The 129,002-nt window shown below is 32.8% G+C and overlaps 6 protein-coding genes, 1 long non-coding RNA gene and 1 pseudogene across 7 annotated transcripts; 5 read left to right on the top strand and 3 right to left on the bottom strand.

Moving 5' to 3' along the window:
- Positions 1-9,429: 9,429 nt before the first annotated feature.
- LOC134257008 (uncharacterized) lies at positions 9,430-22,147 on the bottom strand. Its single transcript, XM_062739667.1, has 7 exons — positions 22,072-22,147; positions 20,247-20,343; positions 13,882-14,378; positions 11,260-11,481; positions 10,835-10,949; positions 10,155-10,307; positions 9,430-9,687 (listed from the first exon to the last, which is right to left on the bottom strand). The coding sequence occupies exons 2-7, from the start codon at positions 20,328-20,330 to the stop codon at positions 9,487-9,489; spliced, it is 1,272 nt and encodes a 423-aa protein (XP_062595651.1). The 5' UTR covers positions 20,331-20,343; positions 22,072-22,147; the 3' UTR covers positions 9,430-9,486.
- A 733-nt stretch (positions 22,148-22,880) lies between these two features.
- LOC134257009 (uncharacterized) lies at positions 22,881-32,707 on the bottom strand. Its single transcript, XM_062739668.1, has 9 exons — positions 32,609-32,707; positions 30,141-30,371; positions 29,465-29,773; positions 28,562-28,843; positions 27,153-27,449; positions 25,063-25,350; positions 24,643-24,927; positions 23,548-23,664; positions 22,881-23,409 (listed from the first exon to the last, which is right to left on the bottom strand). Exons 2-9 carry the CDS (start codon positions 30,280-30,282, stop codon positions 23,153-23,155), a joined length of 1,977 nt encoding a protein of 658 aa, XP_062595652.1. The 5' UTR covers positions 30,283-30,371; positions 32,609-32,707; the 3' UTR covers positions 22,881-23,152.
- Positions 32,708-38,417: 5,710 nt separating this feature from the next.
- LOC134257014 (antistasin-like) lies at positions 38,418-39,474 on the bottom strand. Its single transcript, XM_062739670.1, has 3 exons — positions 39,363-39,474; positions 38,762-38,872; positions 38,418-38,600 (listed from the first exon to the last, which is right to left on the bottom strand). Exons 1-3 carry the CDS (start codon positions 39,409-39,411, stop codon positions 38,449-38,451), a joined length of 312 nt encoding a protein of 103 aa, XP_062595654.1. The 5' UTR covers positions 39,412-39,474; the 3' UTR covers positions 38,418-38,448.
- An 816-nt stretch (positions 39,475-40,290) lies between these two features.
- LOC134257016 (uncharacterized) lies at positions 40,291-58,291 on the top strand. The gene is made up of 17 exons (XM_062739672.1): positions 40,291-40,396; positions 45,207-45,299; positions 45,812-45,894; positions 46,015-46,086; positions 46,412-46,556; positions 46,999-47,081; positions 47,376-47,444; positions 48,143-48,314; positions 48,754-48,906; positions 50,932-50,979; positions 54,923-54,940; positions 55,063-55,185; positions 55,411-55,422; positions 55,655-55,669; positions 56,120-56,146; positions 56,610-56,799; positions 58,213-58,291. Exons 1-17 carry the CDS (start codon positions 40,363-40,365, stop codon positions 58,244-58,246), a joined length of 1,371 nt encoding a protein of 456 aa, XP_062595656.1. The 5' UTR covers positions 40,291-40,362; the 3' UTR covers positions 58,247-58,291.
- Positions 58,292-70,950: 12,659 nt separating this feature from the next.
- LOC134257015 (uncharacterized) lies at positions 70,951-96,035 on the top strand. Its single transcript, XM_062739671.1, has 6 exons — positions 70,951-71,110; positions 73,371-73,453; positions 73,822-73,890; positions 77,269-77,440; positions 83,647-83,799; positions 95,980-96,035. The coding sequence occupies exons 1-6, from the start codon at positions 70,951-70,953 to the stop codon at positions 96,033-96,035; spliced, it is 693 nt and encodes a 230-aa protein (XP_062595655.1).
- Positions 95,424-102,572, top strand: LOC134257011 (uncharacterized). Its single transcript, XM_062739669.1, has 2 exons — positions 95,424-102,050; positions 102,457-102,572. Exon 1 carries the CDS (start codon positions 96,104-96,106, stop codon positions 101,726-101,728), a length of 5,625 nt encoding a protein of 1,874 aa, XP_062595653.1. The 5' UTR covers positions 95,424-96,103; the 3' UTR covers positions 101,729-102,050; positions 102,457-102,572.
- A 6,272-nt stretch (positions 102,573-108,844) lies between these two features.
- Positions 108,845-112,682, top strand: LOC134257010 (uncharacterized; annotated as a pseudogene).
- Positions 112,683-124,289: 11,607 nt separating this feature from the next.
- Positions 124,290-127,455, top strand: LOC134257012 (uncharacterized). Its single transcript, XR_009989839.1, has 5 exons — positions 124,290-124,353; positions 125,524-125,619; positions 126,403-126,525; positions 126,783-126,818; positions 127,273-127,455. It is a non-coding gene; the product is annotated as an uncharacterized LOC134257012 (long non-coding RNA).
- The last annotated feature ends 1,547 nt before the right edge of the window (positions 127,456-129,002 follow it).

Here is a 129,002-nt window from a genome sequence, read left to right as displayed (position 1 = left end):
AACACGGTTGGACTAAACATAATGTGTAACGATGAAGCTAAACAGTAGCCTATTGTTTTTGCCACAAGTGACATTGTCTCATTAGCTTATTGCACAGGATTTGGTAAACGTTATCTTTATTTGGGCGTTAGAAATTATCGTTTATTTCATTTTCGCACTATTTGTCACTAAGTTGTACTTGTTGCTATTTTTATCAACGTATACTCGTCTGGTCAGTTATTTATACTGGGTGTTGGCTTGTGTTCATCAAAACGCCGTGAGTTATACTTTACCCATGCCTAGTGATCTTCGGTGTGTGCCTTTTATGTAACCCATGCTCTGTGAACTTGAGTGTGTTCTGTTTCCCCTGCTGTGTGATCTTGGGATTCATGGATGTTTTGTAGCGGCGTTGAGAGCAAGAACTGCGGGCCGACAGTATGATTTTTATGTATAAAATGCGACAGCTCAGTATGTTTTTACACTTTACAATATTTTTGTTGTTAGTTTTAAAGAGCTATTTTCAATGTTAAACTGTTAGCAATATAAATATATCCATAGCTATAATAGCCAAAATGTATACACCCATTCTCAATATAAGGGCACAAATGCCTCTCTGATTTTTTAAAAAATGAAGTTCAAGATAACAATTTTTCTATCAATTACCTTTGAAAGAAAGTATCTGAAGATTTTGTTTCCAGATTTTTTTTATCAAATTATAATACATGGAATAATGACAAGACGATAAAGCAGAGGGTGATTTTATTCAGAAATGTAGCTTGAAATGTACGTTACTCTTTCTTCAATGTCCAAAAAAATATGTAAAAAAAAAATGTAGTCATTCACAGCACAATTGGAATATCTCATCGTAACACCAGCACATCCTACCAACTCTGTCAGCAACATATTTTCTCGGCATACGAACGTGCGTTTGATTTTTCCTTTCAAAAAACAAAGGTTACTTTTTGATCCAGATGTATAAAAACATTTCTTTAAATATATGCTTTAAATTCCTCTCTCTGTTTTGTTTAGTGCGATCAGTTTGGAATCCTGTCATTTTCTATAGATACTGGAACCTAACATGTACATGTAGTAAAATTCTATTTTGCAGTTACTGTCTTTTTTAACATATATCCATGCCGATTTAGAAAACTACGTAAATGTAACGTACATTTCAAGATAAATTTCTGTTTAATAAAAAGCTTAAAATTCATCTAAAAATTCATCGTTTTGTTTCAGTTTATTCCAAAAAGATTCTCTATGTAATCACATTGTGTTATATGTCACAATCACCACTATAAAGACACGATTGCCTCAGAATATGAGTAGGTAACGTACATTTCAAGCTTGTAATAATATGTAAATAAGTAATAAGAAAATATTGAAAAAAAGCAATTATTGACATGAAAATCATTTCAATAAAGCGTTTTAAGGCAGTGATATAAGAAATCATAATGTAACAAACGAGGTTATTTGTCATCAACTACATGAATGTCACGTCACTTCGGTAACGTTCATTTCACATATTATTGGGGAGTCCCCTCCACCTCAGTTCATTACCATTCTTTTGTGCTGTTGCGCTGAAATTGACACCGGTGGTAGCCTAGTTGCTTCTACCTGTGTGCAGGGGTACAGACAAAAAAATATAAGAGTCAGACGTATTTTGCTATGATCTAACAAATGTTCGTGTTTGGCCATTGAAACTTAACATAAATCTATTCCGAATATATCCATCGACAGTTTGTTAACAATTTCATTTAGTATGTTGCAACATCGTTTTTCAAATCACAAACATACGTGCTTTTCAGCAAATCTGGAAAAATATAACCCAAAATGCAATGATTCAAACAAAACTGAGTATTGTGTGCCTTTCAGTATTTGAAATGACCGTCTTGTGTTCTGGGTTTATTTGTTTTGTTTTCTTTCTTCCTTTTTGTTTTTTTTTTTTGTTTTTTGTTTTTTACCAATTATAAGCCTATGCATACATTGTTTTAGATTATCAACAACAATTAAATTAATATTGACGAAAAGTCGCATATTAAAAGTAAACAAATTGCAAAAAGGTTGCCAAAGATGAATTTAAAACACTTAGAAATAAATTTTCTAGCATGTGGTTACAGTCTTAAACATTTACGAGGATTGGGGGTGCATTTAGATGGACTTATGTGGCCAGTTGTCAAATGGATTGTAACGATAATTTTGTTTCGCTCGTTTAAACGCAATTCATTGACTAAATTAAAAAAAAAAGTCAGTTAGAAATATGTGAAATGAACGTTACCATACGTAACGTACATTTCAAATATAAAAATCAATTCTCTTCCACAAGCGTACGTTAGACACGCAATATATTGATACTATTTGAACTTGCATATCATAAGAAATGCATCATACAGGTTTCGTATTCAGAAATATATACCAGGTATCAAAATTATATTACATATAATTGACCTTGATATATTTTTTTTTCCTAAGCAGAAACATTTCTTTTCATTAATTTTTGGATTTAGCCGACCTCCAACCTTTGAAACTTTCCTTTGTGTACACACTCGAGTGTGTGAAAGTATGAGAATACATGAAAATTCTGCGAGATTCACTTAATTCGAATTTCATGGTAACGTACATTTCAGTAACGTACATTTCAAATGATCACTTTTCATGTAAAAAATAATTTTTAATTGTGTTAAGCAAAACGTCTTTGCCAGTTTACAGAATACAAGGGGTTGCTTATTCAGAGTCGTCTCATATTTTCTACTTAATATATATTCTTAATGGAAGAATATAGGTAACGTACATTTCTTTCTTATCTCTACGATTGAAAATGTCTTTCATTCCGTAATCATATTTATAAAAGTTGCTCAAATTGTTCATTTTCATGTTACATTATCTAAGTAGGAGTAATTAATCCTTTGAAATTTCAAATATAGCCCATCAATAAATAAAGGAGAACAAAACTATCAGGTGTATAATCTTTGTGTTTGCCTGTAATGTGGTTGAAATAGAATTAAGCGACAGGGACATTGCACAATAAAAATTATTTATTATCACAAAGAAAATGTATATATTGTTATGAAAAGAAATATAGATGATACAAGGTTTAACTTATCAGAAAATTTTTACTTGAGAATCAAAACTATATATTACACAGAGGGGATTCAGAATAATATTTGCCTCGGCGACAGTAACGTACATTTCAAATAGGCTACTATATTTGAATTTGGAACTCCTTAAATACCCTTTCAGATCGATAATTATATGAATTCTTATTTATTGTTATATGACTATTTATAATGTTGATTTAAAAATTACATCAGTGGTATTTCTTTTAAATGAAAATGAGGCGACATTATTTGAGCCCTTATATTGAGAATGGGTAATATATTTACGCTCTAATACATTTACTCGTTAAACGGCAAAAATACATGCTTTCTTTTGTAGTTTGTTTGTAAAATCTAGTATTTTGAACAGATATGTGTTTTGAATATTTCATTAGAAAACCCTATGAAAATTGTAGGTGACCAAATTTGTATACTAAAGGGCCTTTCACAATTGGCGCACGAGCAGATGCGACAAAATATTCGTGCGACCGAATAATTTTAATTGGAATCGTAAACTGGAGCCGAAATAATCGCATATGAAAAAGTATTCGTACGAAATTCGCACGATCTAAAGCTACTGCTGTGCATTAAATCTTGCGATATATCTTGCGTCTATATAACACTGTTGTACAATGAAAGCGAGTGTTGTAAGATAATGCAAAAGGATCGCACGAGTGATCAGATGATCGAACGATTGAACGTGCACCAATGCGACTGGACGTAAGGCGATCGTGCAGTCATGTGTTTCATGGTACAAACGATCGTGCGAGTGAGAAGGGGAATATATATTTTCTACCCGTTTCCGACCCTCGTCAGTTGAATGCAAGAGATGTGTTTCAAGAAGATGACAAAAGCTACAGGTTAAGCCAAGGTAAACCGTAAAAAAAACGCCTCAGGACCTCCCGCAGCAGCCGAGCCCTGTTCATAATCCGCCTGAGCTTGTATTGGTGAAGCAGTATCCATGGTCAATTGAGGTCTGAAACAGAGATGCTTCTACAGGGTTTACATATAGTAGATGCAAAGCATGGGACATTGAAGCTGATAAATCGTGCATAGTAAAACGTTGCAAGATTACATGAGACACGTTGAGCAACAGTCTCATGGTCGCACAGCACACGCATATGCAGCTGCAATTCATTTTACGACCTTTAAAGATCGTCCATCACTCTTGCGAGTACACAAAACGTTGCAAGACGGTCGTACTAATATTCGTGCGTTGATCATGAATTGCGGTAAATGTGGATCGAATTTGGTCGCGTCTGAATAGTGTGCATGTCGACTATTTTGAGGAGACTTGATGCGACCACTAAAGCGCAAGAAACGAATGCTAAACATCGTGCAACGTATGCGAGAGCTCGTGCGAAGCTAAAATTTTCCGATCGCAAAGTGTTGTAAAGTGCTCGTGTGCCAATTGTGAAAGGGCCTTAAGCTTTTGGTTATTTATTTAAGGATTGGCCTATGTGGTGAGGCTAATTTTAGGATATGGTGGACCGGAAGGGACAATATGGTGGACATACATTGCGACGTGGTGTGAAGTGTGAATCTGTGAAGTTATGACCATGATTGAAATTTTGGCCGCTTTCATGTTTATTGTACATAAAAATTATGAAGATAAATTTACTGTTAATTTTTGTGAATCTTGTTATTTCTTGATAAACAGGAAGTCTTCCAAAATATTATTTGTTTATGGTTGTTAATAAACTGTACGAATTTAAAGAACCCATAACAACTTAAGGTCATTTGTGACATTTTTCTTGATCTTACATTAGCAATTGTCCAAACGAACTTAAATTATGAGTATCATAAAAATAAATTTTACCCTAATCCCGCACCCAAAGCAATTCCTGTATTGTGCATCATAAATGCACGTATCTTAAATCCAACAGGGTCATCATTAATCGTAATAATATGCGAATATTGTCAGGTAGTTCAAAATCAAGTTTCTTCAAATCATGCCCCTTACATTGCAAGTCTATGGTATGACTGGGATACAGTGCAGGCCAAGAGTTTTACGATATAACTTGAAAGTATAAGTATTGCTGAAGAAGATTTTCTGTATAATATCATGACTTATATGCTAGTATTGCAATAACATTTCATCTAAAAGTTTTGTAATGATTGCCACACCCTTTTCTAGAGCTGTAATAACTGTGTATCTAATTCTGCAGTTTTAAAGTTATTTCAATGGTGTCTGTTAGTTTTAGAGTCTAACAAAGACCTAATTTTGATCAGACTTTAATTATTAACAATACATGGCTTACGTTTATGCTCCAAAGATTCGGGGTATACATTTTTTGTCCTGTCCTTCCATCTTTCCTTTTTTTCGCATAAAAACTAAGCTTGCCCATTTATCCGTACTCGGTGGAGATATGGTTTTCATAATTCCCAGGGGTATTATTTATGACAAGGCCTTTCCTTTGGTAACATCATATTTGAATTCTTCACCATAAAGTTTGACCCACTTTTACAAAAAACAAACACACAAATGGGCACAAGTTTTGAAACGTTGGAGTCCTGGCTTTCATACTTTACATGAGTATTTATTGTGTCAAGACCTTTCAATAAGTATTGTACTTTCAGTGTACAAATTTTTGATCCTTTGACCTTGACCTTAGAGTTTATTCAACTTTGTAAATAACTTTAACCTTGACCATAACCTTTTGACCTTGACGTTTGTATTGCGTTTGAGAATTTTCAACCTTCATCATAAGCCGCTATATGGTGACATCAGTGTTTCACAAGCACATCTTGTTATACCCCCAGCTTGAAAAGCGAGAAAGTATATAGTGATCTGGATGTCCGTCTGTTCGTCTATTATGCTTTGGTATAATAATCTCTTATCGGCAACTCATCTAAAACCACTGAATGAAATTTGATGAATCTTTCGGAGAATCATTATTTCATAGTGCCATTGTGGACCTTCTATTTTACTTTTTGATCCGACACATATTTTGGATTTCCCATAGCAAAACATGGACTTTGCAATTATATTCCTATGGGAGGTGTATTATTTAGTGAGCTCATTGCTCACAGTACCTTTAGTTTAATATATACTAGTAGTATATTGATTAGTCCACTAAATATGATAAAAAAAAAACTACTAGAAAAGTTTCATTTTTTCTGGTAATAGTTAAAACAAACTTGACTTAAAAGTTTTCAAATTTCCCCCACTTGTTTGAGTACCTCTTCTAATATAAATTGGATACCTATATATCTTTTGTAAGCATATATAATTTTAGAAAAATGGTAATCCGCAGAAATATATCGATGAAATTTAGGTTTTTGAGTGAATCTCCCTTATTGATGACATATTAATGACATAAAGATGATTAAAATTCAGATCTTTCACGGAAGCAAATTTTCTGGAGGCCAACAGTTCATGTATTAAGATATCTTCCCAAGTCAAGAGATCCTATTACAACTAGTAGATGAACATTCTGCTAAATAAAAACTTTGTCTTGGGAAGGTGTGATAAATACAAAAGAAATACGCACGCTAACTCTCATTCCCGCCTACAGTTTGGAACCATTTAATTTAATATAAATGGCAATTTGGTCATAAAATATTTGTTTAATACAAAGAACAGTTCAATGGTAATTGATGAATTGTCTTAATACCAGTGCTAAACAGTATATTATCCATAATTCAAGCTCTTAAAAAAAGGGGGGTAGACGATATTTTCCATTAAAATCGGAGTTTTCAAGCATCACAATATTTTGAAATAGTCTTGGATATGATTAAATGTTCATTATATCTTTTCTTATGTTTTAGGCAAATAAGTAAAACATAAATATATCAATAAAATATAATGTTTCAGTTGTAAATCGCTTTGAAATTGGTGGAAAATTAGAGCATTTTTATCGTTTCAATAAACATATGTCCCCCTCCCCCCGTGTCACACAAAAAGCTTTGGTATGAATTTGTGAAATAACATTCCATATTACCTGTAAAAAGGAATTTTTGTGACACGGGGGGGGGGAAGACGTTTTAAAAATATTTTCCGTTGATTTCTATAGTGAAAAACAGAAGATTTAACCAAATTTTAAAGTTATCTCTCTTTGTTTTCCCGAATAAGTAATGTTTTATGAAAATCCATATATTTATCTATAAAAAATATCAAAAATTCTTCGATCGCGAATATGTTAACTTTTAAAAATTGACTTGAAGTTAGGCGGGAGAACAATACTATGGCTCGCACTTCTTTTCCTTAATTTTGTTCTGCTGTTCATGGAGATCAAAATGAAAAAAGAATTCGTTATCTTTGACTCTTCTTCTTGTATTAAACATTTCTAATGTAAGTTTCAGAAATTAGAATCAAACTGTAGGAGTAATGGGCGTTTTTAGAAATACAACAGTAATATTACAGAAATATATCATTATTAACATGAAAAAAATCTAATTTAGTAAATACCATGTAAACAAAAAATAAAGCACTTGTATAATTCATTACATGTAATTATTTTATAATATTTATTAAACTAGAAAACTGATCAGTCAGCAAGGGCCCCGCCATGGGGTAGAATTATAAGGGTGCAGCTTATGGAATGATTAAAAAATATATGACAAATAAGAAACAGCAACTGCATTCTTAAATTTCAAGATAATTCCTGAATATCCAAAAACCTGCTAATAATATCTTTGTATTTACACAAGGCAGTAAAGAACAACTCAACACTGAATGTAATTATCTGAACAATAATGAAGCTTGTGTTATATAAAATGCCAGCCTTCAATGAATGCAAATACATATCATGAAGGCTTGGCCTTAACTTAAAAACAAGCAGCAGTTGCAGACAAAGGTTTTCATTAATCTTAAAGTGACAGATAAAGATAAGCCTTCTAAATTTTCAGCAGCAGACTAGATAATTAATCCCAAGGGATTAACTGTACTTCTCTCTCATCATTTTCTTCTTAATTTGTTAGAACTTTTTCAGTAGTGATAGAATGAGGTTTTTATCTTACTACCTTAAAAATCAACAATATTCTTGAATTTACATGAAGCAAGAAAAAAAAAAATAAATAAAAATAAAAAATATATATCTTCTTTAAACTATTTCTTGTTTTAAGAATTCAATTAAATCAGAACTCATTGTGTAGGGTATTTAAACAAAAATAAACTAAAAACATTTATACTTCAATCCACTTAAATGGGCTTAACTTCAAAACAAACTTCATTTGCAGACAGAGGTGGTAATTTATCTCAACGTGACAGATAAAGATAATGCTTTGGATTTTCTTCAGGAGGAAAGCTAATTAATCCCAAGGGATTCATTCATTGCAGTATTCAGTTTACAATGGGAGCATTTTCAGAAGTTATCTCTTTTTGCCAATTCATTCTTATATAAAGTTAAGGAATCTACCCACCACCCCAGCTCCAAACCAGAGGACATAGTCGATAGAGAAACAAACTTTATCAAAATATGTCTTTTTGCCTACTGAACTACCATACCAAATTTCAACTTAATTGGACAACCATAAAAAAAGTTATTAGGAAAAAACAGAAAATTTGTGGACGGAAGAATGACAGACGGACAGCTAGACAGACAGACAGACAGACAGACAGAGTGATTACTATAGGGCACCAGCAAATCCTTGCGGGGCCCTAATAAATATAATCAAGGTTAAGGTTAATACCTCTTTAATTTTCAGCGGATGTTTATATGATAACATGATTATTACAAAGCTCTCTTTTACTCTATGATGAAATAATGCACAGCTGCCATAAGCGGGTTTAACATATACATGTACAGTATATATATTACATGTAACAAAACTGATGCTAAGTAGCTTTTTTAGAATAATGAAATAATGTTTGAAATGGGAATGGACTAGCTAAGTTTTTGGAACTTGTGTCCATTCCTTATGACATGTTCTAAATAAAATATATGCAAAACAATGTTTGAAATAAAGAATATTTCACAAATACAGTGTATACATGTATCAACAAAATTGAAGTGGTTTTTTTTTTTTTTTTTTTTTTTTTTTTTTTTGATAATCAAATAATGTTTGAAATACAAAAAAATGTTTCACATATACAGTATAAATAAAAAAAACTGATGGTTATTTAGGATTATGAAATAATGTATGAAATAAAGAATATTTCACATATACATTTTAAATCAACAAAACTGGTGTTTTAAGGATAATGAAATAATGTTTGAAATAAAGAGTTGTTTCACATGTACAGTGTATATCAACAAAATTTATGTTTTTTAGGATTATGAAATAATGAAAAGCTGCCTTAAGCATGTTTAACATATACGTACAGTATAAATTAACAAACAGATGTTTTGAAGAAGATGAAATAATGAAGGCTGTCTTATGTTACACATATATCTCAACAAAACTGACGGGGATTTTATGGATGATGAAGTAATGAAAGGCTGTCTTATGTTTAACAAAGATACAGTATAAATCAACAAAACTGGTGTTTTTTAGGATCCTGAAGACACCCTAACCAGAAGAGAAGCTCTGCCATTTTTACCCTGTCCTCGGCTTTCAGAATGTCTAGAGGCTCTGTGTACATTATCTTCCCTGGATCTTCTGTGGAACCTCTCTGCCCTTTACATAGGCTGATGGCATGTTTCTTTGATACTTTCAGTAATACAAAAATTAACTGCAAAAAAAAACAAACAAAAAAAAATCATGACACTCATGTTATACAATGCTAACCTGTGTAACACTCTTTTTTTCTATTTAGCCTTAGAAAGAATGCAAATGTTTGACATTTAATTAATTAAAATATTTTTTCCCTCTGTACTTTAGATGATTTCAACTTAAATCAATCATCTAACCAAGATAACCTTGGAAGGGGGGGCTAGATAGTTTTTTTGTTTTTGTTTTTGCTCTTTATCCATGTTTCTTAGGGATGCTCCATATCATGCATATTGAAATATGAAGAAGTTGAAAATGAAAATTCTATTCCATCCAAAACACAAACTTTGATCATAAAAATCCCCCAAGAGCCAATGGCAAAGATAACCTAAATATACAACACTAAAATGCACAAAGTATGACATGATTTATCATAATAACAAACTTAACACCTATATTTCAATATTTCTTTGTACTGTGTGCTCTTACCTTTGTGTCCATGCAGAGGACTCCTAGACAATTTGGATAAAATACAGAGCGTCTTATCTGACCAATGAGTTCTATTCCAAACTGTCCCATGATTTTGGTCCCAACTAGGTCTTTTATGTCTGTTGTGTCTTGATTAACTGGTGCTTCATGTACCTAAATTAAAGAATAATAAGTGTTAGTACATATACGGAACAATGAACTATGCACTTTAAAGAATTTGACAGTGTCTCATTAACCAATACAAGTATCATATATATTTATCTATTGACCTCACTAGCAAGTTTCATGAAAACTCCTTTTCAAACTGTTACATTGATTTAATAACAAAAAATCTTAAGTTGCTGAGACTCATGACTTGTGCAGAGCACACTTTTACACAGCACAAATGTGCACTATAACACAGCATATGTTTTCTCCATAGTTTTGTGTGCGACAATTGCACAGCACAATCATGTACATGTACAACAAAACACAGCACACATTTCCTCCATACAATTGTGTGGGACTATAAAACAGTAAGTTTGGTTTCAGTAACATATTAAATGCCAGATATGTACCAATATCAACCTCATAACTATAACTTTATAGACCTGTATGCTTCAGATATTTAAGTCTTTTCTGTCAGTTAGATTTCAATCACTTAACATCTTCTATCTGCAGTATAATGTTAACAAATTTACCTCTGTTATAAACAAGAGTTCCTCATCCCTGGACTGAGAATACCAAGGGTAGACAATATCAGGCTTCTTCCTCAAAGTACGATCTTTTAGAGTAAAGGACACCAGAGGGAGTTCACTGAAAAAATATAATGTACTTTTAAAACACAACTTAGACATCACTAAATATAAATTTTCAATTAAAACTTAGTAATAATTTATATTCATACCCTAAAAGAATTCAGAATGATACCTTGAATTTATATGCATTTAAATGTGCAATGAATAAAGGTGATGGCAAACCCAATGGTCTTTAGTAAGTCTAAACAAACAAGCCTAAATTGAAATTTCCAATTCTTGTCTACTTTTCCAAATATTTTGGGGGCGGTTGTTGGGAATGGGGGATGGGGGGGGGGGGGGTCATGTATAACAACAGTTAACAGACTCACCCTTCACTTAAAAAGAAGATCTTTCCAAACACTTTACAGAAGTTCTGGAAGTAATTTTTGCCTGGCCCTCCGTCATTTTGTTTTGATGTAGATATAGGCTCCCTTAGCACCAGTTTAAGTAGTAACTCAGTCTCCCGGGCGAAGTGTCGCGAGGCAGAAATACACAACACAGCGACCTCCAGGGCAGATTTCCCCACAGCTGATTCTAGCGCCCTGCAAAATCTGAACAGTAAAAAATAAATGATTACAATTAATTTCTTCCTTCTTTCCTTTAAATTGTTTTGTTTTCCCTTCCATTCTATATTTCATTAGAATTCATGGAATTAAATGGTGGATCCATATGTAGAAATTTTAACAATTGACTTCTCCTTTTCACTAATGCTGGAGAATTTCAACTAGCTACTCATAATTTAGGATTAGTCAGGGAAATGGAAACATATTTATTTATCTAGGCCTTACTTATTTAAATTTTGGATGATGTGTATATTGTATACTCTTGAATAAATTAAATAAACTTTAGAATTAAAAACATAGGTAATCAGAGATTACAGAGCTCACCTCAACGAATGTTGTCTTTAAGTAAGGCAAAGTCACACAATTAACCAACAAAAAGTGTACATTCCAGAAATGAAAATATTTAAGCAATTGAATACATTGAAATAGACCTATATAAAAAATTTAAACTAGTTGTTCATGAAAATGTAATTAAAATTAAGCATCTGAAGCAAATTTGAGAGTTTTCATCTCCTGATGCAACATTTGTGCAAGTTTGGTTTGGTTTATACAATGTTATATAAGCCTTCAAGTTTTTTGGTAATTGACCTGCACCCATAACTTTTACCTGGTCTATTATCTGAAAAAATGTATGTCGAATTCAGCATCCAAAGTAAGTCCATTAGTGTGCATCCTAAGATGTATCGTCCATGCAAGTTTGCTCATTATAGGGCTCATAGTTAATTGGAAATGATACATTCAGCACAAACTAACATTTTCACTCATCCACAAAATGTAGGTCAGATTCAGCATCCGAAACAAGCCTGATAGTATGCATCCTTAGATGTATCATCCATGCAAGTTTGGTCAACATAGGGCTTATAGTTACTTGGAAATGAAACCTGCACCAAAAACTTTAACCTTATCACTCAACCAGAAAATGTAGGTCAGATTCAGCATCTGAAGCAAGCCCGGTAGTATGCATCCTTAGATGTATCATCCGTGCAAGTTTGGTCATAAAAGAAGTCATAGTTACTTGGAAATGAATTATGCATTAAAAACTTTAACCTGTTCACTCAACCGGAAAATGTACATTGTAGATCAGATTCAGCATTCGAAGCAAGCCTGATAGTATGCATCCTTAGATGTATCATCGATGCAAGTTTGGTCAACATAGGGCTTATAGTTACTTGGAAATGAAACCTGCACCAAAAACTTTAACCTTATCACTCAACCGGAAAATGTAGGTCAGATTCAGCATCCGAAGCAAGCCCAGTAGTATGCATCCTTAGACATATCATCCATGCAAGTTTGGTCAACATAGGGCTTATAGTAACTTGGAAATAAAACCTGCCCAAAAAAATTTAACCTGTTCACTCAACCGGAAAATGTAGGTCAAATTCAGCATCTGAAGCAAGCCCGGTAGTATGCATCCTTAAATGTATCATCCATACAAGTTTGGTCAACATAGGGCTTATAGTTACTTAGAAATGAAACCTGCACAAAAAAATTTAACCTGTTCACTCAACCGGAAAATGTAGGTCAGATTCAGCATCCGAAGCAAGCCCGGTAGTATGCATCCTTAGACGGATCATCCATGCAAGTTTGGTCAACATAGGGCTTATAGTTACTTGGAAATGAAACCTGCACAAAAAAATTTAACCTGTTCACTCAACCGGAAAATGTAGGTCAGATTCAGCATCCGAAGCAAGCCTGATTATATGCATCCTTAGATGTATCATCCATGCAAGTTTGGTCAACATAGGGCTTATAGTAACTTGGAAATAAAACCTGCCCAAAAAAATTTAACCTGTTCACTCAACCGGAAAATGTAGGTCAAATTCAGCATCTGAAGCAAGCCCGGTAGTATGCATCCTTAAATGTATCATCCATACAAGTTTGGTCAACATAGGGCTTATAGTTACTTGGAAATGAAACCTGCACCAAAAACTTTAACCTGTTCACTCATCCGGAAAATGTAGGTCAAATTCAGCATCCAAAGCAAGCCCAGTAGTATGCATCCTTAGATGTATCAACCATGCAAGTTTGGTCAACATAGGGCTTATAGTTACTTGGAAATGAAACCTGCACCAAAAACTGCACCAAAAATGTTAACCTGCTCCAAAAACATGAACATGGCCATTCCTTTGCTGAAATTGCAGCATCTGAAACTTTGACTGGTACAATGAAACACATTAGAAGCATCTTCCATGCATGTCTAATCAATATAGGACATAGAAATACTTAAAAAGAAAACTGCTCCAAAAAACTTAACCTGGGACGCCAACGCCGACACCGACACCGACGCCGACGCCGAGGGTATTACATAAGCTCCCCCAACTTCGTTGAGGTGAGCTAAAAATCATTAATTAGAAACACTTCTTTGAAAACAAGTATCCAATAACTTACAGGTTCTCTGAATCAAATTCCTCTGCTTTTTCCTGCATCCTTTGGACGTCCTCCTTTATCTTCCTAGACACCTCCTGTCTCACCTCTATCACGTCTTTAGCTGAAGCACATCTTATGTCCCGGACTTCTCCCAAATCATAAGAAAATGTCAGATCCTCTTCCATTTGACTCCTCAAAATATCAATCATTCTGCTGGGATTGGGACAGAAACCTTCCCTATTCCTGAAAGCATCCTTCACTTCTTTGGTAAAGTTCTCCAATGTCTCTGGTGTCTTCTCAAAGAAGATGTTTAAGTTTTCAAGGTCCTGACTGTCCCATTGATTTTCTGGGTTAGAGTTCCCTGATTCATCACTTGAAATTGAGCTCCCTGAGCAGCTAAACTCTGTGTCTGACTCAGCTTCACTCAGTGAGGTATAATCGTAGTAAGGTGAAGGTGGCTTTTTCTTTTTTGTTTTTAATTCTGCTTTACTAGAGCCTAGGGTTTCACTGTCTAAGACCTTTCCAAAACAAGAGGCCCACGGGCCTTATAGGTCACCTGAGTATCATGTAACAACTTTCCAGGAATTGTATTTGGTTCGTGTTTTAAGCCAAAAGCCATGAAATTCACGAATTTTGAAAGAGGCACCATTGCTTATCAAAGGGCAGATTTCAAAGCATTAATTTATTTTTTAGTCAAAGTACCCCCTTGGTACCCCTGACCCAGCAGCCCTGAAATTATCTATTTTGAAAGAGGACCCTTTCTTCATTATAAGGCCAGCATTTTTTTATGTTTAGGTTTAGTTATGAACATGAGAATAAAAAAGTCCCAAAGGAAAAGGAAATAAAAAGTTTTTTTGATAAATCAATTATTAACATTTGTACATTCTTTTTTATGCTATCCTAATAGGCTCCTTACCACTGGACACATAATGCTTACAAATAGGAAAGTAGAACATTTAATTGCTTATTTCATCATCTGCCAGTTTGGGCCAGTTATATAAATTTTGTGATGTTGATCAAAATATATTTTAAAAAATCAATTCTTTAAAAGTCTTTCAATACATCAATATGTGTTAGGTGAATGTGTAGACATTGTTCTAAAATTTACTTGATGCCTAAAATTATAATTCCTATCATAAAACAGACAGGAGGTATTGGGGAGTAGGGTCAACATTTTTTCAATTAAGTGTAAAATAATTTTTCTGGCTGATACAAATGATACTACATGCCTGTATATATTTGTATATTCTTGCCTTTTAATAGATGGATTTTTTTTTATTTTTTCACTTCAGGTTATTGTTTATTTCTTCCTCAAATGGACTTCACTTCTCCCATAGTTTTATTCATTACATCTGATGCATAAGCAACCATTTTCTGAAGAATGATGCTTAGACTGTAAGCTATAACAGAGACCTAAACAATGTCCCTGGCAATATGCAATAGCTACCACGGGCAGTTTAAAACCTGGGGGAGGAAAATAATTTACAGTTACTTTTGAAACGAATACATAATTATCTCACCAGCATGTCGTTGTGCAACAAAGTCGTCAGCATTTTATTTGTCCTTAGAACGGGTGAAACGTTTTGAATGGCACTCTTATCGATGAATTTTACACTAAACCATGCTAAATTCTTGGATGTAGCTTTTTTACCCGCCGTTTCATCTAAAAACCGGAAGTGCGAGTTCGTAAATTTGAAATCTCGATCCCGACTCAAATTTGACATAGGAAAGAAAAATTTTTTTATTTTTTTCTAAAAGTTCAAAACCTTGAGCGGAGGGTTTGTAAAACTGAAAATAAAATAAATCCTGGCCTTAGATATGTAATTAGATCATTAGCATATTAACCAAGAGCAAAGGATAAGATGTTCAAAGAATTCATACATTTCATAATCATTAGAGCCCCACCCTAAAACAAGAACCCCTGACCCTGGGGCCATAAAATTCACAAGTTTGGTAGAGGCACTCTTGCTTATCATAACTATGTACTTAGTTAGTTTATTTAATACCCAGGAGCAGAGAACAAGATTTTCAAAGAATTAATGTATTTTCACTATATAGCCAATAGAGCCCCGCCCTAACACCAGAACCCCTGACCCTGGGGCCATAAAATTCACAATTTTGGTAGAGGCACTCTTGCTCATCATAACTATGTACTTAGTTGGTTTATTTAATACCCAGGAGCAGAGAAGAAGATTTTCAAAGAAATAATGCATTTTTACTACCTACTTATTTAGCCCCGCCCTAGCACTAGAACCCCTGACCCTGTGGCCATGAATTTCACAATTTTGGTAGAGGACTCATTGCTGATTACAATCATGCAAACAGTTTGACTGCTTGATGTCCAGGAGTAAAGAAGAAGATTTTTAAAGATTGCACTAATTTTAGTGGTTTTGGCCCCACCCCTCAGGCCCCAGGGGGGCAGGGATCATGAAATTCACAATTTTTGTTCCCCTTCACCCATAGATGCTTTGTACCAAATTTGGTTGAAATTGGTTCAGTGGTTGTAGAGAAGAAGCTGAAAATGTTCAAATGTTAACGCACGACGAACGACGAACGACGCACGACGCACGACGAACGACGACGGACGAAAACAGATAGCAATAGGTCACCTGAGTTTACTCAGGTGACCTAACAAGAAAAAAATAAAAATATCAGAAACTTTAAGCATTTTTGTAAGAGGCCTGTGAGTAAAAAGGCTCACCCTAGTGACTTAATCCATACATGTACTTGAAAAGATTTCATTTCCCAGTATAAAAATGGGCATTGCTTTAAAATTTCATTACTAGAGCTTGATGATTCAAAGTCTTTTGAGAAACAATAATAAAGTGCCACGCCACAGCATGATACGCCCGTCAAAAAATTACAATTATAATGTATCTTAAACAGTTAAAAGTGCAGGAAAATCATGTCAACCTTGATTTTAAGATTTCAATGATTTTTACACACCTTAAAAAATTTGTTTATCCATCTCATGTGGTGTAGGCATTAATTATAACAAATATTGCATCATTCATAGATTTCTATACCTTGCCAAATGCCTATCATGTTAAACAATATCAAATTAATCTTCACAACTTAATCTATACCTAATTAATTTTGGAAATAAAAGGCTGGCCATCAAATATAAACTGACCAACAGTTCTTCTGTCTAATTCCCGAAGGAGACAATTAAGAGCATGCTCTGAAGTAATGAAAGAGACATGCAGCTTGTGAAAGAGACATGTCAACCTTGATTTTAAGATTTCAATGATTTTTACACACCTTAAAAAATTTGTTTATCCATCTCATGTGGTGTACCATTAATTATAACAAATATTGCATCATTCATAGATTTCTATACCTTGCCAAATGCCTATCATGTTAAACAATATCAAATTAATCTTCACAACTTAATCTATACCTAATTAATTTTGGAAATAAAAGGCTGGCCATCAAATATAAACTGACCAACAGTTCTTCTGTCTAATTCCCGAAGGAGACAATTAAGAGCATGCTCTGAAGTAATGAAAGAGACATGCAGCTAGCCTTCCTACATTGAACACATTAATTAATCTTTAACTGGATGCTTGTCTACTCATTACCCATGGCAAAGTGGAAGGCAGTTATTAAGCAGTTTCTTAGCCTTAACAGTTTGAATATTTAAGCAGTCCTAGAGCAGTTACTTAACCTTCCCCAGATTGCTAATGGATGAACAAACCTTTTGCAATCTATAAGCAGTTTTCTTAGCCTTACCAGTTTCTTAGCAGTTCATAGGCAGTTTCTTAGCAGTTCATAGGCAGTTACTTTAGCAGTTCATAGGCAGTTACTTTAGCAGTTCACAGGCAGTTGCTTAAGCAGTTTTTGCTAACTGCTTGTGGACTTCCAGTATACTGCTTATCTAGTTCCCTTTTACCACATAAATATTAATGAGTCACGAAGATGTTTTCTGGTATCAAATTTAAAACAATTAACAATAATAGATCAATTGTTACATTTTAATTTATTGTATTTTGTACAATTGTATAACTACACAATCAAGCAATCAGAAATTGCTATGATGAATGTTTAAAAAATTTTAAACACTGTTTAATGCATCTGTAATTTTACATGTATCTTATTTACATAAACAACCATGCAGTTATACTCACTGACTTTTTAGAAAAAACTTATATATCCCAGGGCATATATATATAATACTCAACAATATACATCACTGAAGGTAAATTAAAATGTCAAAATTAAGTAACAGCAATAAATGTCCACTTCATCCTACATTAAGTCCTGGTTATACAGCAGTCCTATTGCACTGAAGGCCGGTATATTGTTGGGTTTTTCTATCCTTATATAAACCACAAAAGTATTTCAATTGGCACTCTTTTGGTATCAATCATAATTGCTCAGGTTTATAGATTATCCATTGATCTCAGTTGTTTTTTCTTGAAAGAGACACAAAAATTTGTGTATGCAAACTAGATCGAGTCTTGTCCCACTCCTCTTCTAAAAGTCGACTGTAAATGGAAAGGAATTAATTATGAAACAAATTGTAATTAATATATGCCATTCAAACAAAATTAGAACAGAACATGTATTCAATTTATTTCTTTATTAAAGGCCACATATATATTGTATAACTTACCAATTGTTAAATGACTACATCATTTTTTCAATAAATCTAAAGCTTATGGCCAGCAGGCTCCCTCTTCATTGGTTTGTATACCTTTGTCCAACAATACAAATTGGCACCCAGAATTCAATTTTGGCGGTCAGTTGTGGGTTCCTGTTGTTTATATTTGTTGGAACATTGAGCCCAACATTAAATTTCTCTTGAACCCAATCAAATTATACAAGGAAACTGCTTATATACTGCTTACAAAACTGTTTAGGAAAGCTGTCTTGTCCTCAAGCATATGCAGCTAAGTTATAACTGCTAGGGAAACTGATTACTGCATAAAAACTGCTAAGGAAAACTGTTTACTCCCAAGTCCCTAGCAGTTACTGGGGAGCAGTAAAAACCAAACTGCATGAAACTGTTAGAAAACTGCTACAAATTTGAAAAACTGCTAAAGAACTGTCTAATAACTGCCTATATAGGCAGTTCACTTTTCCATGGGTACTCCCAAAAGATTATTGGATCTGCACTATCTACCATAAAACATTTTTAAAACGTATAAAACATCAATGATTTTTTTTTTTTTAGATTTAATGTCAGACAGTTAATTGTTAATATGCAATTCACATGGACATGCAGATTCAACCCCTACCCCCATAAAATTAATTTTTAAGTTCACAATATTATGTAATAGTTTAATATGCAATATCAAATTAGTTTTAATTACTTCTCATCAAATTCATTTTAAAACTTTGGCTATCCAAGAAGAGCTATTTTTAATCCAAAAGGCTTACCCATTTGGCCCAATACTCAAGGGATACAGATAGCACTGATGCTCTTACAGCTACTCCTCACACTAAACTCATTAATTTCTCTCTCTAATTTGACATGCAATTTTCTGTTATCAAAATTCTTCTTGACCAGTGCTTGATAATTAGACTCATGGGAGTGGTGGAATTTCTCTAACATACATTACATTTGTTATAGATTGCTGTCAAGTATATATGCTAAAAAAATAAGTATTTTCTTAATTTAACATTTTTCTAATAAGGTTAGTGCAATAGTTTTACATTTTTTTGAATGTGTAAATGAATAGAAAAAAAGACATTTCTTTTTAAAAATTCCACTTAAATTAAAGGTCACAGTGACCTTGAAATAGGTCGCGACACACCTTCTACCTAAGATGCATAAACTGGCCAAGTTTGATGATTCTAAGTCTAATAGTTTTCTAGTTATGAACCGGACAGGATTTTTCCATATTTGGCTATAACTTTTTAATTATAGGTCAGAGCGACCTACTTTTTGTCCGCGACACACCTTCTACCCAAGATGTATCAGCTGACAAAGTTTGATAACTCTAGGCCTTATAGTATTCAAGTTATGAGCCGGACACGAGAAAAGCTAACAGACGGACAGACAGACAGACAGACAGACAGACAGACAGACGGACAGACACGAAGCCTATAACATAATACGTCCCGTCTTAAGACGGGCGTATAAAAAGTAGATACTCCCAATACATTTATTATGTAGGGGGAGCTGCAACCCCAATCCTTATCCCATTCTCCCTCAGTCTGCATTCTTAGGGGCCTGTTTTTATATGTTAGGTCAGGCGTTTTGTAATACAATAACATATAGACATGTAGAACATGAATTGAGCATGTTAAGCATGCACACAATGCAATTTATTCAAATACAAAAATGCATTTTAGAGCAATGTTTTATCTTTCATCTTTAAAATTTACAGAATTTTGTTTTATTAAGTTGATGTTTTAAATTAAAAGATGACGATTCTCACCAACTTCAGATTTTCATCATCTGGATCACTCGCCTTCCTTTTCCGAGTTCTCTCGGTTAAGGTTTTAGGTCCCATCAAGGCCATTTTTCTTTATCTTCTACAAGTAACAATAGATCCATTAACATTTTTCTATTGCCAATAGATATACAGGCAATAATTTATGACTTAAACTTTTGTTTCTCTAAATGTTCTTGATCTCTAAGTGTCTTTGTCAATTTCTTCAATGGGATAAAATTGTTATTTACCAGTAGACACACACATATGGGCAATACAGAAATGTATGGGATCCTTGCCTAAATAATGCATTTTTTCAAGGAAAATTTCATATTTCCCCTCTATTATTCAGTTTAATCTACATATCTATATCATGAGACGTGACAAACTAGAAATTCCAAATGTTTCCTGAGGTTTGAAGGGATGGATCCCAGTTAAAACTGGAAAGGTATCGGATCCACATCAGCACTTAGTATCTCAAAAGTTTGCACCATGTAAGATTCTCTTATTTTACGACTGATTAGCTAGGCACTGTCCACTTTGTGACTCAAACCTACAACCCTCAGAATATGAGATATAAAGTCCAACGCTCTACCGACTGAGCAAGGGTTAATTTTTAACCCACTAGGAGCATGGCCTCACTATTTACAACACATATAGCCACTTTCTTCAACTCTGTTACAATTTCATAAAGATAACTCTTTGCATTTGGAAGACATACGAAAATGTTACAGTAAAACTTGGTTATAGCAAAGTCCTTGGGACCTGTGTAATTAATTCGCTATATCCATAATTCATTATATCCGTAAAATGAAATAGTATAGCTATATATATAGCAAATTTGCAATAGGCACATTTTCCTTGAAGTTTTACCTAAGAGTGCAATGATAAAGCGTTTGTCGGTATACCACGGTTTATTTTTCCATGGTTCAGTTCGTTCATTATACGTGAAACTGATACCATGGTTTGGTTCAATCGGTCCGTAATTATCCGATTCTTCCCTTTTTGTTCATCATTTACAATTAAAAAATGGCTTCCGCACGAAACATGAGGTTAGCGTAATGAGCATTTGAAAAAACTTTTGAGTTTTAAGCATATGATCATGATGATGACAAATGTCTGACTTTTTAACCCAATATGTCATGTATCGTGATACATATCGTACCGTGAACTGAATACTGTGAAACGTATCATATTGTGGGGTAGGCGCATCGTTGCACCCCTAGTTTTACCGAATATGTTAGGGAAGCATAACATAACAAATAACATACTTTGGATAACAGGGTTTTTTTTTTAATGAATTGAATTTTAAATAAAAATACTTACTGAAAATAAAGTCAGATCAATATATCAAATTTTAAGATGCTTGAAAATTCGTTATAAAAGATGTAAATTGCATTATTTTTAACCTCTACGGGATTCAAAATTACTTCGCTATATCCGTAAATTCGTTATATCAAAGTTCGTTATAACCGTAAAAATTTTACAAAGAATTGTGAAGAATATGGCCGCGGGAACCACGAAAAACTTCGCTATATCCGTGAATTCGTTATATCCGTGTTCGCACTAAACGAGTTTTACTGTATCAACTTCTTATAATTTTCTGCAGTCAGTATTAAACATCGATGGTCAATTACTAGCTTTGTTGCTTAACTTGATTATTTACCTAAACATTTTAAAATTCGATTCAAATGAGACATACACATTTAGTCATTTATGCAGACACGTCTCTATCAGATATTGTGTACGTTCAATACGTTATTTTCCAAAGTCCAAACAAACAAATACGAATCATATAAAAATATCATTTTAAAAAGATAAACTTCCTTACTTTGACATAATCAAATAAAGGAATTTGTCTTTAAACCAAAGTGTTTAGTGTTATCAGATTCTACTTCTTCAAACTTTTGTCAGCCCGTCGATTGTTTTGAGGAGTAAGTAATTTTGGAATTTCAAACCCGATTTTTATTTTTTTGCAAGTGCCATGTAGGTGTCATCTTCGCGACGATGTGTAGGTGTATACATACGGGCTGCGATATTATGCAATAATCCCAAATTCCTATCAGTCTATGTAAAATGATTCAAATATCAATTATAAAACTGTATATCTTCAGTTTTCATGATATTGAAGATAAAATTAAAGGACACAAAAAAATGAATACTTTTAATACATGTACAAACAATTTTCAACTCTGAAAAAACATGCAGCTGCAATAAATTAATACGCAATATACTTTTTGTTGCACCATGAAGATCGAGGCAGAATATGGTACATTTAACATTCACAATCATGACAGTAAACATTGTATACATTGTATCTACATCCACTGAACATGCTGATTGAAATAAATAATTATATATACCCCCCACCCACCCACCCCACCCCGTTGATGTTCACTCTAGAACCATCATGATTTTTAAAATCCCACGTTGAAATCTAGATATAGAGTTATTATTTAGCCACCCAGGAGAGTTCTTCATTGTTAATTTATTGGACAAGAAAAAGTGTAAATTTTAAATTATAAATTTTACTTTTATAACACAAAAGCATAATAATGCTGTATTCAAATTTTATTTCATAATGCTATGTACATTACAAATAAATTTACATAAAATTAATGAAATAACACAAAAGCATAATAATGCTGTATTCAAATTTTATTTCATAATGCTATGTACATTACAAATAAATTTACATAAAATTAATGAAATATACATGAACATCAGCGGGTCTGTTAATCTAATAACCGTAAAAATGTTTTTTGCTATATATTAAAAAAAGACGGTTCTTTCTGAATACATAAAACTCATTAATTTGTGAATAAGTATTTTTTTCCTCTCAACGCTGTTTACTGAAGATTTTCTCAGGGATTTCCTTGTTGGTTTGGGATTTAGTTGTCGGTTTGAGATTTTCAAAGAGATTTCTTTGTTGACTGCAGATTTTCATAGATATTTCCTTGATCCTTGTTGTCGTTACTCCGGCCCATCATAAACTGTCCAGACTTGGTCATTCGGATTTCCCCAGATTCTCCAAAAGGCAGAGTTTCGTATTCACCACTACTCCCCCCTCCTTCACGTCGTTCTAATGTATCATCATACGTCGCTGGATTCTCTGTGTTCACTGTCTGTTCACCGACTTGTGGCTGAGTAGTTTGTCTTCCGTATGGGGCTATTTAAGAATTTCAAAACGTTGACTCATTTAATAATGATGAATTATTTGTATTGATCAAAGCTATCAGTTTGAAATAAATTAAATGATACTAGTATTTGTTGTAATTATAATTCATCTATGCTAAATTATACTTACATTTCCGTATAATTATAACCACGGCCAACAATATCGATAAAGAAGCGAGAGTACCAATAAAGGAAATCCAGATCTCCCGTTGTATCAAAACAGTCTCGGGAAAGCCTGGTTTTACTTCTGTAATGTTTTTAAAAAAATCAAAATTTATTCCGTCCTCATTGAAAACAATGAAACATATCGAGATAACGAACCGTATTTAAGATCAAAATTCCATAAAACAATACAAAACAGGAGCAGAGCACACACTGACCTCCAAAACATCAGAGGTGGGGTCATTTTAGATTTTATTTTTATTTCAATAATTCAAGAACACCAAAAAAATGAACATTCATATTGTATTTTTATCTGTAAAAAAATTCTCTTATTTAAAATTATATGTCAAAGTCCATCTTGAAGAAAAATATTTTATATTTCACTTACAGTGTGTATTAACGGAAGCCCGTTGAGGCCAGTGTCCTCTACAAAAATTTGAATTTTTCAATTAAAATTTGTATAAATTTTAATTGAAAAATTCAAATTTTTGTAGAGGACACCAGTCCAGGGAAAGAAATATTTTTTATTGCGTTTAAATGCAATAATTATTGCGTTTAATCGCAAAACTTTGCGTTTAATCGCAATAATCATTGCGTTTAAACGCAAAACACTTTGCGTTTAATCGCAAAAGATTGCGATTAAACGCAATCTTTTGCGATTAAACGCAATAATATTGCGATTAAATGCAATAATTATTGCGTTTAAACGCAACAATACTTTTGCGTTTAATCGCAATAATTTTTGCGAGTAAATATTTCTTCTTCTGAACTGGTCTCAACGGGCTTCCGTACTTGTTCATCCTTGCACATATATTTGTTCAAGAGTTCATATATAATAATTTTTAAAAAGTCCGCCACCATTTTATTTTGCCTCTTTCACTATGGTCACTAGTCGGCGAATTTAAGACATATCAATGAATTCAAAGAAGTCAGTACTTGGAATTCTTAATCAGAACTCTGAATACTAGTATGCGAATTTAAAAGGGGCAAAACAGTTTTGAAATGGCGAAAATAACACGTGACGAAAATAAAACAGTGTACAGTAGATGAATAAAAGGAAAACCTATTATCCTGATGCTTGCTAAGTCGACGTCATCGACAAAAAGAGTGTAGTTTCCAAGAAAGCTGTCATTATAGATGGGGATTGTACTGTATATCCAGTGATGAAAGAAATCACTTCCTCTAGATATCGTGGTGTAGAAGGCCTCAGTGGGAACCGCTCCGAGCCATTTGACGGAGATCGGCTTAGGATTGGAGATAATTGGAACATCCACGGTGATGACTGTAGGTAGATCTTCTACTTGGTACGTTGATTTGAACTCGAAACGTTTGTCCAAACGAGGTTTACCTGGAAAAGATAAATGTACGTACAAGTAATGCATGAATGAATTCCTCCGACTTTCTCACTCTGTCTCTCTCCCCCCCCCCCTTTTTTTTCTCTCTGAAATACTAGTATTATATGTATGATCAAGGCAATACTTACATATAATATTCATAGTGAATATTGTAGATTTGCTTGCAATTTCTTTCGACGTTCCTTCACATATGTAGGTATCTGTATCGGCACACTGGGTTTCTTTGATAGATGTGTAGTTTAACCACTGATCCACACTGGTCCCGAGAAGGTGGTTCCCTCGGTCCCTGCTGATGGTCACTGCTGGGACGGGATTTCCTTCCACGAGACACGATATTTGTAGGGTCTCATTTTCCGGTATGTCTGTTACATTAGCAGCATCTACTCCATTTATATATACCTTCGGTGTAGACAAATCTGAAACATTTAGAGAACAAAACAGATATTTATAAAAATAAATAATTTTATGGTTCTCAAATTGAAATTGAATTGAATTTGGCAAGCTTTACATCGGACATATTCCAAAAGACAATGAAAAAGACAATCAAAAGACCAAAATATTTAATTTCTTTTTAATAAAGAGCAAGAGCCATCTTATGCATAAAATGGCCCTGTACTTATATAAATTAATTAACTGTCACCCTCTTTCCCATTTCATAAATCAAAATAAAGTAGACACTTGGTGCTTTCATTTTCTATAATAAAATTTCGTTTTGAGAATCCAGATATTGGAAAACAGGTTCGAGAAATTGCAATGTTCTTGAAATTTGCAGAAAACATGCGTAATTGACTGCCTTCAGCAAAGAATTACATGTATAATATGAGCACAGCTCACGATCCACAAAATAAAACAAGTTTTTTGATCTTCAGAAACAGAGCTTTCGTTATGTATTTGCATATTTTGGATCAGAGGTTGTGCTTTATATGAAATATTGAAAAAATGCTTTAACTTTAGGTCAATTTCAATGGAATTTACAGGATATGAGGAAAATGACGCATTTTATGACGTCATAATGCATTGACTAGATGGAAAATTATGTCACTATTAATAGATACGTGGTCACCAACACTCCAAGTGATTATCGGCCGCAGCAGCGGCCGATCTATTTGTGGTTGTGTTAGAAAGAGCACATGGGGAAATGAGACGTTATTTTTTTATTACTTCAGTAAAATATTTCTGAAATGATAACAAGTAAAAATCATGAATGAAATATTTCAAAAACTTGCTTTAAACTTAGTATTAATTGTTTTTATTATATTTCAATTTCATTATCATTTCTCATCAGATAATTGATCATTTGTGGTTATAGAAAAAGAGTATGCAATAGATACTCCCCAGCCTGGGAGTGTATAAAATATGAAAGGAAATCGTCATGATTTTCCGGATAATGACATGGTAAAAGTGCATGGTGAATAAAATTGAAAAGTTTTTCAAACAAGTAAAAATTGTTTTGAATATATGCTCTACAACTGCAAGTGACACAAAGATGTTTTCTACATTTGCACTGCGGTTTCTTGCAGCATAGCCTACACTGCTGAAGCAAAGGACATTATCACGTGACCAGGGTATCAGCACGTGATTCATCCTGAGAGGCCTACATGTATCTTCATTTTGATGACAATTACTTCTTATCATTCATCATCGACTTTTTTAACATCGATGAAACTATTTATGAGCAAATATGGTAAAATGTCTATTTATTTTCTTTTATTTTAATTTTTTATTTTGCTTTGCAGACAGTCTGAAATAAAAATGGTCCAACTATTTCTTGACGTGCTTTCCTTGAATGGACGCTTTTAAAATTGTAAATGATTTTTTTAATGCTTTTTGTTTGCGGCCGATATGATGCTTTGCATCAATTTTACTTGTAAATACTGTATTTGCAACCTAAATTGAGCGGTTTTGATTTTTCAGAAATTCTCAGGGCCAAATAAAGCACAAAGTGGCTCTACCTCATTAAAGTAGTGAATTGGATTTGTTATCAGAATTTTCTTATTTTATCAAAAGCATATTTTGAATACATAGAAACACAGATATCCGTGTTAAATATCAGATACTAGTATATAGACAAGGTCCACAGTCATTACATATGTATCGATCATGCAATATTGCAGACATGTTTCTAGCTAATGTTATCGCAATGGTAGACGTTTCACCAGCTTTATTAACCTAAATAAGAAATCTACTTCTTCATCAAATCACCAAAAAAACCACGTACATTGAATGTCTAACTTTATTGTGATTGTTTCCACTTTGTCATCTAAACCTTCTGCAACACACTGGAACAATCCATGTTTGCTTCTGCGCACTTGTAGTTCCGGTAATAGCTTAGACGTTTGTCCTTTGGTTGTGATACTAACATACTTCCCTGATGATTCCATGTATTTCCATTGAACATTGCATGGTGGATTACAGTCCACTGCGCAGACATACGGACCAAAGATGTCATTTTCATGTAAAGTTATGTTGTCGCTGATCGGTGGTGATATATTCATGTCTTCTAGATCTGGACCGTCTGAATGTAATACGTGTACACGTATTTTCATCACATTACAATGGTTTGAATATTATTAGACAACAACAGTATAGAGTGAGAATTTCAACAAATCAGTTACTGGATTGAATGTTTCATCAATTCAAAAGAAAACATTGTCATATGGAATTCATGTAAGGAAGCCCATCAAGGCAATTTCAGAGAAAAAAATCTCTTTTATTGACTTTAAAGGGACATGAACACAGTTTCAGCCACCAAATTCCAATTTATTTTCCTTTTTTATGTTTACAAATACTTAACTAAGGTATCTTTAATGGTAATCAAAAATTTTAATTTCAGTTGTCGAGATGCAAGATAGATTAAGGGGTCCAAACCTTCGCTATGTAAACAGGATTCGTGCCATGTTTGTTTACATAGGTTAAATATATTTTCGTTCAAAACATATTAAATAAATAAGTCAATTTTCAATATGATTAGACAGTTTCTAGTGATTTCCTGAATCTTGTTTTGTTATAAATATTCTATTTGCTATATGTAAACAAAAAAGGGCACACATTTTGTTTACATATGAAGAATGTTAAGTTCTGTATCTCCTTTTTAAATCAACAAGGGATGTTCAAGTTTTTGCCGATCTTTTTAATCACCTTAATTTGGAATTGAAAACATTAAAATTGATTTTTTTAAAAAAATCAATTGAAACTGTGTCCATGTTTTTTAATGTTCCACGCAAAACTATTGCGTATAAATGAAAATACTGCCTTTTAACGCAAAAATTACTGCATTTTGTGGCAAAATTATATCGTTTATATGCAAAAGATTGTGTTTCATGCGATTAAACACGAAGTATTTTACGTTTAAACACAATGTATATTGCGAGTAAACACGAACATTACTGCGATTAAACGCAATGTTTTGCATTAAAACGCAATAACTATTGCGGTTGAACGCAAAATAAAATTTAACTCTCTATATAGACCTTAAAGGGCTTCTGTGGACATGAAAACTTGTACACGTAATTCATCTAATACATTTTGAAATTTGGTTGATTTTTGTTGCAAAATTTTATTTTATCGAATATATATAGGCTTACAAAGCCAAGCTCACTGTAATTTTTCTCAGAAAAAAAACCTTACAGAGTGGGTTGATTTGCAGCCGCTCACTCTTCACAGACATGAGTGTTTCCTTTGCTTGACATGACACATAGCTGTGTTTATCGCCCTTCTCTATGGGAAATCTGTAAATATTTCCCGTAGTTTCTCCCACCAGTGTGTTGTTGATGTACCACATGTATGACAAGGGAGGCAACTCTTTGTAATATGGTGGAACTGAAGTGGATTTACTGTAGCAGCTCACCGATGCGTTTTGTCCTGTTTTGAGGGTCAGATTTCCCTTTATCACGGGTTTAGTTGGATTTCCTAGGAATAAAAATAGGAATACGAAAAAAGTAATTTTCACATTTTTTGATATACATGTACACGTGAGAAAGTCAAGTCATCCATTTTACCTATAATTGCAAAATTTTGATATACATGTGACCGAAATAGAGAATATCCATGATACACTTTTAATTTTGCTTATGGTAATACTTTTTCTTTTATTATAACACTTTTTTTTCACAAATGTTCGAATTTACTTTAATTTCAAATACGTGAAATAAAATTTAAAAAATGCAAAACGAACTACTTTAATTTTGATCTAAAATTTAAGCTTTGTTAACTGTAAGGAAACAAAACGGTCATTTTTAAAAGAAAAGATTGTTTGCCCTCACCCTACAAACTGGCTAAGTACATACATGTATGACCCGATTTGAAATTTGTTAAGCTCCAGGAAATGGTCCTTCTTTTTTTCTTTCAATTCCTATATGAAATTTTTATCATCTCAAGAACAAGTATTTTAATTTTATCTGAATATATTTTGAAAATTCAAATGATTTTTATAATATTTCCCTACATTGTACATACCGACCCACTTTCTTTAAACTTTGAGCCAGGAAAGGGCAAACAAATATTTATTTTAAAGACAGCCTAACTGACAACCTTTGACCACAAGAACCACGCCCCCTCCACACCAGGACTCATTGTTTACAGTACATCCGGAATAGAATCCAGCGTCTCTTGTCGTAATGTTCCTTATCTGGAAATTTATGTCTCCGAGGTCAAAAGATGTTTTGGGATAGACGTATTTCGATGGATCATATATTGATATATTATCTTCATTTGCAGTAAGAATTGGCCTTTGTAAATCGTCGTATGTGTGGGTTATTTCATACATTTCGCTCAGAGGAAAGGCATCATTAGTCCAAGATATATTCTTCGTGTCTCCTTCATTAGATTCCGTTACATGAACTGTGGAATCAAGAAATCAATCGATAAAATATAGACCGCCAGTTGTTCATATTATGAATCGATTTTCTTTTCTACTTTAAATTAAATAATTTTTATATATGGGAAAATGGAAGTTCTTTACACTCTACAATACAAAAAAGCATCTCTTATTTTTCAAATATATATTTTTCTTTGTCTAACTTGCGTTTAGTTAAATAGTTTATTATCTTATGTAGAAAAGGTGCTAAAAAATAAAAGATTTTGTTTATCAAAGTATGCATACAAATCATCTGACAAGTTTTATAATATTCCTTTGTCAGAAAAAAGAAGAAAAAGTCAAAAGCACACAATGTAAAATTGTAGCAATATTAGTTGTTTCCAGACATACCTTGGATATTGTAAAAGACTCGTGTACCATTTTCCTTATAATCGACGACTCGGATTTTAGTAGAGTTGTACTGCAAAATATCTTCTATAATGTATTGTTTTCCTGTAAATATCATCCATTCACTTTGTCGAGGTCTTACCATCAGATAAGTCAGAGGCTTTGAGGAGTCGGTAGGAATCAGCACCAGATCTCCGTTTTTATATTTTGCCGATAAATATAAATTATTTTCTACTGAAACGAAACATATGGAGATAAAGAAGAGTATTCATGATCAGAATTCCATAAAACAATACAAATTAGGAACAGATCAAACAAGGACCTACAAAACATCAGAGGTGGGATCAGGTGCGATAGAGGAATGAGCATCCCCTGCCGACCGGTCACTCTTACCATGTTCTGCTTGTCATGATCAATACATATATAGGACAATACAATTGCAATAAATGTACAGGAATACAATTCAATATATATTTTTAATCATAATATGTTCTGGAGTTATGAATTTAAGCATGAGACACTGCATACTGTATCAATATTTTCATGTTCAAATGTTTTTAAATAATTATCTTACATACGTCACTTGCAGAGTTTTGAAATTTAATCAAAACTATTTTATAGGATATTGCGTAAAATTACATCCTCATACGTTCAACAAAATAGAAACGTGAAGTTCACATTAAATATTAAGTAATCATCTAACCTATTTAAATCCCATGTACTTTTCAGAGCATTTATTATCATGCCCATTTATGAGGTTCGAACACTTCCCAGCGAGACATTATCGAAAAGGCTATAAAAGTTACAAGCAAAGATGTTTAGTATTTAAAATCAAGTCCATAATGAAGAAAAATCTAATTTAGATTGAATTTATAATTTACATTTAAAATTTGAAAGTATGAAAGTATTATAAACATAATGTTTAATGTGGCATAAACCTATCTAAGTGTAATTAGAAAATACAATAAAGCATCTTTTCAAATCAAAAAATCAAATTGTTTTCTGTGCTTGTAAAATATGTATCCATCAGGTAATGATTATATTTTCAATTATTGCACTGAAAAATGTGATGGATATATCTGAACAAAATATTAGATAAATGTTTCTAGAACAATTCTGCTTCTGAAAGGACTTTGTTTCAATAACCAATATTTGCCCCCAAATAAAACTTTGACGAAGTAAAACTTAATTATGTTCTAAAACTAGTACATGCTGACTTCAAACCACTGATGATGTTTTGAAAATGACGTAAATGTATAATTTCCATGATTTCTACAGAAACATGCAAAAATATAACGTCAATATTTTGAGTAAAAATCTTTTGTTGTCGATTATCAATTTCAATATTGCGATATAATGATGTAAAATTTGATATATCAATTAAATATGCAAATATGTGTGTGTAAACCTCACAAAATGCTATAGCTAAAACTGTTGGAATATTGTCCATTTTGTCCTATTTTTAAAAAATAATGCAAAATCCGACTAGTTTGCACGCATAAAAACAAAAATTGTCAATAATCTACTTTGAAACTATAATATGTTTTGTTTATTTATATTTTTCATACAATTTATACAATACAACACATTTTACATGTAAGAATGTTTTAAATTTGATTTTTGTGGGGGCAAAGATATGCAATATACCGAAAATAGTTCTTTCTGAAACAGTTAAAAGACTTGTACGTATTAAAAAAATGATCAATTATTTCAATTTTCAAAGTGTAAAGGAATTAGTATAAATGTTTTAGGCAAACTTATATGAATGAATGAAAATATTGGTACATATATTAGAAATTAGAAATCAACATCTGTAATTAAGTTAGATTTGTTTGAACTTGACTATGGTATAAAAAAAGTCCCCATTAAAGACCTTTACATTCTGACAAGACAATCCATTGAATTTCATGGGAAAAATGTCTTCAGAAAGTTTGCTCTCTTATCCGAGGGATATTACACCTTAATATCATGTCTATTCATGAGTTTCAAACACTTCACTTTCCCTTGTTAAGTAAAAAAAGAGAAAGCTATGAAAACTACAAGCAAAGATGTTTGGTATCTAAAAACTAGTCCATAATGTAGAAAATTCTAATTTAAATCTAAAATTTAAATATGCACTCAAAAAGTATTTAAACAATTAAATTCCGTAAGGAGGGCATCCAATCACAAAACCCCTGAATATTCTGGGGGTATATATGCCTAGGAAGAGAACACCCATATTGAGTGGTCACACAGTGTGAGTTCTATATACTGATCAGGTTGATGTAACATTTTGCAATTAAGTTAAGAAACACTGTTATTGGTGTATTTCAACACTAAGCTGAAGGTTTTCTATATAGAATATGTTTTGTTCTATACCATGCCAATTCATTCCAATACGAGATAGCTTGTGAACGACATTATTCAGACCAATAATCCCTGTTAAAGATACTAAAAGTATTTTAAAGACAGTAATAAATATGTATACTTACAACTGAGAGCAGCTATAACTAAACATTACATGCAGAAAAACAAAAAATATAACTTTGAAATATTCCATAAATTCTTTAGTTGTCGAATATCAATAAAATGTTTTTTAAGAAATAAAAATTTATAACTCTGACCAAAGAAATTATGTGTAAACCATCACAAAATGTTTAGAAAGATGCACTCAGAACTATATGCGAGTTATATATTTCTTGACATCAAAATCACCATTGAAGGCAATTTTTTAAAATATTTTTACATAAGAATTTTGAAAGAACATCAAAAGGAAGTTTCAAAGTGTCATAAGATTTTTTTAAATAATTTGGATTTGGAATGGCATTTACAAGTAACCAATTAATCATACAAATTTATTTCTTAAGTGTTATGAAAACTTAATTTATTAATGTTATAAAGAACTCCTTCATTTACATCGTATGGTATTCGGTGAATTTAAGTAATAATACTTAAATTATATCTGCTTTACTTTCAATTCAGGCCAAGTGCTTGTTCATTTTTAGAACGTGTAAGAATAAATCAACACATTGCTATAAATTAATACCTTCCTTGTAATAGCGACATCCTTTTTAAGTACTTTGTTTTAATAATTAAGGAGAAAGATTATCAGAAAACTCATAAACATAATTAACTTCTTCCTTATGTTTGTAAGTATTCAGGAAGACACAATATAGCCTAGGCATTTTTTTCTTTTAATGATTCAGGAATGATTTTTTTAGTAATAATATACACTTATCCACTGGTTGTGCGTGGGATAGCTCTTTTATCAAACCCGCGAAAGAAACTATGTCTCTCAAGGGTTGCTGAAATGATATCCCATTCACAACCAGTGGATAAATGTTTTATTATACTAATGAATATCATAATTGCTGAGGGTTGGATTTTTTAGGAGTAAGAAAATACTGCAAGAATAAGCTGAAATCTTGATGACGCCACAATGCAACTGAAATCATTATGACATCATCAGTCTATAGATTTATCGGTGAAAGTCAAAATTGGCGGCAAAAATTGCATGAAATTTATCCGACGGTTGGATAGCAAAAACTATACCCCGGGGCATAGCTTTCTATGCGTGGAAATTTTCAAACCATGAAAAAAAGTTATTTTACCTTCTTAACTTTATATAGGAAACATTTCAATAGAAGTATAATAAAAGTTATTATTAAACTTCAGAAATTATATTATACATCAGTATAATAAAACGCTTATCCACTGGTTTTGAGTGGGATAGCTCTTTTATCAAATTCTCTAATTGAACATAAACATTTTAAGAGAAGTAAAATAAAAGTTATTATACTTCTGTTAAAATGTTTCGTATATAAAGTTCAGAAGGTAAAATAGCTATCTTTTATAGTTCACGCATAGCAAAGCTAAACCCCGGGGTTTAGTTTTTGCTATCCACCCTCGGGAAATTTTCATGCAATTTTTGCCGCCAATTTTGATTTGCAGCGATAAATCTATTGACTGATGATGTCATAAGATTTTTAATTATTTTTGCGTGAAATGCTTTTAAAATATATAATTCGTGTTATTATACTCCAAAAAAATTCAAACGTCAGAAATTATATTATACATCAGTTAAGCCCTCGGTGAACAGTTCCCTGTCGCAGATTTGATAAAAGAGCTATCCCACTCACAACCAGTGGATAAGTGTATAATATATGTTGCCAAACGAATGAAGAGAACGTACAACAGTCTGTATTAAGAAAATGATTTTTTTTAATTTGATTAATGAGAAAACTAAGGTAAAATATTTAAAACCACTTGTTTAGTGGAGCTTATTTTAAAATCTGAAAAGAAAAAAAAATAACAGAGAATCTTTTAAGGGGAGGAGTAACTGGAGACAAATACGTGATATTATAAATATTACCTTTTTCAGGAAAAACATTCGAGGGCTTCTTCATTCCATCAAAGAATAAAATAATATTTAATTTGCAATTTTTGGGCGAAAGTCATGAATTTAAAATTTGAGAAAATGTATGGATTGGAATACAGTTGATTGCAATCACTTTGTTCCTATTTTCTTTGTAGAAGATTGATCCAAAGTGACAACTGCAATAAAACTTTGAAAAATCAAATAATATTAAAAAATAAACGTGACCTACATGCACGTATACCATCTTTGGAAAACAAATGTATATGAATTATTTTTTTAAAAATATCAAAATAAACTGTATGTTGGGGTTTGTCGATCACTGTATGTTATGAATTATACCGACGCTGTTATTATGTTACTTTTCTGTACTCATTTTCAATCTATCTGCGCCCAGTCGGCAGATCGTTCGCCTTGCAATCAGAAGGTTGTGTGTTTGAATCATGGCCACTACAGACCGAAGATATAAAAAAGGTTGTAAGCGATCCTTCGTCAAGCGGTTAGCCCTTTTAAGTTAAAGTTTCGGGTCCTTCGGATGAGACCTTAAAACCGAGGTCTCGTGTCACGGTAGGTGTTCACACGATATAGATCCCCCATTTGCCGTAAGTGCCGAGTAAAGGCTTGAAGCTCTTCACCGGTATGTGGTTACGTCTCTATATATGAGGGAAAACATTTCAAACCGGGCGTAAAACAACATGCATTCAATCAATCAATCATTGATTCCACAAAATATAGAAGAATGTAATTGGTAAATTTATATTTAATTAATTAGTTAATATTAGTAATAGAACAATATGGACTAAAACAAATTCTATATACTAGTATTGCCTTTTGGAAAATGCTAAAAATATCTCATAAAATGCACATTACAGTGTAATAAAGTTAATGTTATGAAACTTTCGTTATCAAAATTATTTCAATCTCTTTAAATAGAATTTAAGAAAGGTAGTGCACCGAATCTTATAATACGTATACATGTACTTAATCACGTTAACGCAATGTTATATGCTTTATATTAAGTTGTTATCAATTACACAAACTTTACAAACTCACGAGTTCTTACGCACTTGAAAAGTAACTGTTGATATGTTTTATGATTAGTTACCATTTAAATATTCTAGAAATGACTTAAATCAATGTCATTACAAGAAACATTGTAAATGGAAAGATCATATTCATTCGCTCTAATACTGTAGATTCCTTGTTTTACGCGAGTACTTAATATAGCGAATTGGCCCAGTGACGCCAAATTGCGGGAACAATAATTCACGAATTGGTGATTTAGCTAGAGATTTTACATACATTAAAGCACAATAAAAATAAAAGCGAGTGATTTTATTTTGCCAGCGATGCTTCTCGCGTAATTACACGATAATTTCTCCTCGCGTGTATTTAGGAACCTATAGAATACGACCCATTATTATCAGACCTATTTTTGTACTCATATGGAGCAGAATCTGTGTGAAAACATCTATTAAGACACATTATAAAGAATAACTTCATTTCATAGGTAGATTTGAAATATCCATGTGAACTTGAAAGAAGAGACTCCAAAGAGTCTAACAATTCTGTTTCATATTAGGATATTTTACAAGATAAAGACGTTAATGGTTACCTAACAGCTTACCTTAGAGACAAAGATGATTACTTCAAATTTTCTATTGTCAGTTTTTTTTTACTTCTGTTGCAATATACCCTTTTCTCCTGTATATAGGGTTTGTACTTCCATGCTGATTTGATTCTCAAGAGCATGATCTACGTTCATTCAGTGTTTTAAACGAGGGAAATTTTTAACCAAGAGTTTGATGAAACAAAGATATCAACAGTTTTATTGAAGTCATCATTTTGCATTTTCCATGGTCGACACAATGTTTTTGTCAGTAAATACAATATATTACCAGGTCAATCGTTAACAGACATTTTTCATACTAATTGTTAGGCGATTTTTTTTAACTCTTGTACCTTTATTCCCCCTTTTTATCTTTATTAATAAAATAATAAGAATAAAAGGTAATATGTCCATCACGTCAAAAAATTGCTTTCCCAGATTCACATCCATTTTTCTGATTGAATGTAAATTGAACACACACTGTGAAATGTAAACATTAACATAAACAGAGTTTGGGTCCTGTTTACCAAAAAATAAAGCTTCTTGGGTGCATCAAATAAGTCAAAATCTGCACACATTATTGAGCACAGACTGGCAAAACTGGAAAATTGATTTTTCTATCTCAAATCTCTTCTTTAATTTTTTTGGTATATAACTTTAATATTTTTATCAATGCCTCTATTTTATTCTAGAATTTGGAAGTGAGGAAGTAAAATTAAATGCATTCTTTCTGAATCATTGCAATTTAATGCAAAAAGAACGTATGAATCGTTTTTACAGATGATCTCTGAAATGGTAATTGTGATGCCATAATTAAGCTTGTGCATTTCATCGAATTTTCTTGATAAGGTGCAATAGACATCTATTTTCATTGAAAATTTCTTTAAGAAAACATAAAAGACATGTAAAGCCCAAGAAGATTTTGAATCATTTAATTTTCAAAGCATTTCGTACAATTTATCAAAATATTGAATAGGTCAATGCTGTGGACACTATTATATTTAAGAAAACAACCGCATGATTGAGTTATTCTACTCGTTTTTCTGCATAAAACTAAGGAATCTACCAAATTATTGACGTCATATTTCCAGCATGGTCTTCATTCATGCCATATTCGAAAATGGCTTATCATATCCCATTTTCTAACTCACATTAAATCCAATTTCTTGTACATTTTAAGGACGGTAAATTTCTTAGGGACAATAAAGTGAAAACTGCACCTTTTTCTGTAAATCAAAAGCCATTAAAATTCTCAGTTTAAATTCAATTAACGATAGTTTAATCGTGTACATTTATCCCTACCCAGATAGTTCTGTAGACAACGATCTTGTTATGTTCTGAAATTACAAAATATCATAATCATTCTATATCGGATGGGATGTAGAAACGAAATCGCATTTGTTTGTTTTTGAGTTAGCATTAAGTTAATACTGTGTTAAACATAGCCTCAAATTTACATGTATTTATGCTCATTGCGAAGGGGATGCTCAACCCTGCGGTTACCTTGCTACAATTTACTGTATTTGTTTCTCGTGTAAAAGGGGAAACTAACGACCGAGCAGGAACCAGCATCAAACATAGCCTCAAATTTACATGTATTTATGCTCATTGCGAAGGGGATGCTCAACCCTGCGGTTACCTTGCTACAATTTACTGTATTTGTTTCTTGTGTAAAAGGGGAAACTAACGACCGAGCAGGAACCAGTCCCATATACATTTACATGTATCCAACGAAGAATATTAATCGCAGACACTACAACATCTCCGAATGCTATATATCATCGATTCTTGAATCAGTTTCGTCTGTCAAGAGGTTAAACCCGCCCTGAGTCAGCTAACTAAAGTCGTATGTTACTATAATGTACTTATATTAAAATATCCATATGCTGTACATTGTACAAAAATATCAGGTTCCTTATTCTCCTTCAGCTTTAAAGCCACTGAAAATTACAGTAATTTCCATATAGATTGGACTTTCGTTTCCTGTTGAATTAGCTTTCAATGCAATCTACTGGCATGGCGAATGGTCTCCTTTATCTAAAAATATGACATAAAACACATCTAATCATACTCTTTTTCAGTTTTATTTTAAACATTGTGTTTTATATACATGTTTATGTCTCAATGCAGAGGTGGGTCCTTTTGTTTTACCTGCAAGAGCAAAATCGTTAGAAGAAATTGTATGTCCGACTAATAATAATTACTGTGCGAAGAAATAACATTTAGTTTGAAAAGCTGTTATAGATACATAAAAAATGAAAAAAAAAATGTTAGGTGATTTATTTGAAATTACATCACAATGAGACCACGCAGATAATTTACCGTATTCATTACATACGTAGAAGAGTTTATCCGACCCAACTATCGTCTGTTTTACAAGCACAGACAGGGCAACCGTCCACCATTTTGTGACCTTGAGGGCAATAGATGTCACACATGACTCCCGAGCAGAGGTTCTGTGTTACTTTAGTTATAGGTTCCTTTGTTGTGGTAGTGTGTTCTAAATAATAAAACAGTTTTTTTTTTTGTCAAAGGCTCAAGAACATTTCAATGAAAATGGAATACTTTTCTAACATTGAAAAAAGGTTATCTCTATAAAAAAAAAAAGCGGAAATCAGAGAATCTTATCACAAGGAGTTTGATATTGAAATTGCTACTGACCACCTCGGCATCGACAGGTAGGACAGCCATTCTCGTCTTGTACATTTCCAAATGGACACCAGATCATACACACGGGTCCACAGAGGACAGCGTCCAAGTTAGCGGACTCCACTGTAGAAAAAAAAACAGTTGCTTTTTATAGCCTAAATTTTTACGATTGATGCACAGTTCAACTGCTTCTACTATAGAATTAGAAATAATTGTATTAACTATGTACATATATTAAGAACAGTACAAGTGATGTCTAGTTAGCATGGCTCGACTATAGAAACAGGAACACGTGTATTATAAAGCTAGAAAAGTACGAGTGATGTCTAATTACATGTAACCTGACTCGACTGTAGAATAAACAACGCATGTATAACAAGAGCAGTAAGAGTGATGTCTAACTAATCTGACTCAACTGTAGAATAAACAACCCGCTGTAAGCAAGCAAAATACTACTTGTAAATTTAACTTCTGGTTACCTAGAATTAACAGAACAGAATTAAATTCGTCCTCTGTCATAAGTTAAATTCTTTAAACAATGCAAATACGAAACAATAATACATATATAAATTTAAAAGAATATTAAAAAAAAAATTGTAAAATGTGAAGATACCGCTGAATACACAGAGTATTCCGAGAAGTGCGACAAAAAGAGTTCTCATTGTTTTAGTTGAAATTTATGATGTATACAATGTTCTGTCTGTTATCGGGAAGATTTCATATCCCTTAAGTATCAAACAGAGATAAGGCACTGGAATTTTGAGGGAGTGAAGATATGGGGTATTTAAGTACAAACCATATCGTAATGCCGAAATCAAGGAAGCTTTCCAAAATCATATAATGAATAGCTCATGTCATACCCGGTTTAAGCTACACGCAAAACTTAATACAATAAGAGAGGATAATTCACTTGTCATTGGTTAATGGTATTTTATATTTTCTGACCTTTCATTTAAAGGATCAATCGGGTAATGCCAAACGGGTACTATACATGGATACACAGTGTGTATCTCATATCTTTGTTATCCTAACACTTCCCCACTCTGTAACGTCATTACGCATGAATACATCATTACCAGTATTTACCCTGATAAATATAGAATTTTTTTTTATTATATTATAACAACAAATATTTACCATGTAAAAAGTTTAATTCACCTTCATGTACAAAAATGTCTTAATCCGCCGACCGTGGAACACAGAACAAAAGTCATGCCTTTCTTTGACCTCTACAGATCCTTAGATAAGAAGATCAAAGATTAGGGTTCATTTCTGCATGGCTATATACTTATTACTATGTGCAGATTACCAGGTCTTCATCATTAAGCATGATAATCTTAGTACATTAAATCCTAAAATATACAAAAAAACAAACGAAAATATTTCGCATTTTATCTTCGGTTAAAAAAAAAAAACTATTCCCCGTGGAATGTTTTAATTGTAACTCATCCAGTTATTTGAATTTTTCCTTCTATTCTTTTTATTGCTTGCTGCATTAATTTATTATTGGAATACCATATTACATGTTTCCTTGATCTAGGCCAAAGAGACGATTAAAAGATGTAAAAGGTCACGTGGCTTTGAATGCCAGGCATGACGACTCCCTTATCAAAATGGCGGGCTTGGGGCTTTCTGTTAGAATGAACGGTAAGAAAATAAACATATGTCCATGTTTACTCACATAAATGAACCGTTCAGGTTATTTTAGGTAGTTCGAAAATATTGGACTTTTATCCCTTTATAAAGGGTGCAAATAGAAGGTGTTTAATAGTAGCAGCGCTTTGAAAATATAATAATAAAGTTTGTAATGGTTTGCTAGAGGTAATTAAATCGTAGATATGTATGTGAATTTTTGTGTATTTAGATTATATATGCTAGTAAAATATAAGAATAATATTTAACAAAAAATATTTATGATGTCATTTCGGAGTAGTTCCGCTCTGAATCTTACAATATCCTACTTTTAATGATAATATCGTCGACCTTATTGTACTCGAGCACAACACAGACAATTTGAGATTTAATGGTTAAAATATCTATGTTACAATGCAAACACTTATTTTGTCTAATTATGAGAGTGAAGTAGATGACAATACATAGCAGACACATGCTGAAAAAATACTCACTTAAAAACTACAAAGACAAGAAAATATTTTCTGTAGTGAATTACGTATACCTTTTATGAAATAACATGCATAAAAATGAGAAATGATCAATGTTAGCAAGTTTTATCAAAGGTAAACAATCTTGACTGACTTTTTTTATACTAATAGTTAAGGTATTCAATCCCGATAGGAACAAATCCAATGAAATTGAATGCAGAACAGATACCTGTATGTAGGCATTGAATACTCAGTTTATTTAGACATACTTCCCATATATTATTATTAGTAGTATGTATAGTTGGTATGTCCTAATTTATGACATTTTATTTTGATAAGAGTTATCTCCCCTTTTTTTAATTAATGAAAAAAATCAATTAAAAAATTTTGCCCATAGACTTTAATGCAATCTTTGTTAATTAGCTACTGCTTAATTAATGAAATTTTTAAAACTTTCTCGCGGGCATGCAATCCTTTCCCACTTTAAAATGCTTTACTATAATATCAGAGTATTATCATAATAAAAATTGCAGTAAATATAAAAATGGAACACATTTTATGAGTTTGCAGTTTTAGTCTGACAAAAGATAACGAACGCGAGATCTACAGATAAAAGTAATTAAAGAGGCTGATCAATAGGAATTAAACTTCTAAATCGGACTGTCCCACGAAATAGATCATGGGAATGTAGCTGCTACTTACTTGTTTATGAAGAGATGTATTTGGTTAGGGTAAAAAAGGAACCAATAGTATTGAAGTGACCAGAGGTCAGATATTTGAAAAAATTAGCTACAACAAATAATATTTAAAGATTATGCAAAAGGTTGGAAATTATTTTAAAAGTGCATTAGAAATTTTAAAAGTACTCAAGATCAGAATAATAGTAATTAAAATTCAAATAAGAATTTCAAGTAATTATTGCAAATTTTGAAGGAGTTACAAATATGGAGATGTAAATCGACAAAGGTACACCTATTATAAAATGCCTGGCCGGGATAGACAGGACTTCAGTGGAAAGCTGAATCTTGACTGTCTTGGTTGCACTTTATACAGGTTGGGTAACATCTCCACTCCCCAACCATGGCCGCCGCTCTGGTCCACAAATTTAAAAGGAATTATAGAATAAAAGAGATAGCGCAATTGAGCTATCCTGGTTCCTCCACAAGACAAGCGAGTTTACGCGAGTTCCTGTCAATGATATAATCTGCTTATAGGGAAAAACAAAGAAGAAAAATTTTCCTTTTATTTTTTTTTTTATAATAAATGGTGGAGAAATGGGGTCAGATTCAGAAGGAAGGAAATAGCCTTTAACCGTTCTCTAAGTCAACCCCCCCGACGAGGATTAGTGCACAATCCCGCTGGATTTTCGAACAGAGGACATGAAAACAGGCGAGACACAGACCAGAGCCGTCAGACGACCGAGGCCAAAACACTTGACACTCCCTGGGCAGAACAAACCTAGGACTAACACGATTTAACAAACATGTGCCGACCGCGAGACCATTGAAACAAACGAAACGAACTAAAACTCGTGTGCTAATAGGACATTCGATACGTCTACTACCATCCTGTCCTTTGGTGGCCGAAAAAAGAAACAATTTTATATACGTATTTTAAAATAACGACTATAATTCTGTGCCGGAACCCCTCCTTCCGAATCCAAGTGCCGATGTGAAAACGAATTATCCAATTGTTGGACAATTTACTTTTCAGTCCTACGAGTAGAGTAAGACTTTGAAAAAAAAAATTAAGTACAGGTAGGATAGCATTTTTTTTTTTCAAAATGTCTACCTTTGTTTTGCAAGAATATTTTTTACGACGACGGTATTTAGAATGTTGTCACATTGTTGATAATTTTTTTTTACATGGGCAATGTTTTATGAATTACCTGAAAATAAGATTGATGACGCTTATAAGCAAATATAAAGCGACTTGCAAAATAAGAGATGAAGTGTTCTTCAAGTTATATTTATGTGACGAATTCAAGAGAAAAAAAACCCTATAGATGGGAAGGGTCAGAAAAGTAAAGGAAACCCCGTTGACCATTTGTATAGGTAAAGCACGTTACAAAAATAGATCCTAAATGGGAAGGGCCTTGAACGATAGTAAAGGAAAACCCTGTTTCCATTCATTTAGGTTGAAAATAAAGTCACAAACTCTTGCGAGAGGATCTAATTAAAACCTAAAATGGTAATTTTAAGGGCCTTGAAAGATAGTAAAGGGAAACCCTTATACCATTCAATTAGGTTAAAGGTTAAGTCGAGACTTTATAATAGTCAACCAAGCATGAGGTTTTGGGAGAAAAATTTGAAGGAAAATGGTCGTAATGGAAGGGATAAAGTTATTTCCATTCTTCCGAAATAATTACGAGAATCATTCCTCCTTTCATATAGACTTAACTTTTAAAGATTTTGTTTTCAAAGCAGATAGAGTATTCGTCGGATGTAGGACTATGCATTAGATTGAGATTATGTATAGTAAATAAAGTGTATACCTTGCGGTACTGTGAAAAACATATTTTGTCAATTGTGAAAAAGGGGTACATTCATCGACAATTATATTTTTGGAGTGTTTTTGAAAAGTGTCTCGATCCATACAGCGAAAGTGTTTATATTCTATGAATTGTCAAAACATTTGTTTTTGTGTAACAAAATTTTTTTTCGTTTGTTATCAATCTTTTTTGAAAAAAAAAAGGTGCCACCACTGCCCAGAGAGAAAGAAAAAACCAAGACAATTGTACATAGTGTTTTTCGTATCTTTTGTGTCTTTATATATTGATTTTTTTAGAAAGTGTATTTTGTAACTTTATACCTTTGTGTGTGCATTTAGATAACATTATATATAGTTATATTTGTCTATGTATTTCCTTTGTTAAAGCCATCTGAAAAAAACGTTAATCGTGTTACTTTTTAGTCGGCGCGATTATTTCAAATAAATATCACTTTGAACATTCGGTTTTATGTGAAATTCGCAGCAAGACAGATTATTTCGTATCATAATCTCTTTAAACAAATCTTGGGGACAAGATTTTCGACAGTAGGGGGATTTATCATAATAAAAATTGCAGTAAATATAAAAATGGAACACATTTTATGAGTTTGCAGTTTTAGTCTGACAAAAGATAACGAACGCGAGATCTACAGATAAAAGTAATTAAAGAGGCTGATCAATAGGAATTAAACTTCTAAATCGGACTGTCCCACGAAATAGATCATGGGAATGTAGCTGCTACTTACTTGTTTATGAAGAGATGTATTTGGTTAGGGTAAAAAAGGAACCAATAGTATTGAAGTGACCAGAGGTCAGATATTTGAATAAATTAGCTACAACAAATAATATTTAAAGATTATGCAAAAGGTTGGAAATTATTTTAAAAGTGCATTAGAAATTTTAAAAGTACTCAAGATCAGAATAATAGTAATTAAAATTCAAATAAGAATTTCAAGTAATTATTGCAAATTTTGAAGGAGTTACAAATATGGAGATGTAAATCGACAAAGGTACACCTATTATAAAATGCCTGGCCGGGATAGACAGGACTTCAGTGGAAAGCTGAATCTTGACTGTCTTGGTTGCATTTTATACAGGTGAGATTATTTTGTAGACTTGCGTACGTTTTGATCAAAATTATTAAATTTTCACATGGCTTATTTTATTAACAAGTTAAACTTTTTATATTATAAGTAGTTATATTTCTAATAAGGTTTAGTATATTTTGTAAAATTATTTATTGTAATCATTAGGATTACAAATAGATTGTTTAATTTAATAAAAGAGTGGAAAGCTGAATCTTGACTGTCTTGGTTTCATTGTATACAGGTTGGGTAACATCTCCACTCCCCAACCATGGCCGCCGCTCTGGTCCACCAATTTATAAGAAATTATATAATAAGAGAGAATAGCAGGAATTGAGCCATCCCGGTACCTCCACAAGACAAGCGAGTTTACGCGAGTTCCAGTCAATGATATCATCTGCTTATAGGGAAAAACAAACAAAGAACAATTTTCCTTTTATTTTTTTTTATAATAGTATTATGTACTTGATGGACATTTAAGGGTAAGGTTTTGGTCCCATTTGGGAGGGAAATCCTTACACCATTATTTACACAATGAACTGTCGAAGCATATTCCTTTTATTTGCTGATCCTGACAAATAGCACACGTTGGGTGTGACCGGTCACTGATCCATGGCATCCAATCCAACCTGTGGTGTTTTGGAGGTCCATTTTTGCTCTTCCTACAAATTCACATTGTTAAATAAACTTTCTGGCTTAATTTCCATTATTTATCTTCAAATATTGTATTAAATAAGCTTTTTGCAATCCACATGTGTTGCATAGAACTTTTGTTGACAGGTGTATATATGTTGAATGAGATCTCTGTGATGATGGTATTGTTATTGATGATTGGCAATGTGCAAGGATTTCTCGCAGACCCTGACGCACAAGGTGAGTGTTCATTAAATTTTGCTTTTACATTTTCTGTTCACGTTTATCTCTTGTGAATTATGAAGCTGAATATCTCAGAACATATTTTACTGAGATAAAATACCTTGATAAATTCACTGATGATATGAGATTGTAAGAGTTTAATCAAGACATGTTGATATTGTTAAAAAAATGTAATAATCTTTCCTCCCATTAAGAGTGTTTTAGTTTATTTATTTTGTTGTTTATTGCATCTTAGATTAAAAGAAAGTTTAAGAAGTTGATAGTGAATGAGTTTAGTAAAAAAAACATAGGGTGTTAAAAAGGGGCGTATTTTAAAAATAATTGATGATTATTTTACACATACAGAGAGAGAGAGAGAGGGGGGGGGGGTAAAGAGAGATAGTTTGGTTTAGAATTTATTCTGTTTCTGCTTGCTTGCATGCGAAAAAGGTGAAAGAGGGCAAGGAGAGGCATTCGTATCTTAACATCTTTACACTATGTCTTTGTATTAAATTTTCCGTATACTGTAGCTGTTGGCCCGCTCTGTTATTCCTGTTTACATGTCGCACATCAGAGGGACTGTACACGAATCGTCCAATGCGGCCCTCATGAGGTGAGCTGATATACAAAGAAAATAAATCCACCTTCTAAAAAAAGTCATTTTCTACACACACTTTCTTTAATGTTTGTCTAATAATTCACTCATTTAATTCTAATATTTTTTTCATTTTAGAAATGTTTTGGCAGAAGGTTTATTACACCAGATGGTCTGACATATTTCTCATCTGGTTGTGAATCAATAGCCGTGAGTACTATCAGTACTTTGTAAATAATGTAACTTATCAAGCAATAAATAATATTGTAAATAAAAACAGCATGTTGAGGGGGTATTGCATCTGCAATAAACAAGACTTCAGATAAATACTTTTACCAAATTGACACGACAAATAGTTATTTTTATGACAAATATTTAGAATGACATTTTTTCTTCAAAATGACTCAGTGCACTGGAAATCCTCTACATAAAATCGACATAACGATTTCGCTATGTTTACATTCCTTAAGAAGATTTTCATTACATTCGATTTCTATATATATAATGGAAATAATTACAATTCTTTAAATAAAAGGGTTGTGCGGCACGTCGCTCGATCCAGCAAGACGATTTGAACACTCTGTCTAAGGGTGTCAGGGCGGCTAACGGTGACTTACAGGCGTGTGATCAGTGTTGTGATGGCAGCTACTGCAATCTTCAGCTGTGTGATGTTCCCATAAGTATGAATCTTAAGTTTTTCCGAATGAATATTATGATAAATGAAAAGTGCGACAACTACAAATTGAAAATTTTAATGTGTTTTTTTTTTATGACATTTACTGAGGAGACATGAATATCAAAATAATTCGGCCTTTAAAAACTGCCTAGTTATAATTTTAGAATAATCTTATAGAAAAACGGTTTTATTCTTCAAAATCGATGCTAAGGATAACAACATCGGCGTTGTCGATTGCATAATATATTTTGCTATGTTTATTAAAGTTGTGCAGAGCTATGATCGATTTTGTCGAAGTGCTTTTACGTTATTTATTTATTTTCTTTTACATTTTCTAAATTTAATAACGCAAACTTTTTAGATATTTTTCTTTACATTTCCTATACTGAAAATATTCGAGTCTTCAGTTCATTGAAAATTACATATTGTTTATATTCTGCTTGTAGAATTAAAACAGCGTTGTCTTTTTTGTGATGACGTCATTAACCCCGAAGACTGCAATCTTTCCTTACAATGTGACGAAGATCAAGTAAATTATTTCTTTTTGTTTTCTGATTTTATCTTATTTTTTGGAAGTAACTGCATTTTGGACTGGTTTAAGGATGTATATTGGATTTACAAATCCATCATTTAATAATCTAGGTCGAGCAAATCACAAAATAATATCTGTATGTCAATGCAATTTTCTCATTGAAATAATGACATTCTTTGTATTGTGATAACATTTGAATTAAAGTTGATTGCAAAGTTGGGTATATGAAATCAACAAAATGCAAACCCATTTCTTATGATGAAAATAATACTTTTTATTGCTTTTATAAAGATTTGCTATACAGAGAACATTTATGTTAACGATGAAAAAAGATTCCGAATGGGATGTGCAACAAAAAGAGTAAGTAAATACATGAATATACATATGATACTCAAATTTATCACAATTTTATGGATCCCCCTTTTGATGCTCTCTAATTCGTAAAAAAGTAAAATAAATATTTTCATTTGTTTACTATATATGTGATACACCGTGCTGATAGTAACACATTCATGTTTTAGAGTTTGTATTTCAAGCAAAGCTTTATTACCGTTTACACAGTGGCTAGACCTTTCGACTGGAGTCGAAGAATAACAAATGGAGGATTGTTTTTATTCATGAATTAATAACCACGTGACTGTCACTTATTTACATTCATTATTGTAATATTTCAAAATATTTTTAAACTTAGATACAACAAAGATGCAAATACGCCCATATGCAAATAAGCAAAATGAACACTATTACTCCGTATGGCGATTTTACGATTTCGTTGCATTTTCATTTTTGGGTTCTGGACGTGGACACTGTAATGTAAGGGATGTTACAGGACTAGTCAGGTTTCACCATATTATAAGCCTCCTTTACTGATTAATGTCATGTTTTTACAGGGAGTGTTATTGTAACTCTTTTTCACTTTACATGTTCTTACACAGATGTGTTGTTGTACGTCTGATTCACTACACATGTCCTTACACATGTTACAGGCATGTGTCTTAACTCTGTTTCGTCAACATGTATTAATACAGGGATATGTAATTGAAAACATTTTATTACAGGGATGTGTTGTCGCCACTCCCTCAGGGGCTCCGGTGGGAGTTCTTGGAAAGCGAGACAACGAGTTATCGTTCTTACACCGCTATAGAAAGGCCTTACCTACAGACCGTACATATTGCGCCAAATGCTGTACAGGGGAGAACTGTAACCGTGATCTCTGTACAGCCAGAACAGGTTAGATGTGTTTTATTATACAATGAGATATACCAGTATGGTGTACAAATGATTGAATCATTTAAACTCTTGGAGATGTATGATCGTAGGAAAGTAAAATTTTACTTGCTCATGGAAACATAATTTCCCGAGCTACCCTTTTAAACGATAAATTCAATGAACCAATATTCCTAAAAAATGGTCCTCCCTGGGGATTATATGAATTCATGAGTTATGGAGCCCAAGGAATCCATAAATATTTGTCCACTACGAACAAAGATGCTTCCACAGTATCAGATTTAGGATTTCAGCATCAATTTCCCGATACCTGACACTTATTTATCATGTGATCCCCTCAAATTCTTTCTTTTTATGTTATCATTTTATTCTTTCTAAGTCTGTTGTTCACAATGTGATATTTTGGGATTTTTCCGTTTAATTCTGCATATCATTTGTCTAGTTATTGACCAGTATCAATTGGTGGCTCCTCCTCCATTGGTCCTTTGTCAAGATTATGATGAGGCGTCTTGTAGGAGTGGTTTGGTGGATGCTAATTTCTGCCAGGATTTAGTAAACAAGAGGTTGTTTTGCCCAAGGACCTGCAATACGTGTTGTATGTATAATAATTTTATATGTAGGTTTAGAGTGATACAATGAACGGTCTCTTTAAACTCCATGATTGTTCAGTGCAGATTTCAGAAATCGTATGGAGGAAAAACATGAAAAACTGGGTCAATTTACGATAAGATTTTTCAGTGCTAAAACCATTGTCTAATAAATAAATTTGGTCTCCCCTCGTATTCTCGAAAGAAATATTCTTATAATATATCGTTGAAATATTTTCTAAAGCTTGCTCTTTGATTTATGAATATTTACTTATATTGCATAAAATGTTTAATCCTAGGGTCATTTTTTAAATAGAATGAAACACATGGAGATTACGAACAGCTTTCAAGATAAAAATACATTAAACAATACAAAATATGCAAACACGGACCTACAAACATCACACGTGGGATCAGGTATCATGGAAGGGTTCGAGTGAGCATCTCCTGCCAATTGGGCACATGCGCCGTGTGCTCCTTGTCATGATTGGAAAATAACGGAAAATTCATTGTCAATTCGGTGTATAAATAATGGACTAACAATTAGTATGAAAAACGTCAGTCAGCATTTGACTCATTGATAAATTGTACTTGCTGACAAGGGCATTGTATCGATCATTGAACTTATGAAATGCATGTTGACCTAACGAGGCCCGATCTAGTTGAAAATTACGAAAACGGAATGATAAAAAATTTTAATTCTTGGAAATATACTTGTATGTTTTATGCTTAGAAAAATTAGAATGAAATTTTGTTACCTTGCCTTTATTGTAGTGAAATGGGAGCACTGTAAAGATATGGACCATTTTTCGTGTTTTTATAAACAATTACATACTAAAACTCTTCAATAAACAAAGAAATTTACAAATTAAAAAAAAGTACATGATGAAATTCTTTGTTTTTCACATATATCTTGCAATTTTCATTCTTCCTATAAAAAATGAAAAGAAAATTGGAGGTAGCCTTTATTGCAGTGAAAAGGGGGCATGTCAAAACACAAAATTTGGATTTATTCTATCCAACTACGTATTTTATAGGTCGCAATGGGTTTACATAACGCCAACAAACGATTGCAATACTGTATTAGTTTCTAAAAAATAAATAATTCTTACATTATGAAATAATTTTCTCGCCATGCTTTATTTTTCTCTTAACACGCGACGTTGTTTTACGTGGAAAAAGGGGGTAGAGGGGGGGGGGGGGTAAAGTCAACAAAATTGCGATTTTTACTAATATCATGTAATATATAGAAAAATAAACTATTTCGATGGTTCAGTTTAAATGCTTTATAGACTTATATTATTTTTTAAAACTGAAGATAATCCATGCATATTTAAGTCCGCAATAAAAAGAGTGTAGATAAACACTTCAGCATGTTCAAAGAGAAAGACTAAAATCGTTTACTTTTAGTTGCAGTATTTGTTTTTTTTAAACTCACAAATTGAAATAAAACAGGATAAAATTAATAAATCTGTACCAAAAAATTTATCCCTCAAAATTAATTAGGTTCCAAAGTCGTTTATTAATTTAAATATTTAAAAAAAATATATAGAAATGCCAGCTTTCAATGCATAGTCTATAGAGCTACCAGGTAAGCAAGATCAGCGAAACATTTTAGCGCAATTTGACGTCATTTTAACTGTGACGTTATTGTGTTCAATTGTGACGGCAGTCAAGGGTATTGTGACGTGCCTGAGTCAACGCTGCGTCAAAACGTATGCGCAGATCAAGTAGATCGGGCCTCGTTAAAACGAGACTGCTGATATTCTTGTTTTTGTAGAAATTGTTAATACGTAGTGCATGTTTTTGCGTATCGAAACTATCTTGCTACTGATTTGCTACTCATACCCATATACATGTACTACATTTGTGTTCATTTTGCTTTGTCTATTAAAAGAATGTGCTCGCATTTTAAAAGATAAAATTATGAATAACTACAAATTTAAAGATGCATGTAGAAATTACTGTTTAAGACCTCCAGAAGAAAGGTTTTTAGTAAACCATTATCACTATACATTTTACTTCTATTTCAGCTGGTGGTGGTATACCTCTCCCTGTCACCACTGCTGTAACCACAACAGGTATGGCTTAAATAATAAATACATCCTTATACCGGTACATGCTATAACCACAACAGGTATGGCTTAAATAATAAATACATCCTTATACCGGTACATGCTATAACCACTACAGGTATGGCTTAAATAATAAATACATCCTTATACCGGTACATGCTATAACCACAACAGGTATGGCTTAAATAATAAATGCATCCTTATACCGGTACATGCTATAACCACAACAGGTATGGCTTAAATAATAAATACATCCTTATAATCAAAGCAGGTATGGCTCAAATAATAAAAACATCCTTATACATGTTATAACCACAACAGGTATGGCTTAAATAATAAATACATCCTGATAACCACAATAGGTATGGCTTAAATAATAAATACATTCTTATAACCACAATAGGTATGGTTTAGATAATAAATACATCCTTATACATGTTATAACCACAACAGGTATGGCTTAAATAATAAATACATCCTTATACATGTTATAACCATAACAGGTATGGCTTAAATGATAAATGCATCCTGATAACCAAAACAGGTATGGCTTAAATAATAAATACATCCTTATAACAAAAACAGGTATGGTTTAAATAATAAATACATCCTTATACCGGTACATGTTATAACCACAGCAGGTATGGCTTAAATAATAAAAACATCCTTATAACCAAAGCAGGTATGGTTTAAATAATAAATACATTCTTACACATGTTATAACCACAACAGATCTGGCTTAAATAATAAGTACATCCTTATAACCAAAACAGGTATGGTTTAAATAATAAATACATCCTTATAACCACAACAGGAATGGCTTAAATAATAAATGTATCATTATAACCACAACAGGTATGGCTTAAATAATAAATGTATCCTTATAACCACAACAGGTATTGTTTGAATAATAAATATATCACTATATCCACAACAGGTATGGCTTAAATAATTAATATATCCCTATATATCCACAACATTTATGACTTAAATGATAAACGTTTTCCTGTAACTAGAGCAGGTATGGCTTCAATAAATAAGTATCTTGCTTTAACTGCAATGGGTATTAAAATATAAATATATCCTATATCCACAACAGGTATGGCTTAAATAATAAATGCATCCTTATACCGGTACATGCTATAACCACAACAGGTATGGCTTAAATAATAAATACATCCTTATAATCAAAGCAGGTATGGCTCAAATAATAAAAACATCCTTATACATGTTATAACCACAACAGGTATGGCTTAAATGATAAATATATCCTGATAACCACAATAGGTATGGCTTAAATAATAAATACATTCTTATAACCACAATAGGTATGGTTTAAATAATAAATACATCCTTATACATGTTATAACCACAACAGGTATGGCTTAAATAATAAATACATCCTTATACATGTTATAACCATAACAGGTATGGCTTAAATGATAAATGCATCCTGATAACCAAAACAGGTATGGCTTAAATAATAAATACATCCTTATAACCAAAACAGGTATGGTTTAGATAATAAATACATCCTTATACCGGTACATGTTATAACCACAACAGGTATGGCTTAAATAATAAAAACATCCTTATAACCAAAGCAAGTATGGTTTAAATAATAAATACATTCTTACACATGTTATAACCACAACAGATCTGGCTTAAATAATAAATACATCCTTATAACCAAAACAGGTATGGTTTAGATAATAAATACATCCTTATACCGGTACATGTTATAAACCACAACAGGTATGGCTTAAATAATAAATGTATCCTTATAACCACAACAGGTATTGTTTGAATAATAAATATATCACTATATCCACAACAGGTATGGCTTAAATAATTAATATATCCCTATATATCCACAACATTTATGACTTAAATGATAAACGTTTTCCTGTAACTAGAGCAGGTATGGCTTCAATAAATAAGTATCTTGCTTTAACTGCAATGGGTATTAAAATATAAATATATCCTTGTCAGCACAGCTATGTCCGTGTAATTACAACACATATAGTTTATATAGATAAGTATTTCTCATTTACCATTAACGGGTATGTTTTTAAAAATACAAATATCACAGCAGTTATGGCTAAAATAATACATATTCTCCCTGTAACTATACTAATCAAAATTTTAAAGTCCACAGGTAAGTTTTTGCTTTACACTGCTTTTATATATATATATATATATATTTTTTTTTTTAACAAAATAGATTAATAAGTATACAGAAAAAAGGAAGCAAAACAATTTTTTCTTCACTTAATCTAATTTTATTGAAGCGCTTTTACACAAAATGCAGAAAAGTGAAGGTACCCTAGAATTAAAAATTCGCAAAGTTTAATACGGCATTTATCGTCCATTCAAACGACTTAATAGCAAGACATCCGCTTCTCGACCGTTCACGTAGCTCAGTCGGTAGAGCGCTCGCTCCGTGATCGGGAGGTCGTGAGTTCATATCTCAGCCGCGACTGACCTAGTGGTTAAAATTGGTAGCAATTGTTCCTTCGCCATGCGCTCGGCACTTTGAAGTGAAAGTTGCGGGTCCTTCGGATGAGACTTTAAAAACCGAGGCCCCGTGTCAGCGGCAATTGTTGGCACGATAAAGATCCCTCACTGCTCAATGGCCCTGAGTGCCGAGTAAAGGTCAAAATTTGAAGCCCTTCACCGGCAAACGGTGACGTCTCCACGGAGTACGAAGTACGGAGACTTCAATTAATTCTAGTGAGTGCCGAGCAGATGCACGTGCAGTTATGTTCCTTCGACAATAGTGAGTAATTCTTATGGCCCTGTTGATGTGTCGTCGTTGCAGTATGTGTACGCCATTGACAATGGGCACATGTGGTTCCGGTTTCAGTGGATTTCCGGATTAACCCTAGGATGATTTAGTGGTATTTGTTGAAAATCTAGCGATTTCTAATGATTGTAAGGGATTCAAGTAAGATTTGTTTAACATTTGGACGGTATTTTTAAAGATTTTACGTAAAATAAACAAATACAAGGAAAGGAAGGACAATTCAGCTTGGACCATGTCAACTTCACTTTCGCAATGTTGTTCGGACATACACAGCATTTTAATATATTTTTTTTCTGTACTTCATAAATAACTAAAGATAGAGAACACATGGAAATTTAAATAAACAAACGATACATCCGAAAACATATGAAACTCGCATAACATGATTTTTAACAAAAACGGACATGGTTGAATATTTACATCCACTGAATATTTTCTCCTCTATTTCTTAAGAAAACCCATCGCCGTTACCGGTAATCAGTGCATGAACAACACTAGGCATATCCCCTGTACAGATTTCTTGATCAGTGGCTGTTCCAGCAATGAAACGTACTAAGACCTGCATATCAATAATAAAATAATAAATATTTTTAATCCTACTTTAACTGATTATTTAAACAGATATAAATATAAACAATAAAAATAAGAAAGGAACGTTGCAGCTATTGCAGAAAAAAATACATACTTGTAATCCACTTACGCGGGTAAGGTGTTTTTCTGCAACAGCTGCGACATTCATTCTCGTATTACAACCAAAGAAAGCATTTTATTGTTTAAGGAATTAAACATTTGATTACAAAAAAAAAATTGGCCATGATAGGTAACCATTGTGATCAAAGGGCAAAATTGTGAGCAACTTATAAATTGATGTTAATGTTTTTAGATTTTCAAAATATTAAAAAAGGGGACTTAGAAATTTTGACAAGTATATAAGTGTTTGGCTTCAGAAAGAAAACATCTCCCTTTCAACGCATCTTTCAAGAATTATTTGATTATCCTGTTTTGTCCCGTTTTTTATGTAAAACAAACAGCATAAGAATGAGTATCATGTTTAAAAGAAACAAAAAAAAACCCCTGATTTTTATTAATATTCTTCAAATTGGTTCCAATGTTGATTTTTATGACATATTTTTTTCATTTCAGGCGGAAGCTCCACAGCTGGTATGTGTTACTGTAATACATTTTAGGGGGCACAAGGAATTGTCCCATACATGACAGAATTAATTAAGATAGAACGAAATTTATATAAGCATCCATTGAATGTAATATTGTATTTGATTTAGATGTGTGTTTGGAGAAGAATCCAGGTCAATGCCAGCAATATAGCGACTTTTTCTGTGATCCTTCAAATCCTGGTGGAATAGATGTTTGTCCTGTGACCTGTAAAAAAACTGGATGTTCATCAGGTCATTAGATTTACAATTACATTATGATTAAATGATTTTTAGCGCAATAAGATAAATTTTAAAACCCTATCATTTTTCTAAGAATTGAATTAAGACAAAGTCGGCAGATCATAGAAAGTCGACACAGTCGAACTTAGACGAAAATGCAAAACTCTTTGTAAAGTTATGATTAATACATAACATTATTCATTTATATTATATCTGAAAATATCTATAAAATTTTAGGGGGATCGACAGGTATGTGAAATTTATATATTACTTATCTTTATATAGTACTTTAACTTTCTTTCAAGCACAGAAGAAAAATTGTTAAATACCTTGACAAAAGAAATAATCACTGTTTGGTATTTTTTGGTTAATAAAGTTAATTTTTAAGAGAACTTGACAAATGGCTTTTTACGTCTTGAAAAATAACAATATATTGTTTATAAATATATTGCATGACATATTTATTTTTTTCTGATTGTAGTAAATCCAGTAACAGGCAAGTAATTAAATAAAATTTGTTAACTTTTCATTCTACAGTTAATTTATTAGCAATATTTCTTATGTTTCCGGAGGATATTGAATAATACAGAATGAACATTGCTTAACGAAGTTTAAGCTTATAACTTACCATAACACAGCAGGTACTTATGTTTATCTACAGAAGCTTGAAGTTCGTAATATAAATATCGAATCAACGACAACATTTAAGGGAAAGTAATACCAGATAACTACTCGTATAACGAATAAGAAAAATTGGAATAAAGATATTAAACAAGCAATAAAATTCATATTTAACTTTAATTTATATCTGCATTTCTATTTCGTACAAGGCTGGATTTGTGAATTCTGTCTGCATTCTGTATATGCTGAAAATCCAATATAAAAAATCAAAATTAATCGAATTTGTTTTTTAATACATTTTTAATGTAATGAATACGTTTTTTAGCTGTTTCAACAAAACCCACTCCAACACGTAAGTATGAATAACTTAGATGATAACAAATGATATTGAATAACTTAGATGATAACAAATGATATTGAATAACTTAGATGATAACAAATGATATTGAATAACTTAGATGATATAACAACTGATAACTGATATCGAAACGATATCTGTGTATTTTATGGATATGGTATTTATGTCTTTTCTATTCAAAAAATTTACACACGAATCCATGAATAATGATTATTTGATTTATTGGAAATAGTAGAACAATTGATAGAAAGAAAAATATTCCGGTTGTTTTGAGGAGCAATTTAACATACAATGTACATACAAGTATATTAAAAATCCACTTAAGCATGTAAGTTTCTAAAGTTAACAAATGATGCATATTCGTACCTTTTTAAACTGGCCAGCAATATTTTAAAAGGGAGATACAATTCTTTGTCAATTTTTTACTGCATCCTACTTTACATTCCATTTTCATTAGCTTGTACAGACCCAATTCCGCCATGTCAGTGTGAGTATCTACAGAACAAACTTCAGATCTGCTACGATGGAGATCAGGAGCTTCAGAAATTCTGCTGCTATTATTGTAAGAAAATCCAAGATCCAAATTGGGTGTGCTCTGCGACCGATAGAACATTTTGTGACGCTTATGAAAAGCCGTTTGCTCAGGAGTGAGTAATTTTAATGCATTGTAATGAAACACTAGAAGATAACTAAAAGTGATGAATCTCAAAACTAAAATCAAATAAGTAAATAGAAAAAAAAACACTAACCCCTGAAAGTTCAAGAGATGGGTTCAGGTGCCTAGGATGGCGATACATCACCTAGTAAGCGTAACGGTTTACGTATGCTTGCCTTTCAAAATATCTATTCAGAGTGTGTCCTTATAGAATTACTTCTGTTTCTTAAGAATATATTGAGCACAAATTGTATTCTGAAATATTTTATACTTACGAAAACAATCTTTGCAGAAGTTATCTTGATTGTTTTTCTAATACAACGTTGTAAAACATAAGATACGAGGGTTGTTTGGAAAGTTCGTGGACTACATGTAGCACCATTGAATCAAAACCGCTTAAGATACATTAATAAATTTTTCAAGGTTTAATTAGCCCATTAATGAAATTGGGTTGGTTTCTTATTCCAATATTCTATAAAGCTTCACCCTCTGAAAAAAAAACAAAAAAACTAGCATAGATCTAGGAAATATTCAAATGGGCTACTGAAAAATTAAATGGATTCATAGTACTTGTTTTTAAATGCCAAAAATATTAGAGGGACGAGAGATATGTAAAGTTAAAGTCAGTTTGTTGTAACGGTGGTTAAAGTTTGTCACGTCGAAAAGTGACGTTGGTCATGGACGATAGATGTTGAAGTCCTCACGCACATATGTTGATGTAATCAGATGAGGATCTTTCACTATGTATAGATATATTTACAATATTATATGCATCGAAATCAGCTGTTCATGACATTGTAGAATCAAATAAACAATACCGGTTTAAATCTTTAATGAACTCCAGAGAATTTCATCAATATAACTGTATAAGGTAGAAAATGTGGATCCCGAGAAACAATAAGGTCACGAAACTAAATGACGACAGCGAGTGATGATACAATTTCCTTTTTATTTTAGGATAATTTGACAAATGTTAAAGATATCAAGCTAAAATGTTAAATTTTCCTTTAATTTTCTTTTGTTTTTTGATCCTTAAATATTTTGTAAGCATACACTACATAGTATTTATTTTATCGCATCAGTCCGCGAACTTTTCGAAAAAACTTCGTAGTTTTGCTTTTCGTTTATTCGTGTTAATAAATTTGTTACAAATACTGTCTGTTAATTTAATTAGACCAATAAGAGCATACTTTCGTTTTTATATAATGAACTGATGAGGGTTTTAATTTTATTAAAACTTTCTGATTTTGATAAACTTTTAGCAATCTAATTAAAATCAGACTTCTTATTTTCGCGCCGTATACACTTATGCAGAGTGTATACGGCGCGGATCTAAGAAGTCTGATTTTAATTAGATTGAACTTTTAGTCACATCACAATGAATTTGGTTTGCTCTTTTTTTCAGAATTGTAGGTATAAACATAACCTGTCATCATTAGTGGAAATAAAGTTGTAAGAAAATAAAAAGTTGGTTTTTTTTAATCCTTTCCCGTTGTAAATGTGAATCAAAAAATAACCGAAGCCTCATCAACACAAGACATAAGATAGAAGGATGCATCGACAGAGGGTATAGCTTTGGTTCTTTTTAATTGTGAAATAAATGTTGAACGATGAAATACATTCAATACTGTAAAATTATATATCTTCATTGGATCGATTTTCGAGGTTTGTGGCAAAAATATTGGTTTGTGGGAACTCTATTTCGTGGTTGGAGAATGTTTAATGCATATGAAACTTTTCATATGAAAATTTCGTGGTGGAAATAAATTCTTGGGTCTCTCCATGCCTCGTGAACAACGAAAATTAATTCGACATGATAATTGTAGATTTCACATTCAAAATAACTTAATAAAGTGTAATCATTCCTAAGATTCTTTCATTTCAAAATATATATTTTATAAAAAAAATAATTTAATTTTGTTTGTATTCTCGCCTCTCATTGATTGATTTCCAAAAAGGAACGCAAAACATTTTGTATAATCTGGTTTGGTATGGGGACACACCCCCTTGACGACCAGCTTAATCATCATATCCATGCAATCTCCTCATTTCCTGTCCTCTGAATCCATGGAAAATTCCAGATTTAATAAATGTACCTTCAACTTTACACAATTACTCGTTCTTACCTCATGTAAACAAACATCATGGCTGCTAGATCTATGTATCAGTTATTACCTCCCCTCGCTTCAAATCACTTCCATTACTACGGTTGTATTATTGCGCGGTAAATTTTAACTTATAAAAAGCAACACAATTTTAAATCAAAAGTTATTTAATTATTTTAAAATTAAATTATAAGGAATGACTTTAATTCTCGGCCATATTATCGAGTATAATCTGGTTTGGGTCAGTTTACGCTTTTTTATAATCCGCTTCGCTTCGCGGATTATAAAGCGTAAACTGACCCAAACCAGATTATACTCGATAATATAGCCAAGAATTAGAGTCATTCTTTAATTAGATAAAAAGCGATAAAAATAATATGTAGCATTATCGAAACGATATCTGTGTATTTTATGGATAGTATTTATGTCTTTTCTATTCAAAAAAATTACACACGAATCCATGCATTGTGTTTTTGTTTGTATATCCTTTTGATGATAAGCAATTATGATAAAGTTTGGTCTTCAGAAGATGGGTTTCTAATGGCAATATTACGAGGGTTGTCCCAAAAAGTCGTAGACAGGAAACATAGTTTATTTTCTCTTTGCTAAATCAAATTTCTTTTCTTGTCATAGCAAAGAGTAACATTTTATGATCATGCATTTCAAGTTTCATGACGATACCACATTTGATAAGAAAACTATGAAAAAATAAAGAAACCACGTAAGTGTACATCGGCGCACGAAAGCAAGCGTAATTTACGTCTCTCATAACGTCATGGTCCCTTTTTCTGATTCACATGCGTCTATTAACATCCAAATGTTAAATTTTTTTTATAGTGAAAAACCATTCTTGACTAAGGGACTAATTTAAATTCACTACTGTCCGTTTTCTTATGCAGATTCAAGTTTTAGTCAAAATAAAATTAGTTGAAAGACCACCTTACATTTTAGGCAGCAGAGAATACACCTTGTTTGAAAGTGTTCATGGACCGTTCCCAAATGTCTGCGTTAAACAATCAGTGCTCTACTTTACATACAATAACTATTTTTTTCGATATAGAGGAAGTTAAAACTATCTTTGAATCTCGTGCTATTAAATCCAAAAAAAAAACTTTTCTATTAATATATAGTGTGTACTGTGTAATGTCATTTCTGTACTCCTTTTCCCCGTCTCTGGGGGTGAGGGTTGGGGGGTTGAAATTTTGAAGAAACTTGATTTTTTTGCACTCGACGTCACAGGTTTTGGTGCTTGGGTTCGACTAATAACCACAAAATCCTGAAAACAGGATGGCACTAAATACAAGTCCAGTACTAAAAAGCTTAATGACACTTTGATAAATGGATTTACATGTAACCTTAAGTGGTTAAATCACATTATCAAAAGATGCCCTAACCTTTGGCCTTTATACTAAAGATAACAAAATGCTACTATTTAATTATTTATATTCATTTGGCGATTTAGGCCACGGCTGCATTAAACAAATAAGAGAGCCCGGCATCAATTCTTGCCTTTTTGGCATCCCCACAAATAAACAAATAAGGGAGCCCAGCATCAATTCTTGCTTTGGTGGCATTCCCACAAATAAACAAGCATGAATGGTGAGCCCTGGGAAGAGATGCTCGCCTGCTTGGACAATAATTGCAAAATTCAATCAATTGTGCACCAAGTCATATATTGAGATTATAGGTTAGGCACTACTGGTGAGCCAAATATCCGCCACGAGCCTATGCTTTGAGCATTGGCTGCGCCACCAGTAGGGCAGTCGGGAGGAAAAAAGGAGGTCAATATTAAAATTGATAATTACCTAACTCATGTTCACGTCTTTCAATAGTGTAATTTATGACAATAATAAATACTTTGTAAAATAAAATGACCAAGAAAATAAAGACTTTAGGTCAATACAAATACATAGACCCTCAACAGTCTATGGGCAAGAGCAAAATTGACTTGGTGCATGACAGTACAAATACATAGACCCTCAATAGTCTATGGACAGTAAATAAAATAGCAACCATGACTAAAATCTAGTCATGGCGCAGCCATGGCCCATTTCCCCCATCTCTTGGGGACACGTGAACTGAGTTGTTAATCAAGTATACTTGCAAAGCCTGTTGCAACCTATACAACAAAGAGTTATTATCTATCTCAGATTAATGAGAAAGGTGAACTCTTATGTTTAGAAAAATGACTAATAAATTGTAATGGGGAGGCCACTCTTCTGTGTCAAAATTCTTTTTTAATTATATATGTTAACTGCCCCAATTTGATGGTATGCAAATTGTCGTTTATTAAGTGTTAATTTCTAACCCCCAAAAGTCAAATGTTTGTAGGTCCCACAGTTTTTCATGAGCCAAGGGGATGCCCAGCCATGACAAATGGAACTAAACACCAACATAAACATGTATAAGCCTAGCACAATCTTGACTGCCCTCCCTTCCTGCTACCAGAAAAACATCTAAATAATGAACCACATTGTTGCTTTTGGCCTGCTGCTTAAGTACCCATTCTAAAAAGGTATAAAATTTCTCAGACTTGGAACAGCTTAAGTGGAAAATCCAAAGGGCAAGCAATTACCTACAAATATCATACACTGAATTTAAAGCCTAATAATTCATAATCTGCTCTGTGAATCATCAATAAGCTAAATGCATTTTATGTCTAATCTAGTAATTTGCCTGGACCTAATTTTGCAAGCGTGTTTAATGCATCGTCAAATGACGAGCAAGTAACTGAACAATGCTCCTTACTAATAAAATCATTGACGCTAGGCCCTGAAGTGTAAGACAAGTGATGAATCAATATGCAAGAATTTTAACCCCCCTTTCTTTTGTACCATGCCCACTGTAGACGACCTAAGGTTCGGTAGAGGGGGCTGATCACATGGACCTGCAACTCTGCCTAACATGATTTCATTAACGACCAACTGAACAGCTTCATACTGTAACCCAGACATGGATTTAAAATTATTACAGTCAGTGGCCGCTCAAGGCCCTTCGTAACACAACCTAAAACCATATGTAAAACCCCGCAAAAGTTCTAAGCCTACCAAGCCAAGTGGGTAATATGCTGATATTTAACAGTATGTCAGTCATTTTGTTTGTTTGTATGTTGTTCAAAATTTCACTCAAATAATGAAGCCTAAGTTTACGAAAAATGAATCCTATACTTCAAATATACAAGCATATTTAGGAAGAGCGCAGGAAAACCAATCAAAATTCCTGTTATTCAAGGCAATACGGGGTAAGAGAATAAATAATGGTCACATTCAATGAACATAAATATTCGTTATACAGCAGTAAAATTAGTTCTGTTTTATATTACTGAAAAATTCTTACTGCAATTTTTACAAGAAAAACAAACAAAAACAGTCTCAGATAGACAACTTACAATAATTATGTTCTCTCCTTTCTGGACCACATTGTAAATATCGTATATTCCTTTGACGATTGCTTTATTTATTCTTAAAAAGAATTATATATAACCAGTCACTTTTCGTAGCTAGCTATTTCATTCTATTTTTTTTTAACATTAAACATTTCAATTCTCTTGGATTCATTTATGAACGATTAATAGCCCTTGAGGTTTTTGATCTGCTTCAAACAGGAAACTTTGATAACACCAAACCATTCAATGGTATTTTTTGTTCTATGAAAATAATTGGAAATGGAATCATTGAACCAGGAAGAAAATAGAGGGACATTGGAAAGGGGCGAGACATAAAACACGTACACAAAGGGTTCGTTTAAGTTTCATTGATAAAAATTATCACGTTTTGGTCCAAGTCTCTTATATAAAGAAATGATCAAATTAACCTTTTTCTTTGATAAAGACACGTGTTGAAGTTTCACTCATTGCAATTAAGGATATGTTAGGAATAAACCAGCGATTAATTGTTTATGAAAATTTAGAAAAGATACTTCTTATTTTTTAAAAAAAATATTTTGATCTTTGGTTACTTTCATTTTTTTGGATTGTCATATTTACTCGGTTATTTTCATAACATTTCTAGTTTAAAGCTGAACACGACTTGTAAATAGGCATACGCCATTTTTGATAGCATTATCTACGATACATCAATACTAGGGTATACTCGTCGCATTCGTTACACCTGACTGCTTTATTGTCACAGGTATCGGCGTGGAATGGCGACCCGTGTTCGTGCTGGTTATCTTATATTACCTTTGTTTATATTTTATTGCAGTTACGTTTATCTATGTTGTTTGTATACCGCACTGACTTATACAACTATAATTGTGAATTTATTTGGTATCTTACTTTCCTGCATTAGACGAAGTATTACGTTATTATTCTCGCTACCAAGTCCTGTATAGCATACGTCCGTCTACACCGGTGTCGACTGATTCAATTGAACAGTCTCTAATTCTTGCCCTATTTATAGGGGTCTGCAGGGTAGCGAGACTCGGGAACTAAAATGGCGGACACATTACTTGTACGAATCGTGTTCAGCTTTAATATGTCCTTTCTATATATGACTTTTTTTATTCCTTTCTTGTGTACATTTTTAAGAAAATTATTAATCATAGAATATCATAATCATATCACGGTCCTATTAATAATTTAGCTTGGTAGCATTTCAGCATTCTTAACTTGTTTTCGTTTTTAAAATATAAACTTGTTTAACTATCGACTAGTTAAATGCTAAATTTGAAATGTGTGTCTTCCCTTATTCTACTTTGAGATATTGTCCGTAAGCTTATAATTAGATTCGTTATTATTACATAATCTAGTCAAGGTTGTGAATAGTCTCACTTTACGAAATATATGTCTTCATTTTGCAAATGAATAAAATGTTTGCACTTCATTGCAAGTGACGAGAATTTAAAGACAATGCCATATCATTCCGTTCTACCATCACATGTATAAGATGTTTCATACTCAGGAGTCATGAAACATTTACATGATCAATTTTGCTGATAACTTAAAGGCATTCCAATCGTTCCCAAGTACTTAACATGTTTTTAGTAATAAAAAATATTTTAATTTACTAATTTTTAGAAAAATGTGATGATTTGAATAACAGATTTCAATGTGAATATAACAATTGTAAGAATGGTTAACTTTTGAAAAATCAACGAAAATGGGTCAATGAAACACAGAATAACTGGAAAAGACAACACAATTTAATATATAAAAAAACAGAGTTCAAATTCTTTGTACAAATATAAAATTGAGAAATCGGAAAGATATTGGATAAAACATTAGTTTCATCCAATATGTAGACGTCAATTAATCTCAAACTTCAACAATTTGTCCTTTAAGTTTAAAAAAAGTTTTTTTTATGTCTAAAAGAAGGAATCTATGGTTAAAACGATGACAAATACAATTTATCAATAAGTCAAATGCTGACTGAATTCTAATACTTATTATAAGGCCATTTATTACATACGAAGTTGTCGGAGATTATTTCCCGGTCACGACAGGAGCACATAGCGGGTGTGACTAGTCAGCATATGTTCACTTCTCCGTGACACCTGATCCCACCTATGATGCGTTGGAGGTCTGTATTTGACGATAACATCACAACTGGATCAAAACAAATATCTTAAGATAATAACTACCGTACATCTTATATCCGGATGCCTGTGGCTTAGAGGCAAATATAACGGAGAAATAATAAAAAAATCAATATTTTATTTAAAATTAATTCTTAGTGTACTTACATTATGAATGAATTATTGCTTTTTTCACACAGAGTTCGGAATATGTCAGCCATATTTCGGGACAAATTAAGAAAATATACAATTGAATGAAATATATGAACCCCATTTATTGTTGGGTGCACAATGTTTGCAATCTAGTTGTATGTCCTTGTATTTGACGTGAATAGTACCACATTTTCATATTTTTTCATATTTTTTTTATATTTCTGCCCTATGGATTTGCATTTCAATCAAATGCATGAAATTTAATATAAAAATTTGCCAAATTGTGAATTTTCAAAAAAGTTGACCATCTAGTTTGCTCTAGGTATAATTAAAAATATGTTTTCTCCAATGTCAAATACAAGTACCTCTTAATTTTTCTAGCTTGTTTTGCTTAAAGGAGGGCTTTTTGAAAGGTTTGAGTGAATCTTCGTTATATTTAACACTAGAAATTTAGAATAAGCACAATATAATTTGTGAAAATATTTGTTTCGTTGATATGTCAACTTTCATTTATTTTGATGTAACAGAAATCAATTTACTTCTTTTCAAAATCAACATGTTTGTACCAGCGGAGCACACCCAGCGGCAATGTAACGTCAAAACATAGCGTCAAGGATTTGTAAAGAAAAAATACTATCCCTATAAATTTCATCAAATATTATCCAATGTCCACTCATTTAAATCCTTTTTCTAATACTTCGCATTTCATTTAAAAAAATGTTCTCGTTGTAAAATTTCCTAGATTAAGATTTTAATTTCTTTCATTACTTAAATCTGCTTTCACAGGATAAGCCATTCTGAATTTTGATAGTATTTATTATTATCGCAGTATCTATATGGTCAGGAAAAACAATGAGGTATTTTTAGTGTAGATTCATATTTTTCATTATGTTCCCCTACTTTAAATCATGTATAACGTACAGTTATTACTTTTCTTCGATACGGTAAATGTAATTTCCAGAGACAAATAATAAACTTTATATATACATGCATATTGTTTGTTGATCATTTTAATAATAGAACATATATGATGATTCTTAGATATAATATTAAATTTTATCGTCTCTAGACAATATCAATATTTAGCGAGGATTTAATTTTGGCACTGTTAGCGATGGTGCTGACATCGCTAAAATTGAATATCGCTAAAAATTAATTGCGTATTATTTGTAATAACTTCTTTAGTAAGCACTTTAAAAACGCTAAAATTACTTCTTGCTAAAAATAAAATACCAGATTTTAGTTAGAAATCGCTAAATTTGCGTTTCGCTAAAATTTCCACTTATACGGTAATACCAGTCAATGCTGAATATCCTAGGTAAAATTAAAACAATGTAAAGCTCAAATAACTTATACAGAAATAGGAAAACAGAATATGGTTGCACGTGTTTCAACTTTACAACTTTATACAGATCCATTCCCCCACGATAAATAACAGTCCAGGCTTTCCGATATCATTGACAGCTGCGTTTTCAATAAAAATGGGACTTGTAAATTTACTTGCCTTATCACTGATCCTTTGCAAAATTATTTTGTTGAAAAAATTCTGATTGTACAAAAAAGTGCTATGAAAGTAATATAAAAAAAAAATGCTGGAGTTTCTGATTGACAATATCTATGTTGATTTGGGAGACCAGATCTTCTACCAATCTATAGGAATTCCCTTGGGTACCAATTATGCCCCGTTATTAATAGACCCATTTTTGTATTAGTATAAAGCAAAATGTTTTGCAAAATATGCATGAAAAGAAGAAAACACTTGCTGTGGCCTTCAACACGACATTTTGATGTATTGATGACGTACTGTCAATTAACAATGGTAATTTCCATTCTTATGTAAATACTATATATCCTGGTGAGCTTGAAATAAAAGATACCAAGGAGTCGTACACATCTGTTTCATACCTGATATTTGGATATTTTTCTTGAAAAAGAAATTAACGGTCATCTAACAACCAAGCTCTATGATAAACGTGATAAATGGAACTCTTACTATTGTCAATTTTCCAGACTTATACAGATATATACCTACATCACCTGCATATTGAATTTTTTTTATACCCTTGCTGATTCGATATATAAGAGGATTCTCTACATATGAACAATTTCTAAAAGGAGGTAAATTACTGACAAGCAAGTTGAAAAAACAACTATATCAACAGTCTCGTTTAAAGTCATCATTTCGTAAGTTCTATGGTCAATACTTTGACCCTGTCAGCAAACAAAATTTTTCATTGAGTCAAATTTTGGATGACGTTTTTCATACCAATTGTAAAATCATTGTTTATACACTGAATTAACGACGGACATTTCCGCTATTTCCCGATCATGAAAAAGAGCACACAGCGAGTGTGAATGGTTGGCAGGGGATGCTCACTCGACCATGGCACCCGATCCTACTTTGGTATTTGGAGGTCCTTAAGTGATATGCTTCTATTTTGTAGAGAGAGAGAGAGAGAGAGAGAATTTGGCTGACATGTATCCATCTGAATTGCATGGAAGAAAATATGAGAGTTACGCACCCACAAGATCCAATGATATAATGCTTATGTTATGAAAATAAATACTGTAAATGTACTATATTTAGCTTGTGTGATATTTGGCGGAAATTGATTTTTGAACAAGTGAGCGTAGATTTGATTTCTCAATGTTGTTTTTTATGAATATATGCGCAAGACATTTAGCGTTGTACTTGAATTTGCGGATGTTTCTTTCCGCCAAAAGCGCTAAATACATAGCCAAATGTAATACGTTTACAGTATGTTGCATTCAATCACTATTGAAATAGTATATTTTGTGTTTCTTTGATCTAGTGCAAAGAAACGATTTAAAGGTCACAAGGCAAAGAATGTCAGGCATAACGACTTTCTTATCAAAACGGTGAGATTGGGACTTTCTGTTAAAATGCACGGTAAGAAAAAAACATATGTTCATTCTTACTCACATAAGTAAACCGTTCAGTTTGTTATAGTTAGTTCGAAATTCTTGGACTTTTATCCGTTTACATAGGGTGCAAATTTTGAAAATTTTCGATAGTACCAGCGAGTTAAAAGTGGAATAAGGTTTTTGATCGTTTGTTACAGGTAATTAAATCGTAGATACGTATGTGAATTATTAAATGTATAAATATGTAAGTAAAATTTTAGAATAATATTAAAAAATAAGATCTATGACGTCTGTTCTGACTTTTGCCGCCCTGAATCTTACAATATCCTACTCTTAATATATAATTGACCTAATTGACATAGGCATATCATAGACAGTTTGATGTATTTAATAGTAAAAATATTTATATTAAAGTACTAATGCCTATCATGTCTTAATATACATGTATTTCGGACAGTTTTATAGATTACACATATCATACATATGCTGAAAAAATTCACTGGAAAACTGCCAAAACAAATATTTTCAGCTACTGATTTATTTATACTTTTCATAAAATATATTTTCATTAAAATGAGAAATGGTCATTAATTTTATTCCATATCAGCAAATTTCATCAAAGTTGCTCAATTTTGACTGACGTTTTTATACTAATAGTTAAACAATAAATTACACACTGAATTGTTGACGCGTTGTGGCAAGGCACTTTGAAAAAATTACGCACTTTGAAAATTTTATTCAAAGTGCGTTAAAATTGGGACAAAATCAACGTACTTTGAAATTTTTTTTCAAAGCGCGTTTAGAGTGTACATAAACATTTTTTACCACGGGGACTTATTACGCACTTTGGAAAAAAAATGTATTTAACAAAAAATTTTAAACTTAGCATTTAGTAATCTAGAGAATCAATTTGTACATGTAATAATTATATCTTTCGAAAACCTTTTTAATTTACATATACTCATTTAACCTCATTGAGAACAAGGAGAAGGCGAGTAGAAAGTCTCTCAGCCAAACTTTTTTTTCTTATACAGTACATAGCCGTCGGTAGCAAATTGAAAGTGACCCCCCCCCTTTCCCTCCCCAAGGTAAGCCCAATTTCCAATGCCTATAATATGTATATCTTTGCAAAACATTGTGTGCCTAAGCCCCCTCCTTCCCAGTACAGATCCCTAATATGTTACACACAAATATCTGTATTTGCATAACTGGTATGACGTTGAAAACTCAATAAATTTAGTTTACATAAAATGCATGTAAACTGGAAAAAATAAACAGTAAAACATTTACGAGAGATTGATGTTTCAAAGCATAGAAAAATCAAAATTGCTCACTTTCACATCATGAAGTAACCTCATCACCGAAGAGTTATCAAAAAGATTCAATTATTTATCATACATGTACCTACGATTTGCAAGAATATTGACCAAGCCATACACATTTTTTCAAAGTGCGTTAATATGGTCGATATTAACGCACTTTGAGAAGAAATTTTATTTTTTCAAAGTGCGTAATTTTTCAAAGTGCGTTGTAACAACGCGTATTTCCTTTATTTCCCGATCATGACAAAGAGCACACGTTAGGTGTGACCGATCACTCGCCCATGGCACCTTATCCTACCTCTGACGTCTTAGAGGTCCATTTTTCCTCTGTTTCAAAATTTGCATTATTAAATGATTTTTGGGCTCGAATTCTATTCTTAATCTCGGTATATTTTATCAAATAAGTTCTTTGCCAAAACGTAGCTGTTGCATATGACTTTTGTTTACAGGTGTATATATGTTAGATAAGTTCTCTACTATGATGGTAATGTTTTTGATGATTGGCAACGTGCAAGGATTTCTCACAGACCCCAACACACAAGGTGAGTGTATCTAAGATTTAGTTTTACATATTCTGTTCATGTTTATCTTTTCTGAAGTACGAATACTAAATATATTCGAACAAAATTTACCGAGCAGACATTAAATACTTTGATCAATATATTGAGGATATAAACTACAAGACAGCTAATTTTAAAGTTTTCTAAACAAAATGCATTTTTAAGTATATTTAAACTTCAGTACAAGTGTATAAAAAATAAAAGTGTTAAATAAATACAGGCGTTCAAAACATTGTGTACATTTTTTTAAACTATATTCATTTGACGTTCGAGATAGATGACTTCATGGTGGTTTTCTTTTCAATTTGAAGGATATTAAGCTGAAATGAATAGAAAATTAAAGTTAATACTAGAGTAGAATTTTACGGTGTGCTGTTGCAAAAATATTACAGAACACAATAAGAGGCACTTGTATACCAGCCCCATGTAATGCTTATATAATAAATTATCTGTACACTGTAGCTGTTGGTCCACTATGTTATTCCTGTTCACATGTCGCACACCAGAGAGACTGTACACGTATTGTCCAATGCGGCCCTCATGAGGTGAATTGTTATATACATTTTTCCCCCAAGAAAATTTTGCTGAATATTTCTTGCAAATCTTTGAAAAAATTTGAACCACAAACTAAATAATTTATTGTTTAACGATGTAAAAAAAAAAGAATTCTTAAAAATTGTAAAAAAAAAAAAAAAAAAAAAAAAAAAAAACAAACAAACAAACAACAAGTTTGTTTTTAACCAATAAGGAAATCAAAATGATATTTTACAAAATATTATCGAGGCATTTCCTTTCTTTTCCTAAAAGAGTATGATGCTTTCAAAATAAGCTATCATTCAAATTGAAGCTAAACAGGAAAGTCAAGTAGTTAAGCCTTTCATAAATATTAATAAGATAAGCAGTTAAAAAAAATATACATAAAACAGTTTGAAGGTACTTATTTTATATCATATCTTTTTCTGGATTGAATGAGTATAACGAACAATGTTTTAATTTATTTCTTTATTTTAGAAATGTGTCGGGAGAAAGTTTATAACTATAGATGGTCTGGAATATTTCTCATCCGGTTGTGCACCAATAGTTGTAAGTACTTTCAGTACTTTGATGATAATGCTAATTTTCCTATCTGCAATAAAAGTTTTGCGTATAACACATATAAATCTCTATGAGTTATGTAAATTAATGAAAATTCCGTCTTTGTTCTCAATGAATATTTTAAAAGAAAAAAGATAACTTCCTCCTAACATTACTATTTAAATTGCTAACTACAATAATCCTTCAACAGATATTTTCCACCAATAATTGCTGAAAAATAAAGATTGGAAAGTCGGGTATACTGATTTATCAAATGAAAATAAAATACTAATAAATAGTATTCAAAATTAATAAACTGAAGTATGTTTTTCCATTAGAATTATGCTTATACTTAATATGACAGAAAATCGCTTTAATGAACATAATGAGGATAAGAATTCCTGTGCACTATGATTACAATTGTCAATGAAATAGGTCTACACATGTCGTACAAGACCTTTTTTTCCAATCAAAATATGATTTTTAATATAATTACCTGAATTTCACTTGATGCAAGTAAAAACTGTTTATGTGCAAGGATTGTAGAGCAAATCGGTCTATAAAGCAAGACAAATCGAACACTCTGTCGAGGAGCGGTCCTGTCATAGCGGGGAATGGTGTTATAAAGACATGTGATCAGTGTTGTGATGGTAACTACTGTAATCTTCAGCTTTGCGATAATCCAATACGTAAGTCAACTTTACTTGATCGATTGATCGATTGTATATTGTTAAACATCCCTCTAGAGAATTTTTTACCCATATTGAGACGCAACGACTTGCCGCTGGAGAGCTGCAAATTTTATTCTATACTCGGCACTCAGGGCCATTGAGCAGGGAGGGATCTTTTTCGTGCCAGCACCTACTGCAACACGGGACCTCGGTTAATACGATTTACCGGTCTCCAGGTCCACAGTGGAATTCGAACCCGCGATATAGAACAGGATATAAACTACAAGACAGCTAATTTTAAAGTTTTCTAAACAAAATGCATTTTTAAGTATATTTAAACTTCAGTACAAGTGTATAAAAAATAAAAGTGTTAAATAAATACAGGCGTTCAAAACATTGTGTACATTTTTTTAAACTATATTCATTTGACGTTCGAGATAGATGACTTCATGGTGGTTTTCTTTTCAATTTGAAGGATATTAAGCTGAAATGAATAGAAAATTAAAGTTAATACTAGAGTAGAATTTTACGGTGTGCTGTTGCAAAAATATCACAGAACACAATAAGAGGCACTTGTATACCAGCCCCATGTAATGCTTATATAATAAATTATCTGTACACTGTAGCTGTTGGTCCACTATGTTATTCCTGTTCACATGTCGCACACCAGAGAGACTGTACACGTATTGTCCAATGCGGCCCTCATGAGGTGAATTGTTATATACATTTTTCCCTCAAGAAAATTTTGCTGAATATTTCTTGCAAATCTTTGAAAAAATTTGAACCACAAACTAAATAATTTATTGTTTAACGATGTAAAAAAAAAAGAACTCTTAAAAATTGTAAAAAAAAAAAAAAAAAAAAAAAAAAAAAAAAAACAAACAAACAAAAAGTTTGTTTTTAACCAATAAGGAAATCAAAATGATATTTTACAAAATATTATCGAGGCATTTCCTTTCTTTTCCTAAAAGAGTATGATGCTTTCAAAATAAGCTATCATTCAAATTGAAGCTAAACAGGAAAGTCAAGTAGTTAAGCCTTTCATAAATATTAATAAGATAAGCAGTTAAAAAAAATATACATAAAACAGTTTGAAGGTACTTATTTTATATCATATCTTTTTCTGGATTGAATGAGTATAACGAACAATGTTTTAATTTATTTCTTTATTTTAGAAATGTGTCGGGAGAAAGTTTATAACTATAGATGGTCTGGAATATTTCTCATCCGGTTGTGCACCAATAGTTGTAAGTACTTTCAGTACTTTGATGATAATGCTAATTTTCCTATCTGCAATAAAAGTTTTGCGTATAACACATATAAATCTCTATCGAGTTATCAAAACTAATGAAAATTCCGTCTTTGTCCACAATGAATATTTTGAAAGAAATCAGATTATCTCTTCCTAACCGAAAATTACAATCTAAATTGCTTGCTACAATAATCCTTCAACAGATATTTTCCATTGATAATTGATAAAAAGATAAGGCTGGAAAGTCAGGTATACATGTTTTTCACAAAAGGAGAAAATACTGATAAATGGTATTCAAAATTAATACATGGATGTATGCTTTCCCGTAAGAATTCCGCTTATATTAATACAATTTATACCTAAGAAAACTGTTGCATGACAAAGAACCTATTTTAATGGAAATGATAAGGGTAAGAATTCCTGTGCAATGTCATAACTGTCAACAACATACTATGTCTGTATCGATGCAATGATAACCTTCCGACTACACGTATAGTACAAGATCTTTTTTACAATCAAAATATGATTTTCAATATAATAACTTGAACTACTCCTGATGCAATTAAATAATGTTCACGTTCAAGGATTGTGGATTACATCGGTCTTTCAAGCAGGAAAATTCGAACACCCTGTCTAGGAGCGGTCCTGTCATAGTGGGGGATGGTGTAATAAAGACATGTGATCAGTGTTGTGATGGTGACTTCTGTAATCTTCAGCTTTGTGATAATCCAATAAGTAAGTCAGCTTTTATCAGTATAAGTCGGAAATTGAAATAGTAATCTTGGTAAATTCCATATGCACGTGGACGTTGTAAAAATCATATAAGGAAGTTGTTTTCTTCTTGAAAAATTATGCAAAAAGACAGTGACATTAATGTTGTACAGAAAGCAAAACTGTTTAGGAAGCAGGTAGTTGTTGAATTTGTTGTAATTCATAACAGCTTTGAAAGAATAAGACCCTTCAAATAACTATTTTTAATGCTGTATTGTTAAGAATCGACTTGTAGGAGTCATATTCAACTTGTAGGATTAAAACATCGGTGTCTCCGTTGTGATGACGTCATTATTCCAGAAGATTGCAATATCTCTCTACAATGCGATGAAGATCAAGTTAGTGTTTTCTATAGAAAGCTTTAACAAGAAATTTAGGAGCTCTCATAAATATTTCCGAATTCGATATAAAAAAAATTATAAGATATTTTAATTTGTTATTTCGAATTCACAAATATTTTTTAGATATGTCTTAATTTGGCTTCTGTAGTTTCTTTTAAATTCGACATTAAAGGTAAGAATCTACATGTAAAACAATTCAAACAAATACAATTTAAGACATTATTTCTCACCTTTTTATGCATATTTGGAAATGCATTAACAACTAAAACTACGTAGATTATATCCTTGGATATAACCAAACAAATATAATGATATTCTACAGAGGAATCAGCTATTTCTAATATTTTCTTGTCGTTTTTATAAAGATTTGCTATACGGAACACATTTATGTAAACAAGGAAAAAAGATTCAGAATGGGCTGTACAACAAAATCCGTAAGTACATAAGAACCCAAGATTTACAAAATTGTATGGATGCCCTTATTTGCTATGTTTAACGTTTTATCAAAAATGAACTAGCAATAGTGTAATTGTATTAAAAGTACACAACGCTGAATCTTTAGTGTTGTAATGTTTAATTTCAGGCAAACTTTTAGACAGCCATGCATTCCATTAGTCCATGAATGTGTTTTAACTGAATTTTCACTGTTTACAAATGTGATATAGATATTTATTATAACACACCGTCTTAAATACTGCAAGTGTTATACATTATATTTGTTATATTACCCCGTAAGTTTGTTACACTGCTATTCAATGTTACCTCATTATACCGGTAACATAATTATGCATGCATAAACAATTGTAAGAGCAAGAGCCACTTCGGGCCGTATTTAGCTCTGAGAATTTCTGAAAAATCAAAACCGATCAGTTTAGGTTGCAAATGCTGTATTTATCACTTGGAGTGTTGCTGTCTGCGTATTTATTAATAATGACGTAATTTCCCATCTTAGAAATGCATTATGATGTAATAAAATGCGTCATTTTCCTCATATCCCGTAAATTCCTTTGAAAATGACCTAAAGTTGAAGCATTTTTTCAATATTTCATGTAGAGCACAACCTCTGATTCAAAATATGCAAATACATAATGAAAGCTCTGTTTGTAAAGATCAAAAAACGTGTTTTATTTTTTGGATCGTGGGCTGTGTTCATTAATGTATTCTGTTTCAGACGGAAGGCCTTATAGCGATTCTACTGTTTCTTTTTATTATTTTTTTCCCCTTTTGAAATTTCTTTTTTTGACGATTTCTCAGAGATTCGGACGGATTCTCATGAAATTTTCAGAGATGATAGAGAGTAAAAATATCTCCCAAATGCAACTTTCAATTTTTCATAATTCACTTCCGGTCGTCAGATATGTCCGATTTCCGGTTTTTTTTTTTAAGTTTTGTCCGAGTCATATCTCAGAAACGGTAAGAGATGAAGACACCAAACTTATATGAGTAATAAATCTTGATAAGTAGGCAAAACTAATTGGTTAACATTTCCACCGTCACTTCCGGTTACACAGGAAATGATCATAAATATCGAAAATTTCAATTTTTTTTCTTTTTTGAAACATTTTTGCATCACATTATAGCATCTTATTTGTAGTTTCGAAACATGTCAGTCCCACCGAAAACAAAAACGGCAAATTCCGGTTATAAGAGAAAACTGCATATTTTCAGTATTTTTCTTTCCCATAAATATTTTTTATTGATAAAGTATTTGTAATGATTTTTGGATATGTTATTGAAATTGCAAAGTCTACAGTAACCTCAAATATCTTTGTAAAATTCGCTTCCGGTCGCGTGATTCCCTGTGCTCAAAATAAGAAGTTACCATAGCTAGATCTCGTAAACGGTAAGTGATTAAGACGCCAAACTTATAAAAATGGTAGATCTTGATGAGTATGCAAAACCAGTTGGGATAAAATTGTCTGCCGTCACTTCCGGTCGTCACAGGAAGTTATCAAATAAATCGAAAAATTCAACTTTTCTTTTATGAAACTTTTTTGCATCACATTAAAGCATCTTATTTTTAATTTCAAAATATATCAGTACCACCGGAAACAAAAACGACTACGTCCGGTTATAAGAGAAAAACTACATAATTTGAGTATTTTTCTTTCCCATAAATATTTTTTATTGATAAAGTATTTGTAATGATTTTTAGATGTGTTATTCAGACTGCATATGTCTACAGTATCGTCAGATATCTTTGTAAAATTCACTTCCAGTCGCGTGATTTCCTGTCCTTAAAATGAGAAGTTATCATAGCTAGCTCGTAGATGGTAAGAGATTAAGACACCAAACCTATAGGATTGGTAGATCTTGATGAGTTGGCAAATCTATTTTGGTTACGATTGTCCATCGTCACTTCCGCTTGTCACAGAAAGTGATCAAATAAATCAAAAATTTCAACATTTTTATGGAATTTTTTTAGTATTACATTTTAGCTTCTTATTTGTAGTTTCGAAATATGTCAGTCCTACCGGAAACAAAAATGACAAATTTCCGTTATGAGAGAAAAACTGCAAAAATTGAGTATCATACTATCCCATAGATATCTTTTATGAAAATAGTATTTTGGGACATGTTATTTAGACTGTAAATGTCTAGAGTAACCTCAAATATCTTTTTTAAAATTTACTTCCGGTCACGTGATTTCATGTCCTTTAAAGAGAAGTTAACATTACGAGATCTCTGTAACAGATCAAGACACTAAACTTCTATGAATAATAAACCATGAAGATTAGGCAATCGATATAAGGTAAAATGCGTCCGTCGTCACTTTCGGTCGTCACAGGAAATGATAAAAAAAATTGAAAATGACTTTAATAAATATTATTAAGATTATAATTGTCTAAAGTAACGATGAGAATCTTGGTAAGTTACACCTCCGGCCGTTTGTTTTCCTGTAATCATTGTAAATATTATATGCCTTTTTTAACATAGATAAAAGATCATTCGTACAGACAAATAGAGGAGAACGGAAGATCGTTTTTGTTTCTGTAGCAACAAGAGTTTCAAGTATTTTAATTCTTTGCTGAAGGTAGTCAAATACGCATGTTTTCTGCAAATTTCAAGAAAATTGCAATTTCTCTAACCTGTTTTCCAATATCTGGATTCTCAAAACGAAATTTTATTATAGAAAATGAAAGCACTAAGTGTCTACTTTATTTTGATAAATGAAATGGGAAAGAGGGTGATAGTTAATTAATTGATGTATAAGTACAGGGTCATTTTATGTATAAGATGTATAATTTTTAAAAGAAACTGTATTTCTGCTGTTCTAATACTTTACAAAGTATTCAGTTACTCTGTATTGCTATTAAGTTTCTCCTTCATAAATTGTATGACAAAATGTTGTCCTACAATTATTCACTCTACTGTGATAGTAATATACAAAGAATTAAATCTATTTTCGACAGTATTATACAATTGAATGTTTCTGTACCGTTATTTTTTATATCTAACAATGTGTGCATTTCTTAATCAGTAAATTTTATTTGAGTGAAATTACATGAACTTGTTATTGTTAAAGTTTGTTGCATTGTATACGTAATTACAGAATCTTTTATCAAATTTAGGAAACGCTGCGTATACAAGTACAGGAATGTGTAATTAAAAGTATCATAGTATGTGCAAAGAATTAATTATTGCATACTTTCGCGTGAATCACAATCTTTTTCGTTTCTATTGAGCTGATATCCATGTTAAATCTCTTAAACGACCGTATATTTGCGAAGAACTCCCAATTTTACGTAATTAAGCTACAAAACTTACTCGCTAAAAATAAGGCATCTACAGTACTGATCATTTAATTACAGGGATGTGTTGTCGCCACTCCCTCTGGAGCTCCGGTGACAGTTCTTGGAAAACGAAGCAACGAGATACCGTTCTTACATCGATATAGAAAGGCCTTACCTGCAGATCACAATTATTGCGCCAAATGCTGTACAGGAGAAAACTGTAATCGTGACCTCTGTACAGCTAGACCAGGTTAGATGTGTAACATGTAATAAAGCTTTATAAATTGGTGGTTACTTATATGGCCATTTAGTGGATATGATATATCTATTTTATTTTTGCAACTTTAAGGCACTTGTTAGTAAATTGATCATAGACATTCTCGGAATTACTAACCAACATTCCCGGTAGCTCAGGCGGTAGCTCGCTTCATGATGGAAATATGTAACTGATTTTGTTGCGGGTCCTTCGACTGAGACTTTAAAAACTCGGTGCTGACATGATAATGACCCCTCACTGCTCCAGTGGCCCTGACTGCCGAGTAAAAGTTGCATTCTGTAGTCCTTCGCTGGTATAAAGTGTCGATCCTATATAAATGAAACAATTTCAAATGCGTCGTAAAACCTCATACAATCAATCAAACAATCAGAATTGCTACCCCATTGTTACCCAAGTTTAACATTGCCAGGTCATTTTTACATTTTCATTTCAGAAAAAAAGCTTACACTTTTGATTTTACAAAAGTAATTCAACAACCTACTAGAATTACAAACACATCATATACACTCATTGACCATGTTTACACTAATTTACCTGAAAACATATGTGAAATTCAAGTGCCCCCCCCCCCCCCCCCGCATTGCTTTGTCAGACCACTACCCAGTGTACTTCACAAGAAAAACAAATAAATACTTAAGGAGAACACAATGAGAAAACATACAGATGCTTTAAAACCTTCAACGAGCACAATTCCCTAAATGATTTATATAATGGTAATTTTACAACACTGGAAAGCATATGTGATCCAAATAAGATTTTGAGAATTTTTTTTATCCTTTTAATAAAGTACTGACAAACATGCAACGATTAAAACTAAGCGAGTAGAAAATAATCGCCCTCAATGGTTAACACCAGTAATCATAAGGTGCAACATATGCGTGACAGTTTTCATCAAAATGGTGACTTTCAAAATTTCCGAATCTGGAGAAACAAGGCCACGGTACTTATAGACAGCGCAAAGATCAACTATAAAGCAAAGCAAAAATCCACAAGAAATGTGGAAGACATTGAATAAACTAGCATCAAAATCACATAATTTTGTACCAATGTCTATATCTGACAATTGTAACACCACTAAGGACACGCAAGAAATTGTTGAGATTTTAAACAATCATTTCACTGGTTTATCGGAAAAGCTTATCTCGAATATCGCTCGGATAGATTTTGATTACGAGAAATCAATGCAATTTACAAAAACCAAGCTTGAACATGGTAATAAATTTAGCATTCCCCTTATACATCAAAAGGACCTGTTAGCTTCATTAAACAAACTTGATGTATATAAATCGGTTGGTATCGATACCATACGTCCACGCCTACTGAAACATGCTGCACCAGCCATATACAAATCTATCACTCATTTAATCAATGTGAGTATTTCTACAGGGATATTTCTAAATGAATTGAAATTTGCGAAGGTAACACCAATATACAAGGAAGGAGATAGACTTGATCCTGGGAATTATAGGTCAGAATCTATCCTCCCAATTTTTGTCGAAATTAATTATACCCCCCACTTGAAAAGTGGGAGGGTATATAGTAATCGGTATTTCCGTCCGTCCGTCCGTCCGTCCGTCTGTTACGCTTTGGGGTACCCATCTCTTATCCGCAACTCCTCTCATTCCACTGAAGGAAATTTAATGAAACTTTCACAGATTCTTAATTACATATTGCCATTGTGCACCTCCTATTTTACTTTTTGATCTGACATATATTTTGGATTTTCCAGAGCAAAACATGGACACTGCCATTATATTCATATGGAAGGCGGGGGGGTATCAGTTAGTGAGCTCATTGCTCACAGTACCTCTAGCTGAAAAACATGTTGCTAATCATATCCGTAAATTCTTATCAGATTTCGATTTACTTTGCAAATCACAATCAGGTTTCAGAGAATCTCACTCATACAAAACTGCCCTTACTAAATTTATTGATGAATGGTTACAAGCAATGGATTCTGGTGAACTTGTCGGTATAACCTTTCTTGATTTCAGCAAGGCTTTTGATAAGGTGAATCATGATACTTTGATTAAAACCCTACAATTTTTACCCCAAAGCAATACAATGGTTTGACTCATATTTAAGCTGTAGATTTCAGAGTGTTCAACTTGGAAATTTAAAATCTAAAAAAAAAAAAACAAATAGTCACAGCGGGAGTGCCACAGAAATCAATTTTAGGTCCACTTCTTTTCTTATTTTACATCAATGATCTCCCATTATTTATAGAGAAATGAAGCACTGACTTATTTGTGGATGACGCCACACTTCACTTTTCTGACAGTAATGTTTCTTACATTCAAAATATGATATCTTCGGCTATAAGTAATATAGAAAGATGGTGTTCTCAGAATCAGATGATTTTGAACACTAGTAAAACAAATTGCATGATGAGAAGCACACATCCGAGACGATCAAAATTGACGGACCAAATTCTAAATTTACGAATTTCAGATCATTTTCTTGAGAGTGTCACACATGAAAAATAACTTGGAATTCATACGAGGGGTGATCAAAAAGTTCGCAAACTAATTGAATAACTTCCATACAAGAAACAATATATGGTTTTAATGTTGATTATATTTTAAATTAATCCTCCCCGATTTTAATGCACATCAACCACCGTTCTGCGCATGCGCGAATCACGTGATATTGGCGGTCACGTGACCCCCTCCATAGCGTTCTGTCACAAAAGTTAAAAGATTTTTCCGAGTTTTATATTTCTTTCCATGTGAGTTAATTTTTTATGACAAGAACAGTTAATTTGTCAGAAATGGTCATATCTCGGCAACAGAATGGGTGGATAATAACATCCTTTCCAAAAATAAGCCTGGCGACCATTAAACACAAATCTTCCGTCTCAGGAGAGACCTTTATTCAAGGTGGATAGAGAATGGGTGCATCCTTTTTATCATATCTAATATGTTTAAAATCAAAAGTAAACGATATCTTAGGTATTTAATACTTATATCATTGTTCAAATATTCAACTATTTTTCAAAGTGCTAATTGGAGGTCTTTGATAGCAAATTGCTTAATTAAAAATACATATCTTTTCAAACTTGCTTTCACTGGGCAAGATGACAAGTATCATTTTTAACCATCAGCCTTCCTTCACTAAAACGATTAATCCAATCATTAATTGAATTTATAGGAACTCATTTATCTCAATAAACTGTGTACAAATTATTATATGATACTGTAGAGGGATTTCTAAGATGTTACAATAAACTGTACAGTCGTTTGTTGAACGAGTTTTTTCGTCACAAGTGACCTCAATAGTGACGTCATTTTCATATTGTGACGTCACAAATAAGGAGAGAAACTTTATTCGGCATATGCTTTTTATAGACCTTGTGTATGGCTATGTGTATACCGAATTTCATTCTAATCTGAATTGTGGTTTTGTAGATATAGAGATAGTTTGCGAACTTTTTGATCACCCCTCGTATCTATAGTTCACTTAACTTTAATACACATATCGATGCTGTTTGTAAATCTGTATCTGGAAAGAGATCTGTATCACGAAGAATGAAGAAATATCTTCCATGAAATACAAAAAAAAATATTCTGTAATGCTTATATACTGCCATCAATTGAATACTGTTTAACAATTTGGGGTAATGCATCAGCATTTAGCCTCGAGAGGATTCATAATTTACAGGAAACGAGCAGAACGCTGTATCTTAGATGCTGCTTATGAAACGCCATCAAAACCCCTATTTAAAATACTTTATTGCTCTCAGTACATGAGCAATTGATTGTAAATAAGTTATTGTATGAAACGCTGTACTGTGGAAGTCCGTATTACCTGTTTGAAATGTTCAATTACCAATCATTCAAGTCATACAATCTAAGATCTGAATCTAACTTTGACTTTTGTGTTCCAAAGCACAAAACCAAAAATTTAAAATTCTTTTCAATATTCGGATGCAGTATTTTGGAACAATTTACCTTTAAATGTAAGAATATCTCCATCACTTCAAAGATGTAAAATCAGGTCAAGAAAATTTATAATAGACCAACGTTCAATTTGAATTCTTATATACATGTAATTGTATTTCTGCGACTGTATTGATAATAAAATGATGCATGTATTATTATTGTATGATGTGTCATATACATGTATAACATTGTTGAATGTACTATTTATCATTGTGTATAATATATGAATTTTTATAGAGGGTCTCAAGGAAGAATAGTGCTCGCACTAATTGAGTCACCCTCTTTAAATAAAGTATTATTATTATTATTATTATTATTATTAACATGGAGAATTTAAAAAAAAATGCGTAATCAATTCAACTTTATTTCTGTAAGACAAAAACCTGTAATTACATCATTAGTCATAATTTTTCTTCTTACATTAATCACGTTCAATGAATTATATATGTAGGTATAATATTATGTTGAAGTATATGTAAGTATTTCATGCGCGCAAGATCTTTTAACGGTCAAATACTGAAATAAACCAACGCTATTAATGGCATTCATACCGGTGTTACATATATGATTGTTAAATATCATGAGTCGAACATCTGCCATATATGATCGGATAATCGCATATAATATAGTCAAAGGAATGTTGACACACTTCTTTTAATAAAAAAAAATGTGTTTGTGAAACACTGATGCCCCATTAAGGCAACATAATGAAGATTAAACTTTTCTTAAATGCAAATTTTATATATTGGTACCACAAGAAGGGTCTCCTAACTAGAAATTCAATTGTGAAATTTGAAACCCTATCACCATATGTTTCCAAGTTATGGCCAGGTTTAGGTTTTTTCATAAGTAAATAAATTTTCAAGATTAAGATCAGAAGGTCGAGGTTATTTGTCTTCAATGAAAGGTCTCCCAAAAAAGAGTACATATTTGAAGTATGGAAGCCCTATCCCTAACCTTTAAAACATGGCCAAGGTTAAAAAGATTTTAAAAGTAGGTCAAACTCAAAGATCAAGGTCAGAAGTTATTGGTATTCAATAAAAGGTCTTGTCACAAGGATTACACATGTGAAGTATGGAAGTCCTGGTCCTTACCAATCAGTTGTTATTGCCAAGGTAAATGTTTTTTTCGTAAGTTCAGTAATCTCAAGGTCAAGTAATTAGTATCCAATAAAAGGGCTTGCCACAAAATATAAATATATATATGTAGAATGGAAGTCATATATCTAACTTTTCAAAAGTTATTGCCAAGGTTAAATTTTTACATAAGTACGTAAATCTCCAACCCTCTAATTCCAAGGCCAGCAGGTCAATTTGGTGGTACCTAAAGAAAGGTCTTGGCACAAGGAATAAACATACTGAATATGGAAGTTATAGCTCCACTAAATCAAAAGTTATGGGCAAGGTTAATTTTTTTTCGGACAAACAAACAGCTAGACAGACAGACAGAAAGACAGACTGACAGACGGACGGACACAACAAAAACGATATACCTCCAAAACACCGTTTACGGGAGCATAAAATGTTCGCCACTACGTTATCTTTCAGAATTGTATATATCTCACACATCACGTCAATATGCAGTTGTGCTTTTAGTTCCCATTATCTGAAACTCCTTTTTAAAATCGATTATATGTATAAAAATCACAAAGGGTTTAGAATACCAAGGCTTGTCTAAAAGAAATTGTGAAAAGATTCATTTTTAGCCACATTCCCTGAAAGAATTGATAAACTTTTATACCTATTACATAATAAAGATTACAGATCATTTGTACCTTAATTTTTATCGGAGAAAATATTCTTGTTGGAATTGTTAATGTTTTCTTATCAGGTATAAATCAATATCTTTAATAGAAAATGGAGCATCACATATACATGTAAATGTTTGCCTCTGAAAATAGGCTTTAATTATGTTAATAATTTTTGGTTCCACTCATTGTCTATGCGAAATCGGACTCTACTCATCATTTACCTATTACGAAAAGTTTAACCTAGGCAAAAATTTGAAATGTCCAAATTATAGCAGCTTTACTTATTATCAAATGCAGGAACAATTCCATATATTTCTTTTTATATTTGTTGTTGTTTATTGTACAATTTTCCCACCATGCAAAATAAGTTTTAGATAATATAACATATTTAACAAGCATTTAAATTTCACGTAACGTTTCTGTTCAAATAATTTTTAAAGCTGCATATATTATTAGATCTCCTCTGAAAAAGATATTTATTTATTTAGTTATTAACCAGTATCAATTGGTAGCACCACCTCCATTGGTACCCTGCAAGGACTATGACGAGACATCCTGCAGGAGTGGTTTGGTGGATAGTAATTTTTGCCAGGATCAAGTAAACAAAAGGCTGTTTTGTCCAAAGACTTGTAGTACCTTTGGTACGTATAATCATTGTATCAATAGGGTAAAGTATCGGACAAGGAACTATTTATTCATACCTGTACTAATCAGAGAAAACTTTAGAAAATTGTTTTTAAGGGGGCCGACTATGGTTTTATTGCGTGAAAACTACAATAGCAAAACTCTTCATTTTTATACCATATATATAACTGACATTAACTTTAGTGTACATGCAAAGTTTTGGCGAAATCTACCATCCAGATTTTTTTAAGGGACCATCTCAAATTACAGGTACATTTACTGTAGGATTATATAGGAAAGTGCCAATTTTTAGCACTTTAAAGCAAATTACTACGATAGCGTTCTTGTTCAAACTATAATATATGATGAGTAATACTATCTTGTACATTAAGTGTAAGAAACACAAAATTTTGCTGTCTTGTTGCCAGAGGGGGGCATCTCAAAAGGCCAAAAATTAACGAATTTTCCTGTTATTATAGAGTGCTACATAATATGACTCATGCATAGGATTTATACAAAAAATAAAAAAAAATATGATGCAGAGATTATCAAATTCCTATGCAGTAAATTTCAAGAGCTTATGTTTATTGTTTAATACCATCTTTATTGTCCCCCGCTTGAAAAGTGGGGGATATTAATTTGGGTCTGTCCGTCCGTCCGTCTTTCTGTCTGTCTGTAACGCTTTCGTTTCCACACGATATCTCAAAAACCCTTTGAGCTTTTGCAATGAAATTTTGCATAGCAACTCCCTATGGACTAGAGAAGACCCCTATTGATTTTGAGGTGAAAAGGTCAAAGGTCAAGGTCATAAATTTGCAAATTCTCTCTGTTATAACACTTTTGTTTCCGCACGGTATCTCGAGAACCCTTTAAACTTTTGTAATGAAATTTTACATAGCAACTCCCTGTGGCTTAAGGAAGACTCCTATTGATTTTGAGGTCAAAAGGTCAAAGTTCAAGGTCATAAATTTCTGTTTGAGTGTAATACTATCGTTTTCGGGCGATATTTCAAGAGAATTTTGAGCTTTTGCACTGTAATTTTATATAATAAGTCCCTAGGGCCTCTCTCACCCCTCTCAAAGTGTCCCGTCTCGTTTGTTTTATTAGTATTTATAGTATTACATGTCGCTAATTTTAGCACAGGGGCATGAAGGAGAGTAATTACGTATAAAACAGGTTCTCGGCGGACTTTATATTCTTATTACATCTATTAGAACTGTTTAATAAAGGTTGAATTAGACACCATGCATTGTGTAAAAATTTGACAATATATCGAACGTGAATACATTGGCGGATCCAGGGGGGCGGGGGGGGGGGGGTTCCGGGGGTTGGAACCCCCCTTTATTTTTTGCCAAGTGGAGAAAGAGAGAGAAAGAAGGGGATAAAACGTTTCCCGAGAATAAATATATTTGTACTTCTAACTTAAATACGTATTGAAAAGATAGATTCTCACACATTTAGTTTTTCCATTCACTTTTACTTCACTATTACTTTTTATGAGTGAATGGTAGAAAATATTCTATTTATTTTTATATATCTTCTATATGATATGTAACATGCGAGGTTAAATTTGATATTAGATTCCCGCGATCTTAATTTGGCTGTGTTGGCTATATACAAGAAGGTGCCGTTTTTTTCAACTAAATCTTATGAAGGAACTAAAATTAAATTTAATGGTCTAGTGGTATGTCTCTCGCTTCACATGTGAGAGGACCAGGGTTCGTATCCCGGAAATTCCAATTCATTTTTTTTCCCGAAATACTTTTTTTCTACTAAATGATAGTATTCAGCATGGGAAATGAAAAATTTATGAGGTCTGGCTTGTACAAACTCATAAAATCATTACATTGTGATAAATATTCCATATAAAAAGAATCTTCTACACACATAATAAAGAATAATCAATCAAACCTTTATATCCATATTGGCATATTTTATTTGCTTCAGTATACATTTAATAATTCTACAAATTCAGTCAAGGGGATCCGAACCCCCCCCCCCTCCACCCCCTCCCCCCGAACTGCGCATAGTTTACTTTTTCCCTAAGCGGGGGACACAAATTCTCTGAATTAGCTTGTTACCCCTTTCTTTAAGAGCTTCAGCTTATCAGAACGTCAAAAACGCACTATAACGACGTCAACCTACCTATCAGCTGCAATATCGGTTAAAAATTTAGTTATATAAAATTGCATTAACATTTTTAATACTGTAATTGCTTAATTTGGTTAATTTTATTAATCAAGTAAAAAAATGTTGCTTTAAAACAGTAAATACACTTCATTTTACTATGATGTGCGAAATATTGCGCAATGAAAACTAGAGCCGGCCCCCGTGTTATAAACTTTTCCTAGAATTATGAATATTTAGTCAGACATACTGTCTGAACTGAATGCCCTTCATGTCAATTTATATATAGAACTTAATTTTTTCTCTCTTTTCATATATTTCATAAAAATGACATTTTCCCTCTTCTAATCATGTTTCTCACTTTTATATATGTTCCGAACTTCATATTTAAGGAATCTTTGTCACATTTATTTGGTATGCCAGGCCATTAATAATAGTTAGAACGTGGAATAATTCGCAAAAGGCTTTGCATGACTAATGATCCTCTTCAAACCCTCGTTGATTCCCTGGTATACCCAACAAACAAGATAGTAATTTTTGATATGAGATAATATTGTAAATATCAATTTTGAAAAATGTTTATACAGTTAAAATACACGAGGCCTTTCATGTCAATCTGAATAATAAACACCCACTGTCGTCAAACACAAAGATGTCCGCAGGAGATTGACATGCGTACATGTAACAGGCACTTGATCTTTCAATGGGCAACATTTACATTATTTTTTATGATCAAGAAATCAACTCATGTAACTTTCAAAGAATTACAGGGAATGCATTCAGAAATATAAAAAATTGATATGCATACCAATGTAAAAGGTAATCTTAAAGATATGATATAAAGTATTATTAAAATAAAATGCATGTATAAACCTTTAAAGAAGGATATGGAGATAACTAAAAGTATTCAATATCAAAGTCCATAAAACAATACAAAATAGGAGCAGTGAAAAACACGGACCTCCGAAACATCAGAGGTGGGATCAGGTGCCATGGAGGAGTGAGCATCCCCTTCTGATTGGTCACACCCGAGGTGTGATCCTTGTCATGATTGGGAAATAACCGAAACATCCGTCGTCAATTCAGTGTATAAAAATTGGACTAACAATTAATATGAAAAACGTCAGTCAGCATTTGTCTCAATGATAAATTGTAATTGCTGACAAGGTCATTGTATCGACCATAGGATTTACGAAATGATGACTTTAAAGGAGACTGTTGATATTCTTGTTTCATCAACTTGCTTCTCAAAAATTTTGCCTCGTTTTAGAAATTGTTCATACGTAGAGCATGCTCTTGCGTATCGAATCAATTGAGATATATACACTCCGTATGCAGGTGATGAAGGTATATTGCTGCATAAGTAAGAGAAGTTGACGAAAGAAAAGTTAATGTCATCACGTTTATTATATAGCTGGGTTGTTAGATTACCATTAACGTCTTTTTCAAGTAAAATATCCAAGTGTGAAATAGATGTGTCAGACTCTGTGGTATCTGTTAATCTCAAGCTCACTGGGATATATCGAATCGACGTAGGAATGAAAATGACCATTGTTAATTGACAATACCTCGTCGATATATCTAAATGTCGAGTTAAAGGCCACAACAAGTGTTTTCTTCTTTTCATGCATACGATTTTACACAAATTCTGCTTCATATGAAAGATCTTTTTTTTAAATTTAGTTCTATTTCAGTTGAGGGTGGAATGACGCAGCCTGTTACAACAACAATGAGCATCACAGGTATTGCTTTCTTGGTTTTTTCTACACAAAAGCAAGCATTTACAATTACAAGTATTTTTTCTTTGAAACAAAAGGAAGAAAAACCTTCATATTTATCACTTTAACTTCAGAGATCATAAATTAACCGAGGTCACGTGTAAGGGTTGGTAAGATAAATGTTGAGTGTCGGGGTTGGCACAGTAAAGACCCCTTGATGCCTATTACATACTGTGGCTGCAACGTTATTGCGGACAACTTACACTAATGATTCTGCATGATTAACGAAAGATTAAGCCTGTTACAGGAACAATCCTTCAGGCACACGATCTACACGTTACACAGTATATGACAATTGCTAACGCAAACGCAGGATTTCTCACGCAAAATTCTTCAACATATTTAGGAACTGTTCATATTTCCACTTTTAATTTTTCTCTCTGTGATAACTCTTTGAAAGTTAGCGGAGTTAATTTCTTGATAATTCTACCGGAATTTTAATTAGGCAGGTCAGTAGGTCAGGAGCTAAGGAGACCTAACATGTATGCAAATCTCGTGCGCATTTTGAACGTCTAAATCTAAGATTTTATTTCACAATGAAATGGAAATATAAGGAATTACTGTCTAGTTTGTATAGTATGCCAGGACATCAACAATAGTGGGAAACATGGGATATGGGATAGGAAGCCCGTTATGCATAAATTAAAAAGCACACTATGGCTTAATACGTATTTTAGATTTTAAATAATTATTTGATATTACTAAATCGACTTTTTAAAAAATTAAAAAAATTTCTTTTAGATTACATGTACAAAAATCTATTTTTGAAACATTGATTTAAAAAATATATTGACCATTTTCAGTAGTAAACATAATTAACATCGGAGAAACCACAAACGATTGAGCCTGATTCCTGCATAATTTTGCACGTTACACGATCGATTACACACTAAAACGAACTACACGATTCGTTTATGAACAAGAATATTATAGCCACTGTGTATACGACACATGTGAAGACAATGGCGGCACGAAAAGGACTTTTACTGTGATCCGTCAAACCCTGGTGGAATAGATGTCTGTACAGTGTCTTTTAAAATGTCAGAACATTTCTTAGATTATTATTATTTTAAGAATCAAAGACCGACTTAAGATTTCTATAGCAAAATAAAAAAAAATGAATAATGAAATTTTTTTTTAGAAATTTTAGAATCATTTACAAAATCTGAGAGATCAGATAAAGTCAATGCAGGCTACAAAAGTATCAATTAGAACACAACATGTAAAATGAAGGTAGACTTATAATGATTACATGACATTATTAAATTATATATATTCATTGTTACTGATACATTTTTTTGCCTTTGTCGTAGGATGTGCGGATAGAGATCCAGATCAATGCCAGCAATATAAGGACTTTTTCTGTCGTCCTTCAAACCTTGCTGGAATAGATGTCTGTCCAGTGACCTGTAAAAAAACAGGATGTTCTTCAGGTCAATTTTTTCAGCTGAAAATAAATTTATATATTAAGTATTGATAAATCTCTACATGATTACTGTTTTATTTCATTCTCATTGTAATTTTCTCTCCGGCCCAGAAGTAAGATACTACACATGTAGGGTTACAAAAGAAATAAATACTGTATGATTTTCTTGGGGGAGGCGGGTAAAAGTTGTAAAAATATTATTTTGGGATTGAAGTTGATAATGGATTTCTAAATCCTGTAGCTAATGATTTCATTTTATTCACACCGTGATAAAAGAACACGGCATTAAGACTACATAAAAATACCCAGTATTCTATAACAAGCAATTGATATTACACGACATCTTTCACAATTGAGTTATTATTGCAGTAAATCCCGTGACAAGAATGTAAATTAGATACATTTGTTAATGTTTTCTTTTTTATTATTCTGTTTGAAACATGACTTACGTTTTCAGTGGAAAAAAATACAGAAAAAAGTCCATTGCTTTATGAAGGTTACGTTTTCAACTTAATTTATACGACAGGTGTTTTCAGCTTCTGTACAAACAAACGTTCTAAATGAAATTAATAACAGCATTCAACTGTTAAGAGACTTTACAATACTAAAAAATCTGGCTTAATGGAAATGGTTCATCATGGGTAAAGATAGTAATTTTGTGGGCATGCTTTAATGACATATGCAATTTACATACATGTATATACGACTGCACTTATTTATTCTGTCATATTATTCAAATTTAATCCTGCTAGTTGAATAAATGTTTAAATTCTAGAGTTGTTAGGAAAGTTCTTGGATTTCTTTAAAGTAAATTTTTATTTAACTTCATATGTGATATATACAAATTTGGTGGACTTTTTTAAACGATCAATTTAAGTGATTTCTTTTATTAAAACCTTTTAGAAATGTCATGATTTATTTCAACTTATCCAGCATTAAAAACTGCAAAAATCGGATTGTAGTAATTTACAAAAATACACAAATAAATTCAAAAGTAAATCTTCTTTAAAATGGAGCAAAAACGGATAACATTCCAGGCGTTTTAAAAAAGAATTCTTGCATCGATTCTATTCAATATAGTTTTAATTTTAACGGGGACCGTAACAGATGTTTCCCAAACGCTACCAAACTCTTTTGTTTGAGCCTTATTCCTGTAAGACTTTTTAAAGTATGCTTAGTATTGCACATGGACGTACTAACATTCATATGCAAGATGATAATGGCAAATGTTGTCTAAACGATTAACGATATTTTTATATTCTGGGACTAAAAAAAAAAACAAATCTTACCGTATTTCAAGTATATAGTTCATTTTAATGTACATTTTATGCATTGGGCACGCGCACGTGCTTGTAAGTCCTTGCGTTCAATTTTGATAGAAGTATATTGCAGAAATTCACTTTACATATTCACATATTCTAAATTTCATCCTGTTTTCTTGGAAACCAAGTAGGTTATAAGCATTCAAATTTAAGCCAATCAACTCACGTGCATGTGCATGCTTTTAGGCTGAATTATTAAGAAAACAACTCATCCAACTTTCAAGTAGTTACAGAGAAAGCAATCAGAAGTGTAAAGCAATCAGAAGTGTAAAAATTTAACGCACGGCGCACAGCGCACGACGGACGACGCACAACGACGGACAACAACGGATATGCATATCAATTGTAAAGAAAGAACAAGGTTCACTTTTGCCTTATTTGGCCCTGTGAATTTCTGAAAAACTGAAACTGCATAGTTTTAGTTAACAATGCATTAAATATCACTTAGATCTTTGGTGACTGCGTATCTATCAAAAATGACGTCATTTTCTGGCTAGTCAATGCATTATGACGTCACGAAATGCGTCAATTTCCTCATATTCTGAAAAAGTATATAAAAAAACGGACAATTTTTAAAGTTATTTTTTGATATTTTATATAGAGCGCAACCTCTGATCTAAAATATGCAACTAGTAAATGATACAACTGTTTCTGAGGATTAATTGACATGTTTTATTTTTTAGATCAGAGAGTGCGCTTATATTTTTTTTCTTCACTGAAAGTACTCAATTATACCTGTTTACCTAAAAATGCAAGAACATTGCAATTTCATAAAGCCAGTTCTCCTAGACCTGGACTTTTAGAGGAAATTTTTTGATAGGATATGAAAGCACCAAGTCTCTATTTTATTTTAATGCTTCAAATAGAAAATCAAGTGTTGATCAATTAATTGGTAAATCTACACGGCCATTTTATACATACAGTGAACCGACTTCTTTTTTAAGGGATCTTGCAAAATGAAAATACGTTTAAAATAAATCTTTACAGAAAGACTATTATTTGGATTTACTTCTATTTCAGTTGGGGGTGGAATGCCGCAGCCCGTTACAACAACAATTAGCACCCCAGGTATCGCTTTCTTGATATACATATATATGTGCTGTACGCAAAAGACAGAGTTACAACTACGAGTATGTCTTCATTAATGTGAAAGGGGGAAGTAAGCTTCAAATTGACTTTTATCATCTGAGATCCTAAAATCTGACGTTACTTGTACGTGTTGGCAAAAAAATATCGAGTCGCAGGGTTGTCAAGTGCCAAGGATTATACCTGTTTATCTAAAAATGCAAGAACATTGCAATTTCATAAAGCCAGTTCTCCTAGACCTGGACTTTTAGAGGAAATTTTTTGATAGGATATGAAAGCACCAAGTCTCTATTTTATTTTAATGCTTCAAATAGAAAATCAAGTGTTGATCAATTAATTGGTAAATCTACACGGCCATTTTATACATAAAGTGAACCGACTTCTTTTTTAAGGGATCTTGCAAAATGAAAATACGTTTAAAATAAATCTTTACAGAAAGACTATTATTTGGATTTACTTCTATTTCAGTTGGGGGTGGAATGCCGCAGCCCGTTACAACAACAATTAGCACCCCAGGTATCGCTTTCTTGATATACATATATATGTGCTGTACGCAAAAGACAGAGTTACAACTACGAGTATGTCTTCATTAATGTGAAAGGGGGAAGTAAGCTTCAAATTGACTTTTATCATCTGAGATCCTAAAATCTGACGTTACTTGTACGTGTTGGCAAAAAAATATCGAGTCGCAGGGTTGTCAAGTGCCAAGGATTATACCTGTTTACCTAAAAATGCAAGAACATTGCAATTTCATAAAGCCAGTTCTCCTAGACCTGGACTTTTAGAGGAAATTTTTTGATAGGATATGAAAGCACCAAGTCTCTATTTTATTTTAATGCTTCAAATAGAAAATCAAGTGTTGATCAATTAATTGGTAAATCTACACGGCCATTTTATACATAAAGTGAACCGACTTCTTTTTTAAGGGATCTTGCAAAATGAAAATACGTTTAAAATAAATCTTTACAGAAAGACTATTATTTGGATTTACTTCTATTTCAGTTGGGGGTGGAATGCCGCAGCCCGTTACAACAACAATTAGCACCCCAGGTATCGCTTTCTTGATATACATATATATGTGCTGTACGCAAAAGACAGAGTTACAACTACGAGTATGTCTTCATTAATGTGAAAGGGGGAAGTAAGCTTCAAATTGACTTTTATCATCTGAGATCCTAAAATCTGACGTTACTTGTACGTGTTGGCAAAAAAATATCGAGTCGCAGGGTTGTCAAGTGCCAAGGATGGTAAGTTTAATTTCACATGCCAGGGTTGGAGCAGCAAAGACCCCTGGGTGTTTTTTATACTGTATATACACGACGATGTTGAAATCGAAATCCTTCGCTACATACTTCCACCTTTGCGTATTAGTGAAAATTGAATATTGGAATATGACGAGTAACAACAGACATACAATTAATCTAACTGGCTCCAGTGTTTCTTTGTTTCTGACAATTTTAGTCCATATTCCAAGTATCTACATCTCCATGTAGGTTTCCGAATTAAATAACATATTTTTTTGCAAAGGATTCATTCGGGATAACCCCTGAAATTTATGTTCTTATTCCTGACTTGTCAGGGTATTTTGATAAAGTTCTAATCCAATGCCAACAATATACATTGTAAAGACTTTTTCTGTGATCCTTCGAACCTTTGAAGCTTTATGATTAATAGCATATGCGATTTACAAAGAAGACTGTATTTGTGTATTCTGTCATATTTTTCAAATTCAAAACTGCTCGTCGAATGAATAAAATGCCTAATTTGGTGAGTTGTTTGGAAATTTCTTGGATTTCTGTAATATCTCTCTTTTTATTTAACTTTATATTCATATCCGAATTCGGTGTATATATCTTTAACGATGTATTTAATGATCTTATCTAAACGTTTTAAATCTATACTGATATTTTCAAACTTTTCTATATTTAATAAAAAGCTGCAAAAATCGGATCGCAGTGCTGGTTAAAATTCAGTAATTTACAAACAATACAACAAATAAAGTCTGAAGGCATATTTTCTGTAACGTGGAGCAAAAACGGAAAATACCAAGATGCATAAATCAATAATTTCCATATATTTTTTTCAATCTTAAAATTATGGCTTAATATTTAGCTTCGTTGAGAATAAATCAATTTGAAAAGATAGGTAGTCTTCATTGAAAACGACAAAATGATGACGTTGTAAAACATCATGGAGCAGCGATTACGATGTATTTTTTTGTTATAACCGGGGCACATCCTGAAAAAAGTTTTTAAAATATTTGAGGAATCAGAAAATATGTCACAAACAAGTAGTACTTGTGTGTTTTGATACACGCAGTATTTGAGTGAAAGAGACTGTACATTTTACGGACGAATACAATCTGTGAAAAACGGTTTATTTGTAAAACTCTGAACTTAACCTTTTGAAAGTTGAAACGTCATGGAAAATTACTGATCATGTGAAAGCACGATTAAGCAGTAAAAGAAACAAAACATTGACAAAGGAAATTGTACAACGGGAACAATTATTCGAAAAATGTGTCAAATGATAGAAGAGTTTTTTTATAATGAGTGGGTACTGAATGAAATGTAAGGGAAAGTGTTTTTCAAACTTTCTTGACGCTATGTGTTGACGTTAAATTTTTATTCAATTCGCCACGTGCTTTCAAAATATGATGATTTAACAATGAAAGAAATTGATTTCTATTTCATGGAATGGAATGATACTTCACACATCAACGAAACTAATATTTTGCACGTGATATCTTATTTCTAATTTCTCGAAAGTACAAGGGCTGTTCAATAGATAATGTCCTCGGTGCTCAGAAAGAAGCAAACGACGCTTTCCAATGATTTAGTCTCCATGATTTTACTTATTAATCTCCTTTAAATTATTCACATGTCCGTAACATTTTTTATCCAATTTCTGGTTGCTTTTAGAACTCATTTTTGGGTATGACCCTTAGTATACTGGAAAATGGCAGATCCAATGTTTTCCTGGACTTTTTTTTTCCTTCTAAAAGGTGTTTCTTCAAGTTTGGAAATAGAAACAAGTCAAAAGATCTGGCAAATATTGTTATTGTGAAAAAACATTAACTTTCTGTTCATCCCGAAGACCCCTTTACTCTTCAGGCCATGCCGGTTTGGACGCTGTCATGAAGAAATTCAATGTAGTGGATTCCTGATTCTGGGTGCTTCCTCTAATAAACCTTTCGATTTTTTTGCAAAAAATTGCTTTCTAGACTCCTTCACATATCAAACTCTCTCCCTGAATACGAATTTGAACAACAATACCACTAATATTTAAGAAAATTTCATATAAATCTGTCATTGTGCTCTTGCATACCTTAGCTTTTGTCAGACCTTCGCCGTTTTTATCAAGTACATCTTATAGTAAATTTTGTTTTGATGATTTTAAGCAATAAATTCATGTTCCAATATCTGTTTGAATACAAAGCAAACGTGGATAACTACAATTACTGACATTTTAAAATAATTGTTAAAACTTTCGTACACGCTGTCGTTTTCACTCAATTTTCAAAATATAGGGTGACCTTTGAGTACCAAGCTTTTTTTACTGTCAAACGTTTCTTAGAAACAGTATAAATTACTCCCGATATGATGTTTATCAAACTTTTTATGTATCTTAAAGTCAATCATACATCATCAAATATTATTTGTTGAAATTTGGCAAACAGTACATAAGTTGTTTTTAATTTTGGTTGGCAAGGAGGGTACCCATTTTTGATGCCCATTATATTATACACTTATCCACTGGTTGTGAGTGGGATAGCTCTTTTATCAAATCCGCGACAGGGAACTATTCACCGAGGGCTTGCCCGAGGGGAATAGTTCCTGTCAAGGGTTTGATAAAAGAGCTATCCCACTTACAAACAGTGGATAAGTGTTTTATTATTGTAATGTTACCACACCCGATCAATCCGGAAATTTTATGTCCATCTTTATTTACTTTCATTTTTGTTTGTATAACGGCATTTCCGGAAGTCTGCACGAGGTTCATGCACTCAAATTTATCAACGAAACTTCTTGTTATATAGCGGCAACCATGTAAGTTTTATAATTGAAATTGTCTGAATATTAGATTATTTTGTTTGCAGTTTACTATGCAATCATTTTATTGTGCATGTCATAAGTATTTTTGTTTATGCTGTACTTGCAACTCGCAGTCGATGCTATTTTTAGATTTAAAATCCACAAGCTGTTAGAAAGTCAGTTTAAAGTTAAATTTTACAAAATTTTGTATGATATTTGAGTAGAACAAGTTGATAATGTGTTGCTTAACTATTGATGGTGTATAAGAATTTACAGTAGAATCTCAAATATAAGTTTTGAATGTCAGAATTAATTTGTGTAATGTTTACCTATGAATCTACATAAGTTTCTTGGAATTTTTTTGATTTATATTACCTGAAGTTGTGAACCTACATGAATTATTTTGTATTTTTATTTTGTGTAGCTTTCACAGAATGTCTCACAAGAGAACCATATATGATGTCTGCTCCAGACCCTTGAATTTGAATAAAATCTTAATTGAATTAAACCTTTGAGGCATTTTGTAAACTGAAACAAAACAGTGAAAGATGGCTTCTTCAACTAGGACAACATCTTCCAGATCACGAGCGAGTACGGCTAAGTCGGACCTGTATCTACAACAAAAAATGAAAAAAGAAACCGCAAAAAAGAAAATTGATTATGTCCAGAAGGAAAGCGAACTTGTATGCCAGAGGGCCAAAATAGAAGCTGATGCCCTGATCCAAAAGGCTAAAATAGAGACACAGTTAATGCGGATAAAAGCAGAAGAGGACTCGGAAGTCACAGAAATTAGTATGAAGATTCTTGAGGAGGAGCTTCAAGATATATGCAGTTGTTCTGATAACGAAAGTGAATTTGGTGACTGGATTGCATCACACACAAAGCGTTATGTAGAAAACTCACACATAGAAGCAGATAGACTTTTGACACCAGAACCGGCTATACCTCCAATTAGAACGCCATTCGTTGGAACGAGACCTGAATTTCCGAACACCGTTACACCACCACCCACCTCACAGACACCTGCTGCCCCACCAGACAGCATACTGAACCCTTGTGCTCGACTCTTTGTTCCTGAGAAATTTGTGTCACAATCGAGTGCGTGTGAGCCGAACAAGCAAAGCGGAATCAACCAGGCTCTTATGGATATGACAAACTTTTTGACCAAGAAAAGCTTCATATTGGAAAGAGTTAAACCATTCGTTGGCGACTCGGAGTCTTACCTAGCATGGAAATCTACATTCCAGGAAGTCATGAAGGAAATTGATGCATCCCCATCTATTGAACTGGACTTAATGATAAAAAATCTTGAAGGAAAACCATATGAGCAAGTGAAGAGCATAAAGAACTCAAATACCGGTGACTCTACTTTGGGAGTACAGAAAGCGTGGGAAAGATTGGATTCGTTTTACGGCAGCCCAGATCGTATTGCGAGAGCTTTGAAGAGAAAGTTAAGTGATGTTTTGGAGAAATTTGACTTCAACAACAGGCCTGACTACTTTTGTCTCTCAGACACACTGAATGAAATAAATGCTGTCAAAGACAATCCCAAGTACAGTAAGACATTGAGTTATTTTGACACATCAGATGGAGTCAAACCGGTGTTACTCAAACTTCCCATACATGTCCAGAACAAGTGGCGTGACAAGGCAATACAATACAAGAAAAACAATGATGTAGTGTATCCACCGTTTTGTGTATTTTGTACCTTCGTCCAAGAAATGGCCTATGTGATGAATGACCCAGGATTTGACTTTGAATTTAAACCGATTCACTTAGCACCGAAGACAAAATCGAACAAACAATTTCACAGACAGACTGTCACTTCCAACAAAACAGATGTGTTACAAGACGAGAGTCAGGCAAAAGTGCGTTGTGCTGTCCACAATTCTGCACACTCCACGAGTGACTGCAATGTTTTCCGCACAAAGAGTATCGGTGAAAAGAGGGACGTCTTAAGGAGACATGGTCAGTGTTTTAAGTGTTGTGATGGCAAACATTTGTCTAATGACTGCCGTGTGAAAGTGAAATGTGACACTTGTGGTAGCAGACATCATTGCACTGCCATGCATTTTGACACATCAAACAGACCCGCCCAGAATCATGGCGGGGAGAAACTAGCCAGTGAAAAACCAGCTTTTCATCGTCAGACGGCTGAGACGACCACACACTTAAACGCAGCATGTACAGAAATTTGTGGGGATTTCAGAGGCAAATCATGTGCTAAGATTGTACTGGTCAGCATTCACCATAAGCACAGCGAACACCCACCAGTTAATGTGTACGCCATTCTTGACGAGCAGAGTAACAAGTCACTGGCAAAACCTGAACTTTTTGAAATGTTTGACCCAAACAGTACTTGTGAATCTTACAAACTCTCTACTTGCAGCGGATCATCTTTAGTCAGTGGCAGACGCTCTCATGGCTTTGTGATTAACTCGATGGACAGACAAACTACTTTCAGTTTACCTACCTTAATTGAATGTAGTGCAATACCGAACAATCGTCACGAAATCCCAACTTGTGATGTAGCCATTCATCACCCTCATCTTGCTGAGATATCGAGCTTTATTTCACTTATGGACCATACGGCAAATATATCACTACTGATTGGCAGGGATCTCTTGGGCGCACATTATGTCCTTGACCAGATAAGAGGTGATCCCTCTCAACCATATGCTCAACGGCTACCATTAGGCTGGGTTGTCATAGGAGAGACGTGCTTAGATGGAATCCATACACCGAAATCTGTTGATGTTATGAAAACCATGTGCTCGAATTCCGAACACCCATCTCAAGGCATCTGGATACCATGTGATCAAAAGATGCACATAACAGAATGTATTGAAAACCAGTCAGTGTTTAGAAGAACCACAACAGACAATCAACCATCATTGTCAGTTGAGGACCGCTTATTCTTGACTCAGATGGACAATGATATGAAAAAGGACTCTTCGGGGCATTGGAGTGCTCCATTACCCTTTAAAAGGACACGACCTACTTTACCAAACAACCGACGACAAGCTTTGGATCGAGCAGTCAGCCTTGACAAGAGTTTGATGAAGAACCCTACTAAGAAAACTCATTTTCTTGAATTCATGAGGAACCTTTTTGAAGCCGGCCACATCGAGTTGGCACCACAGCTCCCACCAAACACTGAGTGCTGGTACTTACCTTTGTTTGGGGTCTACCACCCCCAGAAGAGAGACAAAATCCGTGGAGTTTTCGACTCTTCTGCGAAGTGCGACGGAGTATCACTCAACGATGTCCTAATGACTGGACCAGATTTAATGAACAATCTTATTGGTGTGTTGCTAAGATTCAGGAGAGAATCTGTAGCAATAGTTGCAGACATCGAACAGATGTTTTACAGTTTCTTAGTGGATATTGAACACAGACGTTACTTGAGATTCATTTGGCACAAAGACAATAACTTTGATGAACCTTTGGTTGACTACCAAATGAAAGTACACGTTTTTGGTAATAGTCCCTCCCCTGCGGTGGCGACCTATGGATTACGTCGTACGGCTGACGAAGCAGAGGAACAATATGGCTCGGACATGAAGGAATTCGTGCATCGCAATTTCTACGTGGATGATGCTCTTTCCTCTCATTCATCTACAGAGGACGCAATTGACCTACTTAAGCGCACACAGAAGGCTTTGATGGAACATGGCTGCTTGAGACTACATAAGATAGCATCCAATTCTGGTGAGGTTTTAGCAGCCTTCAGTTCTCAGGATCTGGCAAAGGACCTGAAAGACACAGAACTCTGGGCAGATGACCTACCAACACAGAGAAGTTTAGGCATCTGTTGGAACCTTCAACATGACTACTTCACATTCAAAGTAAACATGGAGGACAAACCATTCACAAGACGTGGCGTCCTTTCCTCCATCAACAGTCTCTTTGATCCACTTGGTTTTGTTGCGCCAGTGACGATTGCTGGAAAGGCTATTCTATGTGAAGCCATGACAAGTGGATTAGACTGGGATGAACCTTTGCCACCTGACTTTCTCCAGAAGTGGACCGTTTGGAAATCATCATTGAAGGACTTAGAACATTTGCAGATTCCACGTACCTTTAGTGAGATGTCTGTTAGTAAAGCAAATTACAAGGAATTACTGATATTCTCGGACGCTTCCACTATGGTCATTGCAGCTGTCGCGTTCCTTAGACAAGTTTCTGACACAAGGAAGGAACAGCTTGGGTTCATCATGGGGAAAGCTAAACTGGCACCTAAGCATGGTCACACTGTGCCGAGACTGGAATTGTGCGCGGCTGTCATGGCAACTGAACTATATGAACTTATCGCTGCAGAGATTGACACCAACCTTGACTCAGTTAGATTTTTTACAGACAGTAAAGTAGTTTTGGGCTATATAAGAAATGAAACCAAACGTTTTTTCACCTATGTGGCCAATCGTGTTGAAAGAATACGCAAATCAAGTGAACCTAAGGACTGGAATTACATTCCGACAAAAATGAATCCAGCAGACGAAGGCACGCGATCTGTAGCAGCGAAGGAGATGCAAGCCAGCCTCTGGTTGAATGGTCTGAGTAAACTTCTTGATAGCAGTGAAAATGAACATTATGACCTTGACATTGATTGCGATCCAGAGGTCAGATCATGTAAGACAGAATTACAGAGCATTTGTCATCTAGGCTCCCATCGCTTTGAAAGGTTTTCCGATTGGCTGCGACTGACCAGAGCTATTTGCTTCATACAGAACATTATACGCAAGTGGAAACAGTCAAAATATGATGAAGATGAAGATCAAGAACCGCTTACCTTGAAAGAAGCTGAACTTCTTATCATCCGTGAGATTCAGGATGAGAAATTTCCTGAAGAAATCAAAGCTCTCAAGGCAGGCAGAATAGTAAACAAGAGTAGTCCAATTTTCAATCTGGACCCATATTTGGACGAAGATGATTTACTTAGAGTGGGAGGCAGACTTCGTCACTCCAACTTGACCTCTCAAGAGAAGAATCCACTAATCGTTCCGAAAAAGAGCCACATTGCCAATTTGCTTGTGGACCACTTTCACAGAGAAGTGAAACATCAAGGACGCTTGTTCACAGAAGGGGCAATAAGAAGCGCAGGGTTTTGGATCGTAGGATGTCGCCGCCTTGTGAACTCTCATATACAGAAGTGTGTATCATGTAGAAAGCTGCGAGGCAAACAACAACAACCCAAAATGGCTGACCTTTTTGAGGCACATCTTCATCCGGCACCCCCGTTTACACACATTGGAGTGGATGTGTTTGGACCTTGGTCCATTGTTAACAGAAAGACACGAGGAGGTCAAGCTCAAGCTAAGAGATGGGCTGTGATTTTTACCTGTTTGGTCATTCGCGCAATCCATATCGAGGTAATTGAGGAATTGAGCACCTCTAGCTTCATCAACGCTTTACGTCGTCTTACAGCCCTTAGAGGTGAAGTGCGCACAATTTGCTCCGATCGTGGTACAAACTTTATTGGAGCCACTTCAGAAATGAACGTCAACATGATTGACATTAAAGATGCACCGCTAAAGGACTTCATGGAAAGGAGAGGAATTCAGTGGAAGTTTAACCCCCCACATGCCTCACACATGGGTGGGGCTTGGGAGCGGCTGATAGGTGTCTCGAGGAAGATTTTGGATTCTCTACTGACAGATCCAAAAGTGACAAGACTCTCTCATGAAGTATTAGTGACTTTGATGGCAGAGGTGTGCTCTATCGTCAATGCACGCCCTCTGAATGGGGTCACATATGACCCAGATTTACCCTATCCTTTGTCCCCTGCAACATTACTCACCTTGAAAACAAGACACACAGTGGATTCTTTTGACCTGGAAGAGTTTTCAACAAAGGATTTGATGAAGGATCAGTGGCGCTGTGTTCAACAGCTTTCAAATTGTTTCTGGAAACGGTGGAACATGGAGTATCTGTCTTTACTCCAACAGCGGAAGAAATGGCAACAAGACGAAAGAAATCTTCAAGTCGGTGATGTCGTCCTTCTTCGTGACAAGACACTTCATCGCAAAGACTGGCCAATGGGAATTGTTGAGAACACTTACCCTAGTGATGATGCGCGTGTCCGTAAAATAGAAGTTCGCATTGGCATGGACAGAAAGATTTTCAAACGCCCGGCGACAGAAGTTGTACTTCTCGTACCAAACAAACAGTAGTGTGAACGTGTCGTGAGAGGACATTTGATGGGAATGTTTGTAAAGCACAGTGTACTGTATCTTTTATTGTGTATTATTGTTATTTTGAACACTGATATTATTTGGTAGAGTTACCTCATTTTAGTTTGTTTAGTTTAAATATTGGTGATATTATCATATCAGACGGGGAGTGTAATGTTACCACACCCGATCAATCCGGAAATTTTATGTCCATCTTTATTTACTTTCATTTTTGTTTGTATAACGGCATTTCCGGAAGTCTGCACGAGGTTCATGCACTCAAATTTATCAACGAAACTTCTTGTTATATAGCGGCAACCATGTAAGTTTTATAATTGAAATTGTCTGAATATTAGATTATTTTGTTTGCAGTTTACTATGCAATCATTTTATTGTGCATGTCATAAGTATTTTTGTTTATGCTGTACTTGCAACTCGCAGTCGATGCTATTTTTAGATAAATCCACAAGCTGTTAGAAAGTCAGTTTAAAGTTAAATTTTACAAAATTTTGTATGATATTTGAGTAGAACAAGTTGATAATGTGTTGCTTAACTATTGATGGTATATAAGAATTTACAGTAGTATCTCAAATATAAGTTTTGAATGTCAGAATTAATTCATGTAATGTTTACCTATGAATCTACATAAGTTTCTTGGAATTTTTTTGATTTATATTACCTGAAGTTGTGAACCTACATGAATTATTTTGTATTTTTATTTTGTGTAGCTTTCACAGAATGTCTCACAAGAGAACCATATATGATGTCTGCTCCAGACCCTTGAATTTGAATAAAATCTTAATTGAATTGAACCTTTGAGGCATTTTGTAAACTGAAACAAAACAATTATACTGATGTATAAAATAATTTCTGAGGTTTGAATTTTTTGAAAGTAAGATAATACTGCAAGAATAATCTGAAATCCTGATGATGTCACAATGCTAATGAAGTCATTATGACATCATCAGTCAATAGATTTATCGCTAAAAATCAAAATTGGAGGCAAAAATTTCATGAAAATTTTCCGAGGGTGGATAGCAAAAACTGTACCCCGGGGTATAGCTTTGCTATGCGTGAACTATAAAAGATAGCTATTTTACCTTCTGAACTTTATATAGGAAACATTTTAACAGAAGTATAATAAAAATTTTTATCATTGAAATCCACCTGCTCATTTGTCTATAAGACAGGCATCGGTTGCTGTAAATGACAAATATTTCAGTGAATATTTCTTTGGGATTTTTAAGTTTTACAGTAGCTTTAATGTAGACTTTATTTTAATTCTAGTTTACTGATTCTTTACCATTCATCTATAATGCAGTGTCTCGAATATCCCTTGTTTCCCAGCTTCTCACGATGAAACTTTGTGATAAAAAGTGGTCACATAAACTGTTATAAATTCTTTAAAGATTCAATAATGAGAGAAGTCAAGATTAATGTCATATGATATCTGTATTGTATGTCATACAGTTCAGGACATTATTTATTGAACAGCCCTCGTAGTATGACGAAGATTAACATTGTTCACGAATTTTTCGAACAGCCCTCGTAAATCAAATATTTTTGTTTAAACATATATTTTTTTATTCAAAGGGGGATATAATATCTTGGTACTTTCTAATTGGAGGTATTTTTTCTTCAGCCTGTACAGACCCTATTCCTCCATGTCAGTGTGAGTATGCACAGAACAAACTTCAGATCTGCTCTGATGGAGATGTGGAGCTTCAGAAATACTGCTGTTTTTATTGTAAGAAAGTCAACAATCCGAATTGGGTGTGCTCTTCGACAGATAGAACATTTTGTGACGCTTATGAAAAGCCATTCGCTCAAGAGTGAGTACTTTTTATGCACAGAAAATATGAAGATAACAAACAGTGACCCATCTCAAAAATCTATAAGCAATGCAAATATGATAAAGGGACATAAAAACACGGAATTCTGAAAATTACAGAAGTGTGTTCAAGTGTCTAGTGTAAACATCCCCTGATAACCATAAAGACTGTCATAGAGCAGTAAATATACGCTTCTTGTTCAAAATATTATTATTTCAGAGTGTTTCTAATCATAATCAGATAATTCCTGTAACTCTGTATCAGGCTCATTTCTCCCTCAAAATATAACATTTATATTATAGATAAGAATCCTTGCAATTGTAAAACATAACATTTTTAAAGCTAACTTATATTCGGGAAATATCTGCGAGTTTCATATTCTACTTTAAATCGGGGAGCGAATATCAATTCCTGTGTATCATTCATTTGCTTGCATTCATATAGAATTGATTTCAAACTGACAGATTGCGAATAAAAAATGAGGCGAATGGGTTTACAGTAGCCTTGATATTTTGTTTTGTTTGTTCTTATTCTATTTTGAGTAGAAATGTTTTTTATATTTTAATTTGGCGATAAGTGTGCTTACAGTAATCATCAAATAACAAATTTCTCATAACTCTGATTTTGACCATTATTTAGTTACATGCTGCTGACTTTTTTGTTTTTTGTTTTTTTTTTCAGAATTATGGGTATAAACATAACCTGTCATCATTAATGTTAATAAAGATAGTTGCAAAAACAAAATACCGAGTTGTCCTTATTTTCGTTAAACGTGAGAATAAAATATACTCAAAGGTTCTTCATCATAAGACATACTTTTAAAAATTCAAAGTGAGAAATTTGTATTTGTTCCTTTGCATAATCATTTTGTACAAATATATATTGTACATAATTATATAGATTATATTGTTTCCAAGTCTTACGTTGAAAAATGGAATGAAAAATATATAAATAATTTGAAATGAGTTGAATTCAAATGTAACGAATAAAAAAACCCCGGATACCAGGATAGATAAAAATCACGATAAAAAGTTTTTTGAACATGGGCTCTTTTAACAAAATTATATCATTAGAATTGGTCAATGTTCTAAAATAAATTATTCATAATATAGTATTCACGACATAGCTGACGATAACTGCAGAAATGTAGCTCTCCGTAAAAAAAATTACAGACGGGAGAGCCACAATTCCACTTATTGAACAAAAATGCATATTAATTTTGCACAAAAATTGCACTTTTTTCTCCATTTATTTCTCCATGTTTTTTTTTAAACTGTAATCTCAAAATATTACTAACCGTGTGCTCCTTAAATATTCTTTCATCGTTTCTACATCAAAAAAATTCTGATAATTGATGTCAATAGCCCTCGAGACCCTGAAACGGAGATCATGGTATATTTTGTCTATCTATATTGCCATTTTGGTTGTAAAATGATTCGGTCCAACGCTCTTCGTACTGATTTCAACTACAAGGGCAGTTGATAAAAGACTAAGGAATTGTTTGAAATCTAACTTTGTTTGCAGTTGAAATAAGAATTTGCTATAATTAATGAATCCAGAATCAAGCGCAAGTCCTTATGCGCAGTAAAGTTTCAGTGGTTAGCAATGTAGCTCTCCGGACTATCAATATATTTCTTTTCGAAGAGTTTCAGTTCTGTAGCTAAATTGACGATATTTCTGTTCTCTTGTAAAATTGTAAATTCATATATATATTTTATTTTTATTTTTCTTACAGTTTTCCACAGATATAACTATGCCAGAAAAACTTTTAAAGTTAAAAAATGAAGAAAAAAAAAATCTGTAAAGAAGCACTTTCTTTTGTCGATAAAAAATTACATGTGAACTTAGGAAGAACAAAGGAAGATCTAGAGATACATATGGTGGATAAATACTTATTTTGCAAAGAATTGCTTATAATAACGACAGAATTTAATCTATATTACCGAATAAAGCATAACGCAAATACATTCTTAATGAAACATATTTGTTTATTTCCGCTTGAATTTATATTCTTGGAATATTTCAGATAAAGATTTATCAGAAGCATTTACCGCCTTCGGTATTTAAAATGATTTATTTTCTATATTGCAATCGTGAACAGATGTTAGATACGCTATTAATACCAATGTAAAACCTTTGTTTAGTGCGATTATTAGCGAGAAAAAGTATTTTATTAAATTAACCGTGTTTATGTGTACAGGTTTGGCATGTTTAGCAAAGAGGTGGCTTATTAAACCACCGTTTAACAAGGGCTTACACTTACTTGTAATAGATGTTATCTTTTTTTGAATATATATTTAAAGGATATGTTCCTTAACCTGAAAAATACTGCTGCTTTCTTTAAATCAAGAGTGTGACTTAATAAGGACATAACATACTTGGTAAAGGTCAAACATATTTCGACATAAGCATATTTACTTGAAATTTTAACTTAAAAAATGCGAATTCTATAAAGCAGCAGCACTTTCTAGAAAATACGAAGTAAGCAGAAATAATGGGTATCTGAAATCTTTAATTCCTACTATGGCATGCCCTTGTGATATTGAAATTTGTTTATGACCTCAATTTAGTACACATACTATGCATTTATCACGTGACTGTCCATTGATGGGACCAAACTTAATTCAGTACAGAGTGGGGTATTCTATATTATTTCAATAAGTATTTAAGTTATGTAAATAAAAGGACTTTATAAAAATAAATTCATTTTTTAAAAGATTCCCGTTTTTTTGCAGGTCTATCTTCCATCGATTTTTTTTATAGTACGCCTTAACAGTCCAGCGCATATTAAAATGCCAAAAAATAGCAATACACAGTGAATTATTCTAACAAAAGCATTGTTCGGTGGAACGCCATTAACTTGGGGATATTTCATTGTGTGTACAAAGTCTTTTATAAGTTTTGACACATCATACCTTTTGGCATCTAAAGAGTTTGTACGTCCATAACATCCAGTTGTTGAACTGTCTGCATTCAAAGGCGGTAGTACATTACAAATTTAATACAGAAAAAACTCCTTCTACAGTCCCCAAAACAATGCAAAATAGGAGCAGAGCAAACACAGACCTCCGGTACATCAGAGGTGGGATCAGCTGCCATGGAGGAGTGAGCATCTCCTGCTGACCGGTGACAACCGCCGTGTGCTCAATTAATTATTTGGTGTTTTTCTTGCAGTGTGATGTAATTCACTTAACTTGGTTTCAAATCCTTCGTGATGCAAACAAAGTGGTATCTGGATAATCTTGAAAATAAATTCTACAACAGTATAATTCATTTTCCCATTCATTCACAGAAAAGAAATTTGAAGCTCCAATTAGATCACTTGAACCTTTAAGGACAGACGAGACGTTCCTTAATAATAGATAAATTTTGTCATTGAGTTTGTCATTGAAGTATTCCTACTTAAACATGTTTACTCACAAAACATTGAGGTACCTTACCAGATATTTCTGCAAAATACCAGGGGTACTTTTTCTTATAAAATTTTTTTGTGAAGAAAAATAATTTTCCAATTTCAAATGTTTAAGTGTTTGGATTTTTTAAAACCGTTTGGAAACTGGTTTAGAAATCAGAATGTTACTAAAATTTTGAATATTTTTCATACATTACGAAGATGTGCAAAACAGATTTTGAGGAACGTCTCGTCTGACCTTAAGAATGGAGTGTACGTTGCAATTAGTTAAGTAACAGACGTTATCCTCACTGAACATGGTGAGGTTCTACTACATAAGATTAAGCATATAATGAAAATTGTGAAATCAGTATAATTGCAACTATAGATAAAATATTTACTCTCATTAATGGATACGTGATATGGCATCGAGAGCCTCTCTTGATATGAACTGCAATTTTAGTAACTTTGCTCATCATGTTCATTTTATATAAAAACAAAAGCATACATTCTCCATAGGAATGACAAAAAGCCTTCCACATGTATTTTACTATTTATGCGGTTGTTGACACTCAAAATCTCACCAACTTTCTTGAAAACATTAATATCTTGCAATCTCTCACCAGAGGGCGCGCTCCGCTTACACCTCTGTTGTCGTCTAAAAAGTAGCGCGGATTGTCAAATAATTATTTGCCGACAAAAATTGTATAAACATTGATTGTTTTATATGATTTCTCAATGATGTATACGTGTTTTAAGCTCTCTGGTAGTAAATATTTCCAGACTTTGTCTCCTTGGTTTCAAAATGAAAATATGTGTAAAAATTCAGAACAAAATAGTGCCGTATATATTGAAGCTATTTTAATATATATATAAATTTTGAAAGAACAACAGAAGTGCTACAGATTGATATTTCTAATTTCATTTTAAAAAAATTACCAAGTTGGTGGAAATCTATAATTTATTTTCGTTTTACAAGATTCTTGTAATTTAGACGATAACAGAGGTGTTGGAGCGGAGCGTAAAAACGCCCTCTGGTGAGAGATTGTAATGTTTTGTTGTGATTTTCTTTTTTCCGACAAACGCACTTATTAACGTTCAAATATGTATCATCTCCGGGAAGGTTACTCTGGACTTGACTGAATTTAAATTCATAAAGACATAAGTGTTTTGTTGTTAAACACAATATTTAACGCATTTGGATCTAAACACGTAATGGAAGTGTGTATTTTTAAAGCACATTTTACAGTGTTCTAAATAGCTTTATCCTAGATTTTCCCAAAGACAATATGGTTTCAGTCATAAATACATGCTTAATGATTTAAATCTTCAAAAGTTATAAAGTAAAGAACAAAGTTCATTTCTCGTGTATGAAAAGGCAGCATAAATTCATAGCTGAAAGAGATCACGCTTTTTATACAAATAAAAAATAGAGAAATAAAAAAAAATGGATTGAACATTAAATGTTCTCATCCATTATATAGATGCCAATGAATCTTTGGCTAAAAACAATTTGTCCTCTACGCTCATAATGCGATGTTTTAAACAATCAAAGAAGACAAAAAGTATCATTTTCTTATTTATAACATAATGTTTTGATAGTGTTTAGATTGCATCTTTTTTTCAAATGACGTCTTATTTATTATGATGAGAAAGAGAGAGAAGGAAAGAGAGAAAAGTTTGCTGTATGATTCTCCTGTTTCAATTTAATTGCATGGAAGAAAATGTTAAAATTAGGCACCCACAAGATCTCATAATAAAATGCTAATGTAATAAAAATAAATATGTTGCATTCATTAATAATTATTGAAAAAGCATATTTCGTATTTCTTTGATCTAAGGCAAAGAGGCCATTAAAAGCTCACGTGTCAAAGGATGTCAGACATTATCAAAATGGCGGGCTTGGGACTTTCTGTTAGAATGCACGGTAAGAAGATATATGTCTTTGTTTATTCATATAAATGAACCGTTCAGATTATTATAAGTAGTTCGAACTTGGACTTGTTCCATTTGCATAGGATGCAAATAAAATATTTCCGATAGTAGCAGCGCGTTAAAAGTACATTAAGGTTCTTGATCATTTGCTTCAGGTAATTAAATCGTTGATATGTATGTGAATTATTGTAAGTTTAAATATGTTAGTAAAATTTGAGAGAAATATTTGATAAAAAAAATATATGACGTATATTGGTACTTGTTCCACCCTGAATTTTATAATATACTACTTTTAATATATTATTGACCTATTTATACATCAATATATAGACAGTTTGAGATATTCAATAGTAAAAATATTAATATTATAGTGCAAAGCCTTATCATATCTTATTAAAATTTAGGAGATTACCCTTGTCATACACTTGCTGGAAATATTCACTTGAAAACCACAAAGGCAGAATATTTTTATCTCGTGATTTATATATGCTTTTCATAAAATATTACTTATTGAAATTAGAAATGATCAATAGTTTTAATCCTTATCAGCGAATTTCGTCAAATGAAACAAATATGGAGATAACGAAAAATATTAAAGATCGAAAGTCTATAAAACAATACAAAATAGGAGCAGAGCAAACACGGACCTCTAAAACATCAGAAATGGGATCAGGTGTCATGTAGGAGTGACCAATCCCCTGCCGACCGGTTACACTCGCCATGTGCTCCTTGCCATAATCGGGAAATAACGGAAAAGGTAATTTAATCGGGAAAAACGTCCTGAATTTAGTGTATAAAAATGCACTAACAATAAATATGAAAAACGTCAGTCAGCATTTGACTCAGTGATAAATAGTATTTGCTAAAAAAGGCGTTGTATCGACCATAGATCTTATGAAATGATAACTTTGAGCAAGACTGCTGATATTATTGTTTCATCAACTTCTTTGTCAATAATTTATCTCGTTTCGTAGGACATGCTCTTGCGTATCGAACCAGTTGAGATAAATAAACTCCGTACAATTTAGCCTCTCAATTTTGACTGACGTTTTCTTACTAGTAGTTGAACGATAATTTACACACTGAATTGTAGACGCATATTTACCGATCATGACAAGAAGCACACGTTGGGTTGACCGGTCACTTATCCATAGCATCTGATCCCAATTGTGATGTTTTGGAGGTCCGTGTTTGTTCTGTGTCAAAATTTACACTGTTAAATGAAGTTTTGTCTTGAATACTACTCTTCGTTTCCATATATTTCATTGAATAAGCTTTCTGTAATCCAAAACAGAGGTGCTGCATATGACTTTGTTGACAGGTGAATTTGTGTTAGATGAGTTTTCTGTGACGGTGATATTGTTCTTGATGATTGGCAACATGCAAGGATTTCTCTTAGAACCCAACATACAACGTAAGTGTAATTAAGATTTGGTTTTACATTTTTCTGTTCACGTTTATCTTTTCTGAACTATGAATGCTGATTTGGACAAATTTTACCCACATAAAATACTTTGGAAAATATGTCGATGACATAAACTATTAGACAAAATGCATTTAAAGTGTATTTGGACTTCAATACAAATAAATCAAAAATGAAAGTGTTAATTTGATTCAAAAAAATGTAGGCATTGCAAATAATGTATCCATTTTGATTTGGAAAACTTTTTTTATCGGACGTTAAAGATATACGATTATGTGTTTTTTTTTCATTATATAATTTGAAGTGTTTTGCAGCTAAAAGTAAAAGGATAGTAAAGTTAAAACTAGAGTAAAATTTCACGGGGAGCATGTCGAGAATTCATACAGAACATCATGAGAGACACCTGTACAAAAACTCCATGCTTATGTTATAAATTATCTATATTCTGTAGCTGTCGGTCCACTCTGTTATTCCTGTACACATGTCGCACATCAAAGGGACTGTACACGTATCGTTCAATGCAGTCCTTATGAGGTGAGTTGTTATACAAAAACAATGAATCTACCTTCTAAAGAAGTCATTTTCTACACACATATTCTCCAATAATTAATTGATTGTCTAACAATTACCACACTTTAATCTAATTTCTATTTTATTTTTTTTAATCTAATTTTTATTTTATTTTAGAAATGTTTTGGGAGAAGGTTTATTACTCCAGGTGGTCTAACATATTTCTCATCCGGTTGTGAATCAATAGCCGTGAGTATTATCTTTGCTGTGATAATTTTGTAAATTATCAAACATAAATAATACCGTAAATAAAAGCCACATATGATGAAAATAATTACAATTCTATGAACAAAGGGTTGTGGAGCACGTCGCTCGATCCCACAAGACGAATCGAGCACTCTGTTGAAGGATGTCAGGGCGGCTAACGGTGACTTACAGGCTTGTGATCAGTGTTGTGATGGCAGCTAGTGCAATCTTCAGCTGTGTGATGTTCCTATAAGTGTTTTTTTAGTTTTACCAAATGAATATTATGATAAATGAAAACGGAAAATTTTTAATGTTTTTTTTTTCTTAAACAAAAAAAGATGTTTACTGTTGAGTAATGAAATCAAAATAATTCATCCCTATTTATATTTGTGGAATAATCTTTTTGAGAAATGATTTTATTCTTCAAAATCGATGTTAAGGATAACGATATATTTTGCTTTGTACAGAGATAGGACAATTTTTTCGAAGTGGTTTTACGTTATTTATTTATTTTCTTCTTACATTTTCTCTAAATCTAAAACTAAAACGCTAACTTTTAGAGATTTTTTTCATGTCCTATTGAAAATATTCGAGTCTTTATATGCATATGTAATAAATTATCTATATACCGTTGCTGTTGGTCCACTCTGTTATTCCAGTTCACATGCCGCACATCAAAGGGACTGTACACGTTTTTCAATGCGGTACTCATGTGGTGAATTGTAATACATTTCCCCTCAAAAACCTTTTAGTGATGCAAGTCACTGAAAAAATATGAACCACGTCATAAAATAGTATATGTTTTACGTTGTAAAAAAAAAAAAAGAATATTGATAAATGGTAAAATTTTTAACCAATAAGGATATTAAAATGGTATTTTACAAAATATTATCTAAGCATTTACTTATTTGTTAACATACGTTCTCCCCAATAAAAGTATAATTATGTTTTAAAAATAAACTTTATTCAAATTTTGTCCTACACTCTGCACTCAGGGCCATATTGAGCAATGAGGGATCTTTTTCGTGACAGTACCTACTGTGACACGGGAACTCGGTAATTATACGGTCTCTTCCGAAGGACCAGTCCCATCGTCTGCAGTGGGATTCGAACCTGCGATCTAAGAATCAACTCCTTACTTTGCGACTCTAGAGCAGGTGCTCTAACCACTGCGTCACTTTGGTGACTACTGAATCGGTGTAGGATTGGAATGGAAATAGTAATCTACGTAAATTGCTATAAATGCACTTGGACTTTGTGTAAAAATCATGTATGAGATTTGAGAAGCTGCGATTACTGTCATATTCAATGCTGTATTACTAAGAATGTACTTGTAAGATTAGAGCCTTGTCTCATTAGTGATGATGTCTCATATCCTGTCACATTCTTCTTGTAGAATTACAACAGTGTCTCTGCTGTGATGACGTCATTAATCCAGAAGATTGCAATATATCTCTACATTGCAATGAAGATCAAGTAAGTGTTTCTACAGAAACGTCAATTAAGAATCTATATATAAAAATTCATACAATTACATTTGAAAGCATTAGTTCTCTCCTTTTCAAATCAATGAATATGTTTGGAAAAGCAATGACGTTAAACGTTTATTTCATTTGATATAGCAAAACAAATATAATGATATTCTACATGAGATTTGGCATTTTAAATAATGTTTTGTCGTTTTTATAAAGATGTGCTACACGGAACACATTTATGTAAACTACGAAAAAAGATTCAGAATGGGCTGTACAGCAAAGTCAGTAAGTACATAAGAACCTGAGAATAACAATGTTGTATTGATGCCCTTATTTGCTATTCTTATTTTATTTTACCAAAATGAACTTGAAATTGTGTAATTATATAAAATGTTTACAGCGCTAAAGCTATTGCAGTGTACGGAAGCCCATTTAGGACCTATCGAAAAATATTTTTGAATTCAATATAACGAATTGTCGATTTTGTTATAACGAATTTAATTCGTTATAACAATTTCTTTGAATTTGTTATAATGAATTAAATCTGTTATAACAAATTTGTTGATTTCGTTATAACGAATTCAAAAAAAATTGTAAATACGAATTAAACTCGTTTTAACAGATTATAAAATTTGTTATAACAAACTGAATTCGTTTAAACGAATTCCATAATTGGTTATAACGAATTAAATTCGTTAAAACGAATTCGACAAATTGATATATCGAATTCATATATATTTTTCTATAGGCCCTGATTATTGAATTTGATGAAACAAATTTTAATTCGTTATAACAAACTTTGGAACTTGTTGTCCTATAATTATTCACTCTACTGTGATAATAATACAAGTGGAATTTTTATTTTCAACCTAATTATAAGAATGAGATATTGCCGAATCATAACTTATATTGTGATATTTATTGATGTGTTGTATTTCTTCATGAGTGAATTTTGTTTGAATATCGATCATAACAATTTGTAATTGTTGAAGTTTGTACATGCAAATACAAAGATTGCTAATATATAGAGGATATGTTGTGTATATAAGTACAGGGATATGTATGTGAAAGTCATAAATATGTACAAGGAACTGATTTTCGCCTTTTTTCTCAAGAAGCACCACTGGAAAATTGAATTACATGTACTAGCTTTTTGGTTTTAATTGGGCTAATTTTCATGTAAAATCTCTTGATCAACCGTTAATTCGTGAATAGCTATCCCCCCATTTTGCGTGACTTGTCATTAAGCTATAATAACTTTTGTAAAAATCACAAATTTTCAAGATGTCAAATGTTCGTGATTTTAGGAAATATATTGGTTCTTGGGGATTTGATTTCGTAATTGTATAATTATGTCGTAACATGTATGAAAAATTGTATTTCGTGATGGACATAAATTTTTGGCTCTCTTCAAACCTTAAAAACCACGAAAATTAACCCCCCAGGAAAATTAATGATTTCACAATATATCACATGTATTATATATATTCTTCAGTATTGAGCATTGAATTACAGGGATGTCTTGTCGACACTCTCTCAGGGGGTCCGGTGGGAGTTCTTGGAAAACGAAGCATTGAGTCACCGTTCTTAGATCGATATAGGAAAACCTTTCCTACAGATCTGACATATTGCGCCAAATGCTGCACTGGGATTAACTGTAATCGCTACCTCTGTACTTCTAAACAAGGTAAGATGTGTAACATGTAATAATGGTTTATAAATTGATGCTGACCAAAATTGCTATTGGGCGATATAAGGGTTTTTTTTTCTTTTATTATACAGTATCAACTTTATGGAAAGTCACTCCTGATATTTGTTAAATCAAGGATTTTTTGAGAAGTATATTTTGGATAAGTACTCATAAAGTGTAACTCAAAATCGCAAAGAAAATAGGGGTTAGTGTGCATCCTACTGATCTACGGTACATTTAAGTTGACCTTTTTGCACTTAAATTTCATCTCTTTGGTCAATTACTTTAACCCTTATTATATTTGATGAGATGTAAGCATGGCAATAAACATAATCTTATTTTACGTAAAATAGTTTGAATGATATTGATCATTAAACAAATCTTACAAATTAATGCGCGTAAATTATTGTGTGACCTTTCTGCACTAAAAAATAACATATTTGGGGTATTAAAACTTAATAGGTAATAAAGAATTTTCTTATATAAAACTTTTCACGACTTAAGTGCTGATCAGTCACAAGTATCGAATAGTTTAAAATAATGGAAGAAAAATGTGGGGTCAGTGATGTTAATTTTGGAATATTTGTCAAAAATTTTCAGGCAAAAAATGTTGTAAATTTGATCTTGACTTCTTTAATATATTTGCAATTTTTGGAAAAGTTTGTTGAGGGAAGGTGTAAAACTTAGTCTAAAAATATAGATTAAGACCTATACTAAATATTTTTAGCAATATCAAAACGGAAAATATTCTCCGAGTAAAAGTATGTGAGGCTAAATTTCCATTACATTAAATTTTATAAATGTGCAGATTTGCAGAATTTTCTGCTAAATATCCTTCCACCAAAAGAAATAGTCGCTCATAAATCTTGCTTCTTTGTAGATTTTTGAGCAGTTTTTTCATTGAATGTAAAATAAAATTTACATCGTTGAATTTAAATGTTATAAAAATTGAATTTTAATAAGTAGTTATGAAGTAAAAGCTTCTGCGTGAACTTTTCTGAAAAGTTGACGAGTGACTTACCTTAAATTGATCATAGACGTTCTCAGAATTGCTGACCAACAATCACGGTAGCTAAGTTGGTAAAACGCTCACCACGTGATGAAAAGGTGCATTGGATTTTTTATCGTGGGTCATTCGAATAACATCTTATAAACGCAGCCCCGAGTCATGGCAGGTGTTGGCATGATAATGATCCCTTACTGCTCCAGTGGTCCTGACTGCCGAGTTAAATTTATAATCTGTAGTCTTTCGCTGATATAAAGAAGGATATGAAATAGATTGAATACTATTCGTAATCCCCATATCCTTCCTATATATCATGAGTACAGACATCTGCATCGAAAACTGCAATACCCAGTTATACATGTATATGATCTGATAACTGCATATATGTATAATACTGTAAATCTGGAAATTTTTGCTGAAGATGAATTTTAAGCAAAGAACTATATTCGGTATATTGCATATCTTTGCCCCCACAAAAATTGCATTTTGAAAAATTCTTAAAATGTGTTGTATTGTATAAATTGTATAAAAAATATAGATTAACAAAACATATTATAGTTTCAAAGTAGATTATTGACATTTTTTTTTATATATGACGTCACAAACTCGTCGGATGTTGCATTATTTTTCAGAAAAAGGACAAAATGGTCAAAATTTCAACAATTTTATTTATAAAATTTATAGAGCGCATGTCTGTTCAGGAACAATATTTGCATTTTTAATTGATATTATTATTCTATACATTTTATCAAAATATTGAACCTGAACACACCTGCGCTCTGTGATTTTTACTCAAAATATTGACGCAATTTCTACATTTTTCTATAGAAATCATGGAAATTTTAGATTTACGTCATTTTTCTGACGTGATTTCAAACATATGACGTCATTGCTGACGAAAACATTCAGTGCTTTGAAATCAGCATGATTCCCCTGTTTAAAACATAATTAAATTTTTCTCCGTCAAAGTTTGATTTTGGGGGCAAATATTGGTTACTGCCGAATAAAGTTCTTTGCGAGGTCATTGCATTCGCAGAAATATTGTTCTTAAAAATAATTCAACATAAGAAAATGTATTAAAAAAAAAAAAAAAAAAAAAAAAATTTGATACACTTTTTTTGAAAGGTCACCATTTCGCAACATTTCAGAAATGTATTTATCTTTCCATCATGTAAAATTGATGTTGTGCTGTAAGTTTCTATTATCTGAAACACCTTTTCAATACGATTATATTTACGAAAATAAGGTTTGAAATACCAACGCTTGAAAATCTTTATACATTTATTGATTTAGGGCAACATGTGTATTGTTGGACAAGGAAATGTGTGCCTGAGGCCGCTACACACTTTTTTTACAAAACGCATTTTGTCCGAGAACTCTATCAATAAATGTTTAGTTATACCTTTTATTTTATTTTTATTTTTTGACATACATGTATTTTGTACTGTATTCCGTGATGTAACATCAGGTCTGTCACTGTTTAACACTAACAAATGGAAATGAGATTAAAGGTCATAGTAGACAATTCCTAACACCATAATTTCACTTTTTAAACCCAAAGCCACATATGAAAGAATGTTAAATTACGAGTTGTAATATTTTCTGGCCTTTCTATTGCTGTAAGATAAAAATAAAAAGTATCCTACTTGTGACTTTTCTTACCCGCTTATCGTTCTTGATTTTGTGGTTTCATGGCGTCACAAAGGCCCACTGATGCAAACGGATCATTGGACATAATGTAAATCTACTCTATTTTATCAAGTTAATTATATTTTATTTTTGTGAATATAAACGCGTGTCTGTGTTTAGATGAGTTATATGATTTCGTAGTTCATTTATTTCAGTTTGAACAAGTCGTTAACAGGCATGTAGCATCGTTTTTGAAAGGGGGTGCCTTTTTTTTACTTACTTAACTAACAAAGTTGACAAGCAAAAAAAAGGGGAAATTAAAAAAAATTGTCCAAACTCGAAAATCCTATTTCGTGGAAGGGGGGAGGGGGGGGGGGTAATGGCCAACTTTTTTCAAGGCCAACTTCCTTTCACTTCCAATTTTTTCCTATATTTCCTTACTATAAATATACACTGTGGTAAAAAGTTTTGTTAATATCTTTATATTTAGTAAAGGTAATTTTATTTTTATTTTTATAAATAATGGCATGTATTTTGTTTTCTGTATTCCGTGATACCCTATAACAATAACCCTTTAGGTCTGTCACTGTTTAACACCTTTTTAACAAATGGAGATGAGATAAAATGATGTTTGAAGATTTACATGTAATAACAATTTATAGTAGAAATTTGATTAGGCCTAACAAATATAATTTTAACTTTATTAAACCCAATAGCTCCAAAAATAAAGAAGTGGTATTGATGAAGTCCATGATAAGCGTGTACTACCGGGTACTTAAAATATCAGCATGTTTAAAGTTTCTTCTGCTGTAAACATATTGCTGCAATATCGATATAGCAGTAGAATCCTATATATGACAACATGATCGTATTTCTTACCAAAGCATTATTATGTTGTTAATTTTAAGATAAAGCAAATGAGATTCTTACAATACGGTCACATTGATAGGTACTGCTCTTTGATAGAAGACTGTCAAAATACTTGTGAATATACGGTGTATGCAGTATTTTTTAAACCTTACTAAACTGAAAAAAAATTTCTTATTGTAACCGAGCAGAAACAAGACCAGGTCACGTTTAAATCTTTATCAAACAGCAATAAACGACAATGGCACGTGTCTATAAAAGAAAATACGTAATTATATCTTCATATAGAATGAAAAATAACATAAGTTATGAGAAAAAATAACAAGTTGTGAAAAAGAAAAGTATTTCAAAAGCAAATACCTTTACGGACAGCTCGGCCTCGAGGAGTTGTGACCTTGAAAACTGGCTGGCGGGACAAGTAATTTCAATCGAACATGAGTATTTATACCTAGACCTACTGTGCAAGTGGACTTTCACTTTCATAGCACAATATATTCCAGAAATATAGATACATCACAAAGAACATTTCCTGATTTCGGATCGATTCACAACTTTTTCAACACATGGGTTTTTCACTTGTGCAACATGAAACACAGAAGTATTTTGATAAGGAATTCCAGTAACCACTGTGTTTGACTCTTGTCATCATTTCCTAAGAAAAAATCTATTGGAAGGTGAGGATCACGTCCAAACATTAGATAGTATGGTGTAAATCTAGAAATGTAAGGAACATCACTCCAATTATCCTGAATTTTATGACGTTTCCGCGTAAGCAATTACTCGTAATTTTCCGTCTTGTTTTTTGGGAAAGGACAGCTCTAATCCATTTATGCTGGCGTCTATTTCCAATATAATTGGTTCACTGAAGTCTGCATAAGCCAATAATGGAGCGGAAGTCAATTTTTCTTTTAGCTGGTTGAATGCTTGTTGACACTCTGAAGTCAATTTTGATTCCAGTTTCTTGTTTGGATGTTTATGAAAATCTCTGTTAAGTTGTAACAAAGGAGATGATATTTGCGCAAAGTTCTTTATAAACCTCCTCTAGTAACCAGAAAATCCTAAGAATGACTTTAATTGTTTCAGTGTTTGAGGTACTGGCCAGTCTTTTACACATTTAATTTTTTCTTCATCTGTTGATATGCCATCCTGACTGACAATGTGACCTAAGTAACGAACAGATTTTTTGAAAAAACTGCACCTTTTAGCTCACCTGAGCCGAAGGCTCAAGTGAGCTTTTCTGATCACATTTTGTCCGGCGTCCGTCTGTCCGTCTGTCTGTAAACTTTTCACATTTTCGACTTCTTCTCAAGAACCGCTGGGCCAATTTCAACCACACTTGCCACAAAGTATCCTTAGGTGAAGAGGATTCAAGTTTGTTCAAATGAAGGGCCACGCCCTTATTCAAGGGGAAATGATTAATGAAAATTAATGAAAATTTGGTGGCATATTTTAAAAATCGTCTTCTCAAGAACCACTGTGCCAGGAAAGATGAAACTTATGGAGAAACATCCTCAGGTAGAGTAGATTCAAGTTTGTTCAAACCATGACCCCCGGGGGTAAGGCGGGGCCAAACTGGCCGACCAAATTTTACATAGAAATATATAGGAAAATTCTTTAAACATCTTCTTCTCCAGAATGACATAGCCACAATTTATCATATTTATATGGAAGCATGCTCAGGTAGTGTAGATTCAAGTTTGTTCAAATCATGACCCCCGGGGGTTGGGCGGGGCCAAAATGGCCGACCAAAGTTTTACATAGATATAGGAAAATTCTTTAAAAATCTTTTCAAGAATGACAAAGCCATAATTCATCATATATATATTGAAGCATGCTCAGGTAGTGTAGTTTCAAGTTTGTTCAAATCATGACCCCCCGGGGTAGGGCGGGGCCAAAATGGCCGATCAAAGTTTTACATAGAAATATATAGGAAAATTCTCTAAAAATCTTCTTCTCAAGAATGACAAAGCCATAATTCATCATATTTATATGGAAGCATGCTCAAGTAGTGTAGATTCAAGTGTTGGTTCAAATCATGACCCCCAGGTGTAGGGCAGGGCCAAAATGGCCGACCAAAGTTTTCCATAGAAATATATAGGAAAATTCTTTAAACATCTTCTTCTCAAGAATAACAAAGCCATAATGTATCATATCTATATGGAAGCATGCTCAGGTAGTGTAGTTTCAAGTTTGTTCAAATCATGACCCCCCAACCCCCCCCCCCCCCCCCCCCCCCCCCCCCCCCCCCCCCCCCCCCCCCCCCCCCCCCCCCCCCCCCCGGAGGTAGGGCGGGGCCAAAATGGCCGACCAAACTTTTACATAGAAATACAGGTAACTCTTGATGGCTCGAACTTCGTTCTCTCGAAGTTCTTGATCGCTCGAAGTGAGTCGCCGGTCCCGATTTTTTTCCCTATATAACTAAGCAAATTCACTCTTGATTTCTCGAACTCTTGATCTCTCGAAACCCTTGATCTCTCGAAGTCAAAATTCAGTCCCGTTATGTATAATCTATAGTAATTTACCCTTGATACCTCGAAGTGCCTACCTGTGTTCACCAGGGTTATCTAATTGACACATTTACCTGGATTTTTAATTGCCCGAGGCGTTACACGCTTGGTCCGTGTAACGGGATGTTTATTTAGCTGACACCAGTACTGCAAGGTGATAATTGATTGATAATCGATCGCCTAATTATAATTTGGAGACGCAGTGAAAATGAGAAATTAATTAAGAGACAAGACACTAATTTTGAGTCAGTGTCAAATTTTAATCATAAAAATGCAGAATTTTAGCATATCAGTATCAGTTAATTATGACGACTATTGCAGAACAAGTACTTACAGAACTGAGTAGTACTGCCGAGCAATGTGGTGAAGGACCCGGTCAGCCCGGGGGGATAGCCAGATCGGTAGAAGCTACTCAGAAATCAATTTTACGACAAGTTGCCTCGCAGTGCAGTATTACTGAGCAATCTGGTGAAGGACCCGGTCAGCCCGGGGGGATAGCCAGAAATTCTGCACCTAATGCACAGTCTGCATTAGGAGGCAAAGGCGTAAAAAGAAAACTCAACATGAAAAATATTGACACAAAGTATGAAGCAGTTCTGGCGGTCGAGAGGGGGGAGAAATCAAAATCTCAGATAGCCAAAGATTTCGGCGTACCGCCCAATACACTTTCAACATGGTTGAAAAACAAAGAAAAAATTCTAAATGCCTACTAGCAATTCAATCCAAAAAGAAAGAACACAAGAACGGGTACATTTAATGACGTTGAATCTGCCACTTTGAAATGGTTCAAAGTTGCCAGGGACCAGAACATTCCCATATCCGGTCCCATGCTAGTTACAAAAGCAGAAGAGTTCGCCAAGAAACTCGATGTAGCAGACTTTAAGGCCTCTATTGGCTGGTTAGAAAATTTCAAATCCCGGCAAGGGATTACGTTCAAAAGAGTCTGTGGAGAAGAAAAGTCAGTTGACACGCAGTCTTATGATATGTCAGTCTGGCAAGAAAAACTGAAACTTCTTCTTACACGCTACCCCCTCAAGACATTTATAATGCTGATGAAACCGGCATATTTTTCCGAATGCTGCCTGACAAAACCCCTGTAGATGATAACGACCCCGAAGACCGCCCTGCCCCCGTTCATAGCCTTGAAACTGTATCTAGTGCATGTGACATTGTGCTTTCCTACCTTCAAAGCCGTGCCGATAGTAGTGACAATTTGATTAACTTTAACATTATTTGTGATCTTGTGAACAGAGATATTTTCAAGAAGAAAACTGCCCACCAATCGCACATTCCGAACTTTTTCAAGTGATCATGTGTTAGCGTAGTGACTATGCCATTGCTGACAGTATTCATACTTGTGCAACAAACTAAAATGACTGTGCTTTTTTGTGTGATTTTGTGTGTATGGGAAAATTCTTTAAACATCTTCTCAAGAATGACAAAACCATAATTCATCATATTTACATGGAAGCATGCTCAGGTAGCGCCGCGAATGAGAGTCGAGCCCGGGACTCCCGATCAGGAAGTTCTACCACTAGGCTACCGTAACCGGTATATTTCGATTGAAGTTTGAATATTCTCACAATAAGCATTAATAAAAAGATTAATGTTTTCAATTTCTTTCATAACTGATTTTGACAACATTTTAGTCAAATTATGCTGACTTATTTTTTTTTTTTCAGAATTATGGGTATAAACATAACCTGTCATCATTAGTGATAATAAAGATATTTGTAAGGAAAATAGGAGTTTTTATCAATATTTCTATTTTTGTCAATCATGTAAATTGAATACATGTATACAAAAACCTCTTCAGCATAAGACGTAAAAAGAGGTTTATAAAAGACATATATGGCGATAACAACAGCATTCAAGCTCAGAAATCTATAAAACAGTACAAAATAGGAACAGAGCAAATAAGGACCTTCACAATCATAGGTGGGATCAGGTACCTTCAAGGAGTGAGTACCCCTGCCTATTGGTCGAGCCCACCGTGTTCTCCTTGTCATGATTGTAAAATAACGGAAAATCCATCGTTAATTCAGGGTTTAAAGTTTCCTAATAATTAGTATGTAAACTTCAGTCAGCATTTGACTTACTGATAAATTATATTTGCTGACAAAGTCATTCTACAGATCAAAGAACGTACGAAATGAGACTTTAAACGAGACTGCAAATATTCTTGCTTCATTATCTTGTTTACGATAATTTACGTCGTTTACAAAATTGTACATACGTATATTATGCTCTTGCGTATCAAATTAGGTAGCAAATATAAACTGCGTGTACAGGTGATGAAGGTATATTGCTGCATAAGTAAGAGATGTAAACTATTAAAAACTATTGAAAAGTTAAAGTTATTAAGTTCATCATTTAGCATGGTTGTTAGGTAACCTTAAATATCTTTTTCAAGTAAAATATCCAAATATGAAACAGATGTGTGAGATTCTGTGGTATCTTTCAAATAAAGCTCACCAGGATATATCGTATCGACATAAGAATGGAAATTACCAATGCATTAATTTACAATACGTCGTTAATACATGTATATGAAAACGTCATATTGAGGTTACAAAGAGTTTTTCTCCCAGGTATTAGATTTTTGAAAAGTTCTACATCATATGAATACAAAAGCAGGTTTTCTTATAAGGGGGTACAATTGGTACTATGGGAATTCCAATGGTATCCAAGGGAATTCCAATAAATTGTTGGAACACCCGGTATCCAAATAACATACTTATTATCAATTAGAAATTCAAGCATCTTTTTTATTTCAATTTCACAGTTCTTGTACGTACAATCAGAACGATTTTTTAGCAAAATAAGTTGCGAATAAAAGTGAAAAAAGGTTCTTTATTGTTTCCTTTGAAGAACACATTGTACAAATTCTCACGATAAAATTGAATACAATGTTTTCTAAAGGTAGTTTAAAGGAGTTGGATTAAGTTGGAAAAGTTCTTATGAATTTGAGAACCTGGATATCAAGATGAATAAAAATTTTGAAAAACTGTTTCTGGAGATGGGTTTCTTGTGATAAAAGAAGGATGTGGAGATTATATCGTTACCCCTTGTCGATGTTTTATAATAGCTTTTCATATTAAAAGTACTCATGTTTAATTTTCATAAAATATTACAATATCCATTTCTGTAAATGATTTCAGGTTCCAATTTTTAATGCTTGTTTTCTTCCACAATGTCATACGCTTAAACAACAAATAAATTGCTAAGATGTGGAGTTGCAAGACATCTTTGTGCTGGATGTATATAATATGATGACGATAAATTATAATAAATGGATACTTGATTTCGTTTCCAAAGTTACACAACCAATATTTAAAGTGGCTTTTAAAGAAACAATAATGAATGTATTTGATAAATGTAAATAGTTGTCTATATATCTTTTTTCTGAGGAAATTGTCAATTTATATTTTTTTATTTCTTTTCATTATTATAATTTGATTTAAAAAAATATTTCTTTTCTAAATTATTGCAACTCATTGTCTTATCATTAAATGCTTGACGATACATAAAATACTAAGAAAAAAGACCGGATTTTGATTCCATACCTCAATGACCCACTTTTTTGTTGATGTGTTTTGATTCTTGTACAAATCATTTCATAAATGACTAAACTGTTATTAGCAATTGCGGATTTAGAGTGGGCCTAATGGGGCCTCAGACCCCATTCCATTTTGTGTGCAAAATGTACATAAGATTTGATTAATCATTTTTTGTCTAGCAGTGGATCCCAAATCTGACCACAAACATGTCCCCTCTTTTCAAGATTCCTGGATCCGCCACAGATTAGTATGTTTCAGTTTTCTGATATAATTATGTAACATTGTTTATATATTAGTTTTCGCTTCATATTTGGTAACTATCCGATATAACAATGTATTGTAGGATTAGAAATGTTAAAATTAAAACATAAAACACATACATTAAAAGATCCTCATGTACTGTCGATAAAATTTACAATACGTATCCCTCTTTGATCTAATATGCGAACGTATAAAGAACAGATAAAGTGATATATTAAGGTAACAAATACACATTGCACATGATTTTCTTATCAGTGTGGCGGAATTTAATTTCTCCTTTCGCCGAATAAAAGGTACGAAAAATACTAGTCTTTACACGTGTTTAATTTCCTTGCATTATTTTTTCCTGGAATATTGTATAGCATGCAATAAGTTTTTTTAGAAATGGAATGCAGTATTGGATCATAATTAAAACAGTCTGACAATTGTATAAAATGTTTCCAGCCCTGGTTGTGTATCTTATGGCAACAGAGTTGGAGGGGATGTACTGTAAACGTGTTTAATTTGTCGTGTTTATTTTTTTTTTACGATTTCCTTTGTTTGAACAGTAGATAAATTTACCTTCTCGGAACTAAATATTTGCAAATGTATATTTTCCTTTAAAATGTTTCCAGCCCTGGTTGTGTATCTTATGGCAACAGAGTTGGAGGGGATGTACTGTAAACGTGTTTAATTTGTCGTGTTTATTTTTTTTTTTTTACGATTTCCTTTGTTTGAACAGTACATAAATTTACCTTCTCGGAACTAAATATTTGCAAATGTATATTTTCCTTTTAAAAACAAAGAGGCATTGTTTTAAAAAAAAACGCAACCAGTCACTCAATCTAATTAAAATTAGATTTTAGATCCGCTCGCATACTCGCTACACTGACATCTAACAACATCCTATAGAGGGTCACGTGAGAGGTCAAATTTGGAACAGCTCTAGATTTATTCGCTTCAACAATATACAATGGTTTTGCAGGCGACGATTTGATTGGTTGATAGAATCTGACCTCTGACGTGACCCACAATGAGATGCTGTTAGATGTTTGTGTAGCGAGTATGCAAGCGGATCCAACAACTAATTTTAATTAGACTGCCAGTCACTCACTCACCATTGTCCTGACCTAGTGTTTTTAGTGCATTTTACTTAGTCAATATTTTGCTGTTACAACGTACGAGAAGGTACACAGTAGACGTGCTCCTTATAATGATAGGACAAGTGAAAAATAGTAGAATTCATTGTGTAAAAAATGGACCAACAATTCGTATGAAAAACGTCATGACTCGATTTTATGATAAATTATGTTTACTGACAATTGTAACGAATATAGAACTTTTGAAATGTTGTTTAAGGGAGATTTATAATAAACTCTTTCTATAAAATATTATATTGATCAATTCATAAAAAAATATTTGTAATTGACAATATATTTTTCTATTCTGCTGATTATATTGAGAAAAAGATTATCTTTTCACAGATATGAGTGCGATGAAAGTTCTGTTTAGGATTTTGTTAGTAATCTGCATGAATGGCTTTGTTCATGGATTTCTTGACCCCATACACCATTCACAAGGTAAGATGCATATAATTTTTGAGACCCAGGAATTTTAACCCTCTTCAAACTTAATGTTAATTGAAGGTAAGCTATTTTAAGATATCTGAATGATTTCAATATATGCACTGCATTCCGCAGTCTGAAAATGTCGTATCTTAAAATGTACTCTGATTGTTTTTTTTCGTTATCTGCATTTATGACGAGAAAAAACAAATAAAATAAAATGTGCTTCAATTAATAGACCATGTTCATCCAAACTTTAATAAAAACCGGAATTTAGACTGTAAATAGACGGATCAATTAAAATTCACAAGTATTTACAAAATTGAACTGTATGCTGAAGCTGCAATCCAAATTGTTATTAGTGACATACAAAAGAGAATAATATAGAATTGCTGGATTTTAAAATTATCTCCTATGGAGAAGTACGGTAATATTTCTATCAAGTGATAACTTCTAGTATTTATAATACAAGGTATTGCAATGATTTCCTACAAATGGTTAACAGTGAAAATACGTCAAAAAAGGTTTTCTTATCAATTAAAACCATCGGGCGATAAAGCTTTTGATCACCTGACCGATAGCTTATCATAGCCAAAATGAATCTCTAAAATAACATCTTATTTCTTATTTAAACATGATATTTAAGAAAAATGATAAATATAAAAGGTTCCTAATTGTTTTCGAAGAATTCAAACTTAATGCCGGGATAATATTCTAAAATAAATAAATAAATAACAGTACAAATGTATAGTTTATCATTTTTTTTCCAATTTCTGATCTTTGTATTTTTTCATGAAGATTTGTCATGTGTAGAGAAGAACCCCGCTCAGTTCCAGCAATACAAGCACTTTTTCTGCGATCCTTCTCGTCCCGGGGGAGTCGATGTTTGCCCAGTGACGTGTTAAAAGCCCGGATGTTCAGGTATGCCGTTATAAAAAATATGTTCAAAAGTATCCAAATATCGAGAATTCTGCGTTTGCAAGTAAAAGAAGGCTGCTCGAATATTTTTACAATGTGCGTTTTTACACCCTTTTTGTGAAATGAACCATATATGTAGCTTTAAAATACTTAGAATATGAACCTTATCAGATGTATTGATAACCTACAGAATAAATGTTTGTACAAAAGCTTATATTATTAGACAACATTTCAATGTATAATTTCTTTTTTGTTCTTAGCTGACGGTGGTACTTCAACTTTGATTCCAACATCAGGTAGTGATGATATTGAATTGATTATTATACCTAAACAAGAATGATATATAGTAATTACACTTTATCTCCATCTTTAGAAAAAACTCTTCTTTTTTTTTTTGTTTTTCACTCATAAACAACGTCTCTCTTTTACAAAAAATCTATATGGAAGCTCTCGTTCATTTGAATTATCAAATCGATATTTATGCTGATCAACAAAGCAGGTGTAATAGGTTTTTACTGTGAGATATGTCCCAAATGTTTCATACTAGTTTGACAAGTTCAAGTCATGACCCCCGGGACTAGGGTGGGGCCAAAATATTCTTTTCAAGTAAATTTCAAGCCCCCCCCCCCAACCTCAGTAAACTTTCAGTTCTGATCTGATATGTGTTTTTTTCCTTGCCGATGTGCTCAAGTGAGTCCTATGGCCCCTGGGCCACTTGTTAATATCTACGTCTTAGTTTGTCATTTTCAGACTGCGTAGACCCATTACCGACAAGCCAATTGAATATCTACAACGAAGTGTACAAGTTTGTGACGGCACGGATCAAGACATTCTGAAATACTGCTGCTTTTACTGTAAAAGGATCCACAACCCACACTGGGTGTGTTCATCTGTCGACAGAGAATTTTGCGGAGTATACGAAAAACCGCACTAAAAATAGTGAGTAATAATCAATTTTGCAATGCGTATTGTAAAAAATGAAATTTTGTCAATTGAAAATATTACTGAACAGCACTAAAGTGGGGAGTTCAATTAATTATGTGTAATTTTGGATACTGTATTAAAATGAAAATCTTGCGATCAGAATATATTTTTGAGAACAAAAATTTGAAATTCTTTTTAAATCAGTGTTTCAGCATATTTCATTTTGAAAGCAAATTTATCGAGATTTGTTTCTTTGTTTTAGATTTGCCTTTAGTTAGTAAACATTATATTACTCGTCCAGTTGAGGATTTATTAAGAAACAAATGTTATAAAGATTGGCTGACTGTTATTCATATTCATAGCAAAAAGTGTACATGCGTACAGTAAGCTCAATACATAATAGCATACCCTATAGCGGGTTTTCTTGGCGGGTGTGAAATTTGGCGTTTTGTCTACTCAAAGGTATGGGAATATTTTTGGCGTAATTAATTTTAGCGGACGTAGGGTTTCAGCTCTTTGAACATAGACACTAGAAAGAGTCTTGACTATTTTAGCGATTACATTTTTAGCGGATGATAATCAAAACGCCAAAATAAGCCAAAATTAACACCCCGCTAAAATAACCCGCTATACGGTATCATAGGGAATAATACACATATATTTATTGGGTTTTTAAATCGAGAAATATTTATTCAAATGTATGCTCATGTTCTTGAAATACTGTTTTCTTAAAAAATCATTGTATTCTCGAAGGACAAGGTAATTCTTTTCTATTCCAAATTAAAAGATATATCAGGGAAGTTGAGGACAAAGTGCTTTCAATAATTCGGTGATTTTCCTTCAGTAACATGCTTTACAGAAAGCACCAAAAGAGGCCCATAAATGCTGTAAACAGTTGGGAAAATATAGTAAAGAAAGTCGTTCTTAAGAATTTAAATGGATAATAACTCTTTACAACTTACTGAACTGTTATGCAACATACACTTAATGTTCACGTTATAGAGATAGAAATTTACCATTTCCCCGCAAGCACCTTATAGCGCAGTACACGTTTCTCTAACATTTAGCTTAAATAATATTATGACGTAGAATTTTAATACAAATATAACTTTTCTTATTTTATGAGATTTTTGAAGGAATAAAGTAAAATGAAATTGGCATTAAATTAAAGATTTAATGAACTTTTTAAAGTGCGTGAGAATGCGTGATAGTAGTATAGACTGAGGCTTTTCGTGCTACTTTGAGGCGCCAACGAATAGAGGCGCTGACGATAGATCACGGAAGTGTAGTATACCAAGAGAACAAGTTCAGGAAGTCAAAATCGGATATGAATAGATCAATAACACGACTGTTTTAATCCTTTGTACAACTGAATCCGTTGATCAATACATAAATATTAACATATGAAACTAATTTGACAACTAATAATTTTGATAAAGGTCATGTCGACGAATAATTTAAATCACAATCTACGGGGTTATAAGAACAAATTTAATGAAATGTATCCATATGTATTTCCCGAGAATATGTATGAAGTGTAATAAAGTCGAGGGAAA

This window comes from Saccostrea cucullata, unplaced genomic scaffold (assembly GCF_032062105.1).
Source record: "Saccostrea cucullata isolate Sc308-1 unplaced genomic scaffold, CSIRO_AGI_Scuc_v1 ctg1528, whole genome shotgun sequence".
NCBI classification, from domain to species: Eukaryota; Metazoa; Mollusca; class Bivalvia; order Ostreida; family Ostreidae; genus Saccostrea; species Saccostrea cuccullata.
The sequence above is the reverse complement of the archived record's forward strand: the minus strand, read 5'-3'. Positions and strand labels throughout refer to the sequence as shown.

What these genes read in the sequence shown, in the direction of transcription:
- LOC134257011 (XM_062739669.1), top strand. Translation starts at nt 96,104, where the DNA reads ATGGCTTCTTCAACTAGGACAACATCTTCCAGATCACGAGCGAGTACG.
- LOC134257008 (XM_062739667.1), bottom strand. Translation starts at nt 20,330, where the DNA reads ATGGCCTTGATGGGACCTAAAACCTTAACCGAGAGAACTCGGAAAAGG. An exon ending in GAATTTGATTCAGAGAACCT is followed by an intron (nt 11,482 to 13,881) that starts GTAAGTTATTGG and finishes TTTACTGTTCAG; the next exon opens with ATTTTGCAGGGCGCTAGAAT. An exon ending in TCCTCTGCATGGACACAAAG is followed by an intron (nt 9,688 to 10,154) that starts GTAAGAGCACAC and finishes TTTTTTTTGCAG; the next exon opens with TTAATTTTTGTATTACTGAA.
- LOC134257009 (XM_062739668.1), bottom strand. Translation starts at nt 30,282, where the DNA reads ATGGTAAGACCTCGACAAAGTGAATGGATGATATTTACAGGAAAACAA. An exon ending in AATAAAGTTAGACATTCAAT is followed by an intron (nt 25,351 to 27,152) that starts GTACGTGGTTTT and finishes TAAATGTTTCAG; the next exon opens with ATTTGTCTACACCGAAGGTA. An exon ending in ATTCACTATGAATATTATAT is followed by an intron (nt 24,928 to 25,062) that starts GTAAGTATTGCC and finishes TATCTTTTCCAG; the next exon opens with GTAAACCTCGTTTGGACAAA.
- LOC134257014 (XM_062739670.1), bottom strand. Translation starts at nt 39,411, where the DNA reads ATGAGAACTCTTTTTGTCGCACTTCTCGGAATACTCTGTGTATTCAGC. An exon ending in AATACTCTGTGTATTCAGCG is followed by an intron (nt 38,873 to 39,362) that starts GTATCTTCACAT and finishes TTTTTTCTACAG; the next exon opens with TGGAGTCCGCTAACTTGGAC. An exon ending in TACCTGTCGATGCCGAGGTG is followed by an intron (nt 38,601 to 38,761) that starts GTCAGTAGCAAT and finishes TTTATTATTTAG; the next exon opens with AACACACTACCACAACAAAG.
- LOC134257015 (XM_062739671.1), top strand. Translation starts at nt 70,951, where the DNA reads ATGTGCAAGGATTGTAGAGCAAATCGGTCTATAAAGCAAGACAAATCG. An exon ending in TGGGCTGTACAACAAAATCC is followed by an intron (nt 73,891 to 77,268) that starts GTAAGTACATAA and finishes ATTTAATTACAG; the next exon opens with GGATGTGTTGTCGCCACTCC. An exon ending in CCTCTGTACAGCTAGACCAG is followed by an intron (nt 77,441 to 83,646) that starts GTTAGATGTGTA and finishes TTATTTATTTAG; the next exon opens with TTATTAACCAGTATCAATTG.
- LOC134257016 (XM_062739672.1), top strand. Translation starts at nt 40,363, where the DNA reads ATGGCGGGCTTGGGGCTTTCTGTTAGAATGAACG. An exon ending in GCTTTCTGTTAGAATGAACG is followed by an intron (nt 40,397 to 45,206) that starts GTAAGAAAATAA and finishes TTTTGTTGACAG; the next exon opens with GTGTATATATGTTGAATGAG. An exon ending in TGGGATGTGCAACAAAAAGA is followed by an intron (nt 47,445 to 48,142) that starts GTAAGTAAATAC and finishes ATTTTATTACAG; the next exon opens with GGATGTGTTGTCGCCACTCC.